The sequence below is a fragment of the Tamandua tetradactyla genome, chromosome 6 (assembly GCF_023851605.1).
Source record: "Tamandua tetradactyla isolate mTamTet1 chromosome 6, mTamTet1.pri, whole genome shotgun sequence".
Classification (NCBI taxonomy): Eukaryota; Metazoa; Chordata; class Mammalia; order Pilosa; family Myrmecophagidae; genus Tamandua; species Tamandua tetradactyla.
In genome coordinates, this window is record NC_135332.1 from 81,255,403 (window position 1) to 81,372,293 (window position 116,891).

At 41.2% G+C, this 116,891-nt stretch overlaps 2 protein-coding genes and 1 pseudogene across 17 annotated transcripts; 1 reads left to right on the forward strand and 2 right to left on the reverse strand.

The window, feature by feature from the left end:
• The first annotated feature begins 2,442 nt into the window (after positions 1-2,442).
• Positions 2,443-19,481, forward strand: ZNF250 (zinc finger protein 250). Of its 10 annotated transcripts, none has more exons than XM_077166429.1 (7): positions 2,713-2,833; positions 7,602-7,725; positions 8,885-8,911; positions 9,219-9,311; positions 9,535-9,661; positions 9,978-10,091; positions 17,297-19,481. In XM_077166429.1, the coding sequence occupies exons 4-7, from the start codon at positions 9,273-9,275 to the stop codon at positions 18,610-18,612; spliced, it is 1,596 nt and encodes a 531-aa protein (XP_077022544.1). In that variant the 5' UTR covers positions 2,713-2,833; positions 7,602-7,725; positions 8,885-8,911; positions 9,219-9,272; the 3' UTR covers positions 18,613-19,481. The 10 variants fall into 10 exon arrangements, with proteins under 10 accessions (XP_077022537.1, XP_077022548.1, XP_077022543.1 ...); XM_077166426.1 differs by lacking the exon at positions 8,885-8,911 and adding an exon at positions 5,233-5,365 and having other exon boundaries at positions 2,714-2,833; XM_077166428.1 differs by lacking the exons at positions 2,713-2,833; positions 8,885-8,911 and adding an exon at positions 2,473-2,518.
• ZNF34 (zinc finger protein 34) lies at positions 14,459-64,107 on the reverse strand. 6 transcript variants are annotated; one of them, XM_077166435.1, is made up of 9 exons: positions 60,262-64,107; positions 52,872-53,138; positions 51,472-51,517; positions 50,989-51,076; positions 50,529-50,655; positions 49,907-50,026; positions 23,575-34,884; positions 15,345-15,456; positions 14,459-14,949 (listed from the first exon to the last, which is right to left on the reverse strand). In XM_077166435.1, exons 4-7 carry the CDS (start codon positions 51,019-51,021, stop codon positions 33,521-33,523), a joined length of 1,644 nt encoding a protein of 547 aa, XP_077022550.1. In that variant the 5' UTR covers positions 51,022-51,076; positions 51,472-51,517; positions 52,872-53,138; positions 60,262-64,107; the 3' UTR covers positions 14,459-14,949; positions 15,345-15,456; positions 23,575-33,520. The 6 variants fall into 6 exon arrangements, with proteins under 6 accessions (XP_077022550.1, XP_077022549.1, XP_077022552.1 ...); XM_077166434.1 differs by lacking the exon at positions 15,345-15,456; XM_077166437.1 differs by lacking the exons at positions 15,345-15,456; positions 60,262-64,107 and adding an exon at positions 59,803-60,246.
• A 9-nt stretch (positions 64,108-64,116) lies between these two features.
• On the reverse strand, positions 64,117-65,330 carry LOC143688477 (large ribosomal subunit protein uL2-like; annotated as a pseudogene). Its single transcript, XR_013178099.1, has 2 exons — positions 64,660-65,330; positions 64,117-64,369 (listed from the first exon to the last, which is right to left on the reverse strand). The product of XR_013178099.1 is annotated as a large ribosomal subunit protein uL2-like (transcript).
• Positions 65,331-116,891: the final 51,561 nt, after the last annotated feature.

The window sequence follows — 116,891 nt, forward strand, 5'->3', positions numbered from 1 at the left end:
CTCATCTTGGCTATTCATTCAGGAACCCCGAAGATATGCTTTGAGTAAGAGACAACTGATAGTTCAAAAGTATCATTCTATATTTTTCAGGTATTAAATTATAGGGATTCTAATTAATAATTGCTAAAAAAAAAAAAAAAAAACACAACTTCAGTTCCTTACTTGCCTCTTTTATTATTATGCCTGAGAAAGGAATAAAATTAAAGCTTTTAGAAATGAAGTTGGACTCACATAGTACCATACTTAGAATTATTCTAGCAAAATGGTAAAAGAGTACAAAACAATTTCAGACTTAGTTAATCAAGGATCACACTTCACAGCAAATGAAGTGCGGGAATGGACACATACTCATGGAATTCTCTGGTCTTACCATGTTCCCCATCATCCAGAAGCAGCTGGATTCATAGAACGGTGGAATGGCCTTTTGAAAACTCAATTATGGTGCCAACTAGGTGGCAGTACCTTGAGAGGCTGGGGTAATATTCTCCAGGAAGCTGTATATGCTCTGAATCAGCGTCCACTGTATGGGGCTGTTTCCCCCATAGCCAGGATCCATGGGTCCAGGAACCAAGGGGTGGAAATGGAAGTGGCACCACTATCCACTAAGAAAATTTTTGCTTCCTGTCCCTGCAACCCTGAGCTTTGCTGGTCTAGAGGTTTTAATTCCAAAAGGGGGAGTGCTTCCACCAGGAGAAACAACAATGATTCCACTGAAATGGAATCTAAGACTGCCACCTGATCACTTTGGGCTACTCAAGCCCTTGGATCAACAAGCCAAGAAAGGGATTGCATTATTGTCTAGGGTGATTGACCCTGACTATCAGGGAGAAATAGGACTGCAACTATACAATGGCGGTAAAAAAGAGTTTTCTTGGAATATAGGAGATCCCCTAGGGCATCTTTTAGTACTACCATGCCCTGTGATTAAAATCAATGGAAAACTGCAACAACCCAATCCAGGCAGGACTACCAATGGGTCTGAAACTTCAGGAATGAAGGTTTGGGTCACCCCACCAGGCAAAGAACCATGGCCAGCTGAAGTGCTTGCTGAGGGTAAAGGGAACTTGGAATGGGTAATGGAAGAAGGTAGTGATAAATATGAACTACCACCACGTAATCAGTTACAGAAGCTAGGACTGTGATGCTATTTTGTTCCTGTTATACTATTTACATTGTAAAATATCAAGTTTAAGAATGAATATTACCCGAGGACTTGTGCCCTATTATGGAGATAGTTACTGTGTTTCCAGTTATATGCAGGACAGTTGAGTACTGTTATGTGAAAGAAAAACGTGTGTTTTAATGTTTTTTTATTTAGAAATTAGGTATGGTTTAAGGTGATATGTATAGCTGCCAAGTTGACAAGGGGTGGACTGTCACGATCAGGCTCATGTGTCAACTTGGCCAAGTGGTGGTACCTGTTTGTCTGGTTGGGCAAGTGCTGGCCTGTCTGTTGCAAGGAGGACATTTCATAGAATTAAATCATGATCACGTCAGTTGCATACACAGCTGATTCCATTTGTAATCAGCCAACAGGAGTGTCTTCTGCAATGGGTGATGTGCAATCTAATCACTGGAAGCTTTTAAAGAGGATTCAGAAGAGACAGGCTCTCTTTCTGCTTAGGGTGTCAAGCCTCTCCCGTGGTGTTCATCTAGATCCTCCATCAGAATCCTAGGCTTCACAGCCTGCCCTGCGGATTTTGGACTCTACCTTCCCACAGCAAAGTGAGACACTTTTATAAATTTTATATTTGCGAGTGTTCCCTGTTGATTCTGTTTCTCTAGAGAACCCTAATACACCTTCCTAAGGGGTAACTCAACTGTTTTTTCAGTAAAATGGTTTAAAACACACACTGACACCAAAAAGGCCATAAATACCACAGAAGAGTGGAGGGCCAACACCGTCATTGTTCAGTAAACGTCCACAAACTGACGGTCACCTGCCAGGGGAGCCGGAGGGCCTGGGTCCCTGAGCTTGCATGGGCGGGAATAGCCACCAGCAAGGAATCTTGCTCCCACAGGGAAGAAAGCCTCCAGGAGGTCACGTTGGCCTGGGGCCGGAGGCAGGCGAATGGGAGAGCAAACGCACAGTGGGGAAGAACTCGGCCTGTCTGTAGACCCCACGACGCACAGATGCGAGACTTAAATCGCCGGCGGCCGCGAGAGAGTGGCGAGCTGCCCGGAAGCCGGAAGGTCAGCAGCGCCGCCTGAGTGAGGGGCGGGGGGGGGGGGGGGGGGGGGGGGGGGGGGGGGGGGGGGGGGGGGGGCAATGCCTCTCTAGGCGCCACGGAGGCCTCGGCTCTCGGTGGTCGCCGAGCCGCCAGTGGGGAAGAAACGCGCGGGTAGAGGAGGCGGGTCCACGCCATACTGGGCGCTCTCGTGCTCCAGGATTGGCGGGGCGGGCGCAGTCGGAGGGGGCGTGACCCCCAGGGATTGGCGGCTGCTCTGGAGGGCGGGGCGACCCTTTGTCTGGGCTGCGGATGGTAGCCGTTTCGCGCGAGAGGCTGCGGCGTGGATGGTGAGTCGGGTAGCCAGGCGACTTGACAGTCTACCTCGCGGCCAGTCAAGCTGGGGCGCCTTAGTCGCCGCGCCCCGGCCCTGGGTTCCTCCTCGAGCCGAATAGGCTCGGCGCTGTCCTCCGGAGCGCCGGGGCGAGAGTCTGAGGCTCGCGGAGGGCGGGCCGGGGCTCGGCGGGCGCGGGCGGTGGTCTGCGGCCCGCGAGGCGGCCCGGACGTTGCGGGCTGGGGGTCTGCCCCGAGCACCCCTGCTTGGGCCGCCTTCTCTTCGAATTTCGGGCCCTTTCCGTTTTTCTCCTGAAGCTTTTTCCTCCTCTGTAAGAGCTCGGGTTTAGTGTTGGGGCCAACTTTCTATAATGGAGTTTACCCCCTCGTTTATCACTTGCTTTTTCTTTTTGAGATAGAATTTGTGCGTGGGCAGGGGGTAATAGAAAATGTGGTAATGTTTTTCTTAATGCAAGCATGTCAGGAGAATGACAGCCCCTCTGCCAGCAGCCCGCCAGGGCGCGGAGGTGGGCGCTGGGCGTTCTTTGGCCTGTGCAGGTTGTTTCTGCCGGGAAGGGGCGCCGGGCCGGTTGGTGCCTGCACATCTGTCGGGGGCTTTGCCGGGGAGAGCAGGACCTTGCAAGCCCCACCCGGAGAGGCCGCCCTTCTCCTCACAGTGTTGCTGGATGTTGGCTTAATTTCCATTTCCCAATTACCCGTGAAGTTGGAATCTCTTAATGTGGTTTTTTTTTTTTAGCCATTTGTATTTCTTTACTGACTTGCCAGTTCATACTTTTTGCCCAGTTTATTTTGTTTTCATTAGGGGTTTGTGTTCTAAAAGTGTTTTGCAACTTAAGGAAATTTGTATTTTTCCAGATAGTTAAAAATATTTTTTCCCCATTTTGTCATAACTCCACTTATAGTGTTTTTGTTTGGTTTGGGTTTGTTTGTTTTTGAGATAGAAGATTTTAAGTTTGGTCCAGTAAGATGTTTTCCCTTAAGGCTTTTGGGCATTGTGCTATGTCTAAAAGGGTCTTCCTTACTTTGAAATTATTTCAAAAATGAGAACTCGTTACTCTGGTACTACAAAATGTTTGATCCATCTGGAATGTATTTTAGTGTGGAGCGAGGTTGGGATCCAGCTTCTTTTTTTTTTTTCTAAATCATAGTCATTTCTAATTCTATCTATTGAATAATTCATCTTTCCATTGATTCGAAAGACCTCTTTGTCATATACTAAATTCCTACGTGTCTTTGAAACCATTTTTGGAGCTTGTGATGGCTTAGACGTACATGATGTTTTGATTTACATGTGCCTCCAGGCTTTCTACTTTGGGTGTTTTGCTTTAAAAGGCCCACCCGCCCTAAAATAATGATAGAAATTTACCTGTATTTTTATTCGTCCTTTTTTTTTTTTAACTTTACTTGTTGTGTAATATATATATAAAGCAAAGAAAGAAAACAGCAATAGTTTTCAAAGCACTCTTCAACAAGTAGTTACAGGACAGGTCCCAGAGTTTGCCTTACCACCATCTCAGGTTTTACCTTCTAGCTGCTCCAGAACATTGGAGGCTAGAAAGAACATATATATTTTTTAATCACTTTATTTGTGTGTGAAAAATAACATATATACAAAAAAGCAGTAAGTTTCAACACACAGCACAACTTTAGTTGTAGAACAGATTTTAGAGTTTGGTATAGGTTACAGTTCCACCATTTTAGGTTTTTATTTCCAGCTGCTTTAAGATACTGGAGACTGAAAGATATCAATATAATGGTTCAGCAATGATACTTGTTTGTTAAACCGTACCTTCTATGTATAACTCCACCATCACCTTTGATCTTTCTGTACCACTCTTTAGGGGTATTCCCATTCGAATTTTTTCATGTTGGAAGTGCTGTTAATAGTAGGGGGTAGGGAGATGGAACTAGCTGGTGTTCTGGAGAGGCTGGCTGGGCTCTCTAGGTTTCAGAACTTATCTGGACCCATCTGGAGATTGTAGGTTTCTGGAAAGGTACCCTAGGGCATGGAACCTTTGTAGTATCTTAAATATTGCCCTAGGTGTTCTTGAGCATTGGCTGGAATGATTTTGGTTGGGGTTTGGCAAGTTTTGATAGATAGCAATGTCCAGCTGAAGCCTCAATAAGAGTGACCTCCAGAATGGCCTCTCAGCTCTGTTTGAACTCTCTCAACTACTGATACCTTATTTGTTCCACTTCTTTTCCCCCTTTTGGTCAAGATGGCATTGTTGACCCTGTGGTGCCAGGGCCAGACTCATCCCTGGGAGTCATCTCCCATGCTGCCAGGGGAACTTCCACCCCTGGATGTCTTGACCCATGTAGGGAGGCGGGCAGTGATTTTGCTTGTAGAGTTGGGCTTAGAGAGTTCTTTTTATGACAGAATTTTTTTTGTACCAAATAAACATTTTTTGCTTTAGTCTCACTCGTAAGTTAAAAATTTTAAATATTAATTACCATCTATTTTCAACACCCTGCAGTAATGACATTCGTTTGTTCTTCCTCATGCAAAATCATTTTTAAATTTGTACTTTTAGTATGACAGAATTTTTTAAATTTAACTTTTAAACCCATTAAACTTTCAGTATATGATATAGAATAAGATCCTTTTTTTTTTTTCCTGCTCCACTTTTTAGCTCTTTATCTTTGCTGTGCTTTCTGGGAGATTTGTTGAGCCTTATATAAAGATCTAATTTTATTTTTTTCCAAACAGTTAACCCATAGTTCCACAGCACGCCTTACTGAGTCATCTCCCCAGGCTGCTCTGCGCTTGTGTTTATATAGACTTGGCAACCCCCTGCCCTCCTGGAGCTACATTTCTGGCCATGTAGCTCCATAGCTCTGTGGTGAGTTGTGCTCCCCAGTTGTCTCCTTTCAGGGTCTTCTTGGAGATGTTCCTGTGTTTATTCTCTCAGATAAATGTAAGATTAATTTGGTCCCAACCCACCTCCACCTTTGAATACGAACTGTATTGTGGATAGTGGGCAAAATTAACTTCACTGTGATACCATGTCTTTATTTTTGAGACCTGGCTTTTGTGTCATTCATATTGCCTTTTCTTGTCCTCCACTTGTGTAGTTTTCTTCATGGGGATCCTGCGCATTTCTAAAGGGTATTTGAACCTTGTTTCTTTTGAGGTTACTATGAATCCTTCCTGTTTTCTGACTGATATCGCTGATGTGCAGGGAAGTATCAATTTTGAGGTCATGTATTTCTGATGAAATATATTTACTCCAGGAAGGTTGGATGTGGGTAGCAGTGCTTTGCTTTGCTTCTTTTGAAGGTGCTTCCACCTGGAGGGAAGGACATGAACAGGGGGTGGGGCTTTCCAGCAGGAAAGCCAGAGGGAGTGAGGACCAGCAAAACGGGAGGGAGCAGTGGTCCCACCTGGAAGAGATGCTGTGAACTCCCCATGCCAGGCCAGGGCCCTGGGCTGATGGGCCTGGAAAGCTCACATATCACCTGCATTGTGTGCTGTGAGAACAGGCTTGCCCATCATGTTAAAGTTGTCAGTAATTCCAGCAAAAGTGATAGGCTTCTAAAGTTTTGCTTACAAAGCAAAAAAAACAGTAAGCCTTAAATTCTAAGCTGTTTGTACCATTGTGGTTCCTTTTTGGTCCTCTCCATGTGTTTCCATTTGCAACACAAGGGCCACCCCGGGGGTCGGGCAATGTGCCCCCGACAGTGTGTGCTTTTCCTAGTTTTCTCCAGAGCAACCATGCAGCATGAACATTTATCAATTATTGTTTTCCTTTCGGGTTCTTCTTTTCTTGGGGAGATTTCCAAAAACGAAATTCCTGATCTGAAGCACGGCCCCTTCAGGCTGCAGCCGATGTCTAGGTCATTGCCCAGCCACAGCTGAGAGTGGTATAGCCAGTGGGGGGTGGGTGTTGTGTGTTCTTGCCGATTTGTGAGGTGGGCCAGTGGGTCGCTTGCTCTCCTGAGGCAGCTCCACAGACTCCATTTCAGGTTCTCTGGTGGTGATTCCCCACCTACACGGCCCCACCTCTGGAAGTTAGCATCTCTACAGGATTAATTGTGGTTCTAGCCTTCGTTTTTTAAGACGTGTCCTTGCCATTCCCTCTTTGTGATCTGGGAACTGTTTGAAGAACTGCATTCTTCTCATAGAAGCAAAGCCTGGAATTCAGCATCGGACTTGGGGGGAGGGGGAGTGATTATTAAAAAGCTGGTCTCAGGCCATCCCAGATGGCTTTGTTTTTCCTGTCTTTCTCAGTGTCTGGGGTTTAGGTTTGAGCTTCGTGTGTTTTACATTTTACATGTGTCACAGACTTGTTCCAGGAGACCCAAAGTTTATGACCAAAGTCCATGGAGAGAAAAATTAATAGCTAGCTATTGCTACTTTTGAGATTTGTATTGTTCATTTTTAACAAAATACAAAACCATACTTTGTGATATTTTTCACTTGGCAAAATAGGAAGATTACCCCTAGGTTGGGATCTGGTACTACTCTTTGTTTTCTCTCGAGGTGGGAACCTGATCCAGAAGGGCCCTTTGGCTTTGATGCACCCTTCCCTGTTCATATCACTCAGTCATTTTGGTAGCTGAGTCAGCACTTTGGATTTTCCCTGCATGTTAATGGAATCGAACCCTCTTATAACACCTGGTCCTGTGGTGTCCGACTCTGGGCCGGTGGCTCTCAGCACTTCTTGCACCTACCTCATAGTCCCCAGCTAATCCTCAGAGGAGGCCAAGTCATTGGCTCTCCATTTGCAGGGGAGGGTTGGAGCCTCAGAGTGTGGGGTCGTTGTGTATAGGACAGGACCAAAGGTGGCACCCTGCCTTTTCACTGCCCAGCACAGTGCTCACTGTCCTCTGGTGCATGTGTGGCCCACATGTGGAAGGACTGTTTTCCATGGTACCAAATGTACCAGGAAGGTTTTCAGTCCCCCCTTTCCCCAGTACTTTGGGTGTAACAGACACCACAATTTAACCAAACTCCGGTTGCTTCCGCAGAACCTGCCCACCACAGATTCCCCTTCCCTGTGTCAGCAAGTCTTTCCAGTGGCTTTGACCAAATCCCTGGGTCACCCTTGACTGCTCTTTTGTCTCACCCACATCCAGTACATCCACAAACCTATGACGCTACCTCAGAGTTCATCCAGGAGCCAACCTCTGCTGATACCTCTGCTGCCAACACCATGGCCTGAACCTCCCACCTCACCTGTACCACTGCAGGGCCACCAGAGTAAGCACAGGGCCACTTGCTAGTGTGACTGTTCAAGGCCCACAGTGGTTGACTGGTCTTGAACCGGGGCTGCTCAGTTTGGCCACCATTACCTCACATCCTCTGCGAATTTTACATCATGAGCATTTGTTTCATGTGGGCTCTTAATTGAAGTTTAATGCATCTGCATTTTTTTCAAAGGAAACCCCCCTCCCCCATGTCTGCACCCAGGTCAAGGGACAGGTGTCCGTAGCCCCCAGGAACCTCTCTGGGATAAGCCCCCTTGGACTTGATCACCACGTTTAATGGTACCTATTCCCAAATTTGTGTAAATGGAGCCACACAGTGCCTGTGCTGTGGGGGGGTTCCTTTTACACAGTGTTATTTTGTGAGATTTGTTCTATATTGTATTTAGCAGTGGTGTGTATTATATACTTTTATCTAGGAGTTTTGACACATATTCCTTATTTTACAGCATTTTGTTTTAAGTTCAGGGTGCAAGAGCCAGGCATGCCCCAAACTCAGTTAAATTGTTTGGTTGCTACCAAACGAATATGCTTCTTCTGTGAAATAGGAGGTTGTCTCTCATTTATATGGGCAGTTCCTGCCAGGCCCAGGGCTTTGCACATACCAATCGGAGGAGCAGGAGCTCCTGGTACATTTGTGGGGAACAAAACCCCAGCCAGCAGTGAGCAAGGCAGATGTGGAGCCCAACTGCAGCTCTGTCTCTGGGTTCTGGCAGTTTGTCATGCCCTGTAGGTCATGTTCACGGGAGCCAGGGCCAAGGGTGGGGTGAGGCAGGGATTCTCCCAGTGACTTAGAATTGGAACCTATGCCCACAGAGAAGCCGTGACTCAGACACATCTGATTTCTTGGGTGTAGGCCACTCAGGCCTGGTAAGAAGATCCAGGTGTGCTCACCTTCGGACTTTCCCCCCAAGGCCATTCTTGGCCTCAGGTTGTGAGTCCATGCCCTAGGAAAGCAGCAGGCCATGCCTCAGCCTTGGGCTGAAGCGGAGCCAGGGCCATCCAGTTCCTGCCCTGGTGGCATCTTGTAAAAGACCATTTGAGTTCCTGGCTGGATGATATACATCTGCCCAGGGTGAGGCTGGTGCACAGGCAGGACTTGGGCCAGAGGCAAACCATGGCAGATCACCCAACCTTTTCCAACCTTCATCCAGAAGCAGAGAACAGAGCCTCAGGGTCCAGTGAGTATATATGTGTCCACAGGTATCTGAAAGTGAACCTGTACTTGCTGTCCCCAAAACTCTGGACACAATAAACATGAACTTCCTGGTCATGCTTATTGGATACAGCTTCTGGGACCACAGGTTCAGAGTCCATGAGGGGCATGGAGCTGGGCCAGATATGGTAGGGGTGTCAAAAGCCCTCCCCTGATGTGCCCCTTGCTGACTACTTGCCCATAGGAACCAGGGCTCCCCTGAGGCCCCCTAGGAAGTTGGGATCTTCCAGGAACAAAGTTGGGCCCCTCACATCATCCTTCTTTTCCCTCAGCCCCACCTGCTGCTTGGATTTTCATCATCTTTAGAGACCCCAGGAAACCAGGCAATGGCAGCAGCCAGGCTCCTGCCACCAGTGGGACCCCAGGTAAGCTGTCCCTGTGGCCAGTGCAGCCTGGAGTCCCCATAGCCAGCAGGTTCCTCCCCAGTCCTCACCCCTGGATCCTGCCAGGCCCCTTACCTTCCTTCAGCCCCTGCTGTCAGCTCATAGCGCAGCTCCCTTTGCCATACCTGTTGACATCCACCCCCCCACCCCCCCATTGCAGTAGTGGAAGATTTTGTACCCCTTAAAGCAGCCTTTGTCATTTCAGGCCCCAGTGACCTTCGAGGACGTGGCTGTACTCCTCTCCCAAGAGGAATGGGACCGCCTGGGTCCTGCGCAGCGGGGCCTCTACCGGCATGTGATGATGGAGACTTACGGGAATGTGGTCGCGCTGGGTGAGGCCCCCTGAGGATGGTAGTAAGCCAGGCTCATGCATGGGGTGGGGGCACATTCTGTGGGCTTTTGCTATGAGGGAGTAGCAGGCCAGGTCATTGGGGTCAGGGCCTCCCAGGGGACTGGTGGTCATGCACAGGTCTGGAAGACCCCTGGCGTTTGCACCTGTCAGGCATGAGTTCACCTGTTGGCCTCCTGGTGGGTGCTCAGCTCCAGTATAGGGTTTGACTTTGTCCATCTTTATATCCCCACATGTAGGCGGTGGAGAGGTTGGGGGACTGAACATGGGTAATGAAAAGGACTTCCTTCCCTTTGCAGGACTTCCAGGATCCAAGCCTGAAGTGATTTCCCAGCTGGAAAGAGGGGAAGAACCATGGGTCCTGGATTCACAGAAGGCTAATGAAAGCAAGCACCTGAGGAATGGCTACTCAGGTGAGTAAGTGGGGCAGCCCCATCTTCACTGAGAGCTGAACAGCCCTGGGCACAACCCTCCCCCTGCCCAGCCTCCTCACTCCTGTGCAGGAGTAAGACTGAGCTGCTGACTGGCATATCACTGGGGGTGGCTTACACAAGGTGTGAGACTTCATCAGGCCTTACCTGGCAAAGGAGGGCCCAAGCTGCATGTACCAGAGCCATGAGCTTGAGGAGCCCTTGAGCACAGAACCTGTTCAGAGAACACAAGCACAGCCTTGAAGATGGGTGAGTGGTGGAGCTGGATGTGCAAAAGAAGGCAGTGTCCAGAGCCAGACAGAGGACAATTGAGGCACAGGAACAGACTCCTAGCACAGATGTTCTGATTCTGTCCTGCCAAGAGGGACAGAATCTGGTTAGGGAAGTGCCTATTCTTATGGAACATTCAGGAAGTGTTCTAGTTTGCTAGCTGCCGGAATGCAACACACCAGAAACTGATTGGCTTTTAATAAAAGGGGATTTATTTTGTTGGTTCTTCAGAGGAAAGGCAACTAACTTTCATCTGAGGTTCTTTCTTACATGGGAAGGCTCAGGGTAATCTCTGTTGGCCTTCTCTCCAGGCCTCTGGGTTCCAACAACTTTCCCCACGGTGATTCCTTTCTGCAGTTCCAAAGGCCCGGGCTGAGCTGCAAGTACTGAGATGAGGTATGCCGAGCTGCTTGGGCTGTGCTACATTGAGCTCTCTCATTTAAGCACCAGCCAATTAAGTCAAACGTCATTCATTGCAGCAGGCACACCTCCTAGCCGACTGCAGATGTAATCAGCAACAGATGAGGTTCATGTACCATTGACTCATGGCCACGGCAACAGAACTAGGTGCCTTCACCTGGCCAGTTGACAACTGAATCTAACTACCACAGGTAGTTATGTATTTGATTTAGAAAAATACAAAGCATGCTAAGTGTAGAAGGGAAATGTCTTATCCTGATGCTTCATGATGAAGTGCTGAAAGCACACTGTTTGAGATTGAGAACAAGGTAAGAGAGCCTAACTTCATGTCTAATTAACATTGTACTGGGGTCCCACATGTGAATTAAGGAAAAAAGCAAAAACTGTAACAAAACTAAAGCAATAAGAATTGGAAAGGAAAAAGAAAAGTTGTTTATAGTTCATGCAATTGTATTCTTGAAAAACCCAAAAGAATTCCCAGAAGATGTATTAAAATTAACAAGATAGTTTTAACAACATGGCTGAGTACAAAGATCAAATGCATTTCAATTCATGAGCAACAGAGGTATAATTTTATAAAAAGATAATATTATGGAAGTACACCATCAGAAATGTAAAGTACTGAGGCCTTAACAAAAGATGTGCAAGACCCTTGTAGAGAAAATTATAAAAAGAAATATGAAAGCAGATACAGATAATCCAACCCCAAAAGCAGCATTCAGCAGTTGCTTCAGGCAATGAATATCTAACTACAGGAATGTGACACCTGAGTTTCAGGAAAGCTTCCATTGGCCAGGGCCAGGGCCTGGACCCTCAGCACAAGTCACTGTGCACGTGGGCAGTTCGTCCGTTGGATTCTGCTCTTGGGTGCAACAGTTTTCCATTTTGAAAGCAGCAACTTGTTTCTTAATTATGTGTGGACAGACAGTCTGCCTTTTACTGGTGCTGTCCCAGGCTGCCTCTGTTTATATGCACAAAGTTGATCTAAAACACGTTCAGGTTGTTCTCCCACCATGGCCTGAGCAGGAGACAGAAAGAATAGCTACTTCTGTATAAAAACTTCCTCTCAGTCTTCAACCAGTCACACTAGTGGAAACACTTCACAATGACTTCTGCATCAGATTTGAAGGGTTCTTGTCTAAGACGTCTCTTGGATAGGTAAGACCTCAGACAGCCACCATGGACAGAGGCAGCCTAGGACAGTACCAGGGGCACCATCAAAGCAAAGGCATTAAAGCCAGCGTCTTGTCCTGGAGACATCTGAGGAGGAACAAGAGTTTGCACCTACCCACCTGCCCATGCTGTTTTTCATTCAGTGAATTTCATTTATATGTTGTAACAGCAAATGAAAGGATTTTTCTACCCAAGATAAGTGTCTTGTTGTCCCTTCAACTCTCTTCCATTTGCAAATCTCAGATGTTGATAGCACTACACCTTGTACCCCCAAGACAGTTTATCTTGTCCATGGGTAAGTGCATGCTTCAATTTCTTTTTAATCCAGTACAATCCCTGAAGGTATTGATCATGTTTCACTAGAATGTGAAAATATTCCCCAGTATGTTCTGAAACAGTATGTGTGTGATCCTTATGCAGTGTACACAGTCTCTACAAAACACCAAAGAGGGGTTATTTAATTAAAATTTTTTTCAGTGAAATTGCTTTTTTCCCTTTATTTATCTTGTTACACATAAAAGTCATTTCCCTACTATATACTTAAGCTGACGCTCTTACTCTAAAAGCAAGTGGGTTTTTGCCGAAGCATACGCTGTTGCACAGGTGTGGGTATAAGATGGCAGGGCTAGGTTCCATGTCTTGCTGGGGTTTACAAGAAGCTTTTATGCTAAGGATGATTGATATGAGTAACATCTTCATTTTTTATTAAAGTCATCTTAATAAAAGATCTTACTTTGGTATCATTTCAGAAATCATCCATTCAGGGAGCTTCAAATAATAGAAAAGATACTTTTCAATGCAAATAAGTAATTATTTCTTTGGTTTTCAGCCTTTGTTCTGTGAAGGTGAGCTTATAAATCATAAAACAAAGAACTAGAACTTGTCTGCCACTTTACAAGTCATGGAATAATTTAAAATAAGACGTTATGATCTTATTAAATTATTACAATTCATATTTTTAATTAAAAAACCTGCTAAATCCTTGCTGTATCAATTAATACTTTTAAGGAGAATAAATGTTGTAGAAATACCCAGTGAGAAAAGTCAACAAAAACGTTGAACAAATTCCTAAGAGAAGAGAAAAATCAAATGAACAATAGACATGAGAAAGTACTTGCCTCATTATTCACCAGTGAAATGAGAATCAAAACCACTAATATTTACCATTTTGTATGTTCCAAAATGGGGGAAAAGAACAAATAGATAAGAAAGATCAAGATAATATCTTTATTCTGATCATATCGATAATGTTTAAATGCAGATGGTGTACAAACCTCATCAAAAGCAGAGATTGTCAGATTGGATTTTTAAAAACCAAACTACCCAATTATATGTGGCCTGTAGGAAACGTTCTCTAAATATAAAGATAAAAATATATTAAAAGTAAAATAGTGGGAAAAGATTTATTCTAGCTTTATCTGCTAGTAATGAAAGCTAAAGTGGCTATATTAATATCAAAGTATATTTGAAAGCAAAGAATATAACCAGCGATAAAGTCATAATGAGAAAGGGGCCAATTAATCAGGAGACTATAACTATTGAACATTTATGCATCTAATTACAGACCTTCAAAATAAAAATACAAGAAACAAAAACTATTGGAATCTCAAGGATAATAGACAAATTCACAATTATGGTCATATTTCCAGACTACTCTCAATAATTGATTGACCAAGTAGGAAGAAAAACATTAAGGATACATGAAGTTTGAACATCAGTTAACCCAACATGATTAACATTTATAGAATGCTCCACTCAGCAACAGAATACACATTCTTTTCAGGTGCACATGGAACATTGGATTGGCCTAGGTAGAAAATATTGTAGGCCATTCAGGAAAAAACAAAAAAACCCTCAATGAGTTTAAAAAGAAACAAGTCAAATAAAATAGATTTTCCATCCACAATGGAATTAAAATAGAAATGAATAGAAAGCTCTCTGGGAAAATCCAAAAATATTTGGAAATTGAAAATCATTCTAAATAACTCATGGGCCAAGGAAGAAATTAAAAGGAGTATTAAAAACTGAATAAAAATGTAAATACAGCATATCAGAATTTGTGGTATGCAGCTAAAGCAGTACTTAAAGCTTTTTTTAATATAGCATTAAAACACCTATATTAGAATAAAGTCTCAAATCATTGAGCTCAGCTTTCACCTTCTTTCACTTTAAGAACTGTAAGTGGAACCCCAAGTAAGCAGAAGAAAGACAGCAATAAGGATCAGAGAAGATAGAAAACAGAAAAGCATAGGGAAAATAATTCTTGAAACCCAAAGGGGTTCTTTTGAAAAGATCAATAAAATTGATAAACCTAGTCAAAATAATCATGGAAAAAAATGTAAATTACCAGTATCAGAATTGAAAGGCGACATGACTACATATTCTACGGGTATACAAAGAGAATTATGAACAGTTTTACTTCAATGAATGTAGTAACTTAGGTGAAATGGACAGTTCCTTGAGAGACATAAAACACTGAACAGCCATATAGTTAAAATTAGCTCTTTATCTGTTAAATAAATTGAGGTTGGACTTAAAAATCTCCCCACAAAATACACCAGTTGTGAATGACTTCTCTGGTGAATTCTGTCAAACATTTAAGGAGGGAATAATGTGAGTTCTTAGAAATTCTTCCAAAAAATCAGAACACCTCTGAACTCATTCTTTGAAGTCAATGTTACGTAATTCCAGGAGCTTCCAAAGACATTGCAAAAGAACTACAAACCAATAATCTTCATGAACATATGACGGAAAGTTGTTTTGACTACTTTAGGTACTTTGCATTTTGTGGATTACCTGGCTTCTTGTTGGGGTGCGAACGATGCTTTTTCCAGCTTTCTGCTTCCTCGGGGAAAGCAAGTCAGTGAATGTGGACATGGATGATGCAACTGGATTTGTCAGTGTAGCCCCATGAAACTTTGTGCTTCTGCTGGTCACAGTGAGAAACAATTCAGTGCCTCTGAGTGACCAGATAATACTGGGGAGAGAACATCAACTGAATTAATGGTGAGCTGTGGAATGGTAGTCTAGTAATGGAACAAGGATTTGGATGTAGATATGGGAAAAAGAGGAAGATAAGGAATCAACAGAAAAATTCCAGTCCTGAACATCCACCAGCCACTTGAAGAGGGGCTCATTCTATGCAAAGAGAGCCAAAGATTTATTTTGGACTCTTAAATTGGAGGTTCTGGTGGGACATCTGGAGAGGGTAGAGGGCCTACCTGAGCCCTACCTGAAGAGCTGTTATGAGCTGTGAAAAGCAGGGTGCCCTCATATCAAGAAGCCCAGAGTGTGGGGATAGCATATTTCCAGGAAACTGGGAAGTTAATCAGACCTGGAGTGGGACTTTGGCCTCTGAGTCACCACACCCACCTCTTTCCCAGATGAACCTGCTGATGGCTTGCTACAGTCTGCAGCTGCTTTCATCCTTTTGCAAGAAATTTTTGTATTTGGCATGTCTTAGTCCTTTCAAGGTAACCATTCCCTGGATGTCAAAAGATATCACAGATCAAATCAAGCACATATTTTATTTATTTGCCGTCTCCACTGAAAACACTTAAGTCAGAAAACACTTCTTGGGTATTTGTCCCTCTCTTTGAAGTTCCCCTGTCATTGGGTATGGACATCTCTTGTTCTGAATATTTTTCAAATGTCTTTGCTGGGATTTGAGGAGACCCATTATTCAGCACTATCTTCCTAAATTCTGGACCAATTGAAAAGTAAGATATGACATGAAAATACCTTTATTACAATAAACACAGTTGGAGAAATGTGATTTATTGCCATTCACCTTTGGTTCCTGATATGAACAGGTAATGAGGGGCCACCACATTGGGGGCCTACCTCAGTAGGCTTATGAACATGGAGGAGCAGAGGAGAATGAGCTTACTAGGGCCAGATTGGTTCCCAAAATAGAAACTGAGCCAAGAATGGCTAATTCTTACCCAGGTAAGCCAGGCAATTAAATCATTCCACCTCCCCTGGAGAGGAAGGAGTAGGGAACTGGAAGAGGTTAGGAGTATTACACCAGTGGAGCTCCTGAACATAAAAAGAAACAAAAGGAGCAACGAAGGAGTCAAACCTAGCACACACTTGGCCCTGATTTAGCCCAAGGCTCCTGAGTGTTTCTGGGCTAGTTTACAATGTCTGGGTTCCCCCATGGGTTGTTGATAGGTGCCTGTCTTGGGCTCTGGATGTGTGCTCCCTTTAACAGGAGAAAAGTGAAGTCCCTTCATAATTTTCTTTTGTAACAGTAACGCCACTCAAAGTATAATACAAGTTTTTTTTAGTGCTGTACCTAATACAGGACTTTGGAAAGGCAGTGGTGACAGCAGTGAGGGTGAGGTTGTCGTGCTTGAGGCCATCCTATCCTACAGAGGAGGCCCATGGATCCTTTGCCTTGGAAAGATACAGAAGGCCAAACTATATTTCTTGCTGTCCTGGGGAGTCAGTCTTATCCTTTGGGGTAGTCCCATTTATTGTGTGTCTTTATGAAGATAACTCCCTATCCACAGCCCATCCTCCACAAACAGTATTTGTCCCCCTCATCATTCATGATCTGTGAGCAGTATCCTGTAATCTCAACTCAATCTGTATGAGATGTAAAAATAATCATCCTTAGCACTGTCTTCCTTCACACACAGCCCAGAGAACCCCTTGACTTGATTTTGAAAGCATCTCTGCTATCTACAGTACCACTCCCATCCAGGCCTCATCTCTCGTCTAAACTGGCCACAGATTCCTATCATCGTCTCTCATCTCCAGTCTTGGCCCAGTTATTGCATTCCCCACGCAAAATTACCTTCCTCAAAGGAAAGGTCACAGCGTACATACACACACCATGAAATGTTTGTTTCTTGTCAGCCCTACCACAGCACTCCCTCATGACTTGTGTATGAAAGCTTGCATCTCCCTACACTCCCAGGCCAGACTACCAAACTGCATTTCCTGGCAGGAAAATGTCCTCTATGTGCTGTTGTTTTTTGCTCTGCAGGTTCCCCAGAATCAAGGTTGTGGTCCTAGCATTGTTGATGAGTTGATGAGCTCTTACCTAGCTGCTACTCATTCCCCTCCTGTGCATTCAAACTAGGATTTGTACCGTATGTATACTGTACTGTTACTTAGTGTTTTCCATTTTACCTTCCCATTTCTAGTTGACTGAGACACATGAAGTTTTTCTATGTCCTTCCCTCCTCATCACGCAGCTACAGGCACTCAAGGAACCACATCCTTGCCAACAGCCCCTTCATCAGCAAAGCCAGTTCAAGATTGGCTTGCTCTGCTATCTGAATGGTGTTAATATTTTCACTTTGGCTTTGTTTCAGAATGTGAAACCAAGGGCAAGGAACAAAATAGGGATTTGAGTCTGAAGCCAGTAATTTCAGAGGAAATAACAATGGTTCTGGGAAAAACTCCCATGGGAAGGATTGATCAAGAATGTAATAAAATTGATCAAAGCTTCTGTCTGGCTTCAAACCCAGCTGGTCTTCAAGAGGTTCAAGTATTGAGCCACAGCATGCCACTACCAGTGATTCCTCATGGAGAGAAACCCTACAAGTGCATTGAATGTGGGAAATCCTTTGGTCGGAGCTCCCATCTCCTTCAACATCAGCGAATCCACACTGGAGAGAAGCCCTATGTGTGCAGTGTATGTGGGAAGGCCTTCAGCCAGAGCTCAGTCCTCAGCAAACACAGGAGAATTCACACAGGAGAGAAACCCTATGAGTGTAATGAATGTGGGAAAGCTTTTAGAGTGAGCTCAGATCTTGCTCAGCATCATAAAATACATACAGGAGAGAAGCCTCACGAATGTCTTGAATGTCGGAAGGCCTTCACTCAGCTCTCGCATCTTATTCAGCACCAACGAATCCACACTGGAGAAAGGCCATATGTGTGTACATTGTGTGGGAAAGCCTTCAACCACAGCACCGTTTTGCGGAGCCATCAGAGGGTGCACACTGGAGAGAAACCTCATGAGTGCAGTGAGTGTGGGAAAACCTTCAGTGTGAAGAGGACACTTATCCAGCATCAGAGAATCCATACTGGAGAGAAGCCTTACACCTGCAGTGAGTGTGGGAAGGCCTTCAGTGACCGCTCAGTCCTTATTCAGCATCACAATGTGCATACTGGGGAGAAGCCTTATGAGTGCAGTGAGTGTGGGAAGACCTTCAGCCACCGATCCACCTTGATGAACCATGAGCGGATTCACACTGAGGAGAAGCCCTACGAATGCTATGAATGTGGGAAGGCCTTTGTTCAGCACTCACACCTGATTCAGCACCAGAGGATCCACACCGGGGAGAAACCCTATGTGTGCAGCGAGTGCGGGCATGCCTTTAGTGCACGCAGATCTCTGATTCAACATGAGAGAATTCACACAGGCGAGAAGCCCTTCGAGTGCACAGAATGTGGCAAAGCCTTCAGCCTGAAAGCAACTCTGATTGTGCACCTAAGGACCCACACAGGTGAGAAGCCCTATGAATGCAACAGCTGTGGAAAGGCCTTCAGTCAGTATTCAGTGCTCATCCAGCACCAGCGAATTCACACGGGCGAGAAACCCTATGAGTGTGGGGAATGTGGACGTGCTTTCAACCAACACGGGCACCTCATCCAGCACCAGAAAGTGCACAAGAAGCTGTGACCTTCGGCTGCCACAAGCTCTGGGAAGAAACCACACCAGAAACTCTGTGCATACAGGACTGTGAGAAACTTCAGGCCCTGAGAAGTCTTTGTTACCTCCACAGGAAGCTCTTCTGTCATAATTTAGTATCAGAGTAATTCCAATAAGATGCGCTGGGTATGTTCTTTCTATTAGAAAACTTCAGTGATGCCTGTTTTTTCCCTATATCTCAAAATTATATTGGAGGGTAAACCAAAATATTGTAGTGAATTTTGCTAAAGACTTGGCCATAATTTTTTAACTTTAGAGGGGTTATTCAAAGTAAGTAAGGAAAGTTAAGGCATAAGGACTACTGTCATAATAAATTTCTTACATTCCAAATAAAACTTCTTCCTTAGAACATTTTATGTTTTTCCTAAACAAAATTGACCTTTCTAATTAATTGCACTTAAAATTAGAATTGTGGCTATTTTTAGTATTGTGTTAAAACATTAAAGTGCTATGTGTATAAAGTGATATAAAATATACTTGTTATCAATTGTTATGTAAGTAACTGGAAATCCTAGTTGTGTAAAGCCTACTTAGTATTTTTTTAAAAAAGGAGAAAGTCTAAATATATATTAGGAAGAAACTGTAAATTTAAAATATCCTTTATCTGATTATTTAATTTTATTAAATAATAAAGTTAAATATCAGATAGCTGATACTTATTATTTAATAAAGAAGGGATGCTTTAACTTTTTAGTGGAAATTCAATAATTTTTTTCCCCTCAGAATTGGCCCTTACAACCTATAGTTCCTGCACGCCAGAGACCATGTGGCATTACGTATCATGGACCCTTATGTCGTCACAGGAGGACAGCCCCATACTGAAAGCCCCAGATCTCATTAGCTGCTATACCAAAGGGTCCTTTATGCCTTACTGTCTTTCATAAAATGTTAACTAAAAAAGACTAATTTAGTGCATATATTTTAAGCAACCAAATGCTCAAGTTCAAACTGCTTTTTTTTTACTATCTTTACAGTTTCTGTTCCAATTTGAGAATTGCTTTTTTGTTTTGTTTTTTTAATGTTACTCCTGTATTCAAGAGAGACTAGTACTCTTTTCCATATATTGTGATGAGTCTGATTTATTGGCAATTAAAATTTTATGTTTAATGTATTCAGAATGATTTTACTGTTTTAAAGGAATATAGTCCTTTAAACTGAATTTATAACAAAGCCATTTCTGGTAATGGCCAAACAGCTATTGCGTGAGATTCAAGTCTCATACACTTGTAAGAACAATGCCGTTTTTTTTGTTTGTTTGTTTTCCTCTTAAGAATTGAGTTGTCAGTATGAAGAAAATATGAAGGACTAAGGTATTGATCTTTGAGTATACATCAGCACACTAAGATGGAGACACAGTTTGCATTCACTTTCATTTGAAGAACTAGTGAAAAACCAGAGATCACTGAGATGTTACTTTGGAAGAGTCAATTACAATTTAGTTCCTAATTCAAGGTGAAAGATCATATTTACATCAGAAGGAGAAATCATTACTGAATGTTACTCCAGGAGCAACAGAGATCACTGAGGTGTTTCCTTGAGGAGGAGATATGATTACTAACTTGTTACTTTAGAAAGGGACTTTCTGAGGATTGCTACAGACAGGAGCAGAGATTAATGAAGTGTTGCTTCAAGGAAGAAAAAGTACTGATTTTTTTTAAGGAAGAGGTAAGATCACTGAATATTCCTTCAGAGAATAGCTAAAAATATGAGAGGAAATATGAAAATTGAAGTTTTGTGTGAAAAATGGATGACTTAATCATGTGTGTTTCAGAAAGCTGATCACTGAGGTATTATTTCACAGGAATTTGAAACAAAGTGTTTGAAAGAGGACAGATAAGATCACAGATTGCTAACTGCAGAGAGGATATGAGGTAACTGAGATGCTCCTTCAAAAATCATTGGGGTATTCCTTAGAGAAGAGCTGAGATCACTGAGTGTTACTTAAAGGACAACATGAGATCACTGAAGTATGATGGGGGGTGAGGTAAAATGAAGTGTTTCTTAGGCTGGAATCAGAAGTATCTGAAATACTTCAGATAGGAGCTGATATCACAGGTCTTAATTCACAGGGGGTTGGTCACTTGAGGTGTTCATTAACAGCACAAATAAGTATGTTAAGAGAACTGTGGTTGGTAAGATAAACTTCAAGAAAAAAACAGTAACTGTGGTGATACTTAGGAGAAATTAAGTATACTGAGGTATTATTTCAGAAAGGAATACAAACAACTTAATATCTGAGGACCTGATATCACTGAGGTGTTGCACAGTGGTTTAGGAGCACTGATATATTACATCATAGCAGCTTATGCTGAATAATTGCTTTAAGGACCTGAAATTACTGAGGTTTACTTCAGAAATGAGTTAAGATCAGTGAGAATTTACCTCACAGGTGACATAAGATTATTAAAGGGTAACTTCAGAATTCATGAGTGAGGTGTCACTGAGAAAAAACCTGAGAAAACTGGAGCAATATTTGATAACCTGATATCACTGAGCTGTTACAAAGAGGAGATAAAATCATTGAGATTTTACTTCAGCAGGAGCATTGTAATAACTGAAGCAGTAGTTCAAATAGCAGCTAATCACTGAGGAATTACTTCAGAGATCACTTGAAACACCAGTATTTTTCAGAGGACAGATGAGATCATGGACTGTTACTTCAGAAGGGATGTGAGATGATGGAGATCTTCCTTCACAAGTAGCTGAGATCACTGAGGTGTCATTCAGGAGGTAAAGCAACTGCATGTTCCTTCAGAGAGAAACTAAGATTGCTGTTCAGAGACAACCTGAGACCATTGAGTGTCATAACGGCTGGTCGGCTGGAGGTGCTAAGATGACTGAGATGTTTCAAAAGAAGCTGTAATCACCAACGTATTTTGTCAGATAGGAGCTGACATCACTGAGTTGTAACTTAACCAGGAGCTTAGATCACTGAGGTGTTAAGCACAGATCTCTGATATGCTGTCTGAACAGGATCGGTGAGGAAATACTTGCAAAAAAAGGTAAGGTGATTGAGATTTTACTTAGGAGAAATCAAGTTTACTGAGCTATTTCAGAAAGGAGTGCAGACCAGTTTATCAGAGAAGCTAACTAAAGAAAAGTGGAGATTATTGAGGTATTGCCACAGAGTGGTTTAGGGACACGGAGGTATTACATAACAGCAGAGTTTTTTTATGATAAATATTTTATTGTCAAATTATCTGTTATTTCACTCAATCTTAGTCATTTTCCTTCACTCTGTTTATAGCAGAAAAGCCAGAAATTTTACTTCCTGTTCACCTTTGCATTTTTTGCTATGCAACCTGCTACTGCAGTGAATTCTGAGTATGTCCATAAAATTTACCTTGTCTGGTTGATGTCCAAACAAAAGTGGATTAGGAAAACAACAGTGATTAAAATATATTTATAAGTCAGTTTTGAAAGATCATTTTCACGCTTATGGACTCAATGCCAGTTCCTCAGATAGTGCTCCCAGCTTCTCCAACAACTTTAATAATCAATTTAATATCCTTGGTCTTACACATATCTTAAAACTTTTCTTGTACATATAAAATAAAGAAGTTTATTTGGAAATAAATTCCTGAAACGTAATCAGTGGTTGAAAATATATACCTATTTGAATGTAATTAAAATAACCATATAGTTTAATAAACATGACACTGAATTTTTTCTCTGTAGATAATGCAAACTGGGTGAAAATGAGTTCTAACAATTTCAGATGCAGTTTAAACAAGGACATCAAGGCCTTGGTCTGCTGGCTTTAATTCTGATAACAGCAGTTTTTGATGCTGAAGAATTACTTTAAACCTAGCATCACTGCGGTTTACTTCAGAAATGACAGCACTGAGGTGTTAATTAACGGAAGCACAGATCACTGACTTGTTCAGAGAACTGTGATTGCTGAAATAATACTTCACAGCTAAGACATGATGATGACATATTATGTAGGAGAAATCAAGTGTACTGAAGTATTATTCAGAAAGTTCTAAAGACCAGTTTATCAGAGAAGTTGATATCAATCACTAAAGCAGTATGACAGAAAAGTGAAGATTACTAAGGTGTTCCCACAGTGGTTTAGAACACTGAGGTTTTGGAACACAATAGCTTATAGAAATGAGCTGAGATCACTGAGGTGTTATCTCACAGGTGACAAAAGATTATTAAAGGATTACATCAGAGTTCTTAAGATAACAGAGGTGTTACTTCAGGGAGGACCTGAGATACCTATGGTAATACCTCAGTGTGGGTCTGAGATCACTGCGCTCTGCCAGAGAAGAGATAAGATCACTGAGATTTGCTTCAAAAGAAGCACTGTCATAACTGAAGCAATATCAGGGAGCAGTATATCAGTGATGTATTTACTTCAGACCATAAACACAAGGTGTTTGTCAGAGGGCAGGTGAGATGTTCGACTGTTTTTGTTTGCTAAAGCTGCCAGAATGCAGTATACCAGAAATAGGTTGACTTTTACAATGGGGATTTATTAATGTACAATTTACAGTTCTAAGGTCAAGAAAATGTCCAAATTAAGGTATCAACGGGGGGATACATTCTCTGAAGAAAGGCTGCTGACATCTGGAACACCTCTCACTTGGGAAGTCACAAGCCTGGCATCTGATAGTCCTTCAAGGTTTTGTTGCTTTTGGCTTATGGCTTCAGTGGCTTTCTCAGCTTCTGTAGGTGTTTCCTTATCACCCAGCTCTTCTGGAGGCTTTTTCTCTCTAAGCTCTCTCAGCTTTTTCTGACCTGTTTCCTCATAAAGGACTCCAGTAAAAGGATTATGACCCACCATGAGTGGGTTGGGTCACACATGAAATGAAAATAACATAACCAAAAGGTCTTACCCACAACAGGTATGCATCCACAGGAATGGATTAAAAGAACATGGCCTTTTCTGGGGTACATAACCACTTCAAAACATTACAGACTTACTTTAGAGAGAATGGAGATGACTAAGATTTTCCTTCAGGTATAGCTGAGATCACTGAGTTGATAACTTGAAAAAAAGTGCAGAATACTGTGGTGTTCCTACAGTGTAGCTTGGGAACTCTGATTTATTGCATCGTGTTAGTTTATGACACTGAAGAATTGCTTGAATGGACATGACATCACTGAGGTGTTATCTCATAGGTGAAATAAGATGGATTGTGTTCTCTGAGGGAATATGAGATAACTCAGGTTATCTCAGAGAAGATATGAGGTGTTACATTGCTTCAGAGATGAGCTGAGATCACTGAGGTGTTTTATTCGAATGAAGGCTGACACAACAGGCAATATTTCAGAGAGGAGTTGATCTTCTAGGTATTCTTTCAAAGAGCTGAAACGGGTTTGTCAGAGGAGAGATGAAACTGGACTGTTACTTCACAGATTATGTGCAAAGACTGCTGATCAGTGATGTCTTAGAGTTGAAAAAATGTATCTTCAGAGGGCAGATGTAATCACTAAGTATTACTTCAGAGAATATGTAATCAGAGGAGATACTTAAGAGTGGTGACAAAATGACTGAGGCTGTCTTTCATGGCTGAGATCACTGAGGTGCTGTTTCAAAGAGCAGCTAACATCATTGAGTTACTGCCTCAGAGGGGAAATGAAAATATTGAGGTGTTACACCAATATGAAATATCACTGAGGCATTACTTCAGAGGAGCTGATACCAATGAGATTTTACCTTACAGGAGTGAAATAACTGTTACTTCAGAGAGCATGAGATCACTGAGTAGTTATTATAGAGTGAAGATGAATGAGGTGTTTCTTAAGAGAAGCTAGGGTCACTGATGTGTTTCTTCAGAAAAGAGCTGAGATGTTAAGAAAAGCAGAGAACATTGAGGTGTTAACTTGAAGGAAGAGGTAGATCATTGTGTTGATAGAGAGGAGCTGAAATCATTGAAGTGTTATTTAAGGAGGAGCTGAGATCAGAGAAGTAGTATTGCAAAGGGAGATAAAATGACTTGAGGTGTCACTTAGAAGAAATCAGATTACTGAGGTATTCAGAAAGGACTACAGACCAGTTATATCGGGGAATCTGAAATCAGTAAGATGATTCCTCAGAAAAATGGAATCACTTTCATGACACAGGTATTATATCACATTAGCTTTTTTTTGTTTTTAATTTGGGTTTTATTTTCTTCATGTTAGCTTTGACACTGAAGACTGAGTTTTACTTCAGAGATGAGCTGAGATCACTGAGATGTTCTTACAGGAGAGAAGTAATTTTTTTTTTTTTACAAAATTAGCTGACATATCTAAGGCAATACTTCAGATCACTGTGGGTCACTTCATAGAGGAGCTGAAACACAAGGTGTTCACATAGGGGAGATGACATCACAGAACGTTACTTCAGAAAGGACATACCACTGAGGTGATTCTTCAGAGTGTAACTGAGATCACTGAGTTTTACTTCAGAAAAAAAGCTAACATCATTGAGGTTTTGCTTAGACAGGAGATATGACCACCGACATTTTACTTCAGAAGGGGAGCTGACATATCTGAGGCCTTACTTCAGAGAGTACTGGAACAAAAGGTATACCTTGTGAGGGTATATGTGATCATTAAATGTAATTCAAACAATTTGAAACAAATGTTTCTTCAGAGAGGAGATGGTATTACTGAGGTTATATATCAGGGAGGAAATAAGATCATTGAGGTTTACTTCAAAAGGGAAGCTGACATGTCCTTGCCAGAGCTGCTTGCAGGGAAGATAAATGGGATACAATGTGTGTATGCTATGATGGGGGTAAGGCATGGCACGGCTCAGTAGCAGCTGGTAGGAGGAAGGACAGGACCCCTGAGGTGTGGGCCACAAGGAAAGACAGAGCCCTGGGCCACCCCATAGACATCTCATTTCATTCTGTGGATTTACGGGGTCACACAGTCAAATGTGAGGCTGCAGTTTTGAGGAGAGTGGTGGTTTGGAGCTGTATGTACCACAGAAAAACACATTCTTAAAGCCAATCCATTTCTGTGGTTATGAACCCATTGTAAGTAGGACTTTTGATGAGGTTGCTGCAGTTAAGATGTGGCCCACCTCATTCAGGATGGGTCTTAATCCTCTTCTGGGAGTCCTTTATAAACAGGATGAATACAGAGACAGAGAGAGAACACCACGGAAGCAAGAAGCTGAAAGCAATGAAACGCACAGAATAGAAGGGAGTGCCCAGCAGACACCACCACATGCCTTGTCATGTGACAGAGGAGCCAAGGATCACAGGCAGCTGGTCTTCAGGAAGAAAGCATCACCTGCCGATGCCTTGATTTGGACACTTTCTTGGCCTCAAAGAGTAATCTAATAAATTCCTATTGTTAAAGCAAAAAAAAAAAAAAAAAGGAAAAAGCTAACAAAACCTAGGTATTACTCTGCAGAGTTGCTAAATCTGAGGTGTATCTTCAAGATGAAATGAGATCACTGATGTTTTCCTTCAGAGAGGTGCTTCACCTAACTGAATCTTCCTTCAGAGAGAAGCTAAGACCACTGAGTTGCTGCCTCAGAGAAGATAGGGAAATTGAGGTTTTATGTCAAAATGGAGCTGACCGAACAGTTATTACTTCAGAGAGCAGCTGATCACCAAACTGATATTACAGGGGGCACCTAAAACAACACGTTCATCAGAGGTGAGATGAGATTATTGAGCGTTATTTCAAAAAGGTGCCAAGATCACTGAGGTTTTGTCTCAGAGAGATCGGGTATGTGAGGTTTACTTCAGAAAGGGAGCTATCATAGCTGAGGCTTCAAGAGCCAGTGATCAATGATGTGTCACATCAGAGAGGAGCTGAAGTGAAAGTGTTCCTTCAGAGCACAATGAGATCACTGAGCATTACTTCAGAGAACGTGAAGTCAGAGGAGTTACTTGGGACTGGTGCTGAAATCACTGAAGCCACCTCAGAGAGGGTCTGAGACCACTGAGATGTTGCTTCAGAGAGGAGCTAACATCATTAAGGTGTTACATCAGTGGGACCTATATCACAAGGCATTATTTTAGAGGAACTGTTACGTCAATGAGGTTTTACCTCATTGGAATGATAATTATAACTGAGTGTTGCTTTAGAGAGAAGGAAATCATGGAGTGAGGAGTTACTATAGGGTGAAGATATGATGACTGGGTTGTTTCTTAAGAGAAGCTGGGATCACTGATGTGTTACTTCAAAGAGGAGCTGAAACAAGGTATTACTTCAGTGGGGATGAAAGGGACTGAAACCTTCATGTACTCCCCTACCATCCAAGATCTTCACATACCAGCCCTCTAGAATAGCCCCTCCTGTTCCCAAAATGCCCAGATAAAACCACAGAGCTCCTATAATCTAAGAAGCAGTCCAAACCAGTCTGCTGTGCATATACTGAAAGAAGGACTCTGAACTTAGAGACCCGGAACATAAAATACCCCACAGAGCCAAACAGGAAAAAGAAACACTGGACCCAAAAGGAAAAATCTGTCCATTACTAGTTCCGGTTATGGTCCCCACCCATCACAACAAAAGACCAATTAGCAGAAGTAGCTAGTTTGCAGTCCCTAATTTGAATGTTTTTTCCATGTCTCCCTACATGTATATATCATATATATACGTGCACACATACATACACACGGAAGCAGATATGTATATCATAGGGAATTTTGTTCATGTGTTTTGTTTGCTTGTTTTTGTTTGGGGGTGCATAGGCCAGGAGTCAAACCCTGGTCTTCTGCATGGTGGGCGAGAATTCTACCATTGAACTACCCATGCACCCTAATTTGAATGTTTTAAACAGCAAATGGCAATAGTTAACCTGCAATTGCTAATTTATATATTTACTAACCAATTATAAATGCCATTATTCCTAACATCCTTGTTTCCACCTCCCTTTGATTTTAATAAGAACCCAGCTTCTCTAGTTCAGGGAGGCAGATTTGAGACTGTCTTCTGACCTCCGCCAGCATACTTTTCAATAAAGCTCTTTCTTCTTCTCCGAAAGTCTTGGTGTCTATTTGGCTCAGAGTGCATTGGGCGAGTATTCACCTTTGAGAGAATCTACCTCAGCGAGATGAGATCACTGAATGTTACTTCAGAGAGGAATTGAAATCACAAGGTTTCAGAGGGGAGATAAGATGAGTGTGTTACTTAAGAGAGGATGTTAGATAACTGGAAATCCCTCAGAGAAGAGTTGAGACTACTGAATGTTATTTCAGAGATGAAGCGAGCACAGAGGTGTTACTTCAGACAGGCGCTGTTATCACTGAAGTGTGCCTCAAAGGGCAGATGTGATCAGTGAAGTTTCACTTCACAAGGGGAGCTGACATAACTTCTGAGGAGCTTATTACTGAGGTGTTACTTCAAAGAGAAGCTGAAACACAATGTTTCTTCAGGGTGGAGATCAGGTCATTGAATGCTCCAATGAGCATTCTTGAGATCACTGAGGTGTTCCCTCAGAGGAGCTGTGATCACTGACATCTTAGTTCAGAAGGGGAGCTGTTACAGTGGTACTACTTTAAAGAGCAGCTGATCACTGAGGTGTTACTTCAGGTGTTTCTGCTAAGGGGCGATGAGATTATGGATTTTTACCTCAGACTGTGGCTGACTTCCCTGAGATGTTACTTCAAAGACGATATGAAATCACTGAGGTGTTATCTCATAAATTCCCCCACAAAGGAAAGCCACAAACCCTTCTTGGATAGAGTGCACAACTAGCATCTGAATCGGACTGGTCCACAGAGCCCACCACATCTTAGACCACAAAATCTACATCATATGGAAGCCTTATGGTAAGAGACACAGCCCAGTCCATCAGTAGAATGCCTTAAATTACAAACTACAAGTCATTCTGGATTACTAAATTCTCCAATAACTAAGGGTTGATTCTAAGTTGTTTACAGGGAAATTTTTCCAAAATGTATACTTTGCTTTCCTGCCTTTCTAAACAGAGGATACTTAATATCATTCTGCCTTTTCTTGCTGTCTCAGGCTGCCATTGACCCATTGGCGTGCAGGCCAGGCCCAGATATCACTGGGGCCAGCAAGTAGCCTGTAGTGTCCCTCTTTCTTGCCACTCACCTCTTCTTTTCCTAGGAGCAGGAGGCTGCATACAGCCTTCCAGAACATGTGGGCCATTTACCTTTCTGAGGAATGGCAATAGAGGGATCCCCCATCACTCATCCCAATAACAGCCATCTCAGCCATTTCATCCCACCTCTGATTTATCAGCAGTGTTCTGCACTTTATTCAGAAGTCTTTATATTTTAAGTACTTAAACCTTTCTCTTTATACTATTTCTCCTTACTACTACCAGGAATTTAATCTTTGGTTCTCTTAAAGATTTTTCTATGATTTTTAAATACATTTTCGACCATCTGGAATTTAATTTTGGGTACTGTGTATAATCTTTTTAATTTTCAAATAAAAGAGCCATAACTGGGGCTTGCCATCTTCGCAGCTGTGGCGGCTGCCTAGTTCCCGGTATTGCTGCTGATCTTGCAGCTCTCGCCGCTTGCATGTTGAGATCAAGTCTGCATAAACATTGAAAAATGCAAGACAGCTGAAAGGAAAGGCACTCCCTCTCAGGATAGAGAAAATGGCTGTTGGCCAGGACTGGCCTAGTGTTTATCCTGTTGCAGCACGATTTAAACCCTCTGCTATACCTCTTCCTGTTATCCGATGAAAAGAGGGGTACCCATAGCAAAGGAGGGAAATCTAGAACTTTTAAAGATCCCTAATTTTCTGATTGAAAATTTAATTTAAATTTAATAAAATTTTAATTAAATTAATTAAATTTAATTGCCATAGTAATTAAAAAGCACTATGAAGCTTTTAAAGATTTCTGTACTGCGTGGCCAGCTGCACTAGACAGTGATGAGAAATGTGAGAAGCATTCTCCAATTGAAACTGACAAGCCAATTATGTTTCAAGAGGACCATCTGTTTGAAACCCCAAAACATGAATAGTAACCTAAAGAGTTAAACTTTCCAGTCTGAATTTAGATAATCATGCAAAGAAGAAACTTATTAATTTGTAGGAGAGCACTTTTGCAAGACCACAGATGTGCTTAAAATCAAAACAGATAGGTGCCCTTTAAAGAGACAGAATTATGATGGTGCAGTGTATCTACTGTTTTATATCATGAATCTTTGGCCTGCAGTAACAGGACTAAGACCCAGCCTGTTTCACTTGTGTCACATCTTCACTGGAGTAACCTCATTTGAAGGCCCTGTTCACAGTGATTCAAACCCACAGGAACGGATTAAGATTCAGACCATGTTTTTCTGGGGTATGTAACCCCAAGCCACCACAGTAAGGATTTGAAAACCTGAAGAATGGGAGAAAAATAAGACTGAAGCAGATATGGGGGGAGTATATGTTGAAAAATAGACCCTTGGAAAAAAATATCCTGGAAACACTTCTCCAAATTAAAGCTCTGAGAAAAATATGGATGTGAATAAAGAAGAGCTCCTTAATACTAAAGAAATTGAGAATTACAAAAATTCTGTTGCTAACCTTAAGAATGAGGGGAGAGGGCAGGCCACGGTGGCTCAGCAGGTAAGAGTGCTTGCCTGCCATGCCCGAGGACCCGGGTTCAATTCCTGGTGCCTGCCCGTGTTAAAAAAAAAAAAAAAAAAGAATGAGGGGGGAAATGAAAATAACATTTCTCAGTACAAAGAACTGGTGAAGAGACCAATTTGGCATGAATATGAAGTAGGAAAATCTGCTTGACTTATTCATTTTATGATATGGATATGCTTTACTTCATGAATATGTAATCAATATCCAATTTGATAGTTAGGAAAAAACAGTGCACACCAAGACACAGAGACTGATGACTGCAGGCAGGAAGTTTGAGAAGCTCTTAGTGGAGGGGGTCTGAAAAACAGACTTCAGCCCCCACCAGGAGGATTGTACAGCATTATATACACCACGTTATATGGGGTATGGAAGGGTTAGTATAGCTAATGGGTTATATTATGATTGGTGGGGAATTAGGGTAAGGAGAAGTGGCATTTTAGGATAGGAAGTGGGGCCTGGTTATGGGCAGGAGGTTTAAGGGCTAATAGGAAACCACAGGTTTCTTTTGTTCATCCCTGGAAGGAATTGGTGGGTTGCATTGAAGAACGTAGGCTATGGTGTGCTCAATCAGTCATGTAGGTCATGGATGGGAGCTGTTACGGGGAGATAAGTCATGGCTTGTTAATCATTGCCAACTTTGTGAGCAGGAGTTCCTCTTGACATTCCTAACTCATACATATGATGAGGGACTTGAATACTGTTAACATCCCAGAGGCTCTGGGGAGTCGGAAAGGTTTGAGAGGGGCAGGGCCAGGTTTTATTCAGGAAGATGTCCTGACTACAGGGTGAGCGCAGACAGTCCAAAGGAGCTGAACAGGGTCTCCTGGGCATCTAAGAGAAGACCACCATGGGTCAGCGCTCTCTGGTTATGTGCAACCAGCCCATGAGGCACGACCCCAGACCTGGTGTCAGTGGGTCCACAGTCTGGTCCAAGAAGCTCTGAAGGTGCAGCTGCTGAGGGGTCAAGCAGGAAAGAAACTGGCACAGAAATGGGGATGGGGATGGGCCTGTGGGTTGGAGGAGCCCCCACAGAAGGGAGGCAAGGGGGACAGGCTAGGGTACCCCCCAGCAGCACCCCCAGAGCCACAGCAAAGTTCCAAAGTGCAGCAGATAAAGGGGTTGCCCAACCCAACCCTCGCTCCACAGAGGGTGGAGGGACGTGCTGCAACTCCGGACCTCACCCAAGACTCAGCACTGGCAGGGCAATGCCGACAAGGGCAGCCTCCAAGGGTTGAAGCTTAATGGTTTTTATCAGCCTGGAGAAAAAACTGTTTGGTGTGGAGGGAATCACAAAAGGAAACCAGGAAGGAAACTGAAATAATCATAAATTTAGAAAAAAATAGGAAAATTAATCACTGAATTAAACACATGGTTTTGTGGGAAAAAAAAATATATATATATATATATAGCAAATTTTACCAGCGGAAGAGAGGCCTTTAGAAAATCCTAGGTGAAACAACCGAAGCCAGGAACTAGACCGCCTTGGGGGTGAGCTGTGGCAGCGACACCCTCCCCGAGGCCCCCTTCCCTGGATGTTTCTGAGAGACCACCTGCTCCACCGGGGCCCCCACCACACACATAGGTTGGCCGCACAACCCCGCCTGCATGCCCAAGCACCACAACCCCAAAATTTCCTGTACAGACTGAGAGCAGTGCTGGCGCCTGGCCAGTACAGGGATGAGCCCTGGAGTGGTGGGTGCTAAACCAGGGACAGGCTAGGACAGGGAAGAGGCAACCCTCTGAGCCGGATCAGATCTGATGCCCTGCATGGGTCCATCTGTGTGCCGGCCACACAGACTAAAGATATGCAACTGCACATACAGGGAAAAGTACACCATCTGGCCCTCTCCTCTGTGGGTATGGTGGGTACTGTTTATTCCATTCTACAGAGGGATACTGAGTCGTCGCCTTTAACAAGCCACAGTCTGACTGCTCTCTCATCCAGAGCATCCCAGCTAGAAGAAACAGCAAGCAGCCCATAGTTTGGGATAATGACATGACTCCCAGAGACCCTCAGTCCTCTGCAAGCTAACACAGATCTCGTTCCTCATCCCATGAGCTGAGAACACACTGAGACAACTATTCGGAGTCAGCAGCCAGTGACCGCAGAGATGGTCATGATTGTGAAAAGCAAGAAGAGCCCAGTGGAAACTCTAGAACCCAATGGGGCCATTTGCCCCCTGCTCCCTCCCTCCCACCTTCTCTTCACTTCTCCAGCCCTCCAACCCAGGGATGCAGGAAAACATAAGAAGCTCACTCCAAGGAGGCCACAGTTCCCTGGGGTGCCACAGCTCAGGGAACATCCACATTGATGGAACAAAGGGACCCCCAAGCAGGGGTTACCAAACAACACAATGAAAAAGCATCTGGGGCACAAGCAGTGACAGAACAAAAGATATGAAGAAAGGAGTGCAAGCTTGCCAAAGAATCAAGAGACAGGCAAATGCAATACCAGGTATAGAGTCGTGTCTATTCAATTAGCAAACAGATTAAAAATTACAACATCCAGTGTGGGGAGGTGGTGTGGAAATGAGACTGTCCACACTGCTTGACTCAACTTTGCATCCTGACAGGCAGAATGCCCTTGATAAATGGTTTTTTAGTGAATTAGTGCTGGTGTCATACACTGGTAAATTACAGAAAACATTTGGATATATGCATCAATATCCTTAAAAATGTTTGTGCTACAAGGGTACACAGGTGGTTCAGTCGTAAAATGTTCACCTACCATGCAGGAGACCCAGATTCAATTCCTGGCCCATGCACCTCCTCCCTAAAAAAAATTATCCTACAGACATAATTTAAAAGAATAAGTTAAAGACTTGAAATTGGTCACTGAGAAATAATAGATGCCCAAATGGTATGTATGTTTTATAAACTAAAATATGTCAACTGGAAAGAAATTATGTTGTGAATTAACATAGAAAAGTATAAATGATATGTTAATTTCTTTACAACACATAAAATATGCAAATATGCAGAAATCTCTCCAGTGTGAATTTTCTGGCATTAAGGAACCAGCAAAGGTGAAGCACTAAGGTGCTGTGATCACAGGTGTAACAGTATCTTCATTTTAAAATGCTCTTCAATAGGTCTAGAAGGAAACATACCAAAGTGACAGTGGTCAATTCTTGTTTTCTAAAGACATTAGAGAAGCTTCTCTTTTTTGCTCCATTTCTCTGTTCTAAAATGAACGTGCACTGCTTTCGAGTTAAGAAAAGAGGTTTCTTTACTTAAGAAGAAATTTCCTTTCTGTGGCAACACCGTGTGGACGATAAGTTGGGGGGGCAGGCAGTGCAGAGGTGCATGGGAGGATGCACAGTCGGACTAGGCATTTGTGGACTCTCCTCCACTCTTACATGGAGAAGTCTTCCCGGAGGTGAATCCTCTGATGCTGAAAAACGTTGGAGCTGTGCCGGAAGGCCTTCCCACACTCACTGCATTTGTAAGGCTTCTCTCCAGTGTGGATTCTCTGGTGCTGTATAAGATAAGTGCTCTGGCTGAAGGCTTTCTTGCAGTCAGTGCATTTGTACGGCTTCTCTCCATGATGTGATCTTTGATGGTGAATAAGTCTGGAACTATTGTGAAAGGCCTTCCCACACTCATTGCACTTGTAGGGCTTCTCACCAGTGTGGATTCTCTGATGTTGGATAAGATGTGTACTCTGGCTGAAGACTTTGCCACAGTCATTACATTCATAGGGCTTCTCTCCAGTGTGGCTTCTTTGATGTTCAACAAGTTTGGTTTTTTGGATGAAGGCTTTCTCACATTCGTTACATTTGTAGGGTTTCTCTCCGGTGTGAATTCTCTGATGTTGGATAAGGTTAGAACTTTGGGTAAAGCCTTTGCCACATTCTTTACATTCAAATGGCTTCTCTCCAGTGTGAGTCCGACGATGTCGGATAAGGATTGAGCTATCACTGAAGGCTTTCCCACAGTCATTACATTTATAGGGTTTCTCTCCAGTGTGGATTCTCTGGTGATAAATAAGGGAAGAGTAGGCACTAAAGTGTTTCCCACACTCACCACACTTATAGGGCTTTTCCCCAGTGTGAATTCTCTGATGCTTCATGAGGTTAGGCCTCCTATTGAATGTCTTCCCACACTCATCACACTTGTAGGGGATCTCCCCTGAGTGCATCCTCCGGTGATTGATGAACTCACAGCTCTGGCTGAAGGCTTTTCCACACTCATCACATTTAAAGGGCTTCTCTTCACTGTGAAGCCTCTGGTGTTTGACAAGGTTAGCACTGTACCTAAAAGTTTTCCTGCAATAACTACAATAATGCAGTTTTTTCCCAATAGGAATTTTGTGATCTTCATTAACAATTACGTTTGCACTGCAAATTTCCCCAGAACCATTAACAGTATTTGGTTTTCTTGACTTGTGTACACGCTTATGGTTGTTGAGGTATGATCTCTGTTCAAAACTTTGCTCACATATATCACATTTATGAGGTCTCTGATCAGGGATAGGACTTGTTCCCAACCTGAGACTTCCCCCAGGCTCCCAACTGCTCTTCTTGCTGGTCACCATGACTGGCTTGGGGCCTCTCTGCCCCACTGGCTTGTCTGGGTACTCCTCTGGCTCCCCAACATGCTCAAGGGCTTCTCCCAGCTCAGATAACTGGGAAACAGATCCTCTGAGTCGGCCCAGTTCTCTCCCATCAAACATTTCCCCTGAAGCCAATTCATTGATCTCCGTTCTGGTCCCATGATCTGAAACAACAAACAGAACATCTCAGGGTCATCAATTTTGACTCTAGAAGGAATGCATAAAGATGCTGCCTACAACCTATTATCAACTTAATTATCTACAAAGCTGCAACAGCCTTGCAGAGATAAGAGTTTTGAGGTGACAAACTTAGGACTTAACCGAGGGCCACAGTTATACAACAGTGCAAGAAGTTAAACCCACGTCAACCATCTCCAACCTTCGTGTCCTTCCAGCCCTCACCGCGACCTTCCTGTCTGCCTTCTGCCTATAAAACTTGACCGACTCAGAGTGTGGGAGGCCAAAAGGACAGGAGATAGAGGCTTCCAAGCACCATGGAAACCAGAACAAGGAGGGAACAAAGAAACTAACACCAGACTTCCAGGTCAAGATGGCGGCTTAACAATGTGCACATTTCAGTTCATCCTCCAGAACAACTACTAAACAACCAGAAACAGTACAGAACAGCTCCTGGGGCCACGTCAGTGACCAGACACACAGCGAACCCCAGTCTGGAATAGCGGGACTGGCTGTGAGCCCCCCACAGAACGGTGAGTTCCCAAAGCTGTGGTGGCTGGAACCCCTCCCCCACAGGCTGCTTCCCAAAGAGGAAAGGAAAGAAACTTTACCAGCAGCAGGGACTGAGCACAATTAAACGTCAATTGTGGAATTAACAAATTCTGACTACTAAAAATAGGCCCCCAGCTTAGGTGAACCTGGTCAAAGTGGAGGTTGTTCATTTTTGCCCCGGTGCCAAGGGGGCAGGGCTGACGGAAAAAGGGGGGGATAAAAAGAAGGAAACAGAGGTTTTTGTAGTGGTGGTTTTAGAAAGGCTTGACTGCCTTTGGATAGAGTGGCAGAACTTCTCAGGCTGCAACTGCCCCAGGCACAGGCAGAACTGATCTCTTTTGGGGGCTTGTCTGGAGCCTGTGCCTTCCCCAGAGGAAGGGTGAAGCCCAACTCAGGTGGAATCCCTCCCTCAAGGAATTCAGACACCAGGGCTTGGTAATTTGAAGCCATTAAAACCAGCCTACAACCTCTCCTCTGTTTCCACCATGCCCCCAGCAGGGAGATGCCGCCAAAGTTAAAGGTACCACATCACCTTACGCTGGTGGGACCTACAGGCAGATAAGTGCCACATACTGGGCAGGATAAGAAAAACAGAGTTGAGAGATTTCACAGGAAAGTCTTTCAACTTGCTGGGTCTCACCCTCAGGGAAAACCGATGCAGGTGACTCTTTCCTCCTGATAGGAGGCAACTTTGGTCTGGGAAAATCCGACTGGGGTTTATAATACCTAAGTAGACCCTCCTAAGGGTGGGGTGGGGGAAGGCACCATACAAGCAGGGCAAGAAACAAGAACTGAAAAATTCTCCTCTGTTAAACAAAACCTAAGATAGAAGTCCAGAAAAAGCTGAACTGAATGTCAAAGAACAGATAGACAACAATTTCATCCAGCAAGAAAACGCTAGGTAAAAGAAGTGAAAGCAATCTCCAGAATAAACTAATTAAGGTAATTAAATGCCTAGACGCCAGCAAAAAATAACAAATCACACTAGGAAAACCATAGATATGGCCTAGTCAAAGGAACAAACAAACAATTCAAATGACATAACAGGAGCTGAAACAATTAATTCAGAATATACAAACAGACAAGGAAAACCTCATAAAAACCAAATCAATGAAATGAAGGAGAATATAAAGAAGGCAAGGAATGAGCAAAAAGAAGAAATTGAAAGTCTGAAAAAACATATCACAGAACTTATGGGAATGAAAGGGAAGGTAGAACAGATGAAAAAAAGACGATGGAAACCTACAATGGTAGATTTCAAGAGAAAGAACACTGGATTAGTGAACAGGAGGACGGAACATCTGAAATCTGGCAAGAAAAAGAAAATATAGGGAAAAAATGGAAAAATATGAGCAGGGACTCAGGGAACTGAAAGACAATATGAAGTGCATGCATATACGTGTTGTGGGTATCCCAGAAAGAGAAGAGAAGGGAAAAGGGGGAGAAAAACTAATGGAGGAAATTATCACTGAAAATTTCCCAACTCTTATGAGACTTAAAATTACAGATCCAAGAAGTGCAGCGTACCCCAAAGAGAATAGATCCAAACAGACATACTCCAAGACATTTACTAATCAGAATGTCAGAGGTCAAAGAGAAAGAGAGAATCTTGAAAGCAGCAAGAGAAAAGCAATCCATCACACGCAAGGGAAGCCCAATAAGACTATGCGCAGATCTCTCAGCAGAAACCATGGAGGCGAGAAGACAGTGGGATAATATATTTAAATTATTAAAAGAGAAAAACTGCCAACCAAGACTCCTATATCCAGCAAAATTGTCCTTCAAAAATGAGGGAGAAAAAACATTTTCAGACAAAAAATCACTGAGAGAATTTGTGACCAAGAGACCAGCTCTGCAAGAAATACTAAAGGGAACACTAGAGACAGATAGGAAGACAGAAGAGAGAGGTGTGGAGAAGAGTGTAGAAAGGAAGACTATGAGTAAAGGTAAAAAGAAGGAAAATGAGATATGACATATAAAATCCAGAAGGCAAAATAGTAGAAGAAAGTACTACCCATGCAGTAATAACACTGAATGCTAAAGGATTAAACTCTCCAATCAAAAGACATAGTCTGGCAGAATGGATTAAAAAAAAGGACCCATCTATATGCTGTCTCTACTCAAAGGACACGAGGCCAAGGACACAAATGGACATTTACACACCAATGTTTATAGCGGCATTATTAACAATTACCAAGAGATGGAAACAGCCAAAATGTCCATCAACAGACAGTTGGCTAAACAAACTGTGACATTTACATAAGATGGAATATTATGCAGCTGTAAGACAGAATAAAGTTATGAGGTATGTAACAACATGAATGGACCTTAAGGACATTATGCTGAGTGTGATTAGCCAGAAACAAAAGGACAAATATTGCATGGTCTCACTGATAAGAACTGACATTAGTGAATAAACTTGGAATATTTCCTTGGTGACAGAGACCATCAGGAGATAGAAACAGGGTAAGATATTGGGTAATTGGAGCTGAAGGGATATAGATTGTGCAACAGGACTGAATATAAAAACTCAGAAATGGACAGCACAATATTACCTAACTGTAATACAATTATGCTAAAACACTGAATGAAGCTGCATGTGAGAATCATAGCGGGAAGAGGGCTGGGGCATAAATGAAATCACAAAGAAAGCTAGATGTTAAAGATTGAGATGGTGTAATCTAGGAATGCCTAGAGTGTATAATGATAGTGACTAAATGTACAAATTTAAAAAATGTTTTTGCATGAGGAAGAACAAAAGAATGTCATTACTGCAGTGTGCTGAAAATAGATGGTACTTAATATTTCAAAATTTCAACTTATGTGTGAGACTAATGCAGAAAATGTTTATTTGGTACAAATTTATACTTTGATTAGTGCATCTCCTAATATAACTTATGTAGATAGTTCGTTTGAACACCTTAAGTACATGGAACTTTGTATAGGACATGAGATTTTGTTGTTGTCCAGGTGAAGCCCTGATGAATCCAAGAGTGATTTGATTAGTGAGTGGAAAAGTATTTGCAAAGTCCCCTTCAGGGAATGGTGAGAACAGGGGAAAACTCAACTTCCCCAAGATGAATTCTTGATATTCTCACAAGCACTGTGGGCAACCAAAGCTATAGGCTGAGCCCCCAATCTTGGGGTTTGTTCATATGAAACTTAACCCCACAAAGGATAGGTCAAGCCTACTTAAAATTAGGCCTAAGAGTCACCCCCAAGAGAACCTCTTTTGTTGCTCAGATGTGGTCTCTCTCTCCAGCCAACACAGCAAGCAGACTCACCACCCTCCCCCTGTCTACGTGGGACATGACTACCAAAGGTGTGGACCTTCCTGGCAGCGTGGGACAGAAATCCCAGAATGAGCTGAGATTCAGTATCAAGGGATTGAGAAAAACTCTAGAATGAGCTGAGACCCAGCATCAAGGGATTGAGAAAACCTTCTCGACCAAAAGGGGGCAGAGTGAAATGAGACAAAGTGTCAATGGCTGAGACATTCCAAACAGAGTCAGAGGTTATCCTGGAGGTTATTCTTACGCATTAAGTAGATATCACCTTGTTATCCAAGATGTAATGGAGAGGCTGGAGGGAACTGCCTGAAAATGCAGAACTGTGTTCTAGTAGTCATGTTTCTTGATGATGATTGAACAATGATATAGCTTTCACAGTGTGACTGTGTGATTGTGAAAACCTTGTGTCTGATGCTCCTTTTAACTACCTTGTCAACAGATGAGTAGAACATATGGAATAAAAATAAATAATGGGGGGAACAAATGTTAAAATAAATTTAGTTTGAAATGCTAGTGATCAATGAAAGAGAGGGGTAAGGGGTATGATATGTAAATTTTTTTTCTGTTTTTGTCTTATTTTTCTGTTGTCTTTTTATTTCTTTTTCTGAATTGATGCAAATGTTCTGGGAAATGATCATGATGATGAATATGCAACTATGTGATATTATGAATTGCTGAGTGTATGTGTTGGGAATGTTTCTTTCTTGTAATTTTTTTTAATTAATAAAAAATTAAAGAAAAAAAAACTGGCAGGGCGGGCCGCGGTGGCTCAGCGGGCAAGAGTGCTTGCCTGCCATGCCGGAGGACCCCGGTTCGATTCCCGGCCCCAGCCCATGTAAAAAACAAACAAACAAACAAAATATAATAAAACAAGAAAATGTTTAAAGATGTTTCCCTTTCTTCCTCCCTTCCTTCCTTCCATCCTTCCTTCCTTCTCTGTCTTTCCTTCCCTTCCTCCCTCTCTCTTTAAATAAAAAAAAAAAATTAAAAAAAAAAAAAAAAACAAAAAACTGGCAAACTGAATCCAACAGTATGTTAAAAAATATACATGATCAAGTGGGATTTACTCCAGGTATGCAAAGATGGTTCAACATAAAAAAAAATCAATCAGTATAATATACCACGTTAAAAGAATTAAGAAAAAAAATACATGATCATCTCAATCAATGCAGAAAAGGCACTGGACAAAACCCATTATCCTTTCACAATAAGAACACTCAGAAACTAGGAACAGAAGGAAACTTTCTCAATAATATAAAGGGTATTTATGAAAAACCCAGAGCAAACATCATATTCAATGGTGAAAGATTGAAAGCATTTCCCCTAAGATCAGGAAGAAGACAAGGATGCCCACTTCGATCACTGTTATTTAGCATCATACTGGAAGTTCTAGTCAGAGCAATCAGGCAAGAGAAAGAAATAAAAGCCATTCCAACTGGAAAAAAAAGTCAAATTATCCTGATTTGCAGATGGCATGATCCTATACATAGGAAATCCCAAATAATTCACAAGAAAACTACTAGAACTAATAAATGAATTCAGGAAATTTTCAGGATACAAGGAAACCCACAGAAGTCAGTTGGGTTTCTATACACCAGCAATGAAGTATCTGCAAAGGAAATCAAGAAAACAATTCCATTTACAGTAATATCTAAAAGAATAAAATACCTAGGAATAGACTTCTGGAGAAGATGGCGGTTTAGTAAGACGCGCGGATCTTAGTTTCTCCTCCAGGACAGCTACTAGGGGAGTAGAAACGATACAGAACAGCTCCCAAAGCCACGACAGAGATAAAAAAGACAGCGTACCCCATCCTGGAATGGCTGACTGACTGAGAGAACCCGCTCTGGTGAGATTGCCGAGGGGCGCGGGCTTCACCGGGCGGGGCGGCAAGCGGCCGGAGTCACTCCCTTCCCCCTTCCTGGGACGGCTGGGAGAATTGGACAGGCGGTCCCCTCAAACCGCGAAGACTGGCGCCCACAACACGCGCGGCCCCCCGGACCAACTGAGAGAATTGGATCGGAAATCCCCAGGCCGCGGAGAACATTGACGGGGGGGGCCCCTTTCAAATCCGTGACTCCCCGGGAACATGCACTCTCCCGGGTGGGCCGCTGTGGCTGGCGCCCTCCCACCACGCTTGGCGCCCCGGGCCTACTAGGAAATTCAGATGGGCGCTTTCCCAGGCTGCAGCAGCCAGCGACCCTCCCCACATTCGGACCCCGGGCCGGCTGGCACTCTTCCAAGCCGCTTCGGCTAGCGAACCTCCTGGACGGCGAGAGTTTTCCAAAGTTAAAGGACCCACAGCACCTTTTACTGGTGGGACCCGCAGACAAACATGTGCCACGAGCGCCACCTACTGGGCAGGATAAGTAAAACAGAACCCAGAGATTTCACAGAAAAATCTTCCAAACTTTTGGATCCAACACCCAGGGAAATCGGTCTAAATGCGCAGACGCCAGCAGAAGATAACGGATCATGCTCAAAAAATTGAAAATATGGCCCAGTCAAAGGAACAAACCAATAGTTCAAATGAGATACAGGAGCTGAGACAACTAATGCTGAATATACGAACAGAAATGGAAAACCTCTTCAAAAACGAAATCGATAAATTGAGGGAGGACATGAAGAAGACATGGGCTGAACATAAAGAAGAAATAGAAAAACTGAAAAAACAAATCACAGAACTTATGGAAGTGAAGGACAAAGTAGAAAAGATGGAAAAAACAATGGATACCTACAATGATAGATTTAAAGAGACAGAAGATAGAATTAGTGATTTGGAGGATGGAACATCTGAATTCCAAAAAGAAACAGAAACTATTGGGAAAAGAATGGAAAAATTTGAACAGGGTATCAGGGAACTCAAGGACAATATGAAGTGCACAAATATACGTGTTGTGGGTGTCCCAGAAGGAGAAGAGAAGGGAAAAGGAGGAGAAAAATTAATGGAAGAAATTATCACTGAAAATTTCCCAACTCTTACGAAAGACCTAAAATTACAGATCCAAGAAGTGCAGCGCACCCCAAAGAGATTAGACCCAAATAGGCGTTCTCCAAAGACACTTACTAGTTAGAATGTCAGAGGTCAAAGAGAAAGAGAGGATCTTGAAAGCAGCAAGAGAAAAACAATCCATCACACACAAGGGAAACCCAATAAGACTATGTGTAGATTTCTCAGCAGAAACCATGGAGGCTAGAAGACAGTGGGATGATATATTTAAATTACTAAAAGAGAAAAACTGCCAACCAAGACTCCTATATCCAGCAAAATTGTCCTTCAAAAATGAGGGAGAAATTAAAACATTCTCAGACAAAAAGTCACTGAGAGAATTTGTGACCAAGAGACCAGCTCTGCAAGAAATACTAAAGGGAGCACTAGAGTCAGAAACGAAAAGACAGAAGAGAGAGGTATGGAGAAGAGTGGAGAAAGAAGGAAAGTCAGATATGATATATATAATACAAAAGGCAAAATGGTAGAGGAAAATATTATCCAAACAGTAATAACACTAAATGTTAATGGACTGAATTCCCCAATCAAAAGACATAGACTGGCAGAATGGATTAAAAAATAGGATCCTTCTATATGCTGTCTACAGGAAACACATCTTAGACCCAAAGATAAACATAGGTTGAAAGTGAAAGGTTGGGAAAAGATATTTCATGCAAATAACAACCAGAAAAGACCAGGAGTGGCTATACTAATATCCAACAAGTTAGACTTCAAATGTAAAACAGTTAAAAGAGACAAAGAAGGACACTATATACTAATAAAAGGAACAATTAAACAAGAAGACATAACAATCATAAATATTTACGCACCGAACCAGAATGCCCCAAAATACATGAGGAATACACTGCAAACACTGAAAAGGGAAATAGACAAAAATACCATAATAGTTGGAGACTTCAATTCCCCACTCTCATCAATGGACAGAACATCTAGACAGAGGATCAATAAAGAAATAGAGAATCTGAATATTACTATAAAGGAGCTAGACTTAACAGACATTTATAGGACATTACATCCCACAACAGCAGGATACACCTTTTTCTCAAGTGCTCATGGATCATTCTCAAAGACAGACCATATGCTGGGTCACAAAGCAAGTCTTAACAAATTTAAAAAGATTGAAATCATACACAACACTTTCTCGGATCATAAAGGAATGAAGTTCGAAATCAATAATAGACGGAGTGCCAAAAAATTCACAAATACGTGGAGGCTCAACAACACACTCTTAAACAACGAGTGGGTCAAAGAAGAAATTGCAAGAGAAATTAGTAAATACCTTGAGGAGAATGAAAATGAAAACACAAAATATCAAAACTTATGGGATGCAGCAAAGGCAGTGCTAAGAGGGAAATTTATTGCCCTAAATGCCTATATCAGAAAAGAAGAAAAGGCAAAAATTCAGGAATTAACTGTTCACTTGGAAGAACTGGAGAAAGAACAGCAAACTAATCCCAAAGCAAGCAAAAGGAAAGAAATAACAAAGATCAGAGCAGAAATAAATGAAATTGACAACATGAAAACAACAGAGAAAATCAATAAGACCAGAAGTTGGTTCTATGAGAAAATCAATAAGATTGATGGGCCCTTATCAAGATTGACAAAAAGAAGAAGAGAGAGGATGCAAATAAATAAGATCAGAAATGGAAGAGGAGACATGACTACTGACCTCACAGAAATAAAGGAGGTAATAACAGGATACTCAACTTTACGCTAATAAATACAACAATTTAGATGAAATGGACGGGTTCCTGGAAAGACATGAACAACCAACTTTGACTCAAGAAGACATAGATGACCTCAACAAACCAATCACAAGTAAAGAAATTGAATTAGTCATTCAAAAGCTTCCTAAAAAGAAAAGTCCAGGACCAGACGGCTTCACATGTGAATTCTACCAAACATTCCAGAAAGAATTAGTACCAACTCTGCTCAAACTCTTCAAAAAAATCGAAGTGGAGGGAAAACTACCTAATTCATTCTATGAAGCCAACATCACCCTCATACCAAAACCAGGCAAAGATATTACAAAAAAAGAAAACTACAGACCAATCTCTCTAATGAATATAGATGCAAAAATCCTCAATAAAATTCTAGCAAATCGTATCCAACAACACATTAAAAGAATTATACATCATGACCAAGTAGGATTCATCCCAGGTATGCAAGGATGGTTCAACATAAGAAAATCAATTAATGTAATACACCATATCAACAAATCAAAGCAGAAAAATCACATGATCATCTCAATTGATGCAGAGAAGGCATTTGACAAGATTCAACATCCTTTCCTGTTGAAAACACTTCAAAGGATAGGAATACAAGGGAACTTCCTTAAAATGATAGAGGGAATATATGAAAAACCCACAGCTAATATCATCCTCAATGGGGAAAAATTGAAAACTTTCCCCCTAAGATCAGGAACAAGACAAGGATGTCCACTATCACCACTATTATTCAACATTGTGTTGGAGGTTCTAGCCAGAGCAATTAGACAAGAAAAAGAAATACAAGGCATCAAAATTGGAAAGGAAGAAGTAAAACTATCACTGTTTGCAGACGATATGATACTATACGTCGAAAACCCGGAAAAATCCACAACAAAACTACTAGAGCTAATAAATGAGTACAGCAAAGTAGCAGGTTACAAGATCAACATTCAAAAATCTGTAGCATTTCTATACACTAGTAATGAACAAGCTGAGGGAGAAATCAAGAAACGAATCCCATTTACAATTGCAACTAAAAGAATAAAATACCTAGGAATAAATTTAACTAAAGAGACAAAAAACCTATATAAAGAAAACTACAAAAAACTGTTAAAAGAAATCACAGAAGACCTAAATAGATGGAAGGGCATACCGTGTTCATGGATTGGAAGACTAAATATAGTTAAGATGTCAATCCTACCTAAATTGATTTACAGATTCAATGCAATACCAATCAAAATCCCAACAACTTATTTTTCAGAAATAGAAAAGCCAATAAGCAAATTTATCTGGAAGGGCAGGGTGCCCCGAATTGCTAAAAACATCTTGAGGAAAAAAAACGAAGCTGGAGGTCTCGCGCTGCCTGACTTTAAGGCATATTATGAAGCCACAGTGGTCAAAACAGCATGGTATTGGCATAAAGATAGATATATCGACCAATGGAATTGAATAGAGTGCTCAGATATAGACCCTCTCATCTATGGACATTTGATCTTTGATAAGGCAGTCAAGCCAACTCACCTGGGACAGAACAGTCTCTTCAATAAATGGTGCCTAGAGAACTGGATATCCATATGCAAAAGAATGAAAGAAGACCCATCTCTCACACCTTATACAAAAGTTAACTCAAAATGGATCAAAGATCTAAACATTAGGTCTAAGACCATAAAACAGTTAGAGGAAAATTTTGGGAGATATCTTATGAATCTTACAACTGGAGGCGGTTTTATGGACCTTAAACCTAAAGCAAGAGCACTGAAGAAGGAAATAAATAAATGGGAGCTCCTCAAAATTAAACACTTTTGTGCATCAAAGAACTTCATCAAGAAAGTAGAAAGACAGCCTACACAATGGGAGAAAATATTTGGAAATGACATATCAGATAAAGGTCTAGTATCCAGAATTTATAAAGAGATTGTTCAACTCAACAACAAAAAGACAGCCAACCCAATTACAAAATGGGAAAAAGACTTGAACAGACACCTATCAGAAGAGGAAATACAAATGGCCAAAAGGCACATGAAGAGAAGCTCAATGTCCCTGGCCATTAGAGAAATGCAAATCAAAACCACAATGAGATATCATCTCACACCCACCAGAATGGCCATTATCAACAAAACAGAAAATGACAAGTGCTGGAGAGGATGCGGAGAAAGAGGCACACTTATACACTGTTGGTGGGAATGTCAAATGGTGCAACCACTGTGGAAGGCAGTTTGGCGGTTCCTCAAAAAGCTGAATATAGAATTGCCATACGACCCAGCAATACCATTGCTGGGAATCTACTCAAAGGACTTAAGGGCAAAGACACAAACGGACATTTGCACACCAATGTTTATAGCAGCGTTATTTACAATTGCAAAGAGATGGAAACAGCCAAAATCTCCATCAACAGAAGAGTGGCTAAACAAACTGTGGTATATACATACGATGGAATATTATGCAGCTTTAAGACAGAATAAACTTATGAAGCATGTAATAACATGGATGGACCTAGAGAACATTATGCTGAGTGAGTCTAGCCAAAAACTAAAGGACAAATACTGTATGGTCCCACTGATGTGAGTGGACATTCGAGAATAAATTTGGAATATGTCATTGGTAACAGAGTCCAGCAGGGGTTAGAAACAGGGTAAGATAATGGGCAATTGGAGCTGAAGGGATACAGACTGTGCAACAGGACTAGATACAAAAACTCAAAAATGGACAGCACAATAATACCTAATTGTAAAGTAATCATGTTAAAACACTGAATGAAGCTGCATCTGAGCTATAGGTTTTTGTTTTGTTTTGTTTTTACTATTATTACTTTTTTTTCTCTATATCAACATTCTATATCTTTTTCCGTTGTGTTGCTAGTTCTTCTAAACCGATGCAAATGTACTAAGAAACGATGATCATGCATCTATGTGATGATGTTAAGAATTACTGATTGCATATGTAGAATGGTATGATTTCTAAATGTTGGGTTAATTTCTTTTTTTCCGTTAATTAAAAAAAAAAAAAGAGAAGGGGTAATTGGAGCTGAAGGGATACAGACTGTGCAACAGGACTGGATATAAAAACTCAGAAATGGACAGCACAATACTACCTAAGTGTAATGCAATTATGTTAAAACATTGAATGAAGCTGCATGTGAGGTATAGGTTTTTTTTTCTCTCTATTATCGTTTTAATTCTTATTCTGTTGTCTTTCTATTTCTTTTTCTAAATCGATGCAAATGTACTAAGAAATGATGAATATGCAACTATGTGATGATATTAAGAATTACTGATTGTGCATGTAGAATGGAATGATTTCTAAATGTTTTGTTAATTTTTTTAATTAATAAAAATAAATAAATAAATAAATAATAAAAAAAATAAAAATAAAAATACCTAGGAATAAAATTTAACCAAAGTAGTGAAAGATTTATACACTGACAACTTTAGAATATTGCTGAAAGAAATTAAAGACAACCTGAATAAATGGAAAACATCCCAGATTGGAAGATTTATTATTGTTAAGATGTCAATTCCACCTAAAGTGATCTACAAATTCAATGCAATGTCTATCAAAATTCCAGCAGCCTTTTTTTTTTTGTAGAAATGGAAAAGCTGGAGGTGAGAATTTCAGATTCATAGGAAACTGCAAGGGGCCCCATATAGCCAAAACAATCTTGAAAAAGAACAAAGTTGAAGGATTCATACCTCCTGATTTCAAAACTTACTACAAAGCTACAGAAATTAAAATAGTGTGGTACTATTTTATAAGTACCACATAAGAATAGACATAGACCAATAGAATAGAATGAGAGTTCAGAGATAAATTCATACATCTATAGCCAGTTGATTTTTGACAAAAGTGCCAAATCCATTCAATGGGGAAAGAACAGTCTCTTCAACAAATGGTGCTGGGACAACTGGAAATCCACATGCAAAAGAAAGAATATGGATCCCTACCTCTCACCATATACAGAAATTAATTCAAAATGGATTAACAACCTAAATATAAGAGCTAGTACCATAAAACTGTTACAAGGAAGCATAGGGAAGTATCTTTAGGACCTTGTAGCAAGAAATGGATTTTTAGGTTTTATACCAAAATCACAAGCAACCATATTAAAAAACAGATAAAATGGATTTCATAAAATTAGAAACTTTTGTGCATCAAAACACATTATAAAGAAAGTGAAAAGATAAGCTAGGAATGGGAGAAAATATTTGGAAACCACAAATCTCATAAGGATTTAATATCCAGAATATATAAAGAACTCCTACAACTGACCAACAAAAAGACAACCCAATTAAAAAAAAAAACTAGGATTTGAACAGAAATTTCTCCAAAGAAGATATTCATATGACCAAAAGTATATGAAAACATGCTGAATGTCAAATTAAAACTACAATGAATACCACTTCACACCACCTGGATGGCTTATTATTTTAAAAATTTGAAAATAAGTTTCAGCTAAGATGCAAAGAAATAAGAACCCTCATACATAACATTTTACATGGTGGGAATGTAAAATGGTGCAGCCACTGTAGAAAACAGTTTGGCGGTTCCTCATGAAGTTAAGCATAATTACCATATGACCCAGCAGTCCCACTTCTAGGTATATACCCAAAAGAATTGAAAACCGGAACTCAAACAGTTACTCGTACACTGATGTTCACTGAGGCATTATTCACAATAGCCAACAGGTGGAAACAACTCAAATATCCCTCAATGGAAAAATGGATAAATAAATGTGGTATATATACAAAATGGAATATTATTCAGCCATAAAGGAATGAAGTTCTGATAACTGCTACAACTTGAATGAACCCTGAAGACATTATGTTGAGTGAAATAAATGAGACATTAAAGGACAACTATTGTATGATCTCATTTAAATGAAATAAATTGAATATACAAATTCATTTAAAAAAAAGAAAACAGTGCATGGTGGTTCGGTGATAGAATTCTCGCCTTCCATGTGGAAGACCCAGGTTCTATTCCCAGACCATGCATTCCCCCCACCCCACCCCAAAAAAAAGACAACTCCCGTGTTGGCCAGAATATGCTGCCAATGAAGCTTACTCTCAATATTGCTGGGAGTGCAAGCTGGAGCCATCATTTGGAAAGCTGTTTGGCAACATCATTTAGTGCTGATTCTATGCATATCCTACAGCCCAGTGACTCCACTGCTAGGTACCCACCTAAAAGGAATATGTACTCTGTGCACCTAGAGGCACACTTGCACAAGAACATCACAGCAGTTGGTGCACAACAATCCCAAACTGTAAACAATTAAATGTCTCCACAAGTAAACTAGAAAAGAAATTGCAGTATGTTCCCACAATATAATACCGCATGGCAACAAAACAGAACAAACTGCAGAAACACAGATGAATTTCACAATGTTGAATGAAAGAACACAGACAGAAAAGGTGCCCTGCGTAAGTCCAGACAAAATCCACAATGGCTATAGCAAACCTATAATGACAGGAGTCAGGGAGAGGGTCCCTGCTGGGGGAGTAGAGAGAAGTGATGGGAGAAGGCACAGAGGGCTCCTGGAGAGCTGGGTATGTTCTGTATCTTGATCTGAAAATGGTCATTTGTAGAAATTCACTGATCTGTAAACTTCGGGTATTGCTACTTCACTAAGTGCATTTAAATAAGTAAATCTACAAAAGAAAAAGTCAAGTCCTTTGAACCAGCAGTCCCCTCCTGGGACGTTATCAGACAGGTATAAACAATGATCATCAGAACCAGCTGTGATCATAAAAACCACAGAGGTTTTTTCCTGTTCTTGTTGGCACTGAGGCAGGCATATGCACCACCATACAGCCACTGAAAACAGTGACTAAGACCATCGTGTCGCAATGCATTTAGTGACAAAAAAGTGAGTGGCACAGCAGTGTGCATGGAATCACTATACTCCTGTTGATGAGCAATGTTTGTATATAGATGTGACAAAGATAGTGCCAAAAAAGGTACAGCAGGGTATTACTAGCACATATTTGTCTCTAGGTGGTGAGATACAGGTCCCGTAATGGTCTATGATCATCCAGTGGGTTAATTTAGAAAAGCAGAGAATGCAGGAGTGGTCTCCATAATTACTTCTTTGTCTAACTCTCTTTGTAGAGTATGTACCCTGAAGGGCAGGGCTGTATACATTCCCTGCCTGGTTCATGGGGTCCCTGTGAATCCCCAGCTTCCCCTCACAGCATCCTCATCGTGCACCTACCTCTCCCCTCTGAACTGGCTCCTAGAAGTTTAGGAGAATCATCTCACTGAGGGCTCTTTGGCTCTGGAAGTCAAGATCCACCCTGACATAAGGTAATGGTGGCAGAGGCCACTCTCTCAAGAGTGTGCTGGCACCGATGCATCGTCCCCCAAACTCCTGAGTCATTAACCAAACACCTCAGCCTCCAACAAATGCTCATTCAACCCTGAGCTGTGTGGCACAGTCCCCTTCACTCACCTGAGCTGTCAATTCGCAGTCGTTCTTTCCCCTCAACACCCTGTGTGTCTAGGATCCACGGCTCATCTCCTCGCTCCAACTGCAAAATCACCCCAGGTTTAGGATCTGCAAGTCCTGCTCCTGGGAAGCAGACAGGGTCTGGAGGTTAGTACCAAGGATACATGGCTGAAACAAGCACAGTCTAGCAATGAGGTCTGCAAACGGCAGGTGAAAGGGGGCGCACAGGTACAAAGAGGGGTGAGAGTGATGCAATGAGTAGACCCTGGAAGTCTGGATACTCTCTAGAAAGGGCTCAAGATTGGGCTGGGGATGGCCACTCAGAAGAATATCTGAGCACAGGACATAAGAGTTCAGGGGGCTTTCTGAATTAGAATAGAGAACCTTCCCCAGGAGAGGGGTCTACCTCAGGCCTGGGACAGGGAAGTTGGTATTTTCAGGAATTCAGAGCAAAGGCGGACTGACCCAGGGAGGGTTCCCAGCCTTTGTGCTGACCAGGCCCGCCTGGGACCAGGGTCAGAATCACCCAACTGGGCCCAGGTATGGGGAGCCGCTGAGCCCAGCCCCAGCTGAGCCTCAGTCCACAGGGCTATTCAGGGAGCCAAGTCCTGGAGAAGGGCCTTACCCAGAGAGACCAGGTTCCCGTAGGTCTCCAGCATCACGTCCCTGTAGAGGCCCCGCTGAGTGGGGCCCAGACAGCCCCACTCCTCCTGGGAGAGAAGCACAGCCACGTCCTCGAAGGTCACCAAGGCCTGGAATGACAGGGTCCTGCTCAGCCCTGGATCCAGCCCAGGGTGAGTCCCTAGAGCGGAAGGGCCAGAGGAGGTAAGCTGGAAGCAGTTGCTCTGGGGTACTTGTAGACATTATGCACCCACCATGGCCCAGGAGGGTAATCTGACCCTTTTGCTGCTGCGCCAAGCTGGGTCCCAAGCAGAGGCTGGACATGGGAGTAGGGTGGGGACGTCCCAAGGTTGCCCCTTCTCTATTGTCAGCACCCCAGAGCTGAGATGCGTGACAGTGTTCACAGGGACAAGGAAGCCCTCACAGCTGAGACCTGACACCTCCCAGGGAGGACAGATGCTCACCTGGGGCCGGGCAGACAGGAGTTCGGCTGCCATTGCCCCGTGCCCTGGGCTTCCCGTGGGTGGTGGGCAGGACCCAGTCACTCAGGTGCTGAGGGGAGAGAAAGGAATGTGTGGTGGCCCAACCTGGCCTCCATTTTCCACAGCTTGGTCCCCTCGTGCTACCGTAAACAGCCCTACCCATCACATCCTAACTGGCCCCTGCTGCTCCTGAGTCAGGTTTGGGCCTGGCAGCTTCGGGGCCCTCCCAATGCCAATCCCATTATGGGCACCAACGGTCCCCCAGGCACAGGACACTATGCTCCCTGCCTCAGCCTTTCCCTCCCCAGCCCCCACTGCTCATGTGGCCAACCCCACAGGTTGTCCCCTCCTTCTCCTTGGCAGGCTAAGATGTTACATCATTCAGGAGGATATAAAAAGCAAAAAGTAACAGAAACAAGTCCAAATGTCTGAGTAGTGGAAGAAACCTAAAAAGATTAAACTTACCTATTAGAACCACAAGACTCTCCAATATACAAATGCAGCTTTTGACCTAAAATATAACAATACAGAAAAGCTGAATATAAGTAAACAAAAATAGACCAGATACAGAAATAAAGTTGTTACAGCTATAAACCTTTTCTTGAATTTTTTAAGTTTCTTATCAGTGTAACATTTTTGCAGAAAGACAGACAAATCCTCAGGGCACAGCCAGGAGGACAATCACAAATTGCACATGCCCACATAACCAGCACTCAGATCAAGAAAGAGAACAGGATCAGCTCCCAGAACCCTGGAGCCCCTGCAGTCATGCTTCTGCCCCAACACCCTCAACAGACCAGCTGTTTCTATTCTGAACGCCACACAGAGGTGCTCCTGTGCCTAGAATCTTCTGCTCAGCATGGTACTTGTGAGTTTCATACACATTGCTGCATGTGGTTTAGCAATATTAATACCAGTCAAAACAGAATTTAACCTGTTGAAGAGTGCTTTGAAAATTATTGCTTTTTTCTTTCTTTGCATTGTATATATGTTATATAATAAAAACTTAAAAAAAATTCAAAGCAAAAATTATTAATAAGAATACAAACATTCCATACAAAATAAAAGGAGAGATCCACCAAAAAGCTATGCACTTATGAAGATGTATATATTTAACAATAAGCCCTCAAAAGATATAAAGCCAAAACTAACTGAACTTTCAAAGGAACTGACCATTCCTCCTCTGGAATGAGGGATTTTTTTCTTTTTTTTTTTTTTTTTTTTTACATGGGCAGGCACCAGGAATCGAACCCAGGTCTCTGGCATGGCAGGTGAGAATTCTGCCATTGAGCAACTGTTGCACCACCCTGGAATAAGGGACTTTTAGCAATTCCCTCAGAAACGAGTGGACTGAGTAGAAAATCCTGCACCTAAAATATGGAGAACACACATTTTTTCAGGATGCTCTCTGAATATTACAAAAAGTAACCATGTACCAGGCAACAGAAGAAGTCTCAACAAATTCGCAAAGCTAATTTCATTTGGCAAAACTTTCTCTAACCATTATTACTGCTATAGTAGAAATATATGATAAGAAAAGTACCTCACCACAAAACAAAGAAATGAAAGCTAAGGTGACAATGGAAACAAAGTCTACCTGAGGGAAAATTAATAGCCTTACTGCACATATTTTAACACAAGAGAGATTGAAAAAAAAATGATCTAAACAACAAGAAGCTATGAACAAAATAAGAATATAATACAAGGAAAGAAGATGAAAGAAATAAAAGCAACTTAAAGAAACATAATCTAAACATTGGTTCTTAGAAAATGCTAATAAAATATACAAACATTTGGTTAAGTCCAAGTAAGGGGTAAAAGACATGGCAAAAAAAATATTAATAAAAACAAAAAAGGGGACATACTTTAGATATCATATAGCAGTGGTTCTCAGAGTGTAGCCCAGGGACCCCTGTGTGCAGTGAGGCCTATTTTCATAACTAACATGCTTCTGCTCTTTCACATTTATTCTTTCACAACTATACAAAGGAATCTCCCAAAAGCTCCATGACATATGGTGACGCAGGCTCTGTGGTTGTTTATTCTTGTGTTTTAAATTTTTCTGTCCTTCAGAGTTACAGTTCTGCAGCTTTGAAAGTCAACATTACTCCATACGGCAACTGTTAAAGATGCTGAAAAAGAGATTACATTTCAATTAGAGATATGAATGCAGCTGATCTGGTAGGAATAAGGTAAATCAGAATACAGGATGACATTGTCTGTATTTTAAAACTTCTGTGTGAGACCAAAGAATTATTTTGTCCAAAATTTAAATTTTCTGTAGCACACTACCTAAGTTAACCTGTCTGGTCAGTTTAGTTAAAAAAAAAATCTTGGCGGGGGTGGTACATGGTCTGGGAATCAAAACTGCATTCTACCACTGCACCAACCCTGCACCCTTTTTGTTTGTCTGCTTGTTTGTTTTGGGAAGTGCATGGACCAGGAATCGAACCTGGGTCTCCTGCATGGCAGGCAAGAATTTTACCATCAAACTACTCTTGCACCTGTCTAGTCAGTTTATTTAATCAATCTAATCACATGGAACCTAGAATAGGGAATGAGATTTTGTTATTCTGTACAGGTTAAAGTAATACCCTGATACATTCCAGAGTACTTGGGGCAGAAAATTTTTAAAGTATTTGCCAAGTCCCTTGAGGGAATGGAAAATGTGGAACTATTAAACTTCCCCGTGTAGGGAATTCCTGATATTCTCCTAAGCATTAGGGAATCCCAATTTAATAACTCAAGCGCTGATCCTGATGCTTGCCCAAATGAAACTTATTTCTGCAATGGAGAAGTTAAGCCTACTTATAATTATGCCTAAGAGTTCATCCCCAGAGAACCTCTTGCTGCTCAGATGGGGCCTCTCTTTCAAGCCAATCCTGCAAATAAACCCACTACCCTCTTCCCAATGTGGGACACGACTCCCAGGGATAAGCCTGGCTCTGGCATCGTGGGATTGACAATGGCTTCTTGACCAAAAGGGGGACGATAACTGAAGCAAAATAAAGTTTCAGTGGCTAAGAGATTTCAGATAGAATCAAGAGATCATTCTCGAGGTTATCTTATGAAAGCTTCAGCCAATTACTGCAAACTGCTACAATATGCCAAGCCCCAACCAACAGTATTCCTATAAAAGTTTTACCTATCATTTTTTCAGAATCTTAAAACCTCCAGATTGTTCCTATGCCAGATAAGCCCTGAAACCCAGAGGTACCAGACTCTCCAAGAACATAAACCAGTTTCACTCCTCTATCCCATAATGTCAACATCCCTTTTCACCAAGAAAAAGTTAAAATGGCCAATGCCCAGATACCCCTGAAGACTGAGCGAATGTTCAAATGAGAGGGAGGAGTTATACTTAAGAAGTTAGGATTTAAACAATGATTATGAATTAAAAATAAATAAATAAATGATTATGACTACTGACCCATTATATAGTCATTTCTTTTTAGTTTCTAGTGTCTTTGAATAGCCAGAAGGAAATACCCAAAATTGCTGAACTTTTGTAAAACATTAGCCTTAATCTTTGATGATTGTATAACTATATAGCTTTTATCCTGTGACCGTATGATTGTAAAAACCTTGTGACTGACACCCCCTTCGTCCAATATATGGGTATAATAGTAATAAAGACATGTGTGAAAATAATAGTTTGGGAATATGGGGGGGAATACCCTTATGTAAAATATGGACAGTAGTTAATAGTGCTACTTTAATAATAATCAATTGTAACAAATGTAGCTGTTAAAATAGTAACATATTTTCCAAACCACTGCAAGTGTTGGTAGTGGGGTGGTATATGGGAATCCTGTATTTTATGCAATGATTGTTTTGTAAACCCACAACTTCTCTAGTAAAAAACAATTAATTAAAAATAAATAAATGTGAGGCATGTAACTATGTGAGTGAACCGTGAGGCCAATATGCTGAATGAAATGTCAGAAACAAAAAGACAAATATTAACAGGTCTCACTCATATGGACTAACTATAATATACAAATTCGGAGAACTGAAGTCAAGAGCCATGGGTTATCAGGTTGGGGCCTACTGCAAAGGACCCTAGATTCTAAGCTCTTACAGCAGTCACATCTATTCCAGAATTGTAACTGTTATTTCCAAATTCTGAAATGCTGAGCTATTTGTGTATAAGCCAGTTGTCCCCTGGAACTTTGGGTATTTGTATGACCTGTGAGACTTAGAGCTCTAAAGCTATGAAAGTCAACAATATCCCATGCAGCAACTGTTTAAAAACTGAACAAGAGATCAGACTTCAACTAGAGAAACGAATGAAGCTATCTGAATAGGACTAAGGTAAGTCAGAATTCAGGATAAAAGATGATGTTGACTATCTTCAACTCCTGTGTGAGACTGGGGATGTTTATTTGGTGCACAATTTATAATTTTGGTAGCGCATTATCTAATTTAACTTGTATGGTCAGGTTATTCAAACGCCTTAAGTACATGGAATCTTGAATACAGAGTGAGATCCTGTTGATTTGTACAGGTTACTGTGATGCCCTGATACATACCAGAACAAAATGTATTTGAACAAATACAGAACAAATACAGAACAAAAATGTATTTGAAAAGTCCCCTTGGGGGACTGGGGAGAAAGGAGGAAATATTAAATTTCCCCATTTGGGGAATTCCTGATACTCTCACAAGCAGTGGAGACAACCAATTCAATAGGCTGAGCCCTCAATCTTAGGGCTTATCCCTATGAAACTTATTCCTGCAAAGGAGAAGCTAAGCCTATTTATGATTATGCCTCAGTCACCCCCAGAGAACCTCTTTTGTCGCTCAGAAGTGGCCTCTCTCACTAAGCCAACTCGGCAGGTGAACTCACTGCCCTCCCCACTACTTGAGACATGACTCCAAGGTGTGTAACTCTCCCTGGCAATGTGGGACCTGACTTCCAGGGATGAGCCAGGACCCAGCATCAAGTGATTGAAAAAGCCTTCTTAACCAAAAGGGGAAAGAGAGAAATGAGACAAAATAAAGTTTCAGTGGCTGAGAGATTTCATCCCTTTTTTGTTTATGGTGTATTGGAGTAGGTAGAGCAAAGTAACTAAAACTGCTGAATTGTATTCCACTAGCCTTGATTCTTGAAGGCAATTGTATAACTATGTAGCATTTACAATGTGACCAGGTGATTGTGAAAACCTTGTGTCTGATGCTCCCTTTTTGTAGGCTATAGACAGCTGAGTGAAAAGTAAGGACAAAAAATAAATAAATAATGGGGGGGTATAAGGTGTTAAAAAAAAAAAGCAGCAGCATACAGGGTGTTTTTAAGGTCCAATCAGTACTTTTTTAAACAACATGTGAGATATAAGGATTTTACTGTAGACAGTATTCTATCACATGAATGCCGATTTTTATAATAAAAACAAAAAATCCTCTACACTGTGCACCTACTATAAGCAATATAAAGGAAGAAAATGAGGTTAAAAAATAAAAACAAAGAATATTTAAAAAAAGACTTTTCTGTCTTAATTTCTAATATACTAAATATTACTAGATATAACACACATGAACAAAAGCTCTTTGGGGCCCCTCACTAAACTTATATACAATTTAAAATAGGTAACATAGAAAACAGACTAAACAATAAATAAAAACATGTTAGATCAATAACGATTAAATAAATTGAATTAGTAAACGATCTCTCCTAGCTAAGAGATACAGGGCCCAGATAATTTTATGGGGGAGACTTTACAAATCCTTCAATAAACAGAGAATCCCATCTTAATTCCAACAGTTCCAAAACAACAACAAAACAGCACTTTCCAGTTCATTTTCTGAGCTTAATAAAGTTAGACAAAAAAAACTTAAGAAGTTAGAGAACAATCTCATTTGATGAACACAGATACAAAATCCTTAATAAAATATAAGCAATTCGAATACAGAAATTTAATCTACTATGTATATAGAGACTAAAAATGAACTGACATCCATTATTTTAAAATCTTAAACCAGGAATAGAAGGTAGCATTCTTAATTTGATAACAGCTATTACCAGAAATTGATAATGAATATTATACTGTATGGTGACATATTAGAAGCATTATCACTAGAGTAACTGATAAGACGGAGACTCCTCCCTGCTGCTAGTTCACCCTGAACCAATAATCCAAGCAAATACAATGTCACAGAAAATGACATATGAAATTTAAGAACTGTAAGGGAAGAGACAAAATAGCCATTATTTGAAAATAAGATTATCTACATAGAAAATCCAAAAGTATCAACCCACTACTGGGATAGTAAGAGTTCAACAGGATTTCTATGTACAATGTCAAGAATAATCAATACTGCTTCAATATACTAGCAATCCACAAGCAAAATATGGCATTCACAACAGCTACAAAAACTATACAGTATCTCACAAAAAATATGCAAGTACTTTATAGACAAAATTATAAAACTTTAATGAAGAACAATTAAAAAGACCTTAATAAGTGGAGAAACAGCAATGTTCATAGATGGGAGGACTTAATATCATAAAGATGTCAACTCTCCCAAAATTAATCTATTAATTCAATGCAATTACAATCGAAATTTCAAGAGGACATATGGAGCTTGTCCCAAACAACTCCCAACATCACATGAAAGAAAAATGATTCAAGATTAATGAAAGCAATTCCAAACAGAACGAAAAGAAGTGGGGAAGATTGCCCTACCAGAAATCAAGGCTTATAACAAGGCTGTGGTGATGAAAAGAGAAGTATTGACACAGGAATAACAATAACAATAAAGAAACAGAGTCAAACCCAATGATATACCCACAATGTTTGTGGCAATGGGAAAGGATGTACTCTTCAACAAATGATATTCATGCAACTAGTATTCCATAGAAAAAATAAAACAATTATATCCCTGCCTCCTATGGTAAGCAAAAATAGATCTCAAGTGGGTTGAAGACTTCAATATTAAAATCTATAATTATAAGAAAATAATGTGTAACAAGCAGAGTATATAAGGGAAATGACTGATTCCATTAAAAAAAAATTTGCTTTGAAAATCTTGCACAAGACACAACAAGGGTAAGACAAGCTTCAGAGTGAAAAATATTTACAGAATATATAGTGAATTAAAAAAAAGAAAAAGAAAAAGTACTAAAAAGAAACAGATAAAGTATATGAACTGGGATGGTGTGGTAGCTCAGCAAGCAGAATTCTTGCCTGCCATGAAGGAGACCCGGGTTCGATTCCCAGTGCCTGCCCGTGGAGGGAAAAAAAAGGATATGAACTGGTAATTCATAAAGAAATCCAATAAGCACTGAAAATATGTTCATTATTATAAAGAATTTGGGAAAAACAAGTTAAAACAGCATCGTAGGTCGTCTTTCCCTAGAGATTGTGGAAAATATAAAATACTTTACAATATCAAATACTATTGAAAGCAGGAGGAAACATGAAGAGAGAGTGCAACCAATCACCCTAGAAATCCGCTTGGCAACCCCTGGTATAGCTGAAACCCAGCAGACTTCTCACTCGGGAATCCTATTTCTAGGTATGTGTCCTGAAGTTATGCTTCCTAAAGCATACAAGAAGCACAAGAATGTTATGGCATACCTATGTATAAGAAGAAAAAGGAAACAACTCCATTACCAGAGTAAGGGGAGACCATGCACCCCCCCCCCCCAAAAAAAAAAAATTAAAAATAAATAAAAAATAAAAAACCCAGAATAAGGGGAAAGTGAATTGGAGTCATGGGGATTGAAAGGAATGAACCAATCACTGCTAAGGAGATAGAACAAAATGAACAAAAATGCTAAGTGCACATTTTTAAAAGACAAAAACTAAGGTTTAAGAAAGTGGGTTGACCCTGTCTATGTGGGACATGACTCCATAGGGGTATGGACCTTCCTGGCAACGTGGGACAGAAATCCTAGAATAAGCTGAGACTCAGCATCAAGGGATTGAGAAAACCTCCTGGACCAAAAGGGGGAAGAGTGAAATGAGACAAAATAAAGTGTCAGTGGCTGAGAGATTCCAGAGTCAACAGGTTATCCTAGAGGTTATTCTAATGAATTAAATAGATATCACCTTGTTAGTCAAGATGTAATGGAGAGGCTGGAGGGAACTACCTGAAAATGTAGAGCTGTGTTCCAGTAGCCATGTTTCTTGAAGATGATTGTATAATGATATAGCTTTCACAATGTGACTGTGTGATTGTGAAAACCTTGTGTCTGATGCTCCGTTTATCTACCTTATCAACAGACGAGTAAAACATATGGAATAAAAATAAATAATAGGGGGAACAAATGTTAAAATAAATTTAGTAAATTGAAATGCTGGTGATCAATGAAAAGGAAGGGTAAGGGGTATGGTATGTACGAATTTGTTTCTGTTGTGTTTTTATTTATTTTTCTGAATCGATGCAAATGTCCTAAGAAATGATTATAATGATGAATATACAACTACGTGATGATGTTGTGAATTACTGATTATATATGTAGAAGGGAATGATCATATGTTAAGAATGTTTTTATTTCTTTGTTAATTAAAAATTAATTAAAGAAAGCGGGCTGAAAGAATATTGCTCAGAAGAGGGGTTGCCTCTGGGGCAGCAAATGGGACCTGAGTCACCTTACCAGTAGTTGTTTTACTCTTAAAAAAAAAAAGTAAAAAAAACAAAGGCTTGAAACAAATGCGGCAAAATGGAAATTGAATCGCATTTATCAGTGTTTGTCCACTCAGTCTCAATACTTTCCTCTATTTTTAAATATTATTTTTTAAATTGTAATATTAAAACCCACACAAAAAAGGGGCAAATAAAAAGATTTCAGACCTTGTAAAAAGGCCTCAGAACCAAACATGTAGCTGCTTGGCTGGGGGAGGGCAGCCTCAGGGCGGAGGCGAGGGTGAGTGAGAGGGGGTAAAGCATCACTGGGGCACGCAGTTTGGGAAACCTGGCTGCTTGAGGCAAGTGCAGGGGCAGCACCTGCTAGGGACGGGGGGCAAACGGGTAGGGGGATTATTAAGATAGGGCTACCCGTGCGCGTTGAATGTTGCCAGGACAACCGGCGCGTGTGCATGTGTCCGTTCCCGACCGAACGCCAGGTGGGGGTGGGGGTGGGGGGACTGTCCTGGAAACCCCTATAATAGGGAGGAGTCCGGTGGGGAAACACTGGGGTAGGATCTGGTGCCGAGAATACAACAGACCCTGGAACTGCGAGCGATGGGAGGCCAAGCTCATCCTAGGGACCGGGTACCGGAGGGGGATCCCGCCCGGCTGGCCCACACTTACCTGAGCGTCACAGATGAGCAGCCGCCACACCAGGCCCCGCCTGCCCCGCCAATAGGGATCGGGCCGGAAGTGATGAGGCCCAACCCCCGTCCTGGCAGGAACCACTCAAGCCGCTCTGGGGCTCGGGAGGATCCGGAATCTCGGTGGTTAACCTTGCGCGTTCCCAGTAGGTCCCTCAAGGAACCGCAAACGGCAATGCTGTAAGTCGGGAACGCTGCCACCAGGTGGCGGTCTAGCCATAACCCCAAGACCTCAGAACGAGACAACGGATGCTTTGGTGGCCAGCTTGAAGAGGAATAGGTTACAGTAATTTTTTCGGGGAAAATCTCCCCTTAACGAGCAGATGAAGGCACAAGGAATAGTCCCTTTCCTTTGCACGGAAAGGCCGCAGAAACCCCTTCCTCAAGCCACATGCTCTCCCAGGATAAGCAAAAGATGCGTATTGTCAAAGAACTGTTTCAGGGTTTAATCCATTGCCCGCCACCCCACCTGGGTATATGGAGCCAGTACCCAGTGTCCTTAGGGTTCGGAACGGGAAGGCGGTCCACCCATAAGAGCTCAGGTCTGCCCCAGGCCGTTGCACCACCAGTGCCTCCTGGGTGGTCTTTTAGCCCAGTGATGCCAGGCCCCTGAATTCAGCCAGAGGCTCCTGCTTGCTGGTTACTAGGAGGTCTCACCAAGTCACCGGAGACTAACCACACAGCCACACTGACTGGAATGTCCAGCTCTGCAGAGAATGCTGGTGGTCCAGGGGGCCAGAGGAATAAGTCTGAATATTGACCTGTCAATTGTTTGAGGAACAAAGACACCCAAGACAGTGTAGATAATAAGCTGATACTGAAAACAGTCCAAAACATTAGTGGTGGTCACCCTGAGAATATGTGAGTGAAGTCTTGCGCATTTTCCAAAAAGTGAAAATCCAGGTTTTATAGGTCCTGGAGCTTACAAAATTATGAAAACATATTAAGCACAGGGTTGTAAGGACCTCAAGCTCCTTAGCTGCTCCATGAACTCTTAAGTTAGAATGACCATGAGCTTTACACCTATGCAAATGCTTTCACTTGTATTTTGCCTCCACAAGCATGCAGTCTGCTGCATCCTGTCCTGCATTTTCTGGGGTGTCTCCTGGCTGCTTCAGCCATCTTGGGCATCTGGGCTGCTCCTGGAGCAAGCCCTCCCTGATGGCTGTGTCCCTTGGCCCAAGTCCCCAGCCCACTTTGTCCAGATCAACAGTATCAGCAGCTCATGGCTGAGGCAAATGTAGAGAGCTTCTCCAACATTTGCAGATACCCCTCCTGCCTTTAGTTCCAAACTCAAATGATGGGGCCAACCCTGGTTAGGCTAAGCCTCAACCCCCTTGGGTTTCTGCCTGGGATAGGGGAGAGCCTAGGGGCAGGTAAGAAGGCCAACAGCAGGATGGTGAGGACAGGGCCAGAATGGCTAGGCCTGTACCACTCTCAGAAAATAAGAGCAAAGAACCAAACCTGGTACCACAGCAAAGTCTTCTTTACCTGCAGTACTGTACCTGTGACTCCCATAAAAAGCCAGAGATGTCCTCATGCGTAAGGATCAGGCTAGTGCACTGGCCCGAGCACAGGGACTCTGCCAGAAAGGGCCTCTCCAGTTTGCATTTCCTCCACAGGCTGGCTCCCAGCAGGGCCTGGTGAGTGGCTCCTGCTTTTGCTTCTATTGACACTTCTCTACTCCTTTCCAGAGCCCCATAATGCTCAAGGTCCTGTGAGGCCACAATGAGACCGCAGAAAACTGATGTCCCATGCAGGGGCTACTCAGGGTGACTCCCACCTGCAACTATGTGGTAGAATTTGGAGTTTGGGGCATGCAGGTAGTCCTTTTCTGTTCAACAAAGCAGTCAGGCAATTTCAACATGTTTGGGATAACTAGAAACTCCCACAACCTTAATTACCAACTTGAATTTCTTCTGGGCTAGAAGAGACCCAACCTGGAGAGGAAAGCATACAGGACTGGGACTCAACATGGCAGTGACCACTGCTCCACCGGACCTACCATGGGGGACCAACACTGTGCAGAGTGGATGCAACCACGTGCGGTAGCCAGCAGGGGAGTGGAGAGTCAGGCAAGGTGTGTGAGGCAAACCAAGGTCTGGCCTTCTTTACTGTAAATTAAGATGTCCCACTTTGCTCTGGGGCCCCAGAACCAGGCAGAATGGTCAACAGCAGCAAGTGAGGTACCTCCAGGTGGTGACCTTGCAGGAACACATGAGGACAGCACACAATTTGGAGGACCAGGAAATCAGTGCCGAGCCTGGATGATATGGCCAGGACGTGGGGTCCAGATCCCAGCCAGGGGACTTGCACTACCCATTTTACCTACCTGCTCTCCAGCTTGCATGTCCTTATTCCCTCAATACCACCAGGCAAGCAGGCCTCTAGCACACAGAACACCCCTCCCCCTTTAGTTGTGGATGTTCCCTTCTGCCATTCACTGGCGTCTCCTACATATTCTCCCTGCAAATGATGTCCATAATCCACCCTGTGGTTGAGCCTAACAGGGTCCACCCAGCAGGGCCATCGCTCTGAATCCATGGGCATGCACAGCTAGCTCACAGCTCAGTAGAACAATCTTTATTAAATCCCTCAGCCCTAGTTCTCTTTCTCCTGCAGAGTCCTGGTTCCCCAGAGTCACCCAGTCTGACCGGCAGCAATGAGACCCACTTTGCAGCCAGCAGGGGCATCTCTGCAGATAGTGAAGGATTTGCCAATGTGTTGGTGGTTGCCACCTCCGAAGGGCTGCTCCACAGGCTGCAGGCAGAAGGCAGAGGCATTAGTGTGCAGTGATTCCACCTGCCATGGACTCAGGGGCTCCCAAGGATTACCATTAGTCATGGGCAGGATGGACTGGTCTGAGACATACAAACCTATGGTCTCCAGCAACAGATCATTCTCCTTCCATGAGTGGAAGGAACATTCTTAGAATATCCATCTGGCTGCTAGGTCCCTATACCACACATACCCCAAACCCAACTGCTGGGCTACTTACATTTGTGGCCACAGCCCACACGCCAGGCCAGCAATTCCTCTTTGCCTTATGTTTGTGGTAGACACAGCCAAACTTAAGGATGGGTTTGTCAATGCAGCCAACCCACCCCCACCCCCAACCAAACCTGAAGGGAGAGGAAGCACCTCAGGGCACACATCACACTGCATGACCCTCCCCACTAATCAGAGGTTCCACAGCTGGGGCCTTGCCTGTGAATGCCCAACCTCTGTCTGAAATATATACTGCTTCCCAGGAGGCCCAGTGACAGGTGAAGTCTGTCAGCAATTTCTTCATGTTCCCCCAGCTGCCATGTCCTCACCCCATCACTTGTGCTGCCAAATGAACTAGACCACTGCCCTTGCCAGCAGCTCACTCAATTTCCAAATCCCCCACAGGGTAGCTGTCCCAGCCTGTACAACTTTGACAACACCTTTGCTTATTCAGAGCCTATCTAGACAGGGTTGAGATGGCACAGGGATTTGAAACCGTTAACAGCTAAGTGAACAAACAAACCTGGGTTCAAATCCTCGTTTCAATACTTACTGTGTGGCTTGGAGTATGTCACAAATCTCTGAAAAAGCTGTTCACAAGCTAGATCCAATTGTGGGAATCACAAAACACACTGAAATGTAAACATGTGTCTTACAAGTTGCAGGTGGTTAATCCCACCGTCTCATTCAACCAGGAAGCAGCTACTACTGTGCCTGCTTTCTAGACAAGACAACTGATTTCCAGTGCTCGAGGCCACACAGCAGCAGTTAGGGGAGACCGGACTCAGACTACCAGATGAATTCCAGGGCTTAGGTCTAGCCACTAATTGTGTATGTGAAGCTTCAGAGCCTGTCCCCCCACCAGCCAGACTTACCAACCGCGGCTCTGCTGGCTGAGAAGATGGCCTTTTTGGAGCCTGAAAGCAGTTTCACATGGGCCTTCTTGGTCTCAGGGTTATGACATGACAGTGGCAAAGTTCCCAGAGGTACGGGTTACTTTGCCCCGGTCACCAGCTTCACTAGGCTTCTTCTCCAGGCAGCATACGATGGTACCTTCAGGTATGGCGCCCACCGAAGGACATTACCGATGTTGAGTTGGGCTGCAAGAGAAGGAGCACAGGGTGTTCAGGACAGCACTGTGACCCATCTTAACACCCTGAGAACTAAGAAACCAATGCAAATCTACACACTGTAGTGGCCTCGAAAGCCCAGAGGAGCATTCAACCTACAGTTTCCTTTTGCTCACCGGGTACATTCTTTGGCCAAGAGGCTCTCCCCAGATGAAGCAACTGCTCGGAATGCTCCACTCTTACGGGGTTAAGGGAGTTAAATTCCCCAGGCAGGGGCCAATACCAAGACAATCAACTATCTTCACAGTCGCGAGACTTACGCTTCTTGCCGCAGTACACGAACTGGCCCGTGTGGATGCCCTCGGCTGCGATGAACAGTTCCATTCGCTTCTTAAACCCGTACGGGTCCCGGAAGACTACCTTGGCGAGGGGTGCGCCGCGGCCCCGGTCGTGGATGATCTCCTGTGGCCCCAGGCGGCGTGAGCGCGAGGTCCCGGGGGGGGCTGCCTGCCCTACGCCCTCCATCCGGCCCCGGCCGATGCCCCACACCTCCACGATGCCCTTAATGTAGCCTTGCCGTTTGCGAAGTCCACGCCCTTGCGGTGCTTCACGTGCGCTCGGAACACGGAGCTCGCGCCCTTCCACTGCCCACGAGTCACGCGGCCCACGACGGCCGGCCTGGAGGGAAGGGGGCTCAATCATCTCGCAACAGGGCCAAACATCCGCCAGCCCGGCTCCCTGCGTCCCTCGCCCCCTTTGCGCCCCCCGCCCCGTCCGTGCGCCGCAGAGCCTCGTTAGGAGAAACGGTTTGGACCCAGAGGACCCGGGGGCGGCGAATGGCCAAGGACAGCCCAGAGGCCGCGGCGCCGCCAACACGTCCCACCAGCTTACAGTTGCCGCGGAAAAAGAAATGTGGCGCCCAGGTGCGGCTTCACCTTCCGGGGCGGGTGCCGCGGGCCGCCGTCGCGCGATGCACGCAGGGAGTTGTAGTTCGCCCGCGACCACCCGGCCCCCGCCGCTATAGCCTCCGCGCAGGCGCACTGACCTGCGGAACGGAGTGTCCTGGGGTCTTTCCTTGAGGAAAGTGGGGTCGCTCTCGGGCAGGTTCCGAGAGGATAGGGACGCCCGGACCGTCGTGGATCTCCCGGCAGGCGGGTGTCGCCCAGTTCGCGTCTTAGGCGGCACTGAGGGGTTAAGTGACTTATCCAGGGTCACGGAATGGCCGGCTGTCCTCTTGTCCGTGAGGGGCTCCAGTGTAGGGAGAGGGGCTCCCGCCAGTGCACCTCGGTGCAGAGGGAAGAGACATGGCACTGACCCAGGCCAGGTCGTGGTTTGCTGAGCGAGAGAGCTTGGGGGTCTGGGTGACAGATGTCAAATGTCCATCTCTCACCAGAACAACTGCTCCGCAGACGTGGGACTTTGTCCAATGCTGCGTCCTCATAGAGGTTGGAGTGGCTGACCTGGGTGTGGGCACGGGAGAGGAGCTCAGAGGTCATCTTTGCCAGGAGCGTCCAGGGAGGGAGAAGGTCCTCATCTTTACCTGGGCGTCGGTGCGGGGCGAAGTGGGAGCGGCAGAAACTGGAGGAAAAGTTCAGGAGTCACAACTGAGAAGAGGGGACCCACTTCCAGGAGGACCTGCAGACAGGTAGAGGAGGGGAAGCTTCACCGGACACCAGGAGGGCAGAACCAGGGATCACAGAGGCTGAAAGGGAGGATTGGCGGTATTACGCTGGGAAGGGACGAATGAAGGGAGACTGGATGGATGACCATGAGGTGAAGGAACAAGACTGACCAGACCGGGTGGGAGAGAGAAGTGGAAGGGAGGAATGTCGATGAGGTACTGCGAATAGAGATTGCTGGGAAGGAGCGGTGGGGATTAGAGCCTCGAGATGGAAAGTGAGTCTGAATATAGAGGGGAGGAATATCCAACAGAATGCATACAGCCCAGGAGGGGAGGCTCCCTGTAGCATGCATGGGGTGTCATCCAGGAGAGGGATGACACTAGCCAGGAAATGAGATGGGACCCTTGTCTAAATGACAAATGACAGCCATGGGGGGGAGAGACAGTGAGGGAGGGAGGAAGGCAAGGGCAGATTCCAGTTGTCATCTGAGCTTGCAGGAAGAACTGTGACTGCAGGAATTCTACCCTGCAGGGCCAAATATGAGGACCTGGTGTGGTACCAGCTGGGTTTGTTGACGTCACAAGAAGGTGGCAAGAAAGGGCAGGAAGGGGAGCCAGGTGGCCAGGTGCTAAAATCGCATTCCCCTTCCCCCACCTCCCCAACAGTAGTAACCTGTTTTCTACTTTCTATGAATTTACATATTCTAGCTATGTCATGTAAGTGGAATAATAACATCTGTCCCTTGTATCTGACTTTTTTCACTCTACATGATGTCTTCAAGGTTCATCCATGCTGTAGCACTTCATTCCTTTTTATGGCTGAATAATATTCCACTGTATGGATATACCACTTTTTGGTTATCCATTCATCTGCTGATAGATCTTTTAGTTGCTTCCACATTTAGCTATTGTGAATAGTGCTGCTATGAACATTAGTGTACAAATATCTGTTCAAGTCCTGCATTCAATTCATTGGGGTATATAAATAGAACTGGGATCACCAGGTCATATGGTACCTCTATGTTTAGCTTTTTGAGAACCCACTACACTGTTTTCCAAGCCCCTGAACCACTTTACATTTCCAACAACTATGTACATTAGTACCCTAAAGTTTGACACCGTATGAGGGGATTCCCTGGTGGTAAGGTTTAATAGATCCATGATCTTTCTCCCCTCCCTCAGGGGGACTTTGCTGAGGCCAATTCTGAAGCCTCATTTAGTTGCATATTCCATTCATTTGTATGAAGTATCCCTTTCCTTAATGTCCTAGTAACTATTCAGAAACTAGCCATACCTGTTAAAGAGCTTGATAACATTCAATATATAACATGTTTACACATTTCCATTCTATGATTCAGAGATTTTTTTGTTAACTTGACATATCAAAGGTCCAATTTTCTCATAAGAAGCATGTTTCATTTTAAAATTGAGACAGATTACTTAGACTGATTAAGACAGTCAATATGAAAGACGATATTAGTCTCATTTAGCAGTAGTTGATAATCTCGAATTTAAATTTAAAACCCAGCAGCCTTGGGCAGGCCACAGTGGCTCAGCAGGCAATGATGCTTGCCTGCCATGCCAGAGGACCCGGGTTCGATTCCTGGTGCCTACCCATGTGAAAAAAAAAAAAAAAAAACCCAGCAGCCCTGATTCCACAAATATATCAAATTTCTTTAATGTGAAAATAAGTGTTATCTCTTTCGAGAAACACTTTGTCAAAGAAATCTGCTGCTGCCCACACACTGTCTTCTTTTGACATTTCACCCGGTACTTTTATTGTAATTGTGAAAGTGGCCAGCTTCCTGTAAATATCAGCATTTTATATGGGGAAAAAAAATCGGTTCATTTACTGTAAGCAAAACAATAAAACTTTCCCAGTTTTGGAGTTGTTTTGATGTTGTTCTGTCCTTAATATAAAATGTATCTACACTTATTTTTTCAGACTTAACATTAAAACTACTAATTGCTGACACTGTCAAAGCAAAGCAGATCTTTTCCTTCAGTATTACCTTCACTGAATTTTGCTTTTTCATTTCTCGGTCATATCATCAGCTGAACACTGACATTTCATGGTTTATAACAGAAATGATATCTAACTATATTAATTAAAAAATTGATCTGCCCAAAAGAAATTTAACAACTTTATGTCAAAAAAATTGTATTTTAAAATAACTGATGTTGTTTTCTTAAAACAATATTCATTCTAATGGGTGTAAGTTGAAATTTCATTTTGCATTTGATTTGCATTTTACTAATGCCTAATGATACTGAGCATTTTTTAAAAATTTTTTTTATTAAATAAAAAAATTAACTAACACAACATTAAGAAATCATTCCATTCTACATATGCAATCAGTAATTCTTAATATCATCACATAGATGTATGATCATCATTTCTTAGTACATATGCATCAATTTAGAAAAAAAAATACCAAGACAACATAAAAAGAAATAAAATGATAATATAGAGAAAAAATAAAAATAAAAATAAAAAATACAAAAATATATAAGAAAAAAAACTATAGCTCAGATGCAGCTTCATTCAGTGTTTTAACATAATTACATTACAATTAGGTAGTATTGTGCTGTCCATTTTTTTTTTTTTTTTAGATATCATACCATTCTACATATGCAATCAGTAATTCTTAACATCATCACATAGATGCATGATCATCGTTTCTTAGTACATTTGCATCGGTTTAGAAGAACTAGCAATATAACCGAAAAAGATATAGAATGTTAATATAGAGAAAAAAAATAAAAGTAATAATAGTAAGAACAAAACAAAACAAAAAAAAACAAAACAAAAACCTATAGCTCGGATGCAGCATCATTCAGTGTTTTAACATGATTACTTTACAATTAGGTATCATTGTGCCGTCCATTTTTGAGTTTCTGTATCTAGTCCTATTGCACAGTCTGTATCCCATCAGCTCCAACCCATTATCTTACCCTGTTACTAACTCCTGCTGAACTCTGTTACCAATGACATATTCCAAGTTTATTCTCGAGTGTCGATTCACATCATTGGGACCATACAGTATTTGTCTCTTAGTTTCTGGCTAGATTCACTCAGCATAATGTTCTCTAGGTCCATCCATGTTATTACATACTTCATAAGTTTATCCTGCCTTAAAGCTGCATAATATTCCATCGTATGTATATACCACAATTTGTTTAGCCACTCGTCTGTTGATGGACATTTTGGCTGTTTCCATCTCTTTGCAATTGTAAATAATGCTGCTATAAACATTGGTGTGCAAATGTCCGTTTGAGCTTTTGCCCTTAATTCCTTTGAGTAGATTCCCAGCAATGGTATTGCTGGGTCGTATGGCAATTCTATATTCAGCTTTTTGAGGAACCGCCAAACTGCCTTCCACAGTGGTTGCACCATTTGACGTTCCCACCAACAGTGGATAACTGTGCCTCTTTCACCGCATCATCTCCAGCACTTGTCATTTTCTGTTTTGTTGATAGTGGCCATTCTGGTGGGTGTGAGATGATATCTCATTGTGGTTTTGATTTGCATTTCTCTAATGGCCAGGGACATTGAGCATCTCTTCATGTGCCTTTTGGCCATTTGTATTTCCTCCTCTGAGAGGGGTCTATTCAAGTCTTTTTCCCATTTTGTAATTGGGTTGGCTGTCTTTTTGTTGTTGAGTTGAACAATCTGATTATAGATTCTGGATACTAGACCTTTATCTGATATGTCATTTCCAAATATTGATTCCCATTGTGTAGGCTGTCTTTCTACTTTCTTGATGAAGTTCTTTGATGCACAAAAGTGTTTAGTTTTGAGGAGTTCCCATTTATTTATTTCCTTCTTCAGTGCTCTTGCTTTAGGTTTAAGGTCCATAAAACTGCCTCCAATTGTAAGATTCATAAGATATCTCCCAAAATTTTCCTCTAACTGTTTTATGATCTTAGACCTAATGTTTAGATCTTTGATCCATTTTGAGTTAACTTTTGTGTAGGGTGTGAGATATGGGTCTTCTTTCATTCTTTTGCATATGGATATCCAGTTCTCTAGGCACCATTTATTGAAGAGACTGTTCTGTCCCAGGTGAGTTGGCTTGACTGCCTTATCAAAGATCAAATGTCCATAGATGAGAGGGTCTATATCTGAGCACTCTATTCGATTCCATTGGTCGATATATCTATCTTTATGCCAATACCATGCTGTTTTGACCACTGTGGCTTCATAATATGCCTTAAAGTCAGGCAGTGCAAGACCTCCAGCTTCGTTTTTTTTTCCTCAAGATGTTTTTAGCAATTCGGGGCACCCTGCCCTTCCAGATAAATTTGCTTATTGTTTTTTCTATTTCTGAAAAATAAGTTGTTGGGATTTTGATTGGTATTGCATTGAATCTGTAAGTCAATTTAGGTAGGATTGACATCTTAACTATATTTAGTCTTCCAATCCATGAACACGGTATGCCCTTCCATCTATTTAGGTCTTCTGTGATTTCTTTTAGCAGTTTTTTTGTAGTTTTCTTTATATAGGTTTTTTTGTCTCTTTGGTTAAATTTATTCCTAGGCATTTTATTCTTTTAGTTGCAATTGTAAATGGGATTCGTTTCTTGATTTCCCCCTCTGCTTGTTCATTGCTAGTGTATAGAGATGCTACAGATTTTTGAATGTTGATCTTGTAACCTGCTACTTTGCTGTACTCATTTATTAGCTCTAGTAGTTTTGTTGTGGATTTTTCCGGGTTTTCGACGTATAGTATCATATCGTCTGCAAACAGTGATAGTTTTACTTCTTCTTTTCCTATTTTGATGCCTTGTATTTCTTTTTCTTGTCTAATTGCTCTGGCTAGAACCTCCAACACAATGTTGAATAATAGTGGTGATAGTGGACATCCTTGTCTTGTTCCTGATCTTAGGGGGAAAGTTTTCAATTTTTCCCCATTGAGGATGATATTAGCTGTGGGTTTTTCATATATTCCCTCTATCATTTTAAGGAAGTTCCCTTGTATTCCTATCCTTTGAAGTGTTTTCAACAGGAAAGGATGTTGAATCTTGTCAAATGCCTTCTCTGCATCAATTGAGATGATCATGTGATTTTTCTGCTTTCATTTGTTGATATGGTGTATTACATTAATTGATTTTCTTATGTTGAACCATCCTTGCATACCTGGGATGAATCCTACTTGGTCATGATGTATAATTCTTTTAATGTGTTGTTGGATACGATTTGCTAGAATTTTATTGAGGATTTTTGCACCTATATTCATTAGAGAGATTGGCCTGTAGTTTTCTTTTTTTGTAATATCTTTGCCTGGTTTTGGTATGAGGGTGATGTTGGCTTCATAGAATGAATTAGGTAGTTTTCCCTCCGCTTCGATTTTTTTGAAGAGTTTGAGCAGAGTTGGTACTAATTCTTTCTGGAATGTTTGATAGAATTCAGATGTGAAGCCATCTGGTCCTGGACTTTTCTTTTTAAGAAGCTTTTTTTAGAGAAAGGGAGGAAGGGAAGGAAAGACAGAGAGAAGGAAGGAAGGATGGAAGGAAGGAAGGGAGGAAGAAAGGGAAACATCTTTAAACATTTTCTTGTTTTATTGTATTTTGTTTGTTTGTTTGTTTTTTACATGGGCTGGGGCCGGGAATCGAACCGAGGTCCTCCGGCATGGCAGGCAAGCACTTTGCCCGCTGAGCCACCGCGGCCCGCCCCTCTTTTTAAGAAGCTTTTGAATGACTGATTCAATTTCTTTACTTGTGATTGGTTTGTTGAGGTCGTCTATTTCTTCTTGAGTCAGAGTTGGTTGTTCATGTCTTTCCAGGAACCCGTCCATTTCATCTAAATTGTTGTATTTATTAGCGTAAAGTTGTTCATAGTATCCTGTTATTACCTCCTTTATTTCTGTGAGGTCAGTAGTTATGTCTCCTCTTCCATTTCTGATCTTATTTATTTGCATCCTCTCTCTTCTCCTTTTTGTCAATCTTGATAAGGGCCCATCAATCTTATTGACTTTCTCATAGAACCAACTTCTGGCCTTGTTGATTTTCTCTATTGTTTTCATGTTTTCAATTTCATTTATTTCTGCTCTAATCTTTGTTATTTCTTTCCTTTTGCTTGCTTTGGGATTAGTTTGCTGTTCTTTCTCCAGTTCTTCCAAATGGATAGTTAATTCCTGAATTTTTGCCTTTTCTTCTTTTCTGATATAGGCATTTAGGGCAATAAATTTCCCTCTTAGCACTGCCTTTGCTGCATCCCATAAGTTTTGATATGTTGTGTTTTCATTTTCATTCTCCTCGAGGTAGTTGCTAATTTCTCTAGCAATTTCTTCTTTGACCCACTCATTGTTTAGGAGTGTGTTGTTGAGCCTCCACGTATTTGTGAATTTTCTGGCACTCTGCCTATTATTGATTTCCAACTTCATTCCTTTAGGATCTGAGAAAGTGTTGTGTATGATTTCAATCTTTTTAAATTTGTTAAGACTTGCTTTGTGACCCAGCATATGGTCTATCTTTGAGAATGATCCATGAGCACTTGAGAAAAAGGTGTATCCTGCTGTTGTGGGATGTAATGTCCTATAAATGTCTGTTAAGTCTAGCTCATTTATAGTAATATTCAGATTCTCTATTTCTTTATTGATCCTCTGTCTAGATGTTCTGTCCATTGATGAGAGTGGGGTGAATTGAAGTCTCCAACTATTATGGTATATGAGTCTATTTCCCTTTTCAGTGTTTGCAGTGTATTCCTCACGTATTTTGGGGCATTCTGGTTCGGTGCATAAATATTTATGATTGTTATGTCTTGTTTAATTGTTCCTTTTATTAGTATATAGTGTCCTTCTTTGTCTCTTTTAACTGCTTTACATTTGAAGTCTAATTTGTTGGATATTAGTGTAGCCACTCCTGCTCTTTTCTGGTTGTTATTTGCATGAAATATCTTTTCCCAACCTTTCACTTTCAACCTATGTTTATCTTTGGGTCTAAGATGTGTTTCCTGTAGACAGCATATAGAAGGATCCTGTTTTTTAATCCATTCTACCAATCTATGTCTTTTGATTGGGGAATTCAGTCCATTAACATTTAGTGTTATTACTGTTTGGATAATATTTTCCTCTAACATTTTGCCTTTTGTATTATATATATCATATCTGATTTTCCTTCTTTCTACACTCGTCTCCATACCTCTCTCTTCTGTCTTTTTGTATCTGACTCTAGTGCTCCCTTTAGTATTTCTTGCAGAGCTGGTCTCTTGGTCACAAATTCTCTCAGTGACTTTTTGTCTGAGAATGTTTTAATTTCTCCCTCATTTTTGAAGGATAATTTTGCTGGATATAGGAGTCTTGGTTGGCAGTTTTTCTCTTTTAGTAACTTAAATATATCATCCCACTGTCTTCTAGCTTCCATGGTTTCTGCTGAGAAATCTACACATAGTCTTATTGGGTTTCCCTTGTATGTGATGGATTGTTTTTCTCTTGCTGCTTTCTCTTTGACCTCTGACATTCTAACTAGTAAGTGTCTTGGAGAATGCCTATTTGGGTGTAATCTCTTTGGGGTGCGCTGCACTTCTTGGATCTGTTATTTTAGGTCTTTCATAAGAGTTGGGAAATTTTCAGTGATAATTTCTTCCATTAGTTTTTCTCCTCCTTTTCCCTTCTCTTCTCCTTCTGGGACACCCACAACACGTATATTTGTGCAGTTCATATTGTCCTTGAGTTCCCTGATACCCTGTTCAAATTTTTCCATTCTTTTCCCAATAGTTTCTGTTTCTTTTTGGAATTCAGATGTTCCATCCTCCAAATCACTAATTCTATCTTCTGTCTCTTTAAATCTATCATTGTAGGTATCCATTGTTTTTTCCATCTTTTCTACTTTATCCTTCACTTCCATAAGTTCTGTGATTTGTTTTTTCAGTTTTTCTATTTCTTCTTTATGTTCAGCCCATGTCCTCTTCATGTCCTCCCTCAATTTATCGATTTCATTTTTGAAGAGGTTTTCCATTTCTGTTCATATATTCAGCATTAGTTGTCTCAGCTCTTGTATCTCGTTTGAACTATTCATTTGTTCCTTTGACTGGGCCATATTCTCATTCTTCTGAGCATGGACAATTATCTTCTGCTGCTGGCGTCTGGGCATTTAGTCAGATTTCCCTGGGTGTCGGACCCAATAAGGTTGTAAGATTTTTCTGTGAAATCTCTGGGTTCTGTTTTTCTTATCCTGCCCAGTAGGTGGCACTCGTGGCACACGTTTGTCTGCGGGTCCCACCAGTAAAAGGTGCTGTGGGTCCTTTAACTTTGGAAAACTCTCGCCGTCTGGGAGGTTCGCTAGCTGAAGCGGCTTGGAAGAGTGCCAGCCGGCCCGGGGTCCGAACGCGGGGAGGGTCGCTGGCCACCGCAGCCCGGGAAAGCGCCTGTCCGAATTTCTTAGTCAGCCTGGGGTGCCAAACGTGGCGGGAGGGCGCCAGCCACAGCGGCCCGCCCGGGAGAGTGCACGTTCCCGGGGAGTCACGGGTTTGAAGGGCCCCCCCGTCACCATTCTCCGTGGCCTGGGGATTTCTGATCCAATTCTCTCAGTTGGTCCGGGGGGGCCGCGCGTGGTGTGGGCGCCAGCTGCCGCGGTTTGAGGGGACTGCCTGTCCAGTTCTCCCAGCCGGCCCGAGAAGGGGGAAGGGAGTGACTCCGGCCGCTTGCCGCACCGCCCAGTGAAGCCTGCGCCCCTCGGCGATCTCACCAGAGCGGGTTCTCTCAGCCAGCCAGCCATTCCAGGATGGGGTACGCTGTCTTTTTTATCTCTGTCGTGGCTTTGGGAGCTGTTCTGTGTCATTTCTACTCCCCTAGTAGCTGTCCTGGAGGAGAAACTAAGATCCGCGCGTCTTACTAAGCCGCCATCTTCTCTGGAAGTCATACTGAGCATTTTTCATGTGCTTATTGGCTGTTTGTATATCCGTGGAGCAATGTCTATTCAAGTCTTTTGCACATTTTTGTAGCAAATGCTTTAGAATTCCTTCTGATTTCTGTTCTGTGCATATTTGCCAATATTTTCTTTGTGGTAATCCAGGGTTTAAATTTCATATCCTAAATCTATGACAGTTACATTTATTTTGATACCAACCTAACTTCACACCATGTTCCTCTATCCCTCCATGCTCCCACCTGTATGTAGATCTTATTGTAATATATATGAATCTAAAACCATTGGTTTATCATTACTTTTTTATGCATTTGTATAAATGTAGAAAGTGAAAGGTGAATTTAAAATACACAATAGTAGTGGCATTTATATTTACTCATCATCACCTTTACTGGTCATCTTTAATTCCTAATGGAACTTTGATCTATTGTTTAGAGCTCCTTTCCTTTCAACCTGAAGAACTCCCTTTACAATTTTTCATAGGGCTGGTCAAATGATGATGAACTTCTTCAACTTTTGTTTATCTAGGAAAGTCTTAATCTCTCCTTTATTTTTTAAAGACACAGAATTCTTGCTTGGTGTATTAAAATTAGGGTTCTCTAGAGAAACAGAATCAACAGGGAACACTCGCAAATGTAAAATTTATAAAAGTGTCTCACATGACCACGGGAACACAGAGTCCAAAATCCTCAAGACAGGCTATGAAATCGACTATTCCGATGGAGGGTCTGGATGAACTCCAAAAGAGAGGGTTGCTAGCCAAAGCAGGAATAGAGCCTGTCTCTTCTGAATCCTCCTTAAAAGGCTTCCACTGATTAGATTTGAGCATCACTCATTTCAAAAGACACTCCCCTTTGCTGATTACATAGAATCACCTGTGGATGCAGCTGACATGATCATGATCTAATTCTATGAAATGTCCTCATTGCAACAGACAGGCCAGCACTTGCCCAACCAGACGAACAGGTACCACCTGGCCAGTTGACACATGAACCTGACCATAACAGTCCACCCCTTTGTCAACTTGGCAGCTATATATATCACCTTAAACCATACCTAATTTCTAAATAAAAAACATTAAAACACACGTTTTTTCTTTCACCTAACAATACTCAACTGTCCTGCATATAACTGGAAACACAGTAACTATCTCCAGAATAGGGTTGCAAGTCCTTGAGTAATATTCATTCTTAAATTGGATATCTTACAACTTAAATAGTATAGCAGGAACAAAACAGCATCACAGTCCTCGTTTCTGTAACTGAGCACATGATCATAGTTCATATTTATCATACCTTCTTCCACTACCCACTCCATGTTCCCTTTACCCTCAGCAAGCACTTCAGCTGGCCATTGTTCTTTGCCTGGGGGGTGACCCAAACCTTCATTCCTGAAGTTTTAGACCCATCGGTAGGCCTTCCTGGATTGGGTTGCTTCAGTTTTCCATTGATTTTAATCACAGGGCATGGTAGTACTAAAAGATGCCCTAAGGAATCTCCTATATTGCAAGCACACTCTTCTTTACCTCCATTGTAAAGTTGCAGTCCTATTTCCCCGTGATAGTCAGGGTCAATCACCCCAGACGATAATGCACTCCCCTTCTTGGTTTGTTGATCCAGGGGCACGAGTAGCCCAAAGTGACCAGGTGGCAGTCTTAGATTCCAGTTCATTGGAATCATTGTTGTGTCTCCTGGTGGAAGCACTCCCCCTTTTGGAACTAAAACCTGTAGAACAGCAGAGCTCAGGGTCACAGGGACAGGAAGCAAAAATTTTCCTAGTGGATCATTAGGGGTAATAGTGAGTGGTGCCACTCGCTTTTCCACCCCTTGGTTCCAGGACCCATGGATCCTGGCTATGGGAGAAACAGCACATACAGTGGACACTGATTCAGAGCATATCAGCTTCCTGGAGAATATTACCCCAGCCTTTCAAGTTTTTGCTACCTAGTTGGCACTGTAATTGAGTTTTCAAAAGGCCATTCCACCGATCTATCAATCCAGCTGCTTCTGGATGATGGGGGACATGGTAAGATCAGGGAATTCCATAAGCATGTGCCCATTCCCCCACTTCATTTGCTGTGAAGTGTGTTCCTTGATCAGAAGCAATGCTATCTGTAATACCATGATGATGGATAAGGCATTCTTTAAGCCCACAGATGGTAGTTTTGGCAGAAACATTGCATGCAGGGAAAGCAAACCCATATCCAGAGATGCGTCTATTCCAGTTAGAACAAATCTCTGCCCCTTCCATGAAGGGAGGGGTCCAATGTAATCAACCTGCCACCATGTAGCTGGCTGATCACCTCAGGGAATGGTGCCACATCAGGGGCTGAATGTGGGTCTCTGCTGCTGGCAGATTGGGCACTCAACAGTGGCTGTAGCCAAGTCAGCCTTGGTGAGTGGAAGTCCATGGTGCAGAGACCGTGCATAACCTCCACCCCCTACCACCATGACCACTTTGTTCATGAGCCCATTTGGCAGGGACAAGAGTTGCTGGGGAAAGAGGCTGACTGGTACCCACAGAACGGATCATCTTATCTACTTGATTATTAAAGCCTTGCACTGCTGAAGTCACCCTCTGGTGCCCATTCACATGGGACACAAATATCTTCATGTTTTTAGCCCACTCAGAAAGGTCTATCCACATACTTCTTCCCCAGACCTCTCTGTCACCAATTTTCCAATTACGGTCTTTCCAAGTCCCTGACCATCCAGCCAAACCATTAGCAAGAGCCCATGAGTCAGTATACAAATGCACCTCTGGCCAGTTTTCCTTCTAAGCAAAATGTTCTAGTTTGCTAGCTGCCAGAATGCAATATACCAGAAATGGAATGGCTTTCAAAAGGGAGAATTTAATGAGTTGCTAGTTTACAGTTCTAAGGCCGAGAAATGTCCCAATTACAAGTCTATAGAAATATCCAATCAAAGGCATCCAGGGAAAGAAACCTTGGTTCAAGAAGGCCGATGAAGTTCAGGGTTTCTCTCTCATCTGGAAAGGCACATGGCAAATATGGCATCATCATCTGCTAGTTTTCTCTCCTGACTTCTGGTTTCATGAAGCTCCCCGGGAGGCATTTTCCTTCTTCATCTCCAAAGGTTGCTGGCTCGTGGACTCTCTGCATCTCATGGCTACATCGTTCTGCTCTCTCTCTGAATCTCTCTCTCCAAAATGTTTCCTCTTTTATAGGACTCCAGTAAACCAATCAAGACCCACTCAAATGGGTGGAGACATGTTATCCCCTAATCCAGTTTAACAACCATTCTTGACTAAATCACATCAACCAGGGAGATGATCTCATTACAGTTTCAAATATACAGTATTGAATAGGGATTATTCTACCTTTAAGAAATGGGATTTATATCAAAACATGGCTTTTCTTAGGGGGCATACTTCCTTTCAAACCAGCACACAAAATTAACAACCAGGTGCACTGCTCGAAGTTCTGCTCACTGGGAGGATTTCCCCTCACCACTGTCCTTCAAGGACACCCCAGAAAGGGGTTGTAATGCTGCAGCTGTCCACTTTCAGGTGGTACCTGCATATCATACTGAAACATCTGTAACCCGGCTCGAGTTTTCTCTTCCTTGGTCAATTCACTGCAAGGAACTCCCCAAGAGGTCATAGCTCTGGTCTGGGAAAGAGAAGATAATGTGGCAGTAGTGGAGACTATGGTCATTTGGGCCACTTCCTCATGTAACATACTTGTGCCTGCAGAACCTGCTCTGGCCCTATCTCATATATACCATTTCCATTTTACAATAGAGTGCTACTGCACACACCCAACTTTATGGCTTGGTGGGTCAGACATCACCTAGCTCATGATAGGCAACTCAGGTCTCAGTCTGTTAAGAGTTCAGTCTCTAATAAGGCCCAGTAGCAGGCCAAAAGCTCTTTCTCAAAAGAAGAGTAGTTATCTGCAACAGCTGGTAAGGATTTGCTCCAAAATCCTAAGGGTCTGCATTGTGCTTCTCCTATAGGGGCCTGCCAAAGGCTCCAGACAGCATCTCTATTTGCCACTGACACTTCCAGCACCATTGGATCTGCTGTGTCATATGGCCCAGATGGCAGAGCAGCTTGTACTGCAGCCTGGAACTGTCACAGAGCCTCCTCTTGTTCAGGTCTCCACTCAAAATTAGCAGCTTTTCTGGTCACTCAATAAATGGGCCACAGTAGCACACCCAAATGAGAAATATGTTGTCAACAAAATCCAAAAAGACCAACTAAGCATTGTACCTCTTTTTTTGATCGTAGGAGAGGCGTGATGCAGCAACTTATCCTTCACCTTAGAAAGAATATCTCAACATGCCCCACACCACTGGACACCTAGATATTTCACTGAGGTGGAAGGCCACTGTATTTTTGTTGAATTTATCTCCCATCCTCTGACACGCAAATGCCTTACCAGTAAGTCTAGAGTAGTGGCTACTTCTTGCTCACTAGGTCCAATCAACATGATATCATCAATATGATGGACCAGTGTGATGTCTTGTGGGAGGGAGAAATGATCAAGGTCCCTGTGGACAAGATTATGACATAGGGCTGGAGAGTTGATATACCCCTGAGGTTGGACAGTGAAAGTATATTGCTGACCTTGCCAGCTGAAAGCAAACTGTTTCTGGTGGTCCTTACTAATAGCTATGGAGAAAAAAGCATTTGCCAGATCAATAGCTGCATACCAGGTACCAAGGGATGTATTGATTTGCTCAAGCAATGATGTCACATCTGGAACAGCAGCTGGTTGAGCTTACAATAATTCACTGTCATCCTCCAGGACCCATCAGTTCTCTGCACAGGCCAAATAGGAGAGTTGAATGGGGATGTGGTAGGAATCACCACCCCTATTAGATCCTTCAAGTCCTTAAGAGTGGCAGTAATCTCTGCAATCCCTCCAGGAATCCAGTATTGCTTCTGATTTACTATTTTGCTAGGTAGGGACAGTTTCTAGTGGCTGCCACTTGGTCTTTCTCACCATAATATCCCTCACTGCATGAGTTAGAGAGCCAATGTGGGGATTCTGCCTGTACCAAGTATATACCAGTATGTCTATACCAATTGTACATTCTAGGACTGGGGAAATAACTACAGAATGGGTCTGGGGGCCCACTGGACTCACTGTGAGATGGACCTGAGCTAAAACTGCATTGATCACCTGGCCTCCATAAGCCCCCACTCTGACTGGTGGACCAGAGTGACATTTTGGGTCCTCTGGACTTAATGTCACTTCTGAGACAGTGTCTAATAATCTCCAAAATATCTGATCATTTCCATTTCCCCAGTGCACAGTTACCCTGGTAAAAGGCCATCAATCTCCTTGGGGAAGGCTTGGAGGGAGATTAATAGGATAAATTTGTGGCAGTGTAACAGGGTTCTCCCCCAAAGGGACCTGGCCTCCTCTTCATTCGAGGGGAGGGTCTGTACACTGTCTCAAGTCTGGAAATTGATTAAGTGGATGTGACTCTGTGTTTTTTTAATTCAGGTTAGACTTCTGTTCACTTGACCTAGAACTCTTTTGTTTATACAGCTCGCACAAGAAGTTAGTAGACTACCCTTCTATTGTATTTCTAGGTACCCCATGATTTACTAGGCAATGCCACAAATCACTATGAGTCATATCATTTTGACTCCCACTTTGAATTTGCTGTCCATAATAATAGCTATGTCTACCCTGTCTTTGGCGATTAAGTGCTGCTACCTGGCTTCTGCCAACTCGGGATCCCATCATCCTCATAGTGTTTAAGGATTCCAGCTCAGTGATGGTAGTTACTACAGTAATATCTGACCTACAGAGAATTGCAACCACAGAGCTCTTGAGGGATGATGGTGCTAGTCTCACAAACTTATTTCTCACTGTTCTGGTAAAAGGTGCATCTTCTGGACATTCCTGGGGTGTAAGAGCAGGCTTTGCATGATAAATCCACTCTAACATCCCAATCTCTCTAAGCCTCTGGATCCCCTCATCTACATTATACCAGGGCAGTTCTGGCATTTCAACCTCAGGTAATGTTGGCCACCTTTTGATCCATGTTTCAACCAACCATCCAAACAAACTGTTAATAGCATTTCTAACCCTCAAGCTATGACATTGAATGCAGAATCTCTGCTTAGTGGGCCCATATCAATAAATTCAGCCTGATCCAACCTTATGTTCCTCCCACCATTATCCCACACTCTTAAAATCCATTGCCATATGTATTCCCCTGATTTCTGTCTACATAAATTGGAAAACTCATACAGTTCTTTCAGAGTATAATGTACCTCCTCATGTGTGATACATTGTACCTCACCTTTAGGGGCCTGTTGGGACTTTAGTCTAGTTATAGGTCTGGAAGAAATGAGGTGTGGAGGGGGTGGGTCAGGAAAAGAATTAGAAATATCTTCCAGGCCATTTGCTTCAGGGCCTTCATTTGCAGTTTCATCTGGTGAAACAGGATTAATCACTCTAGGGCTAATCCCTTCAGGAGGAGGTTGGGTGGCCAACTCCTCAAGGCAGGCTGGAGGTGGGGCAGCTATGTCCTCGGGCAAAATATTACAGGGTTATCTAGAGAAGATTCAGAATGACCTAGGGTTTCAACCTCACCCCCAGCATCATTATCAATCCATATGTCACGATCCCATTTTTCAGGGTCCCACTCCTTTCCAATCAATGCCCTCACTTTAAAGGCAGACACCATAGAACATTGAGATTTCAATTTATATTGTAAAGTTGCAACTCTAACAATAAGATTCTGAGTCTGATTTTCAGAGCTCTCAAGTCTACGGCTACAGTAGATGAGATTTTCCTTCAGGATACTCATAGAAATGTCTACATCTGTCAGACAGCACTTAAGCTTCTCGTTTGAAGACTTAAGCCCATCCCTTTCACTCCTTAATGTAGCCAGTGTATCTAACAACAACCAGCCAACATCTCTATACCTCTTATTTCCACAAAACTCTGTAAAGGCATCAAAAACATTATCCCCCACAGCCTGGCTTCATACAAGTGAAGCATTTAGGAGTATCGAATGATGATATTTTGACTATATCTTTTGCTAACTCACTCCATGGATTGAGAATGTCATTCTGATTATGGGAATCAGAGTTCTTAGTGCCTTTGAGTACAGTCAAAGTAGAAAACCATTCATAAAAACCCATTTTTAGGATTCTGTCTTTTAAGAACCACTCCTGGTACCAAGATGTATTAGTTAGGGTTCTCTAGAGAAACAGAACCAACAGGGAACACTCGCAAATGTAAAATTTATAAAAGTGTCTCACATGACCACGGGAACACAGAGTCCAAAATCCGCAGGTCAGACTGTGAAGCTGACTATTCTGATGGAGGGTCTAGATGGATTCCACAGGAGAGGCTCATCAGCCGAAGCAGGAAGACAGCCTGTCTCTTCTGAATCCTCCTTAAAAGGCTTCCAGTGATTAGATTGAGCATCACTCATTGCAGAAGACACTCCCCTTGGCTGATTTCAAATGGAGTCAACTGTGGATGCAGCTGACGTGATCATGATCTAATTCTATGAAATATCCTCATTGCAACAGACAGGCCAGTACCTGCCCAAGCAGACAAACAGGTACCACCACTTGGCCAAGTTGACACATGAAGCAGACCATGGCACTTGTAATAGTTTCCTTTCATCACCTAAAGATGACATCTCACTGCCTTATTGCCTCCATGGTTTCTGATAAAAGATTAGCACTTAGTTTTATTGAGGCACCCATGTATGTGACATTTTACCTCACTTTTGTGACTTTCAGAATTCTCTCTTTATCTTTGGCTTTTGATAGTTTGATTATCATATGTTGCCCTGTGGGTCAATTTGTGTTTATCCTGTGTATTAGTCAGGGTTCTCTAGGGAAACAAAACCAACAGGTAATGTATATGAAGTAAATATTATGCGATTTTTATAAGAATTGTTTCATGCAACTATGGGGATGGACTAGTCCAAATTCCATAGGGCAGGCTGCAAGCCTGGAACTCTGATGAAGTTTTTTATGAATTCCCCAGAAGAAGCTGGCTGGCTGAAATAGAGGTGGAAATTCTCTTCTGACTGTTGAAATCATCACTTCTCCTTCAACTGATTAGACGAGACTTCTCTCATTATTAACAGCAATCTCCTCAGTTGATTGTAGATGTAATCAGCCATAGATGCAATCAACTTACTCATCGTTTAAATTTATGAAATATCCTCATAGTAGGAATCAGGTCAGTGCTTGCTTGATCAAACAAATGAACACCATAACGTGGCCAAGTTGACATATGAACTTAACCATCACATTTCGTTTGGATATTCATGTCTTTCATTGAATTTGGACAGTTTTCAGCAATTATTATTTTTAAAATATTCCCCTCCCTCTTTCAATAATTCTTCTCTGTTATAGTTTTTTAATGCTGCCAGAAATACAATATACCAGAAATGGCTTTTAAAAAGGGAATTTATTAAGTTAAAGTTTACAGTTCTAAGACCATAAAAATGTCCAAACTAAAGCATCCAGGGCAAAATATCTTGATTCAAGAAAGTCCAATGAGTCTGGAATGTCTCAGCTGGGAAAGCACATGGCTGGTGTCTGCTGGTCCTTTTTCTTCTGGTTTCAAACAGCTTCCACAGGAGCATTTTCTTTCTGCACCTCCAAACATCTCTGTATCAACCCTGAAGCTTTTTCCAAAATGTTCCCTCTAAAGGACACTATTATGCAATCCACCTTGAATGGATGGAGACAAATCTCCATGGAAAACACATAATCAAAAGGTTACACCTACAACTGGGTGGGTCACATCTCCATGGAAACAACTCAAACAAAAAGATCCCACCCAACAATATTGAATCAGTATTAAAGAACATGACATTTCTTGGATTACAAAGTCCTGCATTGAGAAGAAATAGCCAGGAATCCGTTCAAATTGAGCAGAAGAGCCCTTCAATAAAGATGAGAAGTGAGGAAGAGAAAAGAGAGATCTCAGAAAATAGAGTTTTTCCCTCAGAGAATTGAAGTTGAGAGCATGGGTTATCAGGTTGGGGCCTATTGTAAAGGTTCCTAGGTTGTAAGCTCTTACAATAGTCACATATATTTAGGAGTTGTAACTGATATTACTAAATTCTGAGATATTTGTATATAACCTGGTCATTCCCTGAAATTTCAGGTATTTTTGTGACATCTGAGACTAAGAGTTACAGCACTAAAGCTATGAAAGTCAGCATTACCCTATTCGGCAACTGTTTAAAAAGCTAAAAAATTGATCAGACTTCATCTACAGATGTGAATGAAGCTGATCTGAATAGGACCAAGGTAAATCATAATACTAGGTATAGGATGATATGACCCAAATTTTCAAACTTCAACCTGTGTGTGAGATCAAACAGAGAGATGTGTATTTGGTGCAAAATTTATATTTTGAGTAGCACATTATCTAATTTAATTTGTATGATCAGTTTACTTGAACACCATAGTTACAGGGAATCTTGAATAGGGTGTGAGATTTTGTTGGTTTGTACAGGTTAGTGTGATGCCCCAATATATCCCAGAGTAATGTGGGCAGCAAATAAAAAAGTATCTGCAAAGTCCCCTTGGGAGACTAGAAATAAAGATATATTAAACTGCCCCATCTGAGGAATTTCTAATATTCTTGCAAGCAGTGAGGACAACCAATTCAATAGGCTGAGGCCTCAGTCTTGGATCTTGCCCCTATGAAGCTTATTCCTGCAAAGGATAAGCTAAGCCTACTGATAATTATGCCTAAGAGCCACCTGCAAAGAGCCACTTTTGTTGCTCAGTGTTCTATTTTGAAAGCTGGTGAATGCAATATGCCAAAACAGAATGGCTTTTAAAAGGGGAAATTTATTAAGTTGCAAGTTTACAGTTCTAAGACCACAAAAATGTCCCAATGAAAGCAAGCCTATAAAAATGTCCAAATTAAGGCACCAACAAGAGGTTACCTTCACTCAAGGAAGACCGATGAAGTTCAGGGTTTCTCTGTCAACTGGAAAAGCACTTGGTGAACATGGTGATATCTGCCAGCTTTCTCTCCAGGCTTCTTGTTTCCTGAAGCTCCCCCAGGGGCAATTTCCTTCCATTTCCAAAGGTCTTTGGCTGCATGGGCTGTCATGGTTCTCATGGCTTTCTCATGGCTCTGAAGTTTTTTCCAAAATGCCTATTCCTTTGAAGGACTCCAGTAAACCAATCAAGACCCATCTGGAATGGGTTGTGTCACATCTCCCTCTAATCAAATATTTATACCCACAATTGGGTGCGTAATATCTTTGTGTGCATAATCTAATAAATATTCCAACCAACAGTGCTGAATAGGGATTGAAAGAAACAGCAGCCTTCACATAATGGATGAAGAGTGAAACGTGACTTTTCTAGGGTATATAATCCTTTTAAACCAGCACACTCACATATGGCCTCTTTCTCTAAGACAACTTGACAGATGAACTCACTGCCCTCCTCCTTACATGACTCCCAGGGTGTAAATCTCCCTGGCAACATGGGACCTGACTGCCAGTGATGAGTTTGGACCTGGCATCATCAGAATGCAAAAGCCTTCTTTACCAAAAGAGGGAAGAGGGAAAAGAGACTAAATAAAGTGTCAGTGGCTGAGAAATTCCAAATAGAGTCAGGATGTTATCATAAAGATTATTTTTACACATTATTTAGATATCCCTTTTTAGTTTATGGTGTATTGGAATGGCTAGAGGGAAATGCCTGAAACTACTGAACTGTGTACCGGTAGCCTTGATTTTTTTTTTTTTACTTTTTAAAAAAAATTGCAAGAAAGAAACACAAACATTCTTAATATATGATCATTCCATTCTACATATATAATCAGTAATTCACAATATCATCACATAATTGCATGTTCATCATCATGATCATTTCTTAGAACATTTGCATCAATCAGAAAAAGAAATAAAAACACAACAGAAAAATAAAACAAAAACAGAAAAAGAAAAAATATATATACATACCATACCCCTTACCGCTCCCTTTCATTGATCACTAGCATTTCAAACTAAATTTAGTTTAATATTTGTTCTCCCTATTATTTATTTATTTATTTATTTATTTTTCTGATCAAGTCTCAATTTATTGAGGGCAAATCCAGGGTATTTATCTAGCAGGGCAGGCGAAGTGCCTTGTATCAGGCGTTAGCAGGTGATGGGCATTGCACTGTGGCTAGGCCAACTATTATTTATTTTTACTCCATATGTTCTACTCATCTGTTGACAAGGTAGATAAAAGGAGCACCAGACACAAGGTTTTCACAATCACACAGTCACATTGTGAAAGCTATATCATTATACAATCATCTTCAAGAAACATTGCTACTGGAACACAGCTCTACATTTTCAGGCAGTTCCCTCCAGCCTCTCCATTACATCTTTTTTTTTATTAATTAAAAAAATTACAAGAAACACAAAAATTCCCAACACATACACTCAGCAATTCACAATATCATCACATAGTTGCATATTCATCATCGTGATCATTTCCCAGAACATTAGCATCAATTCAGAAAAAGAAATAAAAAGGCAACAGAAAAATATAACAAGCAGAAAAAAAAATTTTACAGGTCATACCACTTACTGATCCCTTTCATTGATCACTAGCATTTCAAACTAAATCTATTTTAACATTTGTTCCCCCTAATATTTATTTTAATCCCATATGTTCCTCTCATCTGTTGACAAGGTAGATAAAAGGAGCATCAGACACAAGGTTTTCACAATCACACAATCACATTGTGAAAGCTTTATCATTATACAATCATCATCAAGAAACATGGCTACTGGAACACAGCTCTACATTTTCAGGCAGTTCCCCCCAGCCTCTCCATTACATCTTGGATAACAAGGTGATATCTACCTAATGCATAAGAATAACCTCCAGGATAACCTCTCGACTGTGTTTGGAATCTCTCAGCCATTGACACTTTGTCTCATTTCACTCTGCACCCCTTTTGGTCAAGAAGGTTTTCTCAATCCCTTGATGCTGGGTCTCATCTTATTCTAGAGTTTTCTCAATTCCTTGATGCTGCATCTCAGCTCATTCTGGGATTTCTGTCCCACACTGCCAGGAAGATCCACACCCCTGGTAGTCATGTCCCACATAGACAGGGGGAGGGTGGTGAGTTTGCTTGCTGTGTTGGCTGGAGAGAGAGGCCACATCTGAGCAACAAAAGAGATTCTCTTGGGAGTGACTCTTAGGCTTAATTTTAAGTAGGCTTGACCTATCCCCTATGGGGTTAAATTTCATATGAACAAACCCCAAGACTGGGGCTCAGCCTATAGCTTTGTTTGTCCACACTGCTTGTGCGAATATCAATTCAACTTGGGGAAGTTGAATTTTCCCACATTCTCACCATTCCCCGAAGGGGACTTTGCAAATACTTTTCCACTCACTAATCAAATCACTCTGGGATTCAACAGGGCATCACCTGGACAAACCAACAAAATCTCATGTCCTATACAAAGTTCCATGTACTTAAGGTGTTCAGTCAACTATCTACATAAGTTATATTACGAGATGCACTAGTCAAAGTATACATTTGTACCAAATAAACATTTTTTGCTTTAGTCTCACACATTAGTCGAAATTTTTAAATATTAAGTACCATCTATTTATCAGCACACTGAAGTAATGACATTCTTTTATTCTTCCTCATGCAAAAACATTTTTTAAATTTGTACATTTAGCCACTATCATTATACACTCTAGGCATTCCTAGATTACACTATCTCAATCTTTAACATCTATCTTTCTTTGTGATCTCATTTATGCCCCAGCCCTTCTCTCTCTATCATTCTCATATGCAGCTTCATTCAGTGTTTTAACATAATTGTATTACAGTTAGGTAATATTGTGCTGTCCATTTCTGAGTTTTTATATTCAGTCCTGTTGCACAATCTATATCCCTTCAGCTCCAATTACCCAATATCTTACCCTGTTTCTATCTCCTGATGGTCTCTGTCACTAAGGAAATATTCCAAGTTTATTCACTAATGTCAGTTCATATCAGTGAGACCATACAGTATTTGTCCTTTTGTTTCTGGCTAATCACACTCAGCATAATGTCCTTAAGGTCCATTCATGTTGTTGCATACTTCATAACTTTATTTTGTCTTACAGCTGCATAATATTCCATCTTATGTAAATGTCACGGTTTGTTTAGCCAACTGTCTGTTGATGGACATTTTGGCTGTTTCCATCTCTTGGTAATTGTTAATAATGCCGCTATAAACATTGGTGTGTAAATGTCCATTTGTGTCCTTGGCCTCGTGTCCTTTGAGTAGAGACAGCATATAGATGGGTCCTGTTTTTTAATCCATTCTGCCAGACTATGTCTTTTTATTTTTTCTCACTTTGACTTTTTTTATTAATTAAAAAAAGATTAACTAACACAACATTTAGAAATCATTCCATTCTACATACGCAATCAGTAATTCTTAATATTATCACATAGATGTATGATCATCATTTCTTAGTACATTTGCATCGATTTAGAAAAAGAAATAGTAAGACAACAGAAAAAGAAATAAAATGATAATATAGAGAAAAAAATAAAAATACAAAATACAAAAAGTATATATAAAAAAAACTATAGCTCAGATGCAGCTTCACTCAGTGTTTGTTCTAGTTTGCTAGCTGCTGGAATGCAATATACCAGAAACAGAATGGCTTTTTAAAAGGGGAATTTAATAAGTTGCAAGTTTACAGTTCTAAGGCCTAGAAAATGTCCCGATTAAAACAAGTCTAAAGAAATGTCCAATCAAAGGCATCTAGGGAAAGATACCTTGGTTCAAGAAGGCCGATGAAGTTCAGGGTTTCTCTCTCAAATGAGAAGGCACCTGGCGAACACAGTCAGGGCTTCTCTCTCAGCTGGAAGGGCACATGGCGAACACGGCGTCATCTGCTAGATTTCTCTCCTGGCTTCCTGTTTCATGAAGCTCCCCGGGAGGCATCTTCCTTCTTTATTTCCAAAGATCGCTGGCTGAAGGACTCTCTGCTTCGTAGTGTCACTCTCTCTGAATCTCTCTGAATCTATTTCTCCAAAACATTTCCTCCTTTATAGGACTTCAGAAACTAATCAAGACCCACTCAAATGGGTGGAGACATGTCATCCCCTAATCCAGTTTAACAACCATTCTTAAGTAAATCACATCAACCAGGGAGATGATTTCATCACAGTTTCAAATATACAGTATTGAATAGAGATTATTCTACCTTTAAGAAATGGGATTTATATTAAAACATGGCTTTTCTTAGGGGGCATACTTCCTTTCAAACCAGCACAGTGTTTTAACATAATTACATTACAATTAGGTAGTATTGTGCTGTCCATTTTTGAGTTTTTGTATCTAGTCCTGTTGCACAGTCTGTATCCCTTCAGCTCCAATTACCCATTATCTTGCCCTATTTCTAACTCCTGATGGTCTCTGTTACCAATGACATATTCCAAGTTTATTCTCTAATGTCGGTTCACATCATTGGGACCATACAGTATTTGTCCTTTAGTTTTTGGCTAGTCTCACTCAGCATAATGTTCTCTAGGTCCATCCATGTTATTACATGCTTCATAAGTTTATTCTGTCTTAGAGCTGCATAATATTCCATCATATGTATATACCACAGTTTGTTTAGCCACTCGTCTGTTGATGGACATTTTGGATGTTTCCATCTCTTTGCAATTGTAAATAATGCTGCTATAAACATTGGTGTGCAAATGTCCGTTTGTGTCTTTTCCCTTAAGTCCTCTGAGTAGATACCTAGCAATGGTATTGCTGGGTCGTATGGCAATTCTATATTCAGTTTTTTGAGGAACCGCCAAGCTGCCTTCCACAGTGGTTGCACCATTTGACATTCCCACCAACAGTGGATGAGTGTGCCTCTTTCTCCGCATCCTCTCCAGCACTTGTCATTTTTTGTTTTGTTGATAATGGCCATTCTGGTGGGTGTGAGATGATATCTCATTGTGGTTTTGATTTGCATTTCTCTAATGGCCATGTGAGTTGGCTTGACTGCCTTGTCAAAGATCAAATGTCCATAGATGAGAGGGTCTATATCTGAGCACTCTATTCGATTCCATTGGTCAATATATCTATCTTTATCCCAATACCATGCTGTTTTGACCACTGTGGCTTCACAATATGCCTTAAAGTACGGCAGCTTGAGACCTCCAGCTTCGTTTTTTTTCCTCAAGATACTTTTAGCAATTCGCAGCACCCTACCCTTCCAGATAAATTTGCTTATTGGGTTTTCTATTTCTGAAAATAAGTTGTTGGGATTTTGATTGGTATTGCATTGAATCTGTAAATCAATTTAGGTAGGATTGACATCTTAACTATATTTAGTCTTCCAATCCATGAACACGGTATGCCCTTCCATCTATTTAGGTCTTCTGTGATGTCTTTTAACAGTTTTTTGTAGTTTTCTTTGTATAGGTTTTTTGTCTCTTTAGTTAAATTTATTCCTAAGTAATTTATTCTTTTAGTTGCAATTGTAAATGGAATTCGTTTCTTGATTTCCCCCTCAGCTTGTTCATTGCTAGTGTATAGAAACGCTACAGATTTTTGAATGTTGATCTTGTAACCTGCTACTTTGCTGTACTCATTTATTAGCTCTAGTAGTTTTGTTGTGAATTTTTCCGGGTTTTTGATGTATAGTGTCATATCGTCTGCAAACAGTGATAGTTTTACTTCTTCCTTTCCAATTTTGATGCCTTGTATTTCTTTTTCTTGTCTAATTGCTCTGGCTAGAACCTCCAACACAATGTTGAATAATAGTGGTGATAATGGACATCCTTGTCTTGTTCCTGATCTTAGGGGGGAAGTTTTCAATTTTTCTCCATTGAGGATGATATTAGCTGTGGGTTTTTCATATATTCCCTCTATCATTTTAAGGAAGTTCCCTTGTATTCCTATCTTTTGAAGTGTTTTCAACAGGAAAGGATGTTGAATCTTGTCAAATGCCTTCTCTGCATCAATTGAGATGATCATGTGATTTTTCTGCTTTGATTTGTTGATATGGTGTATTACATTAATTGATTTTCTTATGTTGAACAATCCTTGCATACGTGGGATGAATCCTACTTGGTCATGATGTATAATTCTTTTAATATGTTGCTGGATTCGATTTGCTAGAATTTTGTTGAGGATTTTTGCATCTATATTCATTAGAGAGATTGGTCTGTAGTTTTCTTTTTTTGTAATATCTTTGCCTGGTTTTGGTATGAGGGTGATGTTGGCTTCATAGAATGAATTAGGTAGCTTTCCCTCCACCTCAATTTTTTTGAAGAGTTTGAGCAGAGTTGGTACTAATTCTTTCTGGAATGTTTGGTAGAGTTCACATGTGAAGCCGTCTGGTCCTGGACTTTTCTTTTTGGGAAGCTTTTGAATGACTGATTCAATTTCTTTACTTGTGATTGGTTTGTTGAGGTCGTCTATTTCTTCTTGAGTCAGAGTTGGTTGTTCATGCCTTTCTAGGAACTTGTCCATTTCATCTACATTGTTGTATTTATTAGCGTAAAGTTGTTCATAGTATCCTATTATTACCTCCTTTATTTCTGTGAGGTCAGTGGTTATGTTTCCTCTTCCATTTCTGATCTTATTTATTTGTGTCCTCTCTCTTCTTCTTTTTGTCAATCTTGCTAAGGGCCCATCAATCTTATTGATTTTCTCATAGAACCAACTTCTGGTCTTATTGATTTTCTCTATTGTTTTCATGTTCTCAATTTCATTTATTTCTGCTCTAATCTTTGTTATTTCTTTCCTTTTGCTTGCTTTGGGATTAGTTTGCTGTTCTTTCTCCAGTTCTTCCAAGTGGACAGTTAATTCCTGAATTTTTGCCTTTTCTTCTTTTCTGATATAGGAATTTAGGGCAATAAATTTCCCTCTTAGCACTGTCTTTGCTTCATCCCATAGGTTTTGATATGTTGTGTTTTCATTTTCATTCGCCTCGAGATATTTACTAATTTCTCTTGTAATTTCTTCCTTGACCCACTTGTTGTTTAAGAGTGTGTTGTTGAGCCTCCACGTATTTGTGAATTTTCTGGCACTCTGCCTATTATTGATTTCCAACTTCATTCCTTTATGATCTGAGAAAGTGTTGTGTATGATTTCAATCTTTTAAAATTTGTTGAGATTTGCTTTGTGACTCAGTATACGGTCTATCTTTGAGAATGATCCATGAGCACTTGAAAAAAAGGTGTATCCTGCTGTTATAGGGTGTAATGTCCTATAAATGTCTGTTAAGTCTAGCTCATTTATTCTAATATTTAAATTCTCTGTTTCTTTACTGATCCTCTGTCTAGATATTCTGTCCATTGATGAGAGTGGTGAATTGAAGTCTCCAACTATTATGGTAGATGTGTCTATTTCCCTTTTCAGTGTTTGCAGTGTATTCCTCACATATTTTGGGGCATTCTGATTTGGTGCATAAATATTTATGATTGTTATGTCTCCTTGTTTAATTGTTCCTTTTATTAGTAGATAGTATCCTTCTTTGTCTCTTTTAACTGTTTTACATTTGAAGTCTAATTTGTTGGATATTAGTATAGCTACTCCTGCTCTTTTCTGGTTGTTATTTGCATGAAATATCTTTTCCCAACCTTTCACTTTCAACCTATGTTTATCTTTGGGTCTAAGATGTGTTTCCTGTAGACAGCATATAGAAGGATCCTGTTTTTTAATCCATTCTGCCATTCTATGTCTTTTGATTGGGGAATTCAGTCCATTAACATTTAGTGTTATTACTGTTTGGGTAATACTTTCCTCTACCATTTTGCCTTTTGTATTATATATATCATATCTGATTTTCCTTCTTTCTACACTCTTCTCCATACCTCTTTCTTCTGTCTTTTTGTATCTGGCTCTAGTGCTCCCTTTCGTATTTCTTGCAGAGCTGGTCTCTTGGTCACAAATTCTCTCAGTGACTTTTTGTCTGAAAATGTTTTAATTTCTTCCTCATTTTTGAAGGACAATTTTGCTGGATATAGGAGTCTTGGTTGGCAGTTTTTCTCTTTTAGTAATTTAAATATATCATCCCACTGTCTTCTAGCTTCCATGGTTTCTGCTGAGAAATCTACACATAGTCTTATTGAGTTTCCCTTGTATGTGATGGATTGTTTTTCTCTTGCTGCTTTCAAGATCCTCTCTTTCTCTTTGACCTCTGACATTCTAACTAGTAAGTGTCTTGGAGAATGCCTATTTGGGTCTAATCTCTTTGGGGTGCACTGCACTTCTTGGATCTGTAATTTTAGGTCTTTCATTAGAGTTGGGAAATTTTCAGTGATAATTTCTTCCATTAGTTTTTCTCCTCTTTTTCCCTTCCTTTCCCCTTCTGGGGCACCCAGAACACGTATATTTGTGCGCTTCATATTATCATTCAATTCCCTGAGCCCCTGCTCCAATTTTTCCATTCTTTTCCCTATAGTTTCTGTTTCTTTTTGGATTTCAGATGTTCCATCCTCCAGTTCACTAATTCTATCCTCTGTCTCTTTAAATCTACCATTGTGGGTTTCCATTGTCTTTTTCATCTCTTCTACTGTGTCTTTCAATCCCATAAGTTCTGTGATTTGTTTTTTCAGACTTTCCATTTCTTCTTTTTGTTGATCCCATACCTTCTTCATGTCCTCCCTCAATTTATTGATTTGGTTTTTGAAGAGGTTTTCCATTTCTGTTCATATATTCAGAATTAGTTGTCTCAGTTCCTGTATCTCATTTGAGCTATTGGTTTGTTCCTTTCACTGGGCCATATCTTCAATTTTCCTGGTGTGATTCGTTATTTTTTGCTGGCATCTGGGCATTTAATCAGATTTCCCTGAGTGTGGGACCCAGCAGATTCAAAGACTTTCCTGTGAAGTCTCTGGGCTCTGTTTTTCTTATCCTGCCCAGTATGTGGTGCTTGTGTGTCTGCGGGTCCCACCAGCAAAATATGTTGTGGGTCCTTTAACTTTAGAAGACTCTTGCTGCTGGGTGTGTGGTGAAGACAGAGGAAAGGTTGTAGATTGGTTTTAATGGCTTCAAATTGTGAAGTCCTGGGATCTGTGTTCCTTGAGAGAGGGAATCCACCTGAGTTGTGTTTCACCCCTCCCATGGGGAAGATTCAGGTGTTAGAGATCCCTGAAAGCAGTCTGTTTCTGCGTTCAGGGCAGTTGTAACCTATGTAATCCCAGCGCTGAGCCCAGAGGCAACGAAGCCTCCATAGAAACAGCTGCAGAAGGCTCTGTTTCACCCTCTTTCCTCTTTTTCAGTTCAGGGATTTCTGCCTTGATCAGTTTCGCCTGAGCTGAGGGCCTATTTTTAGTAGTCAGAAGTTGTTCATTAATGCCACTATTGGTGTTAGTTTGGGCTCAGTCTCTACTGTTGGAGACTCTTTTCTTTCCCTCCAGGAAGTCGCCTGTCGGGGAGGGGCACCAGCCACCACGGCTTGGGGATCCGCTGTTTGGATGGTCCCAGCCGGCCTGGGAAGCCGCGTGTATGGAAGTGGCTGCGGTCGCCGGCCACCGCGCTTGGGGGACTGCTTTTCCGAGGCTCCCAGCTGGCCCGGGAAGCCGCACGTGGCGGAGGGGCACCGGCTGCCATGGCTTGGGGAACCGCTGATCCAAATATCCCAGCCGGCCCGGGAAGCCGCATGTGTGGAAGGGGCTCCAGTCGCCAGCCACCGCAGTTTGGGGGATCACTGCTCCGAGGCTCCCAGCTGGCCCAGGAAGCCGCGTGTGGGGAGGGGCATCGGCTGCCACAGCTTGGGGAACCCAATCCAGAGCTCCCAGCCGGCCCGGGAAGGAGGGAGGGAACTCCGGCCGCCAGCCGCCGCGGCCTGGGGAAGAGTGCACATCTCGGGGACCTCACCGCAGCAGAGACTCTTAGCCAGTCCAGCCGGTCCAGAATGGGGTACGCTGTTTGTCTGGTCTCTGTCGTGGCTCCGGGAGCTGTTCTGTACTGTTTCTAGTTCTTTAGTAGTTGTTCTGGAGGAGGAACTAAGACCCGCATGCCTTACTAAGCCTCCATCTTCTCTGGAAGTCCCAGACTATGTCTTTTGATTGGAGGGTTTAATCCATTAACATTCAGTGTTATTACTACATGGGTAGTACTTTCTTCTACTATTTTGCCTTCTGGATTTTATAGGTCATATCTCATTTTCCTTCTTTTTACCTTTACTCACAGTCTTCCTTTCTACACGCTTCTCCACACCTGTCTCTTCTGTCTTTGTATCTGTCTCTAGTGTTCCCTTTAGTATTTCTTGCAGAACTGGCCTCTTGGTCACAAATTCTCTCAGTGATTTTTTGTCTGAAAATGTTTTAATTTCTCCCTCATTTTGGAAGGACAATTTTGCTGGATATAGAATTCTTGGTTGGCAGTTTTTCTCTTTTAATAATTTAAATATATCATTCCACTGTCTTCTCGCCTCCATGGTTTCTGCTGAGAGATCTGCACATAGTCTTATTGGGCTTCCCTTGCATGTGATGGATTGCTTTTCTCTTGCTGCTTTCAAGATCCTCTTTGTCTTTGACCTCTGACATTCTGATTATTAAATGTCTTGGAGTATGTCTATTTGGATCTATCTCTTTGGGATACACTGCACTTCTTGGATCTATAATTTTAAGTCTTTCATAAGAGTTGGGAAATTTTCAGTGATAATTTCCTCCATTAGTTTTTCTCCTCCTTTTCACTTCTCTTTTCTTTCTGGGACACCCACAACACGTATATTCATGCGCTTCATATTGTCTTTCAATTCCCTGAGTCCCTGGTCATATTTTTCCATTTTTTTCCCTATAGTTTCTGTTTCTTGTCGGATTTCAGATGTTCCATCCTCCAGTTTTGAAATCCTATGTTCTATCTCTCGAAATCTACCATTGTATGTTTCCATTGTTTTTTTCATCTCTTCTACTGTGTCTTTCATTCCCATAAGTTTTGTAATTTGTTTTTTCAGACTTTCAGTTTCTTCTTTTTGTTCTTTCCTTGCCTTCTTTATATCCTTCCTCAATTCATTGATTTGGTTTTTGTTGAGGTTTTCCATGTCTGTTCATACATTCTGAATTAATTGTTTCAACTCCCGTATGTCATTTGAATTGTTGGTTTGTTCCTTTGACTGGGCCATATCTTCAATTTTCCTAGTGTGATTTGTTATTTTTTGCTGGCATCTAGGCATTTAATTACCTTAATTAGTTTATTCTGGAGATTGCTTTCACTTCTTTTATCTAGGGTTTTCTTGCTGGATGAATTTGTTGTCTATCTGTCCTTTGACATTCTGTTCAGCTATATCTGGACCTTTAGCTTAAGTTTTGTTTAACAGAGGAGAATTTTTCAGTTCCCTTTTTCTTGTTTCTTGCCCTGCTGTGTGGTACCTTTCCCACACACACACTTAGGAGTGTCTACTTAGATATTATAGACCCCAGCCAGATTTTCCCACACCAAACTGGCCTCCTAGCAGGAGGAGAGAGTCATCTGCATCGGTTGTTCCTGAGGGTGGGACCCAGCAGGTTGAAAGACTTCCCTGTGAAGTCTCTGGACTCTGTTTTTCTTATCCTGCCCAGTATGTGGCACTTGTCTGACTGCAAGTCCCACCAGTATAAGATGATGTGGTACCTTTAACTTTGGCAGACTCTTCCTGCTGGGGATGTGGTGGAGACAGAGGAGAGGTTGTAGGCTGGTTTTAATGGATTCAAATTACCAAGCCCTGGTGTCTGAATTCCTTGATGGAGGGATTCCACCTGGGTGGGGCTTTACTCCACCCCTTTGGGAGGCACAAGCTCCAGATAAGCCCCCAAAAGAGCTCACTTCTGCCTATGCCTGGGGCAGTTGCAGCGTGAAAAGTCCTGCCGCTGTATCCAGAGGCAGTCAAGCCTTTGTAGATACACAGCCACAAAAACCTCTGTTTCCTTCTCCCCCCCCCCTTTTTCCGTCAGCCCTGCCCCCTTGGTGCTGGGGGCAAAAATGAGCAACCTCCGCTTTGATCAGGTTCACCTATGCTGGGGCCTATTTCTAGTAGTCAGAATTTGTTAATTAGTTCCACAATTGGCATTTGATTGTGCCCAGTCCCTGCTGCTGGTAAAGTCCTTTCCTTTCCCCTCTGGGAAGTGGCCTGTGGGGGAGGGGCGCTGGCCGCCGTAGGTTTGGGAACTCACGGCTCTGGGGGGTGCTCACAGCTGGTCCAGCTGGTCCAGACTGTGGTACGTTTTGTGTCTGGTCACTGACGTGGCCCCAGGAGCTGTTCTGTAATGTTTCTGGTTATTTAGTAGTTGTTCTGGAGGACGAACTAAAATGTGCACATTGTTAAGCCACCATCTTGACCTGGAAGCCTGCATATGATGGAGTATTATGCAGCTTTAAGACAGAATAAAGTTATGAAGTATGTAACAACATGGGTGGACCTTGAGAACATTATGCTGAGTGAGACTAGCCAAAAACAAAAGGACAAATACTGTATGGCCTCACTGATATGAACTGACATTAGTGAATAAACTTGGAATATTTTGTTGGTAACAAAGACCATCAGGAGATAGAAATAGGGTAAGATATTGGGTAACTGGAGCTGAAGGGATACAGATTGTGCAATAGGACTGAATATAGAAATTCAGAAATGGACAGCACAATACTACCTAACTGTAATACAGTTATGTTAAAACACTGAATAAAGCTGCATGTGAGAATGATAGAGGGAGGGGGGATGGGGGCATAAATGAAATCACAAAGAAAGGTAGACAATAAAGATTGAGATGGTATAATCTAGGAATGCCTAGAGGTATAATTATAGTGACTAAATGTCCAAATTAAAAAAATGTTTTTACATGAGGAAGAACAAAGGAATGTCATTACTACAGGGTGCTGAAAATAGATGGCAATTAACACTTTAAAATTTCACCTTATGTGTGAGACTAAAGCAAAAAATATTTATTTGGTACAAAATTTATATTTTGACTAGTGCATCTCCTAATATAACTTATGTAGATGGCTTGATTGAACACAATAAGTACTTGAAATCTTGGGTAGGACATGAGACTTTGTTGGTTTGTCCAGAGTGACGCCCCAATTAATCCCAGAATGATTTGATTAGCAAGTGGAATGTATTAGCAAAGTCCCCTTCAGGAAATGGTAAGAATGGGTAGAAATTCAACTTCACTAAGTTGAATTCTTGATATTCTCACAAGCAGTGTGGACAACCAAAGCTATAGGCTGGGTCCCCATTCTTGGGGTTTGTTCATATGAAACTTAACCCCATAGGGGATAGGTCAAGCCTACTTAAAATTTAGGCCTAAGAGTCATCCCCAAGAGAGCCTCTTTTCTTGCTCAAATGTGGCCTCTCTCTCTCCAGCCAACACAACAAGCAAAATTACCACCCTCCCCCTGTCTACACAGAACATGACTCCCAGGGGTGTGGACCTTCCTGGCAACGTGGGACAGAAATCACAGAATGAGCTAAGACCCAGCATCAAAACATTGAGAAAAACCCTAGAATGAGCTGAGACTCAGCATCAAGGGATTGAGAAATCCTTCTCGACCAAAAGGGGGCAGAGTGAAATGAGACCAAGTGTCGATGGCTGAGAGATTCCAGAGTCGAGAGATTATCCTGGAGGTTATCCTTATGCATTAAGTAGATATTACCTTGTTATTCAAGATGTAGTAGAGAGGCTGGAGGGAACTGCCTGAAAATGTAGAGTTGTGTTCCAGTAGCCATGTTTCTTGATGATACTTAAATAATGATATAGCTTTCACAATGTGATTGTGTGATTGTGAAAACCTTGTGTCTGATGCTCCTTTTATCTACCATGTCAACAGACAAGTAGAACATATGGAATAAAGATAAATAATATAGGGAACAAATGTTAAAATAAATGTAGTTTGAAATGCTAGTGATAAATGAAAGTGAGGGGTAAGGGGTATGGTATGTATAATCTTTTTCTTTTTCTCTGTTAATCATTGTATTTCTTTTTCTGTTGTATTTTTATTTCTTTTTCTGAATTGATGCAAATGTTCTAAGAAATGATGAATAAGCAAGTATGTTATGATATTGAGAATTACTGATTATGTATGTAGAATGGAATGATATGTTAATGTTTTTGTTTGTTCTTAATTTTCTTAATTAAAGAATAAATAAACTTAAAAAACATACTAGAGGCACACAATAGCAAGTTTTAAGAGACAGAAGAAAGAATAAGTGATAGAGAGGACAGGAAGACTGACTTAGAGCACACAAAACAGCAAATGGCAAAACAAAAAAAAGGAAAATTTTGAATAGGAAAAATTTGAACTTACCAATTAAAAGTATTGGGGAAATGATAGGCAAAAGAAAGCATGCAAATATAAGAATCATTGGTGTCCCAGAAGAAGAAGAGAGGAGTAAAGGGTTAGGAAGAGTAGTTGAGGATATAATGGGGGAAAACTTTCCCAACCCTTGTAAAGGACATACATATACAAGTCAAGGATCCCAACGAACTCCAATCAGAACAAATCCAAATAGGCCTTCTCCAAGAAAAATACTAGTCACTCTGTCAAATGTTGAAGAGAGCAGAAAATTCTGAAAAGAAAAAGAGAAAATCATTCTATTGCATACATAGGAAGCCCCATAAAACTGAGTGTAGATACTCAACTAGCACCATGGAAGTGAGAAAGCAGTGGTATGATATATTTAAGATCCTGAAAGAATAAGACTTCCAGCCAAGAATTCTGTACCCGGCCAAATTGTTCTTCAAAACTGAGGGAGAGATTAAAGTTTTCACAGACAAGCAAGTCTTGAAACAATTTGTCAACAAGACATGCGCTACAAGAAATACTAAAAGGAGTTCTGCCGAGTGATAAAAAAAAAAGACAGGAGAGGGAGGTCTGGAGCAGGGCACAGAATTGAAGAGTACCAATAAGGGTAACATAAAGGATAAAAAGAGAAAGAAGGGAAAGAATATATAGGTCAGACAAATTAAAAAGATAACATGGTGGATTCAAGAAATGCCTTTTCAGAAATAACTTTGAATGTTAATGTACTAAACTTAATTAAAAGATACTGATTGGCAGAATGGATTAAGAAATATAATCCAGGTATATGCTGCTTACAACAGACTCGTCTTAGACACAAGGATACAAATAGATTGAAAGTGAAAGGTGGAAAAAAATTTTCCACACAAGTTGTACCCAAAAGAAAGCAGGAGTAGCTATACTAATATTGGACAAAATGCACTTTAAATGTAAAGGCATTATAAAGAACAAAGAAGAACACTATATACTAAATAAAAGGTCAATTCACCAAGAATACATAACAATCATAAATGTTTATGCTCCCAATCAAGGAGATCCAAAGTACATAAGATGGACATTGGCAAAACTGAAGGGAGTGATGGATGTTTCAACAATAATAGTAGGAGACTTCAATATACCACTCTTCTTTATAGATTGAACAACCAGATAGAAGATCAACATGGAAATACAGAAGTTAAATAACTTGATAAATGAGCTAGACCTAACAGATATGTATAAGTCATTGCACCCCCCAAAAATAAGTATATATATTCTTCTCTAATGCTCATGGAACATTCTCCAGGATAGATAATATGCTGGGGCACAAAATGAGGTCTTTATAAATTTAAAGACATTGAAATTATTCACAGCACTTTCCTGAAAACAATGGAATGAAGCTGGGTCTCAATAACCACGAAAGAGTGAGAACATTCACAAATATATAGAGATTAAATAACATATTCTTAAACAACCACGAGTCAAAGAAGAAATTGCTTGAGAAATCTGAAACTATTTGGAAATGAATGAAAACGAGAATACAATTTACCAGAACTTACAGGATATAGCAAAGGCTGTGCTGAGAAGGAAATTTATTGCCCTAATGCCTATATTAAAAACATGAAAGAGCAAAATCAAGGATTTAACTGCTCACCTGGAGGAACTTGAGAAAGAACAGCAAACTAACCCCAAAGCAAATAGAAGAAGAGAAATAACAAAGAATAAAACAGAGAAAAATGAATAGAAGAACAAGAGAGAATCAATAAAACTGAAAGTTGGTTCTTTGAGAATATCAATAAAATTGATATTTTATTGTAAGACTGATGAAGAAAAAAACAGAGAGGATGCCAATAAACAAAATCAGAAATGAGAAGGCATGCATAACCACAGACCCTGAAGAAATAAAAGAAATCATAAGAGGATACAATGCACAACTATATGCCAATAAACTAGACAACTTAGATGAAATGGACAAATTCCTAGAAACACACAAAAAAGCTACACTGACTCAGGAAGAAAGAGAAGATCTCAAAAAAACAATCACAAGCAAAGAGATTCAATAAGTCAAAAACTTCCTACAAAGAAAAGCCCAGGACCAGATGACATCACAGGGAAATTTTATCAAACATTTCAAAAAAGAACTAACACCAATCCTGCTCAAACTTTTTTTAAAAATTGAGGAAAAAGGAACTCTATCTGACTCATTTTATCATGCTAACATAATTTTTATACCAAAACTGGGTGAAGATGCTATAAGAAAGGAAAACTACAGGCCAATTTCCCTAATGAACATAGATGTAAAAATACTCAACAAAATATTAACAAATCTAATCCAACAACAAATTAAAAGAATTATACACCACGACCAACCGGTGTTTATACCAGGAATGCAAACGTGGTTCAACACAAGAAAATCAATTAATGGAAGACAGCACATTAACAAATCGAAAGGGAAAAATCATATGATCATCTCGATTGATGCTGAGAAAGCATTCAACAAAATTCAGCATCCCTCTCTGATCAAAACCCTCCAAAAGATAGGAATCAAAGGTGTCATGGTTAGGGACATGTGTCAACTTGGCCAAGTTGTAAAATGGAAATGGTATATACGAGATAGAGCCAGAGCAGATCCTGAAGGCACAAGTAAGTTACATGAAGAAGTGGTACAAATGCCCATGGTTTCCACTCCTGCCACATTACCTTCTCTTTCCCAGACCAGAGCTACGGCCTCTTGGGGAGTTCCTTACAGTGAATTGACTGAGGAAGAGAAAACTCGGGCCTGGTTTACAGATGGTTCAGCATGATATGCAGGTACCACCCGAAAGTGGACAGCTGCAGCATTACAACCCCTTTCTGGGGTGTCCTTGAAGGACAGTGGTGGGGGAAATCCTCCCAGTGGGCAGAACTTTGAGCAGTGCACCTGGTTGTTCATTTTGCTTGGAAGGAAAACTGGTCAGAGGTGCATTTGTATACTGACTCATGGGCTGTTGCTAATGGTTTGGCTGGATGGTCAGGGACTTGAAAAGATCATAATTGGAAAATTGGTGACAAAGAGGTCTGGGGAAGAAGTATGTGGATAGAACTTTCTGAGTGGGCTAAAAACATGAGGATATTTGTGTCCCATGTGAATGCACACCAGTGGGTGACTTCAGCAGGGGAAGATTTAAATAATCAAGTGGATAAGATGACCCGTTCTGTGGATACCAGTCATCCTCTTTCCCCAGCAACTCCTGTCATTGCCCAATGGGCTCATGAACAAAGTGGTCATGGTGGTAGGGATGGAGGTTATGCATGGGCTCAGCAACATGGACTTCCACTCACCAATGCTGACCCGGCTACAACCACTGCTGAGTGCCCAATCTGCCAGCAGCAGAGACCCACACTCAGCCCCTGATATGGCACCATTCCTTGAGGTGACCCGCCAGCTACATGGTGGCAGGTTGATTACATTGAACCACTCCCTTCATGGAAGGGGCAGCGATTTGTTCTAACTGGAATAGACACATCTCTGGATATGGGTTTGCTTTCCCTGCACACAGTGCTTCTGCCAAAACTACCATCCGTGGGCTTACAGAATGCCTTATCCATCGTCATGGTATTCCACATAGCATTTCTTCTGATCAAGGAACACACTTCATAGCAAATGAAGTGCAGGAATGGGCACATGCTCATGGAATTCTCTGGTCTTACATGTTCCCCATCATCCAGAAGCAGTTGGATTGATAGATTGGTGGAATGGCCTTTTGAAAACTCAATTACAGTGCCAACTAGGTAGCAAAAACTTGAAAGGCTGGAGTAATGTTCTCCAGGAAGCTGTGTATGCTCTGAATCAGCGTCCACTGTATGGTGCTGTTTCTCCCATAGCCAGGATCCATGGGTCCAGGTACCAAGGGGTGGAAATGGGTGTGGTACCACTCACTATTACCCCTAGTGATCCACTAGGAAAATTTTTGCTTCCTGTCCCTGTGACCCTGAGCTCTGCTGGTCTACAGGTTTTCGTTTCAAAATGGGGTGTGCTTCCTCCAGGAGAAACAACAATGATTCCACTGAACTGGAAGTTAAGACTGCCACCTGGTCACTTTGGGTTACTTATGCCCCTGGATCAACAAACCAAGAAGGGGATTACATTATTGTCTGGGGTAATTGACCCTGACTATCAGAAGGAATTAGGACTGCAACTACATAATGGAAGTAAAGAAGAGTTTTCTTGGAATATAAGAGATCCCCTAGGGCGTCTATTAGTACTACCATGCCCTGTGATTAAAATCAATGGAAAACTGCAACAACACAATTCCGGCCGGACTACTAATGGCTCTGAAACTTCAGGAATGAAGGTTTGGGTCACCCCACCAGGCAAAGAACCACGGCCAGCTGAAGTGCTTGCTGAGGGTAAAGGGAACATGGAATGGGTAGTGGAAGAAGGTAGTGATAAATATGAACTTCAACCACGTGATCAGTTACAGGAATGAGGATTGTAATACTGTTTTGTTCATGTTATACTGTTTAAGTTGTAAGATATCAAGTTTAAGAATGAATGTTGCCCAAGGATTTGCACCCTATTCTGGAGAAACTTAATGTGTTTCCAGTATATGCAGGACAATTGAGTATTGTCAGGTAAAAAAAAAAAAAAGTGTGCTTATTTGTTTTCATTTGGAAATTAAGTATGGTTTAAGGTGATATATATATGTAGGTGCCAAGTTGACAAGGGGTGGACTGTCATGGTTAGGGACATGTGTCAACTTGGCCAAGTTTTGGTACCTGTTTATCTGAGTGGGCAAGTGCTGGCCTATCTGTTGCAATGAGGACATTTCATAGGATTAGGTCATGATCACGTCAGCTGCATCCACAGCTGATTCTATTTGTAATCAGCCAAAGGGGAGTGTCTTCTACAATTAGTGATGCTAAATCTAATCACGGGAAGCCATTTAAGGAGGAATCAGAGGAGACAGGTCCCATTGTTGCTTCGGCTGGTAAGCCTCTCCTGTGGAGTTCATCCAGACCATCCATCGGAGTTGTCAGCTTCACAGCCTGCCCTGTGGATTTTGGACTCTGCGTTTCTGCAGTCACGTGAGACACTTTTATAAATTTTATATTTGCGAGTGTTCTCTGTTGATTCTGTTTCTCTAGAGAACCTTAATACAAAAGGTAACTACCTCAATATGACAAAGGAAATATATGAAAAACCAATAGCCAGCATCGTACTGAATGGAGAGAGAGACTGAAAGTTTTTTTCCCAGAGATCAGAAATGAGACAAGGATGCCCATTGTCACCACTATTATTCAACATTGTGCTAGAAGTTCTAGCTAGAGCAATGAAGCAAGACAAAGAAATAAAAGGCATCCAAATTGGAAAGGAAGAAGTAAAACTTTCATTATTTGCAGATGACATGATACAAAATACTTGGAAGATCCTGAGAAATCTCCAGCAAAGTTATTTGAGCTAATAAAAAATTCATCAAGGTGGCAGGGTATAAAATTAATGCGCAAAAATCAGTAACGTTTCTATACACAAGCAATGACATAATGGAGGAGTCAGTTAAGGAAAAGATTTCATTCAAACAGCAACTAAAAGAATCAAGTATTCAGGAATGAACTTAACGAGGAATGTAAAGGACTTGCACACAGAAGTCTACATAAAATTGTTAAAAGAAATCAAAGGAAATCTAAATAGGTGGAAAGACATTCCCTGCACATGGATAGGAAGGCTAAATATAGTTAACATGTCAATTCTCCCCAAATTGATCTACAGATTCAACACGGTACCAATGAAAATTCCAACAACTTACTTTGAAGACTTGGAAATGCTAGTTACCAAATTAATCTGGAAAGGTAAGAGATGCTGAATAATAAAAGCCTCATAAAAAAGAAGAATGAAGTGGGAGGATTAACACTCCCTGACTTTAAAACCTATTATAAAGCTACAGTGGTCAAAACAGCAAAGGAATAAGGTCCAAGATGGTGGCTTGGTAAGGTGTGGAATTTAGTTCATCCTCCAGAGCACTAGTAAATAGCCAAGAACAGTACAAAACAACTGCTGGGGTCACATCAGTGACCGGACACAGCCTACCCCAGCCTGGACAAGCAGGACCAGCTGCAATCCAATCCAGAATCGTGAGTCCCCCGAGCCACAGAGGCCAGCGCCCCTTCCCCACAGGCTGCTTCCCAGAGGGGAAAGGAAAGAGACTTTACTAACAGCAAGGGGCTGAGTTCAACCAAGCTCCAATTGTGGAATTAATTAACAAATTCTGACTACTAAAAATAGATTCCCAGCTCAGATGAACGTTTAGTAAAAGCTGAGGTTGCTGGGTTTTGCTCTGGGGAAGAGGGGGCAGGGCTGATGGAAAAAGAAATAAAAACAAAAAAGAGGTTTTTTTCAGACTGGGCAACACAAAATACTTGAAAAAGTCTGGACCCTGAAGGAAAGGAGGGGGCACATAGGATCTGGAGATACACTGAGCAATGTACCAACTTAAGCTCTTGACTGGCAAACTGGAGGAATGGGTCCTGCTTTGAAAAGGATTATTTTTTCTTATTTTTTTGTGGCTGTGTTTCTACAGCTTGACTGCTCTTCGGATACAACTGCAAGGATTCTCAGGCTCCAACTGCCCCAGACAAAGATGGAATTAAGCTTGTCTGAGAGGCAACGAGACAGAAGTAATTCCCTGGAAGCTGTGCCTTCCCCAGGAGAGGGGTGGGGCCCAGATCAGGTGGAATCCCTCCCTCAAGGAATTCAGACCCCAGGGTCTGGAAAATTGAAGCGATTAAAGCCAGACTACAATCTTTCCTCTTTCTAAACCATGCCCCCAACAGGGAGAGTCTGCTGAAGTTAAATGTACCACATCACCTTATGCTGGTGGGACCCGCAAGCAGAAAAGTGCCACATACCTGGCAGGATAAGAAAAACAGAGTCTAGAGGCTTCATAGGAAAGTCCCAAACTGCTGGGTCTCATCCTCAGGGAAAACTGATTCAGGTGATTCTTTCTACCTGAGAGAAGGCCAGTCTGGTCTGGGAAAATCTAACTGGGGACTATAATACCTAAGGAGACCCTCCTAAGGAAAAAAACAAACAAACAAAGGCACCATATGCACAGGGCAAGAAACAAGAAAACAAGAACTGAGAAATTCTGATTTGTTAAACAAAATATAATAAGCTGAACCAAATGTCAAGGAACAGGTAGACAACAAAGTCATCCAGGAAGAAAATCTTGGTAAAAAAGTGAAAACAATCTCCAGAATAAACTAATTAAGGAAATAAAACATCTAGATGCCAGCAATAAATAAAACACACTGGGGAAATTGAAGATATAGCCTAGTGAAAGGAACTAACCAACAATTCAAATGAGATACAGGAGTTGAAACAATTAATTCAGGATGTTCAAACAGACATGGAAAATCTCATGAAAAATCAAATCAATGAATTGAAGAAGGATATAAAGAAGGCAAGGGATGAAGAAAAAGAAGAAATAGAAAGTCTGAAAAAACAAATCACAGAACTTATGGGAATGAAAGGCACAGTAGAAGACACGAAAAGAACAGTGGAAACCTACAATGTTAGATTTCAAGAGGTAGAAAGTAGGATTAGTGAACTGGAGGACTGGATATCTGAAATCTGATAAACAAAAGAAAATATAGGGAAAAGAATGGAAAAATATGGGCAGGGACTCAGAAAATTGAATGACAACATGAAGCACATGAATATACGTGCTGTGGGTGTTCCAGAAAGAGAAGAGAAAGGAAATAGAGGAGAAATACTGATGGAGGAAATTATCACTGAAAATTTCCCAACTCTTATGAAAGACTTAAAATTACAGACCTAAGAAGTGAGGCATACACCAAACAGAATAGATCCAAATAGACACATTCTAAGGCACTTACTAATCAGAATGACATGTCAAAGAGAAAGAGAGAATTTTGAAAGCAGCAAGAGAAAACCAATCCATCACATACAAGGGAAGCCCAAAAAGTCTATGCTTAGATTACTCAGCAGAAACCATGGAGGTGAGAAGACAGTGGTATAATATATTTAAGATACTAGAAGAGAAAAACTGCCAACCAAGATTTCTACATCCAGCAAAATTGCCTTTCAAAAATGAGGGGGAATTAAAACATTTTCAGACAAAAATTCACTGAGAGAATTTGTGACCAAGAGATCAGTAAAAGAAAGTACTGCTCTTACAGAAATAACACTAAATGTTAATGGAATAAACTCCCCAATCAAAAGACATAGACTGGCAGAATGGTTTAAAAAAACAGGACACACCTATATGCTGTCTACAGGAGATGCATTTTAGATCCAAGGATAAACATAGGTTGAAAATGAACAGTTGGGAAAAGATATTTCTTGCAAACTGTTGTTTGCAAGAAAAGAGCCAGAGTAGCTATACTAACATCCAACAAATTAGACTTCAAATGCAAAACAATTAAAAGAGATAAAGAAGAAACACTATGTATTAATAAAAGGAACAATTCAATGAGAAGACATAACAATCATAAATATTTATGCACCAAGCCAGAGTGCTCCAAAATACACGAAAATGCTGAAAAGAGAAATAGACATATCTACCATAAGAGTTGGAGACTTCAATTTCCTGTTCTCATCATGGAAAGAACATCTGGACAGAGGATCAATAAAGAAACAGAGAATATGAATAATACAATAAATGAGCTAGACTTAACAGATACTTATAGAACATTATAACCTACAACAGCAGGGATACACTTTTATCTCAAGTGCTCATGGATCATTCTGAAGGATAGACCATATGCTGGGTCACAAAGCAAGTCTCAATAAATTTAAAAAGATTGAAATTATACAAAAATACTTTCTCAGATCATAAAGGAATGAATTTAGAAATCAATAATAGGCAGAGGACCAGAAAATTCAAAAATATATGGAGGCTCAACAACACAGTCTTAAACAACCACTGGGTCAAGGAAGAAATTACAAGAAAAATCAGTAAATATCTTGAGGCAAATGAAAATGAAAACACAACATACCAAAATTTATGGGATGCATAAAAGAGGGAAATTTATTGCCCTAAATGCCTATATCAAAAAAGAAGAAAGAGCAAAACTGTAGGAATTAACTATTCACTTGGAAGAACTAGAGAAAGAATGGCAAACTAACCAAAAAGCAAGCAAAAGGAAAGAAATAATGAAGATTAGAGCAGAAATAAATGAAACTGAGAACATGAAAACAATAAAGAAAATCAACAAAAACAGAAGTTTGTTCTATAAGAAAATCAATAAGATTGATGGACCCTTAGCAAGGTTGACAAAAAGAAGAAGAGAGAGGATGCAAATAAATAAAATCAGAAATGAAGAGGAGACATAACCACTGAACCCGCAGAAATAACGGGGGTAATGAGAGGATACCATGAACAACTTTATGATAAAAACCTAGACAATGTAGATGAAATAGACAACTTCCTAGAAAGGCATGAAGAAACAACATTGACTTGAGAAGAAATAGGTGACCTCAAAAACCAATCACAAGTAAAGAAATTGAAACAGTCATTAACACGCTCCCAAAAAAGCAAAGTCCAGGACCAGATAGCGTCACATGTGAATTCTACCAAGCATTCAAGAAAGGATTAGTGGCAATCCTGCTTAAACTCTTCAAAAAATTGAAGAGGATGGAGAAGGCTACCTAACTCATTCTATGAGCCAATATCACCCTCATACCAAAGCCAGACGAAGATATTACAAGAAAATAAAACTACATTCCAATCTCTCTAATGAATATAGATGCAAAAATCCTCAACAAAAATTCTTGCAAATCAAATCCAGCAGCACATTAAAATAATTATACACTATGACCAAGCAGGATTCGTCCCAGGTATGCAAGGATGGTTCAACATAAGAAAATGAATTAATGTAATATACCATATCAACAAATCAAAGCAGAAAAACCACATGATCATCTCGATTGATGCAGAAAGGGCATTTGACAAAATTCAACATCCTTTCTTGTTGAAAATACTTCAAAGGATAAGAATAGAATGGAACTTCCTCAACATGATAAAGGGAATATATGAAAAACCCACAGAAAACATCATCCTTAATGGGGAAAAACTGAGAACTATCCCCCTGAGATCAGGGACAAGACAAGGATGTTCACTGTCACCATTATTATTCAACATTGTGTTGGAAGTTCTAGCCAGAGCAATTATACAAGAAAAAGAAATACAAGCATCAAAATTAAAAAGGAAGATGTAAAACTCTCACTGTTTGCTGATGATATGACACTACATGTTGAAAACAACAAAAAATCCACAGCAAAACTACTACAGCAAATAAATGAGTACAGCAATGTGACAGGTTACTAGGTCAACACTCAAAAATGTGCAGTGTTTCTATATACTAGTAATGAGCAATCTGAGGGGGGAAATCAAGAAAAAAATGCCATTTACAATTGCAACCAAAAGAGTAAAATATTTAGGAATAAATTTAACCAAGGATGCAAAAGTCCTATACAAAGAAAAACTACAAGAAATTGTTAAAAGAAATCACAGAAGACCTAAATAAATGAAAGGGCATACTGTGTTCATGAATTGGAAGACTACATGTAGTTAAGATATCAATTCTACCTAAATTGATTTATAGATTCAATGCAATACCAATTAAAATCCAAAAAACTTACTTTTCAGAAATAGAAAAACCAAAAACCAAATTTACCTGGAAGAACAGTTTGCCCCGAATACCTAAAAATATGCTGAGAAAGAAAATGAAGACAGAGGTCTCACACTACCTGACTTAAAGGCATATTATGAAGCCACAGTGGTCAAAACAGCATGGTACTGGCATAAAGACAGATATATTGACCAATGGAATTGAATAGAGTATTCAGATATAGACCCTCTCATCTATGGACAATTGATCTTTGTTAAGGCAGTCAAGCCAACTCACCAGGGACAGAAGAGTCTCTTCAATAAATGGTACTTGGAGAACTGGATATCCACATGCAAAAGAATGAAAGAGGATCCATATCTCACACGCTTGTCAAAAATAAACTCAAAATGGATCAAAGACCTAAACATTAGATCTAAGACCATAAAACTTTTAGAAGAAAATATAGGGAAATAGCTTATAAAATTTGTAATAGGAGGTGTTTCCAAGAACTTACACCCAGACACTAAGCATAGAAGAAAGAAACAGATAAATGGGAACTCCTCAAAATAAAACTCTGCGCATCAAAGAACTTTGTCAAGAAAGTAAAAAGACAACCTACACAATGGGAGACAATATTTGGAAATGATATATCAGATAAAGGTCTAGTGTCCAGAATATATAAACAGATTGCCCAACTCAACAACAAAAAGACAAACAACCCCACTACAAAATGGGCAAAAGACATTTCTCAGAAGAGGAAATACAAATGGCCAAAAGGCACATGAAAAGATGCTCAACTTCCCTGGCTATTAGGGGAAATGCAAATCAAAACCACAATGAGATATCATTTCACAACCATCGGAATAGCCATTAAAAATAAAACAGAAAATGGCAAGTGCTGGAGAGGATATGGAGAAAGAGGCACACTTATCCACTGTTGGTGGGAATGTCAAATGGTATAACCACTGTGGAAGGCAGTTTGGCAGTTCCTCAGGAAGCTAAGTATAGAATTGCCATATGATCCACCAATCCCATTACTAGGTATCTTTTCAGAGGACATGAAGGCAAGGACACAAACTGACATTTGCACACCAATGTTTAGAGCAGCATTATTTACAATTGCCAAGATATGGAAACAACCCAAATGTCCATCAACAGACAAGTGGCTAAACAAGCTGTGGTATATTCATAAATGGAATATTATGCAGCTATAAGACAGAATAAAGTAATGAAGCATGTAACAACATGGATGGACCTTGAGGACATTATGGTGAGTGACATTAGCCAGAAACAAAAGGAAAAATACTGTATGGTCTCACTGATATGAGCTAACATTAGTGAATGAACTTGGAGAATTTTAGCTAAGAACAGAGACCATCAGGAGATAGAAATAGGGTAGATATTGAGTAACTGAGCTGAAGGGATACAGCTTGTGCAACAGGACTGATTGTAAACATTCAGAAATGGAAAGCACAATACTACCTAACTATAATACAATAATGTTAGTACTCTAAATGAAGCTGAATATGAGAATGATAGAGGGAGGAGGGCTGGGGGTACAAATGAAATCAAAAGGAAAGATAGAAAATAAAGGCTGAGATGGTATAATCTAGGAATGCCTAGAGTGTATAATGATAGTGACTAAATGTACAAATTTAAGAATGTTTTGCATGAGGAAGAACAAAGAAATGTCAATAATGCAGAGTGTTGAAAACAGGTGGTAATTAATATTTTAAAACTTTAACTTATGTGGAGACTAAAGCAAAACATGTTCATTTGGTACAAAATTTATATTATGACTAATGCATTTCCTACTATAACTTATGTGGACAGCTTAATTTAACATTATAAGTATATGAACCTTGAGTAGGGCATGAAAAATTTTGTAGGTTTGTCCAAAGTGATGCTCCGATAACTCCCAGAAGGATTTGAACAGTGAATTAAAAAGTCTTTGCAAAGTCCCCTTGGGGGAATGGTGAGAAAGGGGGGAAATCCAACTTCCCCAAGTGAAGAATTCTTGATATTCTCACAAGCAGTGGGGAAACCAAAGCAATTGGCTGAGCCCTCAATTTTGGGTTTTTTTCATATTAAACTCAATCCTGCACAGGATAGGCTAAGTCTACTTAAAATTAGGCCTAAGAGTCATCCCCAAAAGAACCTCTTCTTTTGCTCAGATGTGGCCTCTCTCTCTCAGCCAACATGACAAGCAAACTCACTGCCCTCCCCCTCTCTACGTGGGACATGACTCCCAGGGGTCTAAACCTTTCTGGCAATGTGGGGCAGAAATCTTTGAATGAGCTGGAATTTAGCATCAAGGGATTGAGAAAAACCTTCTCAACCAAAAGGAGAAAGAGCAAAATGAGACAAAATAAAGTGTCAATGGCTGGGAGATTCCAGAGTCGAGAAGTTATCCTCAAGGTTATTCTTATGCATTAAATAAATATCACCTTTTTAGTTAAAGCATAGCAGGAGGTTGGAGAGAACTGTCTGAAAATTAGAGCTGTGTTCCAGTAGCCATGTTTTTTGAAGATGATTGTATAATGACATAGTTTTCACAATGTGACTGTGTGATTGTGAAAACCTTGTGTCTGATAGTCCTTTTATCTATGGTATGGACAGATGAGTAAAACATATGGATTAAAAATAAGTAAATAGCAGGGATGCTCTAGTTTGTTAGCTGCTGGAATGCAACACACCAGAGACGGATTGGCTTTTAATAAAATGGAATTTATTTAGTTCACATATGGTTCTTCAGTGGAAAGGCAGCTAACTTTCAACTAAGGTTCTTTCTTACATGGGAAGACATAGGGTGATCTTTGCTGGCCTTCTCTCCAGGCCTCTGGGTTCCAACAACTTTCTCTGGGGTGATTTCTTTCTGCATCTCCAAAGGCCTGGGCTGAGCCACGAGTGCTGAGATGAGGTATGCTGAGCTGCTTGGGCTGCGCTATTTTGAGCTCTCTCATTTAAGCACCAGCCAATTAAATCAAACATCATTCATTGCAGGAGGCATGCCTCCTAGCTGACTGCAGATGTAATGAGCAACAGATGAGGTTCACCTACCATCGGCTCATGTCCATAGCAAGAGAACTAGGCACCTTCACCTGGCCAAGTTGACACCTGAACCTAACTCCCACAGGGGAAACAAATGTTAAAATAAATTTAGTAGATTGAAATGCTAGTGACCAATGAAAGGAGTGATAAGGGGTATAGAAAAAACATAAGGGAAACAAAGATTAAAATATTTTGGGGAGATGGAAATATTACAATCAATGAGAGGGAGGGGTATGGTATGTATGCATTTTTTTCTTTTTATTTCTTTTTTCTGAATTGATGCAAATGTTCTAAGAAATAATCATGGTGATGAATATACAACTATGTGATGATATTGTGAGTTATTGATTATATACCAAGAATGGAATGTTCACATGGTAAAAATGTTCGTGATTATATGTTATGTTTAAAAAAATTTTTTTAATTAAAATTAAAAGTTAAAGAAACAAAAAAAACAAACCAAGAGTCAACCCCAGAGAACCTCTTTTGTTGCTCAGATGTGGCCTATCCCTCTCTCAGCCAACATGGCAAGCAAACTCACCATCCTCCCCCTCTCTACATGGGACATGACTCCTAGGGGTTTAAACCTCCCTGGCAATGTGAGGGGAGAAATCCTAGAATGAGCTGGGACTCAGCATCAAGGGATTGAGAAAACCGTCTTCACCAAAAGGGGGAAGAGCTAAATGAGACAAAATAAAGTGTCAGTGGCTGAGAGATTTCAAACAGAGTTGCGAGGTTATCCTGGAGATTATTCTTATGCATTCTACAGATATCCGTTTTTAGTTTAAGGTGTATTAGAGAGGGTAGAGGGAAATGCCTGAAACCGTAGAGCTGAGTTCCAGTAGCTATGTTTCTTGATGATGACTGTATAATGATATAGCTTTCACAATGTGACTGAGTGTGAAAATCTTGTGTCCGATGTTCCTTTTATCTATGATATTGACAGATGACTAAAAAAATATGGATTAAAAATAAATTAATGGGGGAACAAACGTTAAAATAAATTGAGTAGATTGAAACACTAGTGAACAATGAAAGGGAGTGGTAAGGGGTATAGAAAAAATAAGGGAACAAAGGCTATAATCTTTTGAGTAGATGGAAATACTAGTGGTCAATGAGAGGGAGGAGTAAGGGGTAAGGTATGTGTGTTTTTCTTTTTATAGCTTCTTGTATGTATGTTATTTTTTCACAAAAAAAAAGGAAAAAAAGTCAATTGTGATGATAAAAAATATTTATGTCCTCTAGCCCCCTATATATTCTGGGGCAGCTAGAAGGAAAAATCTGAGAGGATCATATGGTAGCCCATGACAAACTCTGGGATCTGTCCTGTAACTACTTGTTGAAGAGTCCTTTGAAAACTATTGCTTTTTTTCTTTCTTTGCTTTCTGTATATGTTATGGTATACAATAAAAAAGTTTTTAAAAAAAGTTAATACCCACAATCATATGAGTCATATCTCCATGGGAACAATCAAAAAGCTCCCAGCCAGCAATATCGGATGAGGAATAAAGGACATGGCTTTTCTGGGGTTCACCACAGATTCAAACCAGCACGTGCCCCAAGCTTGGAACACCTCAAATGTCCATCAGTAAGTAAATGGCTCAACTGTGGTATAACCTTATGACAGAATGCTACAGAACAATAAAAATGAATGAACCATTGATACATGCCACAACACAGATAGATATGAAAATAATAATGCTGAGTAAAAGAAGTCATACCAAAAGATTACTTATTGTGCGAATGCATTTATAGAAAATTTTTTAAAGTGCAAAGCAATCTATGATGACATAAAGTAGATCTGTGATTGTTTACCGACTGAGAGAGATGGTCAGGGAAGGCTCCCATGACAAAAAGTACCAGTAGCTGAACAGAACTAGACATGGCTAAAATAAAATAATTGCAGTTCTCCAGCTTGGGAAAAAAATACAGCAAGCAGTTATTGCTATTCCCATCTGGGACATAGACAATTTCCCCCAAAATGGTTGGGGATGGCTTACAGCTGAACATATGAATTCTAAAAAAAAGGCCCAACAGTGCATTATGCAATGTCAAGGAGGCCCCTGGCAGATGGCAATGTGGACTCCTAGTCTTTTTATGACAGGACCATGGTATCTGCAGTTCCCAAAAGATGGCAGGCTGGCCGCCTATAGGTAGGGATAGATGAAACTACCCATATGAAAAGAGTTGTTTTACAAAACAAAATGGCTTCAGATATCTTGACAGCTGCATAAAAGGAAACTTGTACAATGTTATCTATAAAATGTTATGTATATGTTCCTGACAGTCAAGATTCTGTTAGAAGGTGCCTTGTATAAAATAAATAAGGAAATACAAGCCATTCACTCCCTCTCACTGTATCCTTTACAGTCCTAATGGAACTCCATGACAGGGACTTGACATTAGGTAATAGTAACTTTAACATGTCCGTCTGGATTTTTAATATTTTGATGTTCAGTTTATTATTGTTGTGGCCTATGGGCCTGATTTAGTCCGCCAAAGCTGGCAGAATGCAACACACTAGAGATGGATTCGCTTTTAATAAAAAGGGGATTTATTTAGTTAAAAATGTATAATTCTTCATAGGAAAGGCAGCTAAGTTTCACCTGAGATTCCCTCTTACAGGGGAAGGCACAAGGCAATCTCTGCTGGCCTTGTCTCCAGGCTTCCTGGTTCCAACAGCTTTCCCCAGGGTGATTTCTTTCTGCATCTCCAAAGGTCCAGACTGAGCTGAGATGAGGTATGTTAAGCTGCTTGGGCTATGCTGCATTGAGCTTTCTCTTTTAAGCTTCCCATGAATTAAATTAAGCAACACTCATTGAGGAAGGCACTCCCCTTACAGACTGCAGATGTAATCAGCCATAGATGAGTTTCACAAGCTAATAATGCACAGCAACAGAACTATGCACCATCACCTGGCCAAGGTGACACCTGAACCTAACTACCACAGGGCCCAAGGAGCAGCCCTGTGGAATAAGGCATCCCCTAGAAAGCAGGATGTTTAAGGGGTGGAGCACGTGGCCTAGAAACATCACTCATTGTAAACAGCCTGCTAAGACGGCCTTCATAACTTCTGGAGGAACATAAAACAGCATAACTTACGCAACCATTGCTGTAATACGCATATATCTAATCATATATTCTACGAGTAAAGTCACTTGTTGGTAAAGTGCCACTATTGTGTAGATTAGCATATAAGAAACTACTGCTCTGTAAGCATCAGAGGAGAGTGAAAAGAAAGATTAAAGATGATCACTCTACCAGAGGCTCCTTGTGCTTTCTTTGAATTTACTACTGGTCAAAGTGACCCAACCTTAATATATGAACCTGAGAACTCCACGCATTGCTCCTATTATAGATCAATTTTTTCAATCTATCTTAAAGTTGGGACACGGCCAATAAAATATTTGTGTGCAAGTGTTCTTTACAGCGGGTATGCATAACATTATTTAACATCTTAAAAAAATCATATTGAATAATATATAGTTGTATTCATGTGATAAAGCAAATGCTAGACTTCCAAAAACTCAACTTTAAGAAATCAGCATTAAAAACAAAAACAAAAACGTCCACACATTTAAGTATCAAATATAAACTGTGAACTTTGCAAGCTAAAATGCTGGAGCAGTTTTTCCTACTTTGGGTTACAACCCATTAGTAAATTGTAAAATCCATTTGTCCATTTTCAGACACTTTTTTTGGCAATGAAAAAAGAAAAACATTTCAGATTGCATCCCATGGGATAAAGAAGAAATCCTTTTTTGAAAGCGTTTAAAAAACATACATAGTATTTATACATAAATACAGAAATGAGTGTTATGTGCTAGCTCATGGTGTAATATATTTTTTTTACTGAAATTGTCAGAAAACTTTGAAAGGCACTAGTGTGGAGGAGCTTTCATGAGAAAGGAAAAGTAAGATGTAGCTACTGGGGTAAGCGGAAATGAGGATCAGCGACCACTCTGTATTATCTCTGCAACTTCCTGTGATTTTATGGTTATTTCATTATAAGACGTTACAGAAAGGGAGGGGAAAAACGCTGGCCCTCTCCACTAACTAACACAGGCGGTGAGAAGGGGAAGGAGCCGCAGCCTCCAAACCTAGCTGCGTCGAATGGTCCTCGAGGTCCTTGGGAGTGTTCGCGGTCGCTCCCTGGCCTTTGGTCAGGAAAGGAAAGCAGGTGAACGGCCTGCTTT

What these genes read in the sequence shown, in the direction of transcription:
- ZNF250 (XM_077166422.1), top strand. An exon ending in TGCCACCAGTGGGACCCCAG is followed by an intron (nt 9,312 to 9,534) that starts GTAAGCTGTCCC and finishes TTGTCATTTCAG; the next exon opens with GCCCCAGTGACCTTCGAGGA. An exon ending in CCTGAGGAATGGCTACTCAG is followed by an intron (nt 10,092 to 17,296) that starts GTGAGTAAGTGG and finishes GCTTTGTTTCAG; the next exon opens with AATGTGAAACCAAGGGCAAG.
- ZNF34 (XM_077166438.1), bottom strand. Translation starts at nt 51,021, where the DNA reads ATGGCAGCCGAACTCCTGTCTGCCCGGCCCCAG. An exon ending in TCCTGTCTGCCCGGCCCCAG is followed by an intron (nt 50,656 to 50,988) that starts GTGAGCATCTGT and finishes CTGTCATTCCAG; the next exon opens with GCCTTGGTGACCTTCGAGGA. An exon ending in CGGGAACCTGGTCTCTCTGG is followed by an intron (nt 50,027 to 50,528) that starts GTAAGGCCCTTC and finishes TCTGCTTCCCAG; the next exon opens with GAGCAGGACTTGCAGATCCT.